Source organism: Perognathus longimembris, chromosome 25 (genome assembly GCF_023159225.1).
Source record: "Perognathus longimembris pacificus isolate PPM17 chromosome 25, ASM2315922v1, whole genome shotgun sequence".
Lineage (NCBI taxonomy): Eukaryota > Metazoa > Chordata > Mammalia > Rodentia > Heteromyidae > Perognathus > Perognathus longimembris.
Genome location: NC_063185.1, coordinates 8434669 through 8578847, shown reverse-complemented (window position 1 = coordinate 8578847; position 144179 = coordinate 8434669). Strand labels below are relative to the sequence as shown.

The following is a 144179-nucleotide window of genomic DNA, read 5'->3' as shown; positions in this document are numbered from 1 at the left end:
TTTCTTCTATTTTGGAGAATCTTATTGTATTATTTGTCATAGGGCTTCTTGATTCATAAGTTTAGTTCATTTACAAAAGCCTTTCTTGGTGCTAATCATGATATTTAGAGCTAAGGAAAGGTTTCCTGAATATCATCTTGAATACATCCCACAGGTTTTATGAGTGCTGTAATCTTATTTTCATTTATTCTCAAGTCAATTATAATTTCAGTAAGATTTCCTTTAGCCTTAAAGATATTTAAGAGTCTGCATTAAAATTTCCTGTTAGGTATATTCACACTATATAAGAAATTTCTACAAACCAAGAATGAAGAGACAAATAGCTCACTATAAAGCAGACCAAATTTGGATATGCACTTCGAAAAAGAAGGTATTTGAATAGCCAAAAAACTTGAAAAAGGTTTGAAACAATACTATTAATTGGAAAATTGAAAATTAAAACCACTATGGAACACTATTACATGTATACACATGACATATATATTAATGTGTATACATATATACACATCTACATATACACATGCATATATATAATATCTAAATATATATCATATATAAATCTATTATTAATTATATATTATACATATAAAATATATGAGAGACTATAAGGCATAATTTGAGAGCTGAGTCTAGTTGTATACATCTGTAATAAGAGCACTTGGGAGACAGAGGCAGGGGAATTTCATGGAAGGAAGGAAGGAAGGAAGGAAGGAAGGAAGGAAGGAAGGAAGGAAAGGAGAGAAGGAGGGAAGGAGGGAAGGAGGGAAAGAAAGAGAGGAAGGAACAAATAAACAAATGAAGGAACAAACAATGAAAGGAGAAGAACTGAGATAATGTGGAACTTTCCAGTTAAGAGATTATTTTGTCAAATAATCACACATAATGTAACTCCTTTATGTATACTGGGGTTACTAATATGATTGGAAATGTTTCTAGGATCTTATTTTATGTTTTTCATGTATCATTTTTTAGAAAACCGCTTAGTTCCCCGCCATCTTTTGACCATTTAAATCATTTCACTGATTTAAATTCTTTGAATTTTTTCCTCCAGTAGATTTGGCATTATATATCCTATTTCCTTTTCCCTAGCGATTATTCCTAAATTTTAACACATAGTTAAATGTATATTTCCCCACAAACATCTGGTACTAATTAATATGTTTGTATTCTCAAAGTTTTCTGTTGGTTTGATACAACTCCAAATTGACATACTTTTAAAATTCTCCCCATATCCTCTCCTATCCCAAAGCCATTATGTCAAGATCATTTGGGATATTAATTCTCTTAGTTATTTTTTTCCATTATGTCATCAATGATTTTTGGATTTAGCTAGTAATTTATAGACTTTACTAATTTATAGACTTTCTTACTTGTTGTTAGTTGTTGATCATGTTTTATGGGAAATTTTTTTTGGGGGGGCATCTTGGTCCAGTGGCTTGAACTTAGGCTCCAGACACTGTCCCTGAGTTTCTTCATTCAAGGTTGGTGCCCTACCATTGAGCCACAGCTCCACTCTGGCTTTTTGGTAGTTAGCTGGAAATAAGAGTCTCACACACTTGTCCTGCCCAGGCTGGCTTCCAGTTGTGAGCCTCAGATCTCAGCCTCCTGAGTAGCTAGGATGACAATGTGAGCCACTAGTGCTCAGCTTGCTGACTGTGTTTTAAGTTCATTTTTCTTGTTGCTAGAAATACTTAGGTGTTCTGCTCAGGGAAGGTCCCTGACTGGGAATCTCCCCACTCTCTGCTCATCTGTGGTTTGATTTTACCCCTCCACTTTTTTTTAAAATTTTTATTGTCAAACTGATGTACAGAGGGGTTACAGTTTCATATGTTAGACACTGGATACATTTCTTGTACTGTTTGTTACCTCCTCCCTCATTCCTCCCTCCCCCCTCCCCCTTTCCCTCTACCCCCGTGAGTTGTTCAGTTGGTTTACACCAAACAGTTTTGCAAGTATTGCTTTTGTAGTCGTTTGTCTTTTTATCCTGTGTCTCTCGATTTTGGTATTCCCTTTCACTTTCCTAGTTCTAATACCAGTATACACGGTTTCCAATGTACTCAGATAAGATACAGTGATAGTGCAGGTACAACCACAGGAAGGGGATACAAGAGGATCATCAACAATAGAAGCTACGGTTTCACATGGCATGTTGAAGGTAATTACAACAGTGATATAACAGTCATTTCCATAACATGGAGTTCATTTCACTTAGCATCATCTTTTGTGTTCATAAGGGTATAGCTATTAGGCTCTTGTGATCCTCTGCTGTGACTAGCCTAAACCTGTGCTAATTATTCCCTATGAGGGAGACCATAGAGTCCATGTTTCTTTGTTACCCCTCCACTTTCAGGATAGTTTGGCACAGTGTACAATACCAGTTCTCTTGTGGTGAGTCTCCATTCTGCAGTTGGAATTGTGCTGTCTTTCCTTGGGCTACTGCTGCTTTTCCTTAGGCTTCGGTCTAACGGTTCATTTCTGTTTCCAGGAAGTGCAGGCACATTTCTATGTGCCAAGGCACCACAGGTTCAAAGGAAGACTAACTCAAGCCGGTACTAAGTCTTCCTCTGGGGCTCCTGATGGCTAGGATTCCTCAAGAGTAACCAATGCTTAGGAAGGGCAACAGCAAACTATGCAGCCTGACCTTAAACAAAACAACACAAAACAAAAACTTAGCTGTGTTGATTCAGTTCTCAACATTATGCATTTGAGTGGGAAAATGCCCAAAAGAACAAAGCTGTAACAATAAACCTGTCTGCTCTTTGGCCTCCTGCCGGCCGAGGGCAGCGTACAGGGTGTCTGGTCCTTTCTGATAACTGCTCTGACCTAGCTCTGGCTGGCAAAGCATATCTTGCTCTTGTCACCTTCGGAGTGATGACATTTTAGAGAGGAAAGATGAGCAATTCCCTGAAGCAAGAAAATAGAAGTGGCGGGGGGGGGGGGGGAGTGATGGAAAGAACAGTTATTAAATTACCTGTGGCGCTTTGTCAAAATAGACCTTCCTGTTCCTTACTCCCAGAAAAATGAGATTTTGTTATATGGGAATTAGAGCACATGATAGAGAAAGCAACATTTTGAGAGGTTGAATCAGGTGGTTTTATTAGGAAGCCAGCGACTGCGGGCAGACACATTTCCCCGCCCTCCAAAACTTGCAGCCTCCAATGCACTTAATACTGCTAGGAAACTGAGCCATGAGGGTAGTCAAGAAAGAGCAGAAAAACAATCTCAACAAACCAGATCAACCCCAATGGAAAGCTGAAGGTGGGGCGCCATGGTCACTTGAGGAGTTAGGAGACATGGGGCATGGTGCAAAATGGCGGCTGAGCTGATCAGGGCCTAAGTAAGGTCATGGTGGGGGGTGGGGGGTAGGGTCATAGGGAGCTCGAGAGTTCAAAGAATCTCTCAAATTCCTGGTACAGGTCTGGCAGGTCCAGGAACCTATGGTCCAAGTCCCTGCCCCTGCCTCTAGAAATTCTGGGGTGCCTACTACCTGGGGGTGGAGGTAGGAAAGTAAGAGTTTCACCTCTAAAGTTTGTTTGTTTTTTTAAATCTCCACCATCCATCAAGATGCCAGGATGGTACCAGTTAGACCCAGTCTCCAAATTTCAATTTGACTTCTTAGGGAGGCTCAAGAAGAAAATTTGGAAAACATGCTTCAGGAAATTATCCTCCATAGTTGGTGCATGACCCCTCTTGCCACCTCCAAGGGCAACCACTGAGCTTATTCAAGCCTTCCATTTTGTAGATGGAGAAATCAAGGCCCACAGGAGAAAGGCGATAGCCCTGTCTGGGCCCTGTCTACAGCTAGTCGACAGTAGGGCCAGGCTGAAGCTCAAGGGCACCTGATTCCCAGACCAGAGCTTCTGCCGTTGCTCGAGTACCCTTTCACGCTTTGTCCTCCACAGATCTCTACCGCCACCGCCATCAACTTTACTCCACTCAGCACTTTACATGAAATCTGCGTCCCAGCTTTCAATAATCCTGCCAGGAAGGACTCTTGATCTTGCACAGTTCATGTTCCCAGGTGTCACCGAGATTCAAGACTGTCCACCAGCAACCTCTTCAGTCTCCTTTATTTATTTATTATTTATTATTATTATTATTATTATTATTTTTTTTTTTTTTTGGCCAGTCCTGGGCCTTGGACTCAGGGCCTGAGCACCATCCCTGGCTTCTTCCCGCTCAAGGCTAGCACTCTACCACCTGAGCCACAGCGCCACTTCTGGCCATTTTCCATATATGTGGTGCTGGGGAATCGAACCGAGAGCTTCATGTGTAGGAGGCAAGCACTCTTGCCACTAGGCCATATTCCCAGCCCTATTTTCTTTTTTTTGGTAAGGTCTCTTACCCAGAGAATGTAGATGAGCAAAGCATCTTTCACCCATAGCCTCTCAAGGTGTTTCTCCTCACCTCAGAGGATGGCCTGGTGGTGGGGAAGACACCCCCAACCAATTCACTCACGTTTCTTCCCTTCTCCTTCAAATCTCCTAGGTCCTTGGAAATTCACCAAACTTTGCCCTACTTGTACTGATTATCTGCCCACCACTCCCTCTTATACATTAGCAACTTTAGTTCAGGGGAGCCTCACCCTGCTCCTTGCCCAGTTCTCCTGGCTACAGCAACCTTCCACAGCAATGAGTGACTCTTAGCCTGACCTCCTCACCGGCCTTCAGTCTTTCATCATTACCCCACCTCTGCCATGCCTTCTTGTAGGTCCCTCCCCTGCCACCACCCATTTTATGACCACCCTCCAAATCTGTATGTCAATACCCCCCACCCTCTGAGATTCGTCCACGGACCCTGCTATCTTTATGAAGAAACTGTGTTTCTTCCCCTCCAGCCCTTCCTTTCTCCTTAGTCTAGGACTTCTGTGGTTCACCATAGTAAATGCTGCTTCATGAAGTCTCTTTCCTTGCTTTTCTGTCTTCATGAAATTCATTTAGCAAGAGTCCCTGAAGATTAAATCTGCTCCAAAAGAGACAGTGAGGAAGGTACTGAAAAACCACTGCTATAGTTCCTCTGGGTGCAGGCAGACACAGTGCTTCCTGCCCATGCTGGCCGGCCAGCTTCCATCCAGCCCTATGCAGCAACGGAGTGAAACATGAGGGGCAGCTGGCATCGGCTCTGGGCAGAAGGTCCAAGAAATGGTTCAAAAGCTCAGGCCAAGATCATCTTTATTCACTCTGCAAAGGACTTTCTGGATGAGCTACTATGTGATTGCTCATTTCTGTGTGAGAGGAGCGTGCTGTCTTAGTCGCCAATCGGGGACCCTTGAACTTCAGACTTGCTGAGCTGGTGCTCACGTGCAGGAGGGACAGGAAGTTCTTCCCATCAGGCCTGGGCCAGCTGCTTTCTCCTAGGGTGGGCAGGTGACATGGGGAGTTCAAACTGAAAAGGCTGGTGTGGAAGTGCATACGATGGACTCAAACTCATGCATTAAGACACAGCCAGGGAACCAATGCGTGCGCACACACACACATACACACACACTAAGACACTGCCACGGAATCAATGCACACACACACACACACACACACTAGGACACTGCCAGGGAATCAATGCACACACACATACACACACACTAAGACACTGCCAGGGAATCAATGCAATGGACACACACACACACACACACACACACACACACACACACACGGCTTGGTTTGTCCCATAAATGCATGGTTCTCCTTCTTCAAGCAGCCCTTTCTTTCCAGGGGCTCCCCTGGCTGACCCCCATATACTCAGGAACAAATATCCAAGCAGGTGACCTTCCAGCAGAGGCTAGATCAAGTCTCTGTGGTGGCCACACAACTATGGCCTTGTCCTGGCCCTGAACCAGTGAGAACGGCCACATACAAGGCCACTGAGGGCAAGGGGCCGGGCAGGGGCCGGCTGGGACCCAGGTTCAGAGGATGAGGCTCTCACCAGGGGGAAGCGGGGCCTATGACCAAGCCCAGGGGCCTATGGGCCCCCAAAGCTGGAGCTGATGAGGAGACAGCAGCAGGCTGTCTGTCAGAGCGAGGAGCCACCAGCCCAGCTTGCAGAGGCTCGAGAATGCCCCTGCCCTGGGGCATCTAGGGACAGAGGGAAGGCCCCGTGCCCTGTGCAGGCCCTGCTGCCCTCTCTGGGGCATCTGCCACTCTGCTTGCTTTCCTGAGCTCACCCAGGTTTGCCCGTTTGTTCCAAGTGGCAGCCGTAAGGTAACAGAAGGCAGATGTTTGGGGTGTCCTAGCCATACCTGGCCCCCAAAGTGCCCGCTCTGCCGAGCCCAAGACAGCACAGCTTGGAACAGAGGCCCTGGGCAGACCACCTGCCTGGGTTCTGGCCCCTGTGCCTATACCCTGGCTGAGATTGCAGGGGAGTCCCTTGACTTCTCTGGGTGCCCGTCTCAGCCTCCACAGGCAGGGCTGAGATGGTGATGGCCCTGGGCTCCCTTCCTCCCAGGCTGTGCCCAGCCACAGAGAGCTGCGGGGCTGATGGGTGTTTTGAATAGCATCATTCACTCCTTGGAAATATGACAGAAATGGTCACATTTCATTCCCTGAGGAACAGATGCAACAGGAATGGCACTGACCAGTCAACCCCCATCCAGCAGGAGCTGAGTTCTTGCAGCCACGCTGGTCATGCCAAAGCTCCTTCTGGCCTTTCTAAGTCAGAGGCCCAGGGAGGCAGACCCACAGACAGACACAGAGCGCCCCTGCCCTGGTGGGTCTAGCCCTGGACCCCTGTCAGAAACAGAGTCGAGTTGAGCGGCTTCCTCTTACCTCTGCTCAGAATCCTGGAGACAGAGGAGGGTCTGGGGCTGCAGAGCCGGAGGCCTGACTGAGCGAGGGGGGTCTGAGCAGACAGCAAGGCCCTGGCTCTGCTTTGCTTTTCTCTGCCAACCAACCCCTCATGGTCTCCTCAGACTCCTGCAAGTAGCCATGGGCTCTGAGGAAGACAATGGGGCCCCGTCTGAAGTAAATCAGGGGTCACCTTAGTTTCCAAATCCCCCTGAAGCCCTGCCTGTATCTGCACAGAAACCATGTGGAAGGAACAGAGGCCATGTCGGGCCCCATACAAAGGCTCCAATCGACCCCACTCCCTAAGTCCTCCCAGGCCTTGCTTTCTCCTCCGTTTACTTCTCGCTGCCCCGTGCCAAGCCTTCCATGAGCCACCCAGCTCCTGCCGCCTTGCCTGCCAAATAGGTACCAGATGCGCCTTGGAGAACTCACACGACACCAAGAACAGTGACTCAAATCAGCAGAGCAAACACAATTAGGCAAAGCAAACAGAGCTGGAGAGGCCCTGCAAGCCCTGTGTCCAGGGGCCCACCTGCAACCCATTTCCAGGGGCTCCTCAAAACCATTCTCTCTGGAACGGGGTGTGTGTGGGGGGCATAGGGAAAGCCCCACCCAGCACAGGGAGACTGAGCAGAGCAAAGCAAGACAGCACCCCCCCCCCACACACACCACCAAAAGCGCTGGGGAAGCAGAAAGAGGTGAATTTGTTTGTGTTCCATCCTGGAGTCTCCAGGAAGGATGTAGGCTTGTGGCTGCTGTAAAAACACGAGTGCTCAATGCCAAGAAGCAACCAGAAAACTGGCTCAGCTCCTTCCTTATCTTGCCATCTTAGGCCTCCAGCCCCAGCCTGGAGCTGCTTGCTGTGTCTGGAGAAGGGAGGTGCAGAGGCCAGGCCTGCACTGAGCTGAAAATCACTCACAAACTGCAACCCCCCCCCCCAGTGTGGAGGGGGGCTGGGGTCTCCTTGATGGCACTTGGAGGGTGAAGCAGGCTTGGGGGTTGGACAGACAAACCTCAGTGCCACCCCTTAGAAGGTGTGCAGTCCTGGGCATGTTGCTGAACTTTCCTGGGATTGGATTGTTTTCTTATCAACTGGACGTCATAGGACACCTCAGGTAGCTAAGGAGACAAGCAAGTCGTGCCCACCATTGGGCTGAACCTATGCCCAGCACACAGCCAGGGTCCAATAAGCGGCCATTTGGTGCTGAGCTCATTAGAAGAACTTTAACACTTATAGAAATAGGGAGGTGAGTGGCTGAAAGGTGTGAGGAGAGAAAGAGCTACAGCGGGGGAGAAATGCAGCGAAGCGTCCACAGAACCACGTCATCCACACCCTCTTAAAAATAAAAAAAGGACTCTGTTAGCTTGCTACCTTATTAGCAGAGGAGTTGCTCTATTAAAGAAAAATTAACTAAACCAGCCAACTGGTGTGCATCTATGTGGTCTAAGCAAAGCCCCGCACAGCCCGTGTTTGCTTACCATGCCTCTACTCATGACGCTACCTTTCGTCTCCCACCTGACCCATCATCTGGGGCAGTCCTATTTCTCTGGAAATGTATCCATTTCTTCAAGACGTTCCAATATATTAGGGTATATGTTTTCAAAATATTGCCGAATGATTACCTCTGGATTTATGTCCTATCTGTGGTAATACCCTCCTTTCCGTCACACATTTTATTAATTTGGGTCATCTTTCTCTTTCATTTGGCTATGACTATGTCAATCTAGGTCTATACAAAGAATTGAGCCCTCCTTTTGCTGAGTGTTTGTGTGAATTTTCTCTGAGTTTCAGCTCTGATGTTTAGTTCTTCTTTCATTCTACTAGTTTGGAGTTTAGCTTATTTCTATTTTTCTGAGACCTGGAGGCACATTCTCAGATTATGTATTATTTCAGCTCTCTGCTCTTTAAAAAATGTAGACAGACATAACTATGAACTTTCTTCCTAGAAATGCCTTTGCTATATCCCACAGATTCCGATACATTCTTTTGCTATTTCCATTTGATGCTAAGACTCTTTAAAATTCTCCTCTGATTTCTTCAATGACCCACTGATTATTCAAGTGTATCATTTCAATCTCCATTTGTTTGACTATGGTGTCTTGATTTGATTTCTACCTTCATTCCATCATGATCTGATAAACCGCAAGAAATTATTTCAATGTTTTTGTTAAGAATTGCTTTATATCCTATAAATATTATCTATTTTGAATAAAGTTCCATGAGCTGCCAGAAAGAATGTCTGCAATGCTAGATGGAATAGACTATTGAATTCTGTTAAATTGATTTGATTCAGATACAGTTTAACTGAAGTTTCTTCACTGATTTTTTTTTTTAAGTCTGGATGAACTATCTATTGGTGAGAGTAGGTTACTGACATTGTCCACTACTACTGCACTGGGCTTATCTGTCCCATTATGTCAAGTTGTATTTATTTTATGAAACTAAGTACAGGGAAATTTGGTGCATATATATTTAAATTTTTATCTTCTCAATATGTCATTCCCATTACTTATACAGAGTGAAGGTCTTTATTTCTTCTAATCTTTGCCTGAAGTCTACACGGTTGAATATTAGTAGAGCTACTCCTACTTGCTTCAAGATTGCATTGGCTTAGAATACCATTTATCATCATTTTGTTTTCAGCTTGTGTTTGTCTTGTGCCGATGAGTCACAGTGCCGTAAGTATGGCTACGCAAGATGGCGACCCACAAAAGCTAAGCGCTATCTCTCCTGAAAGCCTACAAGCCAGGAAATCCCAGGGTATGACAGGGCTGCTGTCCTGCCCACTCGGGCAGGCAGCCTTGATGCAGCCTTGTTTTGCTTGCTCTGTTTGACTCGGCCCTCAGTGGACTGGCTGATGACTGCCACACAAGGCTGGGCCACCGGCTTCACAAGGCCCACTAAGTCAAATACCAGTATCTTCTAGTGACACTCCCATCCTGAGTTTACCCTTTGTTTTTTGTTTTGTTTTGTTTTCTGCCAGTCCTGGGGCTTGAACTCAGAGCCTGAGCACTGTCCCTGGCTTCTTTTTGCTCAAGGCTAGCACTCTGCCACTTGAGCCACAGCGCCACTTCTGGCTTTTTCTATATGTGTGGTGCTGAGGAGTCGAACCCAAGGCTTCATGTATACAAGGCAAGCACTTTACCACTAGGCCATATTCTCAGCCTCTCTACCCTTTGTCAACTTAAGTCTTAAAGCACACTTCATCTCCAAATAAAGCCAATGATAAGGTGATAATTCCACCGAACATGACATAACCACATGGGTACAACTAAAAACATACTCACGTTTACTCCAAAAGAGGGAAATTCTTCAAGTGTTTACTCTTCTCCATGACTTGAATATCATGATACAAAGTGAGTAATAGTGTTATGATATAAAACCAATAAATCTTACCTAATAAGGCAATGAGAGAAGAAAGGAAATGAAGGGAAGACCTGTGTATTCGTAACTAAATGAGGAAATGTTCACTGTAAATACAGTCCTTATTTCTGTATTCAGTCGTGTGGTTATAGCTGAGGTTTTAACTGCCTTCTACCTACCAAGCCTTTTCCTTTGTCTTCAGCAAACACCTTGGCTGGCTCTTGAGCTGTTGGGATAACCCACAACTTCATGGCTGACGGCACTGGAATATTAGCAGCACTGCTTAGAGACTGAGATCTAGTTTTCCATCAATCTTAATCACAAGGGAAGTAGTGGTCAGGATGGACTGCCCTCCCCGGTCCACCAGCACTGTCAATTCCTCTGTCTGCCTGTTGATTTGGAGACATAAAAACCCTCAGAGCCTCAAGTAGCTGGGCTACAGCACCCCTCCCTCTCTTAGAAACCAGGACAGTGAGTCCCAGTCAGCATCTTACCATGTTACCGGGACACTGGACAGAATGGTGACCCCCATTCCCGTTTCTGCCCCTGGACCCCTGAGCCCTGCTTGTGGGAGGAAAAGCACCACATTCCGAACACTGGATTAACACACACCCACTTCTAGAGAGCATGGCCCCAGCCCTAACAGCTCCTCATAGTGTTTAAGATCATGATTTTTTTCCCCCCTATTTCATTCAGTATTTTAGTTTTCCTTAGCAGAAAATCTGGTCTAAATTTTCTAGCTTACCATTTTAGGAGTTATGTGTTAAAGTTATCAGGCCAGAAAATATGAGAAGAGGAGACACCTAGTATAAAATTACAGTAAATGTTGTAACCCCAGCTTTTTAGAATCCCATCTATTTGGGAGGTAGAGATGGGGAGGACCATGGATTTGGGCCAGACCAGTGAAAAAGTTAGCAAGACTCCATCTCAGCTAATGGCTAAGTGTGGCGGTATGAAACCACCATGCTAACTGTCATGCTAGTTAGAGAGGAAGCACAATTAGGAAGATTACAGTCCAGGCTGCCTGGGCAAAAAGTAAGAGCCTAGCTCAAAAATAACCAATGCAAAAAGGGCTGAAGGCATGGCTCAAGGGTTAGGGTGCCTGCTTAGCAAACACACAGACCTGAGTTCAAATCTCAACACTGCCAAAAAATTGAATAAAATTACAGTAATTTTCAGGATTTCTTCTATGTATGCAACCATACATCAATCATTCCACATACGTGGAAAGTTATGACTTTTACTCAATATGACCATTTTTCATGTCAGTAGAGACTGTAATTAATGTTTGCAGAATAATACCGATAGCTAACATTTCTTGAGTACTTACTACTTGCATGAACTTTCAATTTGTTTACTCTCTATAACAACTCTGTAAAAAGTGGTTTATAGATTATGAAGCCACTTCATAGACTTTTGTGTGCTATAGGTTAGGAAATTTAAGCTCAGTGATGTTAAATAATGTCATCAAAATCACATATGAAGTAGCAGATTTAAACCCCAACATTCTGACTCCAAACCCTGTGCTCATGGGGGAACCACACAATGCATGGTACCAGTGTATGCATTGTGTTTAATTAATTAAACCAAGGCCCCCTGCTGATGGATAATTAAGTTATTCACAGGGTTTTTGTTATTATGTAAGAATAACTTTGAAAATCCTTGCTGTGCATTTTTGCATACTTGCAGAGGACATGTCTATAAAGCAAGCTGTCATTAGGGTGTGTGTATGCATTAAAATTTGTTTGCTATTGCTATTAAACCTTCCAGAAAGGTTTACCCATCCTCACTTCCCTTAGTAGTTTATAAAGTACCCATCCATTGATGTGCCTGTTATAGCACTGAGATTTTGTCAATATTTTCCTTCTCTGATGTTCTGCACATTCAAAACACATCCCACTATTTACATTTATTTTTAAACTGTGCTGATTGAGCACGTACTGCCTATTGAGCTCTGAATGTCCGCCGCTGCATTTCCTTTGTGTGGCCCTGCATTGACTCTGCTACTTTCTCTTCCGTCCATCTGTCTCCAGGCAAGTACAGCTACCTGGCTGCATCTCTTTTCAGAAAGGAAAATGGTCTACGTGCACAGGACAGCTCAGCCTTTCTAACCCACATTTTCTGACTCAGATGTGGTTACCAGAGTGACAAAGATACTAATTTCAGAGCTCCTTTATTTCTCCTCTTGATGCTCCAGTTTGCTTGCTTCCCCTCTCCTTTCTTATCAATGAGTCTTTCTAACAAAGAAGAGGCATGACTGGCACTATCACAAGATTCCCCCCACCCCCACCCCACACACATAGAAGCTGATAGAATCTTCTGCTTAGAGTGTATGGGCTTTTAAACCCCATGCACTATTGTAAACACCTCCCAGGGACCATCTTGGAACCATGTTAGGATGAAAGAACCTGAATATGGCACCCCTAACAGAATTTTCACAAAATCTTCCCTCCCTTCCTGTGCCCTTTCTTTGTCCTTTCCTAAACATTATGAGGACAACCTACTGCAGTAAATTCTCAAAATCTCATCTTCTCTTTTCTCCTGCTTCTCATGTATTTCCCCCTTGACATTTCTCTTCTAAAATCTCTCCCTGCATCTCACCTGTCACCTCTTCTTCCCCCACCCCGCCAAATTTGCATGGCTGAAACTAAAGAAAGAAAGAAAGAGAGAAAGAGAGAAAGAAAGAAAGAAAGAAAGAAAGAAAGAAAGAAAGAAAGAGAGAGAGATAGAAAGAAAGAAAGAAAGAAAGAAAGAAAGAAAGAAAGAAAGAAAGAGAGAGAGAGAGAGAGAGAGGGAGGGAGGGAGGGAGGGAGGGAGGGAGGGAGGAAGGAAGGAAGGAAGGAAGGAAGGAAGGAAGGAAGAAAAGAAAGGCAGACACTTCCTTGGAGGGCAAAGGAGAGAAAAAAACAAAAACCTGAACACAAGTTACACACACACACACACACACACACACACACACACACACACCCTCTTCCTAAAGAAATGCAAATATTGACTATGCTCGGATGCATAATACTCATCCTACCAGAAACACACTGCACAGGAACGTGGGTGCGATGCTTCTGAGCAGGTCAGGTAATGTGTCTATGGGAAAGAGGAGAGTGTCAGGATGCGAGGGACCCGCCGTGACTTCTTGTAGTTGGGAAGAAGGAAGAGGCAGGACAATTCACGCACTCGCCGTCACACAAGAGGGAACCCGTTCCATGGGACCACAAAGTGTTAGAGAATAGACAAGACGTCTCAAAAGTCCCACACTGTGTTCTTTACAGTGTCAGGCCGTGGTCAGTTATGTGGAGAGGGAGGGATGAAAAGAGGGAAGCTCAGTTACACGCGTGGCTTTCTGTACTGCAGGGCCGCTCAGAAACTCTCACATGACAATATTAATTACACATGTCCAAGGGGAAGAGACTGTAAAATGGGAGTTAATTTTTCTTTAACCTATTTGACCAGAGAACTCTTCTCTTCCTGGAACTCCTGCTTTTTATAATTTATAATTTTGCCTTTATATATTTGTTTTAGTGCCGGGATGTTTTGTAGCTCCATGTGTTTTCTTTGGTAATAATGCACAGAGTGGAATGAGCTTCCAAGAATATGGTGAGTTTAAAACGTGAATAACAGATTTCTATTACTTTTACCCATCCGAACTTCCGCTGACTTCACATAACATGTGCTTGCTTACCGTGGAAAATGTGTCTACTATAAGAATTATCCAGGAGACACTGAACATCACATCAGAAAGATATTGAAATGCAGTGATACTGCAATGGCAGACAAAATGCACCCCTTACACTGTAAGTGCTTTGTGCTCTACATCCCTGTGAATTCAGGGCAGAAGAAAATTCCTTTCTCGGCCATCACTGGGTTCATAACTGAGACACCTGTAACAAAAGACAGATTAACAAGAGGAAAGCATACAACCATATTTCAACTGCATATGACAGAAATCAAGACCAAAGCGTCCGTGGAAATTGTGCATTTGTCCACTCAGGTTGGATGAAGAAAGGGGAGTCAGGCCAAACTTTGGTTAGAAAAAAGTCAGCATCACTTTGACAATAAAGAAGAAAAGAAAGAGAAAAAAAAGAAAAGAAAAAAGCCAGCATGATCTAATGGGGGGTGCCACATGATCGAATGGTAGTGAAATAGGGTGCATTCAGGGTTTCCTTGGCATCTCTATATCTTTGAAGGAAAGGACGCCCTTTGAGTGGAACTCTTGAGTAAAGGTTTTATGACTTCAAAGGTAAGTCAGAGTCATTTTATATCCTGCTTCCGGAAGGGAGGGAGGAGGTGAAGGCGGCCTTCTTCTACTTCCATTGTTTCCTCCAGGGCCACGGTGCCACTCTTTGATGGTGCGTAGACAGAACCCCATCATGAGCAAATGGTGACATAGACACACAGCGTTTAAGAACTAGGGTTCTTCCTTCCTATTCATCATATTCTGAGAATGCATTCTTTCCAAACCTTTTCACCTTTGCTAGTATTTCAGTTGAACTCAGGTCCTTTCCCTCTTGCTCAGCTTGCTTCTTCATGGCTGGTGCTCTACCACTTGAGCCACACCTTAGGCCAGCCTTTTGCTAGTTCATCAGAGATGAAGTCTTGTGGACTTTTATGCCCAAGCTTGGCTCCAAACTTCAATCCTCCAGACCTCAGCCTCCTGAGTAGCTAGGATTAATATAGTCACGAACCACCGGTGCCCAGTGAAAACCTTACTTTTCATGGTGGTTTCGTATTCTGTTGTGCAAAGAAGGAAGAAATTTACTTAGTGGTTTCTGTTTCATTGAACACCCAGGAAATTTTGATTTTTCACTGTTAGGAATAACACCATGATGAACAATCTTATATATTTTCATCTCTGTTTAGTTTCTCAGGATACCCAAAATGCACTTGCTAGATTACAGAATGAGAACTGTAAATATTTTTGTCACGTTGCTTCTGAGAAAACTCATTCCCTCTGTCATCAGTAACATATAAGACAACAAAACTTACAACGCACTATTGTTTTATGAGTTAAATTTAAACTGCACTGTTCAATGAGTAACACTGTGTAAAGCACAAATTAAATAAATAAATGCCTGTCCTCTGGTTCTTAAAGGGAACTCATACTTCTTATAAATGCTTTCAAAAACATGTAATGCATACATTACCTAATATATGTAAATATATTCTCCCCCCCAAAAAAAAATTTTGCTTATTTCAATTAATAATATTGACTTTTGCTTTTGGGGGTGGGGGAAGAACTGAGACCACTTATGTTGAACACGATTATCTATGTGGTTGGGTTTGTACCTACTATATTTGTTTGTTTTTCTAATTGTCATATTTGCCCTCTGTTTCTTCATCCCAAAGATTGAATTATTTTTTAATATTTTAGTATCCTATTACAAATGTTTTAACAATCTTTTATATTTATTTCTTATGTTTGCTCTTACCATAGGTAAGTATAATTGTTCTTATCATATATAAGTATAATTCATCATAATTTATCTTCATACATTACAAAAATTGATAGGTAGGTAGAGTCACACAACATTATGTTTCCATGTCCCTGTCTCCTGGGTGCTGCTGGTATTACATATATTTTACTATCACCTATATTGTCATCCCACAGAACAATTATTTTTTATTTTAAAATCAAGTATATTTACAAGATTGTAAAATGAGAGTCGCAGTTCTTTTACATTTAGTATTTACTGGTTCCAGATCTCATTAGTGTTTGTACGTTTGTACAGATGTACATTTGTGATTGTGTGCACATGTACATGTGTTCACTTGGGTGGTTTTCAGTTTTACTGGCGGCCCTATCATTCCTGCATGAAGAATGTCTTCAAATTGCCTTCAAGCATAGACCTAGTAGCACAGAACTTTATCATCTTTGTCCGGAGATCTTTACTTGCCGCATCTAATGATGTTTTCATCAGATGTAGAATTCTACACTGACCGGCCTCCCCTCTCCCCTCTCCCCATGCCATTCTACCAGGCTCTCGAGGAGTCTGCTGTCTTCCATGAATCATTACTCTAGATGCTTCTTGTCTTCAGTCACTCCTTCTCCAGTGCTCTTCATTTGTAGAGGCCTAGGATTCCTATCATTTTCCTTATATTCTCTTCTAGAATTTCAAATATTTGATACAAGCCAGGCCCGCTGGCAGCAAATTTCCTTATTCCTCCTTCAGTTTTTGTTATGGTTTGAATGTCTGTGACCTCTCTCATATTCATAGGTTGGAACAGGGATCCCTTGGGGATGGCATTTGGTAGTGGTGGCTTTGGGAGGAGATGAGGGTGGTGCACTGGACTAGTTCCCCTTTTCAGAGGCCAGAGTGCTGTCCATCTTCCTTGAGGGGATATGGCAGGTAGTTAGTTAATAAATTGCTGTGGTTAATAAGCACATTGAATACATGGGAAGGATAAATTCACAGGACAGAATCCCCACCACTGTGAGAACTGATCATTTCTATTGCATTATTTCCTGCAGGTTCCAGGACCTGCATGCTCATAGTCACTACTCCACCATGCCATTCCTCCAGCCCAGATTCTTGCTAGTTAATGGAGAATCTTTTTTTTTTCTTTTTGCCAGTCCTGGGGATTGAACTCAGGGCTTTGAGCACTTTTTGCTCAAGGCTAGCACTCTACTACTTGAGCCACACCACCACTTTTGGCCTTTTCTGTGTGTGTTGTACTGAGGAATCGAACCCAGGGCTTTATGCATGCTAGGCAAGCACTCTACCAGTAGGCCAAACTCAAAGCCCAGAGATAGAATTTTGTTGTGCTTTCTTGCACAGACTGGCTTTGAATTTCAATCCTCTAGTTTCAGCCTCCTGAGTAGCTGGGATTACAAGTGTAAGCCACGGGTGACCAACTATATGGTTTTTAAAATATTTATATTTCATATATTATATAAAGTATATCATATATTTGTTATACTTCATATTTATATACTTTATATTTCACTCTTCTTTGCTTGCCTAGTTTCTGAAAAGTCATATGTAACTCTTATCTTTGCTTCTCTATAGGTAAGATGCTTTTATCTTCTTGTTCTTCTCAAGAATTTATCTTTTATTTTCTGCATTTGAATAGGTATGTCTAAGTGTCCTTCATTTTTTTTTCCTCTGCGTTTACCCTGCCTCGCACTCTTGAGCCTCCTACATCTGTGGTTTTGGATATGACATTAATTTGAGGAAATTCTCCGTTATAATTGCTTCCATGATTTCCTCCGTTCTTTTCTCATTTCCCTCTGCTCTCCCATTCTGCATATGCTACCTCTTCTCTGTGGCCCCACAGATATCTGGGATGCTCTCTCGCTCCAGTTCTTTTCAATCTTCTTTAATTTTGAAAGTTTGTTCTGACATATCCTAAGCTCCAAGACTTGTTCCTCAGCTGTCTCCAGTATGCTAAGAAGGCCACCAAGAGCATTCTTAGTTTCTGTCAGTGTTTTTGATTCCTAGCACTTAATGTTTTCTTCTTAGCATTTCCATCTCTCTGCAGACATTACCCATGTGCTTTTGCATGTTGCATACCTTTCCCATGAGAACCCCATTAGCAATCAATCATAATTGATTTAAATAATTGATTTACATTTGTGTTTCACAGTGGCTTCTTGGGTTTTGCTTGCTCAGGTGGAAGAGTATGGTGAGCGTAAGCTGGAGTTCTGTATTCCCCTTCCCTTGAATGTGGGCTCTGAGGAGAACCCCAAAAGAGTCAGCAAATTAGCTTCTCCACACAGCGGGCCTTCTGAAGAATGGATGCTTTGGCTTTTATGAGAATGGTGGCTTTCTTTGCTCCATATCGGATTTCTCTTCAGTATTTGCCGCGGAGACCCAATACGGTACATAGAGTTAAATCTCACAAAAGTTCTTCAGATTTTCATTTTTTTTTCAAACGTAATGACTCCAAATTGTCAACATTTATCTCAGGGAGCAGGGCTTCTAAATGCAAAAACTACAGAAGGATATAAACTTCTTCCTTATGTTTCTGAATATCCACCAACTATGAAAATGCATAATACATTAGAGCTTTATTCCTGCTACTTCAAGAAGGCAGGTTTTAGTACAACAGTCATGGATTAGAAGAATACTTAAAACTAATTACACGCAGAGTTGGATGCTTCAGCTGGTCACAAGGGGAATTTTCCCGTTGCTATGCTTTGAAACGACTCTACCTTAATGCCGTGTGCTGTCTCCAGAACGAAGGCTGCATAGACTGCCCATGGCTGAAGGAAATACTCGCCACGGCCACAGAAGGAAACACAACCCGCATGCATGCTTTGTGAACACATTTTGTTTCTGTTTCACGGACATATGTTTATAAAACCGTTCACTGTTTTTCTTTTGGCTTACATTTTGCATGACACTCACTTTGTCTTTTCTTTTCTTTTTTCTTTTGTTTTGATTGTGGGACTTGAACTCAGGGCCTGGGCACTGTCCCTGAGCTCTTCACCTGAAGGTAAAGCGCTCTACCACTTGGTGCCACAAAGGCATTGCGAGTTTTCTGGTGGTTCATTGCAGATAAGAGTTTCACGAACTTCCCTGCCTGGGCTGGCTTTGAACTGCAATCCTCAGATCTCAGCATTCTGAGTAGCTAGGATTACAGGCGTGAGCCACCAGCGCCTGGCCAGAATCACTTTTGAGAGTGGTCCTCCCCTGGAGTTCTCATTCTTAAATTTGTCCATCGTGAGCCTCTGCTTGTGTTCTCTGCTGAGGTGAGACTGCTTGCCCGCCTGGCCAACTGAAGAGCTACTGTTCAGTGGTTTCTCTGATGTGAGGACAGAGGGACAGTGACCGAGTTCCTCACACGTGAAGCAGTAGCCTGAAGTTCAGAAGCTTTCCAAGATCTCCCCTTCATCAACCGTGTTCAGCAACCAGATTAGGTTGAGCCTCCATGGATTTTCTCATGTCTGTTTGGAGTTCTTGAGTTTCTTCAATCTCTGTGTTTTAAAGTTTTTGTTCAGTTAGGCAAGTTTTGACCATTATTTCCTCAAAGATATACATATATGTATGTTTGAGTTTGGGTTTTTTTCCCTCCAACTTTCTCTCCTTAAGGGATTCAAGTTACTCATGTGTTGGACTGCACTACTCACTTGCTGAGTTCATTTTTCCAAGTCTGTTATCTCTGTTGTGAGGTTTCTCTGTTGTGTTGTTGTGGGGTTTTTTTGGCGGGGAGTCTTTTACATATCTAACACCTCAAGTTTACTTATCTTTCTTTCTAGAATGTCTTATCTGCCCTTAATCTGCTCAATGTACTTTTATTTCAATTATTATACTTTTATTACCTGAGGTTCTATTTAATAGTTCTGTATTTCTTGCTTCCTTTGTTTATAGTTTTCTTTAAAATTACTTGAACACACAAAATATTTGTTATAGCTGTTTTAGCATTGTTTCAGATAATTCCACAGTCTTAATCATTTCTACCTTTATTTATATTAATATATTTATTTATATTGATACCTTTATTTATATTTATATTCTTCTCCAAATTAAGAATTGTATTTTCTCATATGTGTGTATAATCGTTTTTATTCTTCTGTTAATTTTAAATTATACAATCTCCGATATTATGTTACAGAAGCACAAAATGAACTAAGAAATGTACACTGTTCTTAGAAATAAACCATTCAAGTCAGGGGCTAGTGGCTCACACCTGTAATCCTATTTAGGAGGCTGAGATCTGAGGATGGTGGTTCAAGGCCAGTCCAGGCAGGAAAGCCCATGAAAGTCTTATCTCTAATTAACCACCAGAAAACTGGAAGTGGTGCTGTAGCTCAAAGTGGAAGAGCAGTAGCCTTGAGCAGAAGAGTTCAGGGATAGTGCCCAGAGCCCGACTGAGTTCAAGCTCCACGACCAACAAATAGAAAACAAAATAATAACAACAAAAAAAGAAACAAACCATTCAAACCCATTTCTAAGTTATTTTATAACCAACAGAACACCTGCTCTCTAGATTCTAGCTGAACCTAAAGCAAGAAATCAAAAGTAAAGAGGGCTTATACCTGTGAACACTAAGTGGTCCCACTTGATCAAGGCTAAGTAGAAGCTACTGTGCAGTCTTTCCTTTTGAGAACAGAGCTTAGACTTTAATTTCTTTACCCCATGCCATTGGGAGAACAATGCCAGTACCCACCCTCCCCTTGTGTCCTATACGTTGAATTCAGATGCTCAGAGAGAGTATAATAGTACAAAGTCCTCTGCCTATGGCCACAAATGTCTCCCAGGATATTCTAGACCTCTTACATACACAATCTAATACTCTGCCCTTCTCTGACTTGTGCCCTTCTCTGACTTGGGAATAGCTCTGGCAGGGTGTAAGCAAGGCTGTGAAAGAGAATTCACTGCCAGAGAGACCTAGGCAGTGATTCTGAGGGTGTCTTTCTCCCCGGGAAGGCCAGGGAGCTAAGTCCTGATGGCACTCCCAGTCCTGACCTCTTTTCCACTGAAGAGAGAAACTGGGAACACAGTTTACTAAGGCGAAATGGCGGAATGAAAACAGATTATAAATAATCACTTTAAGCGTTGGTATCAGCAGAGCTGGAAAAAAAATCCCCTGGCTAAATCCCATGGTGAAAACCCACTAATTTTGAGGGGATTAAGTCGACTGAATAATTTTGGATGAGCTGATAATGGAAGTAACCATTCTGACAGACTACTCCAGGGATGGCAACTTAAGTTTTAAGTCTCTGACAATAATTGCTAGTAGAATTTATTATTTTTTTTAGGCTACACTATTGGGACTGTTTCTTACAATAAAATTTACATTTCTCTAATCTCTGCTTGCCAATGGCATTAACACATTATTCAGATATGCAGTTTATTAGTATCTGGAAACTATTAGATACATGGCAATCTCTCCATTTACCTTATCAATAGTTTTTTTCTTTTCTTAAAGGCCTGGTTGGATCCAGTTGATATAATAATTGCCATAAGAGATTTTCTTTCCCATTTTTCAACCCAAGGGCAGCACTCTGAGAATGATATTAATGTATGTAGCACAGGATAGTGAGCTCTGAGGTCAGTTTCAAACCACAAAAAGTACAGAACTTTCCCAATTCTCTTGCTTACATCTGGCCAGCACCAACTGAAGAGATAAGAAGTGCAGCTCACAGAGGCAGGAAGGAACCAGTGGGTATCTCCTTGTGCACAGTATACTCTTCCTTCTGCAACTACTAAACCCTCAAAATTGCAGGAGAGAAAAAAAAACAGCCACTGAGTTGGGTACTCCTTTTGTGCAGGGGCGGGCTTCATGTTCCCCTTTGTGTATCCCAGGGCCTCTGACTCCTCTGCACACAGATCAAGGGCTCAGGGTTCATCTAGTGCAAGGTCATTAGGTCCCTGGGAGCCCCTGAGGAGGTGGTCAGGAGAAGCTAATGGACCCCACTAGGTCTCACTCTTGCTCTCTCTGAAGGCTGTACAGTATACTTCCCTGATGAACTCAACCTTCGTCTTCATGGTCAAAATCCAAGAACTCACCGTTTCATGTAATGCCGTGGGAACATCTTTGTGAAGTATCTCTCTTCCTCTCCATCTTTCTTTCCTTTTTCCTCCATTTTTCTTTAGATTTCATTTGTTTTCATTTTGTGTCTTGTTTCTCCTGTTTGGGCCAATGTTGTGATTGACTAGGAAATGTCACAAAATATATAGTGTGTTTTTCATGTTCCAGCCCCCGCTGATAGTTCAGAACTTTCAGTGTGCTGTGTGTTGAAGTAAGGTACAAAAACACACCAGGGAGGGGCACTGAGCTAAATATGGCAACAGTGATACTTGGTTAAAAAAAAATCTGGATATTTCCCTAAGGGCTATATTGATTTTTTTCCCCTAGTGTCTACATACAGCCGTGAAAATTACATTCTGACTCAGAAGCTATAATTCCATAGAACACATTTCAGCAATATTACATCATTCTTATGGAGAATCTAAATAGTGTGTCTTTCACAGGCATCATCACTCAGCTGGATTCAGAGACCCTGACTCAATGCTAGAGGATAGGAAGAGTTCAGCAGTTTCTATGAAGTGTCTATGTGTGCGGAAAATGTCACTTAAGCAGAGGTGGACCTCTTCCCTGTATTCTGGCTGTAAAGCCCTGTGTGTCGACCCCGAGTTTAGACCTTACTACTTGAGGGCAGTGAGCCAACTCAAGGATGTTTTCATCCCTGAACCCTCAGAGTAGGGCCTGCAATCACAATGGTTTGTGGAACCTCTGATCACACTACAAAGACATCTGGCCTTTCTGTCCTGGGATTCACACTCTGGGTCTCTCTAAGATCCGTTTTCAGTTTCATCTTTTTAGTTATCTTACCAGCACTGATTCTTTTTTTTTTTTTTTTAAAAAAAGGTGTTTGTTTTTTCCTCTAAGAGCCCTTTCTAACACAAAGATCACAGTGAGATTCTCAGTGCTCAAGCAACACAGACAACACACATCAACAGCATTCCTGCTCCATATGTGATCTCCAGGGACAGAGGGGAAGACATACACACAGGCCCCCCCTCCCAGCTCCTCTGCCCTGGGAGTGCTTGTCACAATGCAGGCAGCATTGTGCCACCTCACAAAGTAGAGAAGACATGGTGAGTGCCATCCTCTAGTTCACGTCTTCCTCCCAGGTTTTCAAGGAGGGGCCCATCCTCTCAAGATCCACAAGCCATTAGGTGAGCATGGGACCTGGCAAGGCTTTGTAAGGCTACAAACACAGTCACATGTCTCGGTCTATGAGGAGTCAGTCATTCCCTAGGACTGCTGGAGTATATGTTTTACTGCTGTTTATCTAAAACATAAATCCTCATAATGCTTTTCATGACAAAAAAATTCCTCAACATTGATATTAGAGTTACTTATTTAAATAAAATTTACTAAAATGTAAATGTTCTCACTTCAGCAGGTAGAGAACAAGAGGCCTGGATAAGGGTAGGCAAGTGAGACACTTGTGCTTCAGGCACAACATTTGTGAAAAGCCCAGTAATCAAGATAAACAAGTTTTAATGTAACAATAAAACATGAAAATGAAGACAAAGTTTATGTTAAAGAAAATGTTAAAATTTTAAATATGGATAGAATCAGTTACTGTGCCGCTTTGGGTCTTACTGGAATAGGAACCAAATGGAAATACTATTTTGTTCATCAAAAACATGTGATGTCTTTCCATACTACACAAGGGGTAAAGCAACTATCAGGACCAGATTCAACTATGACACAGATTTTTGGAACTACCAGGAAGTGAAAACAGCTAATGATACAGTAAGCTTAATGGAAAAGGTAGATGATATACACAATCACATAAGTAATTTCAGAAGAGAAACAGAAACTACAAGAAAGAATGAATGAAAATGTAAGAACCTTTTAAAATTCATAACGATAAAGGTTGCTCATGACTGTCTTGAGAGCATAGTTTACACAGTTGAGAGAAGAATCTGTGGACCTGAAGGTAGGTGAATGGATGGGATTTACCCAAATGCAACATGAAGACAAAAGGGTGGCCTGTGAGAGAGGCTGGGAGTTGACATCCAGGCACCGTGGACACCGTGAGATGGCTCACTCATCATAATGGGAATACATCAAGAGGAACAAAAGAGATTCTTAGAACAATGATGTCAAAAGGGTTTCCACAAGTAATGACAGACATCCAATACAGATCCGATAAGCTTGGAGAACACTGAAGAGGACTAAAACAAAAACAAAGGCAGAGGGATGGTTGTGGAGGCAGCCAGAGTGAAGAGGACCCAATCACAAGAAGGAACACAATGAAAATCAGAGTCAATATCTGTCAGAAACTAGGAAAACAAGAAAACAATGGGGGTAGGATCTTTTTTAAAAGGCTGGAAAGAAAAAAAAAACCTGTTTAACCAAAATGCTGCATTAAGTGAAAATATCCATTTTAATTGGAAGAGAAAGCATCAGTACCAATTCATCATAACCGCTCCACTATATTAAAAAAAAAAGTGTTAGAATTCTTTATGCAGAAGGTGAGGGGCCAAGTCAGAAATTTCAATCTCAACAAAGACAAATGGAAGTGGAAAATGAAGGTAAGATAGTAAGACTACCTCCTTGCTTTTCTAATTGCTCTAAATAACTTGCTGTTTAAAACAAAATGAAAACTATGTATTCATAGCATATCAAGTAGTAAATATAGTTTAAAAACAGCACAAGTGAGAAGTGAATAAAACCCATAAACTATACATAAAGTGGTAAAAAAATTACCTGAAGATAAATCCAGATGATATTTAAAATGCATACTGTGAATTCACCGAACACCACTAAACATTTTGAAGCACAAATAGTTAAGTTCATAGAGTAGCTAAAATGATGATAAAATGCTCAAGTAAATACAGAAAAGGAAGAAGACACAATGAACAAGAAAGACTTTAATCTGATTTCTCACTATAAAAACATGAATGGTCTAAAATAGCTAAAAGAAAGAGAAAGCCAGTGGAGCAAACATGGGCAGCTTGAATGTGTCCTCACAGTTCATGTTAAGGGCTGGGAGGTACAGATCATGGGTCAGGCCTTCAGGAATGGATAGATGCTGGGAAAGCATTAGTGCTTCTGGACCTTGCCCACCTTCTCCTCTTCCACATCCATCTGCTAACCCTCTGCTTTCTTCATGACCTTCCATGCTGCCATGCCTTAGGGCTGTTCAGCCTTGAAAACCATGAGCCCAAATAACTCTCTTCTCATTATAAATTACCCTACCTCAGGATTCCATCAACAGAGGATGGCTAATACAGAAGACTGGCTTTGAGAGTGGGGTTGTGGCTCTAAAGATACCTGAAAATCTGGAAATGGCTTTGTAAATGGATCAGAGGCTGAGATTAGAAGAGTTTGAGGGCTTGTTAGAAAGAGCCTTGGTTGTGGGTAATTCTAGAGAGGGCTCAGGAAGGAAGACTAGATGGGCCCAGAACTTTCTTGAGAGTACACACAAGTGGTCAAGATAGGAATGCTGATAGACACATAGACTGGTCAAGGCCATTCCACAGATGTACAGAAGTCTCAGATGGAGATGAGGACCCTCCTAAAGGAGTCTGGAGAAAAGCCATCTGCAGTATACACCTGGAGAAAATGTGGTCTCCTTGTACTCTGTAAAAGGCAGAACACAAAACTGATGAGCTTAAGTATGATTTCTGGTAGAATGAATTTCCCAACAGCAAAGTCTTTCCTGCTGCATGGTTACTTTTAACTGCTTGTGCTGACAAGAAGGAGCAAAACCATGACCTACAGGCAGAATCTGTAATTAAAAGGGAAGCAGAGTGTAAAGACTAGGGAAATTCGCAAGCTGGCCATAAAAATAAGAAAAGCATAAAGCGAATATTGAGAACATGGCTCAGTAACTCTTTGTGAGAGAGATGGACATGAATATACAGAAGCCACAAGCTACTTACCGGGTCAATGAGGTGGGGGCAGGGGTGGAGGTGAGGGGAGAGAGGCCCCACGGCACATCTTAGATCTTTGAGATTTCTTCCATCCCAGTCTCAGGGCTCTAACAGGCAGAATGGTTTCCTGGGATGGCCTGGGAAATGCTTCATGGATGTACTTCCAGGGACACCTTAGGATTCTGCTCCTGAAATCCCAGTGCAGCATCCATTAGCTGATGCAGCCTAGGTTCAAGCCTCTCTAGGAGGAGTGAAGCCCGCTACTGAAGAGGGCACAAACAATGAGCTATGCCAGGCTCCATGTAGTGCTGGTTCTCTAGGCACACAGAATGAAAGAGGAGTGGGGATGTGGAATCTTCTACCTAGAGTTCAAAAGATGCTGTCAGCTGCCTGAAGGACCACTGGAGCTGTGGGAGGGAGGCACAGTAGGCTGGAGGCACTAGCAGCAGATTGTACTCACTTGGGAAAGACACAGGCAAGGACACAGAAGTCCAACTTCAGAGAAATGAAATGTGAACTGAGTCCCAACAAAGCTACAGTGGTGGAGCTGCCTGATGCCCAACTATATGCTAACAACAAGAAACCTACTTTAGATACTAAGAAATGAATAGGTCCAAGTCAAAAGCTATGAAACATACAGTATATCATGCAAATACTAAACAAGTTTTCAGAAAAAGTAGACTTCAGAACAAGGGATATTGTCAGGGGTAGTAAGGTGGGACATTGAATAATGATAAAAGGGTCAGTTATTTAAGATGACATAACAAACGTAAACACACACACACACACACACACACACACACACACACACACACACCTACCTCAGAGTTTGAGAATAAACGAGGCAAAGCCTATAGACCTGTGTGGAAGTTGTTGGTACTAATATGGAGTCACTTTATTTCAAACCCAAAGAAAATGGAGCCAGGAGGCCAAGAACAAATGTTTTCATGGAAATATGATCAGGATGGGTCTATTACAAGGACTCCCAAACTGCAAAAACTTCAAGTAAGTCACTTCTATAAAGGACACCCACCTAGCAACAGTCAGGATTTCCAATGAGTTACCACCAGGGCCTGTAATAAGCTCCTAAAGCCAGTGAGGTTTGGTTCAAAATGCCTTACCTGGATTCTTCCTCACTCCAGTCCCTTCAGATGTACCACAGGGATGGACATGCCTATCCCAGATCACAATCCTTTCCAATTCCTGAATAAACTGTTTCAGAGAGTCAGACTCTGTTCCTCAAGTCATGTTGACAGCTGCAAGGAGAAATATAGTCAAGATCATAGCTGGGAACTTCAATGTTCCTTTTAGTAACTGATAGAACAAACAAAAAGCAATAAGGATACAGCTGATCTAAGTGAGACTACCAGCCAACTGGCCTATTTCACATTAATGGAACACTCCATTCAACAATAGTAAAATACACGATTTATTCAAATGCAGTATTTTCCAAGAAAGACAATCCTACAGCTCACCAACAATCTTTAATAAATTATAAAAGAATATAAATTGTCCTGAGTATATTTTGAGCCCTTGTCAGAATTTAGCAAGAAAATGAACCCCTTTGTACAACTATCTCAACATAATAAAAACAAAGAAATATAAGAATAAAATAATAACAGATTTTTTGTTTGTTTGTTTTTGTGCCTGTCCTGGGGCTTGAACTCAGGGCCTGGGTGCTATCTCTCAGCTCTGTTTACTCGAGGCTAGTGGCCTACCATTGGAGCCACAGCTCTACTTCTGGCTTTTCTAATTAATGGAAGATAAGAATCTCCTGGATCTTCCTGCCAGGGCTGGCTTCCAGCCGCAATCTTCAGATCTCCTGAGTAGCTAGGATTATAAGCATAAGGCACTGGCACCTGGCCAGAAATACTTTTTGAAAAATCCACAAATATGTCAAAATTAAACGAAATTCTCACATTCTTATAAATAACCCCTGGGTCAGCAAGAAATTCCTAAGGAAAGTTTAAAAAATATTTTAAGTTAAATAAAAATGGAAATAAAATTGTAAGATATGGCTAAAGCATGTGTATGCATAAATAAGTAAATAAAATAGAATACATATGAATAAATATATATCTATACATAAATAATTGAATTAGGAAAGAAAGACCTAAAATTAGTAATGTAACATTCCACTTTAAGAAGCAACTTAGAGCTGAACCCAGTGGCTCGTGCCTGCAATCCTAGCTACTAAGGAGGGTGACATCTGAGGATTGTGATTCAAAGCCAGCCCAGGAAGGAAAGTCCATGAGACCTTATTGCCAATAAACTACTCAGAAAAAAGGTCAGAAGTGTTGCTGTGGCTCAAGTGGTAGAGCACTAGCCTTGAGCACAGACAGACTCAGGGACAGAGCCCAGACCCTGAAGTTATGGCCCAGGACTGTCAAAAAAAAAAAAAAAAAAAAGAAGCAACTTAGCCCAAAGAAGCAGGAGAAAGAAAAATGAGAAGAATAAAAACAGAGAGAGAGAGAAAACTTACTAATCCAAAAGCTAGTTCTTAAAAAAAAAAAGCAGTAAAACTGATAAATATCTATTGTGAATGATGAAGGAAAAGTACACTCACAAATCACCAATATTACCAATAAAAGAAGATGATTATTACAAAAACTACAGACACTAAAAAGCAAACAATGGATCTTTTAGGAACAGTATTATGCCGATAAATTAAAAAGATAACAGAAAAGGGATAATTCCCTAAAAGTAGCAAATTATCAAAGCTGGTTCAAGGAGGAAACATTTATATATAATAAAGAAACCAAATGTGCAATTAAATAGTCTTCTATAAATAAACTACCAATCAATTTTACAGTGATTTTTTTCTAATGTTATAAAAATAGCCCTAATTCTACATAACATCTGGTGACAAAGCTGAGTTTATCTCAGAAATACAAGTTTAGTATTCTAAAATCAGTCATTGTAATCAACCATAGGAATATGATACAGTCTATATAATCAGTAGTCAAGTGTACCAAGCAAAATGGGCCTAGCTTGCCTAGGAAGGAAGTACCAGGAGAATTCAAGATGAAAAGGTATTCTTTTAAACAAAGAAAGCTGTAACACTAGGTTATCTATTTAGAAATACTTAGGGTATCTATTTAGAGTCCTGGCCTTCTTTCATACTCTTGGTTAAAATTACCTCAAAATTAATTATCTATCTAAACATAAAAGTTAAAATGAGATAACTTAAACATTTATGATTTGGCAGAAGGCAAATATTTACTGAAACAGAGAATGCACAAATATAAAAGAAAAAAATTGATGAGCAGAGTTGAGAAATAAAGCACTCTGTGTTTTGAAGGCAAGCCACTGAAAAATGAAAATATTTTCAATAAATCTATCTGACAGAGGAGTTGTTCCCAGGAGATATAAAGAATTTTTATAGCTCAACAATAAGAAAGATGGCATAACTTTTAAGTGAGTAAAATATTTGAGGAGGCAATCTGCAAAAGAAAACACATGGATGGCTAATAAGCATATAGAAAGTTGTTCAATATCAAGTCATTATAGAACTAAAACCTCTATACATCTCCCAGCAACATGGTCATTAGAAATTCTGACAATACGGAGTATTGGTGAGGAGGTACACTCATAGAAAGGGGTAGGAACATAGCGTGGTACTATTATTCCAGAAATCACTGCCTATGTAACTCACTAGTTTTATACCTAGTCATTTCCACAAGAGAATGAAAACACTTATCTCTATCTCTAAAATGCCAGAAACTTGCAGCTTTCGCTATGGCAGCACCAAACTGGGAAATCATGCCAAAACCAACAAAAGAGCATGAAGTGGAACAGTGCTTAGCAGTAGAAAGAAGTTCAGGATACACACAAAAATGTGCACAGGAGACAGACATAAAAGGGTACACACCACATGCTTCTCATTGATGTGAAGTTCTAGTGTAGACAGAAGTAATCTATAATGACAGAAAGCACACCAGGGGTTACTAGGAGCCAAGGGTAGAAGAGGCTGACAGCAAAGGAATGTGTACCCTCTCTGAGGATGGCAGAAACACTGTCTATACGGTAGTGATGGCTGCACAGATCTGTGCGTTCATCTGTCAAAACGTATCCAACCGTATAATTAAAATGATACATCTGATTATATGTAAATTAAATCTCAACCAAGTTGACTACAACAAAAATAATAAGTCCTGTGGGTTTTTTTTTAATTGCTAGTTTTCAGACAGACAGCAGGGATTTCAAAACCTAGCCGGGTGCACAGCAAAATAGCAAGCTATGGTATCCTGAGATCTGAGCTCCAGCCAGTTGCTGGAGCAGAACTTAGGGAATGGCCCTCTCTAAACCCCACTCCCTCCAAGTTCTCAAGTCCACTATTCCGCATGCCTCTGCTACTTAGAAGGACAAGGTTTCAGATAACTGGTTTCAGATAACCAAAGCCTCAGCCAACCATCTGTAGTCCTAGAGTCTAGCACCCATGTCTCTTCAGTGAACCATCAAGTAAGACAAAAGTAAAGAAAGGATATTCCAGAGGAAACCTTACACTCCACGTCAGGAGGGAAGACAGAGAGAAAACACTGGCTTTGTGGAAAACCATCAGACCAGAAAATGTCTCGTACGAGATGGCAGAGCTAGCCCAGGTGAAGAAGCACAACTCTTAATTAAGCACCATCGATTCCTCTGGGCCAGGTAAATAAAGCCATCATCACTGTGGCAGACTTCCTAGTGAGGGGAGTTTTATTTCCCATGCACCTGCAACTCCATTGAGGCACGCACATTCCACCCAAGGCTGGCCAGCAAAGTGCAGCTCCCACTTCGCTGGACCACCTTGCAGAGAGCTGGCCTCTCTCTGGACACACTGGCCCATTTCCTCTGGATCCACGGGGCTCTTGCTTCCCCGATCAGTTCCTCAGCCCGGGCTTCCACCCAGGGACAGGCAACAAAGACAGAGTCAGATGCGGCTGGACTTGGCTCCCACAGCCCTGGCTGCAACCACACCCCTCACTGCTCCTCTGCAACACATCTGTGGATGAAAAATTAATGCGATGCAGCATGTCACATACGCACCAACATTCATTGTAGGGCTGAAGCTACAAGTCATGTTTCCGGGGGAGATTTAGAGGTGTGTTGAGCATGACCTGCAGGCTTTCCAGGCTTCATAAAGGATTCCAAGCCTTGGAATCCACAATGTCCTGCTAAGTAAACCAACTCGATCAAGGCAGATCATGAGCATACGGAAACTGCAGATGTGGCAGAAGGCAGTGTAGAGTGGTGCTCTGAAAGCTTTGCCTCAAAAGAATGGGGTGCTATGGCTTAACAAGTAACTGATTACCTTGAGGGACACTAAACCCCAGACTCATCACATTTGACAGACTGCTAGTAGACTTTCTATGCCGTTTTCACCTTCTCCTCCTACACATTCTCCTCCCTTGCCCTCAGAGCTGACCACCGCTGCCCTGGCCCTACTGTTGATGAGGGTGCTGCTACTTTCAGGCAGAAATCAGTCAACCAAGTAGAACAAATGAATGGTAATACGCACAAACAAATTCCTGACTCCTTCATGCCAGCCTCGGTCATCCTAAGCTTCGATTACAACTCATCAAACGGTTCTGAGATTAAATTGTGTGCTAGAGATTGATTGTACTGCATTGTGAGTGAAAATTTCACAATGAAACAGTCCCCTATATAGCGAATGTATGCTAATAAAAACAAAACTAAATTGTGCCCATAGCATGACTATCTATGTGTCAGGCACCAAAGCAGGAAGGTGCTTACAGTGATTAAAGAAAAATGGAAAGATTTCTCCCCACAAGACACTTTAGCTCAGGAAGGCTTGGTTGTACATGCCTGTAATCCCAGTACACAGGAGGAGGAAAGAGGATATCCAACATGGAACCAGCCTGGGCTACAGAGCGAGTGACTTTGAGGCCTGTCTGGTTTCAGTACTGAGACCTAGTCTAAAGGAAGACCATGCAAAATGCTGACCTTGCCAAGGACATCACAGAAGTACATAGCATCCTAGGCCAGGAGTGCAAGTTTACTAAGGGACTGCACGCTGGGTACGTGGATGGAGCAGTTTATAATTTCCACGTGAGGAACTGAAGGGACAGCTGCCGGAGCCCTCCAGAGATGCCCCCTCTCCTGAGGCGTCCCCAGGACCCTTCCCTTGCCAGGTCACATACAGAATACACACATATAGGAGACACAGTGCCCACATATAGGACCCATACATACAGGAAACTTGGTGCACACATACAGGACGAGAGCTCCAAGAAATCCCAATGACTAGTACTAGAGGGGCAACGTGGGGCCAAGAGACAAGTCAGTCATTGGCTCAGTATCCACAGAGCCTAGACTAGGGATGAAAAATTCAGAAGTCAGTTCTCTAAGAGAGAGCCTGTCTACTGAGTTCACTAGCGAGCTCTCACCAAACTTCATTTATGAAATAGAAATTTCTCTTTTTTCCCCACCTAAATTGCAGGTTTTATTGAAATGGAAATAATTCCAACTTCCTAAAGCATGTGGTGAGAGTCCACTGAGTTCAGGTGCATGCGATCTTGGGAAAGTGCCGGGGGTCCTTGCTGCACTGTACCATCTTCAGTGTCATACCTAACACCCTGCCAAACTGGGTGGCATTCAACCCAGCACTGGTTCTCCATGACGTCTTGTCTTTCCATCTTGAGGACCTAGTACACTACCTGGAATAAAGGAAGTACTGAGCTTTTGTTGCCAGAACTCAACGCTATGTCTTTCACTCGTGGCCCAATCATAGTCCTCAGAGGTGTCTGCCCTAACATTTCTCACCTACCGTCATTCCACTGTTGAAGGATGTCCCTCCACCGCTGGAGGCATCAGAAGGGAGAGCTGTTTGCTTCCTAATCAACCTTGACCTGAGACAGTGCATTTGCTGTAGGCCCAATGCTCAAGTAGAGCTAGAGTTCCAGCAGTACCTCACTGAGTGGACTGCTAAATAGTGAGGGGATGCACATCAATACACAAATAAGGGAATGACTAAGCCAACAGTCTGCCAGCTAAGGCTCTGTCCAGAATCTTATTTGAAAAAAAATAACCATCAGACTACCAAAACCTATTTAACTAATTTCCCTCAGAAGTGTCTTTATATACACATCCCTTGCCTATTTCCTTTTTCTCTCTTCCTTCCCGGCAAATTTTTCAATAAATGAAAAAATTGGGTATATATGCAGAGCAAGTTGATCTTTTCATCTACTCCTCACAGTCAGACTACACCAGGGACCCATGTGGGCATCCCGGGAAGGGGCTGCCCCCCTGTGTGAAGGCCAAGTTCTTGGTGGTCTGGGGCTCCCACAATGATTCCTGTGGAGAGGAAGGAGGCTGGCAGCAAGCTGTAGCTCAAGGGGGCACATGGTGAGGATGTGCTGATTGGTCTGGGGGAGGAGTCTCCTGCCATCTGGCTCTCCTCCCCCACAGTGGCAGGCTTAGAAGAAGCAGAAAGAGGCAAACAAGTTTAATTACTCTAAAACATATCCTAGGATATTTCGGAGCTCCCTGGAGGGAACGGAAATATTGCATGTTCTTCTGAGCTGAATGTCACTAATACAATTAATGTGGGTTTTTCTTTTTTAATTCTGCCTATGATTGGATCTGTGGAGAAGCTTAGCCAACAAGTACTTGCATAGATTCCAGCAATGGTAGTAGTTATTGCAAATCAGCTTCTGCATGTGATGTACTCTAGGATGGGTTAAATACTTCAGGGTGAACACATGGAGAATTCATTCATTCATTCTCTGCCTGAAGCAAATCATACAGGTTTCATTATGATGTGAAACTGCTCAACTTGCAGTGACAAAAGGGTATCCTGAGGTGGCTTGGACATTTGTTCTGGGGGCACACCAGGGTAACTTGATGGGTCAGCAAACACTACATCTCCTTTTTCCTACTTAGTGCAGTTGTGTTATAAATTCTTAGTCTGGAAAGATGGAAGCAATATTTTCTATTGTTCTTTCCCTTCCACAAATGAAGAGAGGCTGGAAGAGAACCATGACTACCATCCCATATCTCCTTCGTTTCCTAGGGAGGAGGGTGAAGAAATACAGGTTCTCTTAGGAAGGTGAGTTGAGGTCAATTTCCATCCTGCTAAGAGCTGGGAGGCAAAGTCTCTCACTTGTGAGTTATAGCAGGTAGGTAACCAATGATTTTTTTCCTAATATTATTCTTTATAGAGCTAGGGATTAAATTCAAGGCCTTACATAGAGCATGCCAACACTCCATTACTGAGCCATACTCTTACCCTCCATGAATCTGAGTCTGACCCAGAAATGTCTTTCCTTTGCTTTCAAAGAAGTAAAAATTTTTGCTCATTTCAAGTGGAAGGTTAGAAGTGTCAAGTTGGTCTTCCTTAGAGTGAGTCAAAGATGTTGATTTTTGTCAGTCTTTTACTCAATGCTCACTTGAGAACTAAAAGATATGAATGGTATCCTCAATACTGTAGCCCATGGCTCTCTACAAATGTTTACTAAAGATCAAAATGGAATTTCCTGTGAAACTGTAACCCCTCTGTACATCACCTTTACAGTGAAAAATAAAAATAGGAAATATCCCAGTCTATGAAACTCCCAGTGTTGTGGCTCAAGTGGATAGAGCACTTACACCTAAGTACAAGGCCCTTAGACTAGTCCTGAGTACAACTCCTCCAACCAAAAGAAATAGAAAAAGAAATAAGATCTGCTAAGAAGTGTTGTGAAGGGAAGAAAAAGTTATTGCACTAGGAGTACTTGACTTGAGAACTCTCAAATGTCTAGAGCTTGTCTTGCTAATCATTCCCAACTTCTGACATTCCAGAAGCAATCAACTGGCTTGCATACAAAGACTGACAACAAATAGAAAACAAGATGACGTTTTGTTACCTTTCAGAGGTTTGGAGATTTGGAATGGAGCACACGCTTCACTTGTAAGGCTTAGAAGGGTAACCCCTCTCCATCAGCCCCTTCTTACACAGCCTAGTTGCACTGAAACCTCGACAATATCTGGCTTCTGCTGGCTACCAGGATGAAGGCAAGGAGTGGTGCTTCATGCAGTATTCAACAATGGCCAGACTCCAAGTGATTGATGGGTAGTTAACATTGTCCACCGAGTTCAAGCAGTGAGGAGAGCAACACTACCTGCACAAATTGCTCTGCCCATCAATAAACACAGCCAACCAGTATTTTATAATTGACCAAACTGAATGGGATACAAAGGCACTAGAGAAAAAGGAAGCAAGAGGAGAAGCAGCGTGGTCCTTCTCCTATGAAGCAGACACCCTCTCCTTACCCAACTTCATGAAGAAGGTGGCTTCCTAAAGAACACAATCTGAGAAAGCCAATCAAACAGTGATTTAATTTCAGGGACCTCTCTCTGTCTCTCTCTGTCTCTCTCTCTCTCTCTCACACACACACACACATACACACACACACACACACACACACACATTTCTATGGAAAGACAAGTTGACTAGCTGACTATACCAGACTTGACTGAAACCCTAAGACCCAACACAGATAAACCTTAGGAGCTAAAAATACAAGAATTAAAATGTTTTCAGAATTTCTTGAGTACAAATTCCACTGAAAGCGTAAACTGAAGGAAAGCGATCCAAAAGTAGAAAATGGGAATGGCACTAACCCAAGGAAAATGATCCAAGACCATTAGTGCGAGGCGTGGCTCCTGAGAGCAAGTACAGAACCACAGAGCTGTGAAATCAGAACATTCCGGCACATCGTGCCCCAGTGCCTGAAGGAATGACCCCACAGATGGCAGCCACACTCCACTGGCTAGCTGCTTAGGGCGCCTATCAACAACACATCTGATTCTGCCAAGCAGAGCTTCACAAGATCGCTGACCCAAACATACAAGGGAGATTGAGAGTGCATCTAGCAAAGGTGGCCTCAAGCCTGCTGAGTATGGAAAGCCAGTACCAGGGTGGTCGCAAGTCCACAAAGCTGCTGCACCTGCTGCCTTCCTTGCTACCCCAGTCACTTCAGATCACACAAGCAGAGGAAAGAGCACCCTTTGTAGTACAAAGCACTGGAACTTTGACAATAAGAGGGACTTGAACTCAAGGGTTCACAGAGCACTCTGCTGTAAGACAGGACAGACAGTCAGAGTAGTCATTCCATCAAGAAGGCACTGACCACTGCCGACACTGGAGTCCCCAGCTAAGGGCCATAGTCTTGGATAAAGAGAGATGTTTATCTGCTTCTATTCTGTTTGGTTTGATGTATCTTGCCTACACTTTGCCTTAACTACATGAACTTGCTCAGATTTTGTCAAGGTAGTACTTTCCTATAACGTTAAAGGGATACATCTTTTTAGAACTTTGCCACTGAATTGTCCCAGGATCAATTCCTTTGTAGGCACTGTGTATAAGAATGTGTCTATGTTTTGTATGTTTAGCCAACACATACTCTTTTCAGCAGGAAATTAAAATCTTCTGAGTAACGAGCTTACAAAATCCGTACTCACTACACATACGTCTCAGTATAGGAATGTAGTTTTCTCTCTGGAGCACTAGGTTGGATCCTGTCACATAAATTCAGAATCTGGTGGGAATGTGATTGTTTTCAGTCTTTGCAGCATCATTATCGAGAAACATGCCTCGGTCAACTTCATGACTCTCATAAATCTCTTCACAGCGATGAGATAATCTGCTCTAGCCTTGTGGGTGGCAGAAACCTACATCTCCAGCTAGCTATTAGACTTTTGTTCTCTACATGGGCATCTCCTGTTGTTGAATAAAGGGACTGGTGACTTGAGGAGATCCTCTTCAGAAGAGAGGTAGCTGTTCCTTAATGGAATTACCAAGGCGCTTGGCTTAAGCAGTCTGAAAACTGCTCTTGTATAACTTGAGGTTTGCAGTAATTTGGTGGTTTTAAGAATGCAGAGTACTGCATGAATACAGGAAGAGAGACAGAGAGAATAAAAACCTATTTATGTACTCCATCAAGTCATTCAGCCAATATTTCTTAAGCACCCTGATGTTCACAGAACTACTTACATCAGCATGTCACCGAGAGGCTGGGTCACCACCGAGCGCACATGGTCTGGGTTGCATCAGTCTCTTTCTCCAATCATTTGGAAAATTACTGTACTCCTCTGCCAAAGCATAACCACACTCGTGCGTGCAGGGAAGGAAGCTGGAGTTTTCTGCTGGGGACAGCTTTCTGCTTGGTCCGCAGGTAGTGTGGCTGAACATGCGGGAAGAATCCACATGCATTGTGCACTAGAAGGAGAGCGCAAGGAAAACTAGAGATCTCAGAAGCAAGGAGAGATGAGGAGAAAGGCCTTGAGAAATCATTGCCTTTCGTGCCTCCCAGCACATCTACGTTTATTGCAGATGAGAAAAACATTATTGACTTTTCCTTTAACAATCCACACAGGATATACTGTGTTCTCCCAAACTCAATTTCAAGAATAAACGCACACACAATTTTTATTTGTCAAAATATCAAGTCCCCCAACTAAAAAAAAAAGTTTTAAACAGCAACTATTAAATCTACCATCTACTGTTTTCCTTTACCTAGATTTCATTTTTTTTTAAAACCAAGTCATGAAAAAAAGATTGAGATTCTCAAATTCTGATAATGGCAAAACTTTTTTTTTTTTTTTGGCCAGTCCTGGGCCTTGAACTCAGGGCCTGAGCACTCTCCCTAGCTTCTTTTTGCTCAAGGCTAGCACTCTGCCACTTGAGCCATAGTGCCACTTCTGGCCATTTTCTACATATGTGGTGCTGGGGAATTGAACCCGGGGCTTCATGTATTCAGGCAAGCACTCTTGCCACTAGGCCATATTCCCAGCCCCCCCCCCCCCTTTTTTTAAACTAGGGGAATATTATTATACATTCTTCTTTTTTCTTCCCCCTGCCTCGGAGACTGAAACAATCTCTCTAATCCTGTATCATCCTTTTCCTTACTGACTTAAGACAGGACTTTCTTAACTTGGCAGATTATTCCTTTTGAAATAAAACAAATAATTTTCCATTTCAGTAAGACAAAGCAGGCTAGGAAAACTGCCATCATGTAGAATTGGGGGACAATCTTATACCTCAGAGATGGAAGATTTCAAGTGTTTGGGAGACAGGGAAACAATGATAAAAATCCCTTAAATTATTCCAAATTATAATGCCATTAATGCATATAGCTTTACTAGAAAACTCTTCAAATTAATGTTTCTAACTTTAGCACTAAATGAGGCTAGTCTATTGAGTAGACTATTTGCATAATGATAGCAAAAAAAGTCAAAGTTTTTAGGAAGCAAAGTTGATATGAAACTTAAATTCCTGAGAAGCTTCTAAAGGAGCCTGAACAAGTCAGAACTGTCCTCTCTTCTTCAAACATAGAAAAGAAAACATGAATATTTCAAGGGGAAATTTACAATGTACACTCAGGGTTCTCAAATTCTTCTTTAGAAGTAAGCACAAGAAGGAGGAGGAATGGAAGTACTTGATAGTTTATCCTGAAGTTGCAAACCTCAAGCAATTTTCTTTCTTTATTCAAGTTTCCGGTTTTCTCTTGAACATGTATATGTAGTTTGAACTGTGTACTGTAAGATTTTAAGCTATCTTTAAACACAAATGCTCTAAATTACTGCCCACTTAAAATCATTGTATAACCACATTGGCTTGGCTCTAGGCTAAACTGTTTATAGCATAATCCAATTGCAAATGTAGTGGTTCAAACCAGGAGTTTTAGTTCACATGTGATAGTCTAGAGGTCAAGGGCACATCTGCAATCTACTCTAGGAGAACAAGCAGGGACCTAGACTCCTTCTACTTGTTGCTCCCATTCCTTAAGGCATGATAAAATCCCCATCTGCTCATTTATTTTTTTTTAATATATTTTATATTAATCCTGTGCCCTTTCTTTTTTTTTTTTTTGGCCAGTCCTGGGCCTTGGACTCCGGGCCTGAGCACTGTCCCTGGCTTCTTCCCGCTCAAGGCTAGCACTCTGCCACTTGAGCCACAGCGCCGCTTCTGGCCGTTTTCTGTATATGTGGTGCTGGGGAATCGAACCTAGGGCCTCGTGTATCCGAGGCAGGCACTCTTGCCACTAGGCTATATCCCCAGCCCCCATCTGCTCATTTAGAACAGACTCAACTCCCGATCTGTTTCAGTTGTAACTCCCTGGTGAGACTGAAGTCACATGGCTTGAAGTAGCTACAAAGGAACATGGGAAATCTACTTCCTAGTGGGATGACTACTTGCCTGACAAAAAGGTTAGCGTTGAAGCAAAGCTGTAGAAATATATACTATCTGCATCTTAGGGCTTTGTGTGTCCACTACCAATTATTTTATATTCTGTAGGAATGCCCCAATTTAGGAAACACAGCATAAAGCAAGGGTTTGCACATTTTCTCAAATGGATTGGGTAGCAAGTATTTTATAATTATGTAGAACTTGCACATAAACAAGTGAGCATGGCTGTTTTATTCTACTGCAGCTAACATACACACTTAGGTTTAAGACATATATCTATTCTCTCATGACCACCAAGAATGACCTCCAGGCTACTGAGGCTGTGTGCAGTGCGCCATTCTTCATGGCTGTAGGGGTAAAGGGCTCAGCTTCTTGTTGGTATAACTCTTCCCTCAGCACCTAGAGCTCACCCCACACAGTTCCTTGTCACATGACCTTGGCCAAAGCAAGGTTTTACCTTGCAAATACCAAGTAGCATGACCTCAATTTTTTGGAAAGGTAGGAAAAAAAAAAACAACCCACAATTCTACTAAAATACCACTAATGTCCATTTGTGGACAAAGGGACTTATAAAGTTTAGATTGCTTATGAGATTTGCTATTTCCCAATTTAAAATAATCACATATTATATGATAGGAGAAGAATCACAAGTATTTGCAGTAAACATGAAAATAGTAAATTGATTCCTATTTCCAGTGAGTAACTGTAAGTCTTCAGACAAAAGACGCGTCATGCTTTGCTTACTGGTAGGTGAGAATGTGTTCTAAGAAATGCATCACAAGGCGATTCATCATTGTGCGAACATCACAGAATGCATCTTAAAAATCACATGCAACTTAAGACACTTACACTGGCCATTAAATCAATAAAAATGTTTCTGTATCTCTATGGTCACTGCCACGAGGGACTAACAAATTCATCTTGGGATCATACTTGTTGTTCACAAATCAGGAAAGTGTAAAGAATGCTTACCAAATGTTTATAGTACCTCTGTGATCTCAGGTAGTTACCTCTGGGAACTGGCAAATAAAGATTAAAAAGTAAGAAGCCAGGCACTGGTGGCTCACGCCAGTAATCCTAGCCACTCCAGAGGCTGAGGTCTGAGGATCACGGTTCAAAGCCAGTCCGGGCAGGAAAGTCTGTGAGACACTTATCTCCAATTAACCACCAGAAAACTGGAAGTGGCACTATGACTCAAGTGGCAGAACGCTAGCCTGAGCTAAAGAGCTCGGGAACAGTGCCCAGGCCCTGACTTCAAGCCCACAACTGACAGAGGGAGAGAGAAAGAGAGAGAGGGGGGGGTAAGAGTATGCAAGGGTATAAGGGCATAGTCCCAGTTACTCCAGGAGGCTGAGGGAGGAGGATCACTTGAGGAGCCTGGGTTACACAGTGAGACCATGTCTAAAGAAGAAAAACACAAATAGGACTCAACTCCAAAGCCACATAGAAAATGAGTCCCGTTATATTATGCCCATGCCTAGAGATAAACTAACAATGGAAGGTGGAGTTTGAAAAACTTTAAAAATCAATTAACTATGGACAGCAATAATTGAAATATTCAACTTTGAACTAACCCAAACTTTCAAGTTTTCTAAGCAACAACATACAAATTCATGTATAAACAATTATGGGAATAAATTCTAAATAATGAACCTTTATGTAAAAGACATATAACATACTGTATTACCTAGATATCTCAAGTGAAAACTGTGCTTGGTTTGAACTGTAATGGTTTTATTTCCTGAACTCAAACTGCTTCATGTGAAGTCTGTTTCAACTCTTCTTTCCCTTCTTCCTCCCCCTGGAAACAGTATAAGATAGGCATTTAATACAGAGGAAACACAGCTGATTCTTTACAAAAACTATCCTACATATTATATAGGCACATCTTAAAATAGGAGATATATAAGAAATGTTGAATACCAATTCCAGTAATCCCAAAACACAAAATTTTTATTGACTGAAACCAATTAATATTCACAGAAAAAGAAACACAACAATTTTAAGAATGCTTACTTAGGAGTTATTGCAATTACTTTTATTCATGATCTCAATCTGTCATCCATATTATGAAGTGAATCATTAATTGGCAGTTCAAAGAAAAGCACACAAAATCTAAGCTATGATTAACTCATTAAACTCAGAGAAAAAAATTCAAGTGTACAGAGAAGCCCACATGAGAACTAATACTACTAGATCTATTTTAGATTTATTTCCCATATTATTCATCAAGCAAAATACAATGATCATAGGAGAATGTGTGCAATGTATTTGATGGTGAATGGCTGCTTTTTCGGTGATACTAACATAATTACTCAAGTTCTACATTCTGCTATACTCTATCTGTGGACCTGCCTTGATTATAGAGGTAGCATCAAGCATGTACAAAATAAGCAGGTAAGGCAAAGCAGCAAAACACAGAACAATAATACGATCTTTATTTCTGACTTCTTTAAGATGAAAGTACTCATAACCATTGCTACTGGCTCCAAAAGTAGAGAAAGTGCTCCCCCTTGGCTGTTAACTTGTTTAGAAAGTGGTAAGCCATATAATTTGTAGGAGGAAAGTCATTGAAACCTCCAAAATACATAACCAGGCAGTTTCTCTTCAGTGCAGAATAGTGAACTGGCAGGAACATGATGGAGAACCAGTATTCAAGGCATCATGTAAGGGCATCCAACTGTGCTTGTATGGTCTCCAGCTATTCACAAGACAACAAAGAGAAGCTGGTGAAGGGAGAGGAATTCATACATAGGAAATACTGTTTAGAAACATGCAAATAAAGGGAAGAGAATGGCATTGCTAACTATGCACATTATTAAATCCATACACATAGCAATGAAAATAGCACCTAAGAGTATTTTCCTGTGTTAAGATAGAATATATGTTTTATTTTAAATTATAACTACATGATGAGATTTTATGTTGGGGGGAGGGGAATGCATTTTCCTGGGCTACAAAAGAAGCGCCCAGAAAGAAACACAAAATACACTCAAAGATAAATCTATACCAATCTGGCCTCTCCCCTTCCATGTTTCCTTTACCCTTGGGCCCACAAATGGAAGTATTTCACATGCTCACTATGTAAAGTGTCACCATGGCTGGGTATCACATGGCGATACACTAGAGCTTTTGCTTTAATTAAAGCTATTTTAATTTTCTTCCTCATTTTGCTTTCAGATTCTCTTCATCTCAGTTATGATTCCTGCTGTGAGACGTAAGGTGTTTATAAAGGGAAGTTTAAAGAACTCAGTTCCATAATATGGCATTTAAGAAAGTTTATAAAATCAGAGTATTAAGAAACCATTACATTTCAGAAAGTAATTTAAAAATATAGACCTTGTTATAGAAATCAAACAACTCTTTGTGACTGAATTCCACAAGAACTTTCTCCAGTTCCTGTAAAAAAAAAAAAGCAAAGAAAGAATTTAGTTGTATATAATTTACATTATAACTTTCTCCTCCACTTAGAGAAGAATGCTCTGATGCTATTCTGAGTGGGATTTTTTTCCTTTTAAAACATTTACCTGCTCTACTCAATTCCATGATTCCTAAACTTCACAAACTCCACTTCAACAAAAGGTCTCATCTCTACAGAGTCATGTGTTCTTCAAGCTGGTTCCACAAAGGTTAATGAAATATACTCCAGTAAGCGAACAATTTCACTGTTGCCTCTTTTTCAAGACAGATAATACAAGAGATTTTATTTCATCTTCCTCAGCAGTCCATTTGAAATCTAGTAAATATCATTACACAAAGACACTGGAGGTGGTATATCTGATTGAACTCATGCAGCCATTAAGGCCTCGCTACTGCCTGCAAGCACTAACCTACCAGTTATGATCTGAGCATGCTGAGATAGCTACCTTCTTTAATGTACACACTCAGCAAAAGTTAACCTCTAACACAACTGTTTCAAAGCCAGGACATAAAGACATTCTCCTTTGTTTCATGGCCCATGCACTAGACAAACTTTTATGGCTGTGAAATATATTATAGATACATGTATGATAGTGTGTGTAACATTAAACTCAACCCACACAGCTAAATAATATTGTGCATGTGCTTGTAATGATGTAGTCACGTGTAGTATGTATGATAATGTGGTCATGTGTATCAAGTGTGGTGGAGTGGTCACATGTAGAATGTATGATGGTGTGGTTATGTCTAGCATGTATGATGGTTTTGTTGTGTTAGCATGTATGATGGTATAGTCATGTGTAGCTTGTATGATGGTATAATCATGTGTAGCTTGTATGATAGTGTAGTGATTGTAGCTTATATGATGGTGTTGTTACAGGTAACACTAACCTAAGCCCAACCTAACAACCACGCAGCTTTTGGTCTGTAACTGGGGAAATAAATCAAATTAATTTCTAAAGATTGCGGGAATGGGCTCATTCTATTTAAGGTTCCTCTGGGGAGGAGAGAGTCAATAAAGACAGAAGCCAACTGTGCTACTTGGCCTCACATGTGCTCCATGACACACCGTGGGCTGTAGTGTGTTCCCAATAGGGCGTTCATTAGTGGATTTGTTTGTGGTTCTGGGTTTTGTTTAACCAATTTCCATTTGTATTGACAAAGCTGGATTTAGAAACCAAGTTAGCGAAAAGCAGGGGCTAGGTTCAGAAACAGCATCTCCCTTTTCATGAAGCCTAATCACAGAATCAAATGAACAGTTTTTCATTTTCTCTCAGATACTAACCTAAGTACTTAAGTCTTAAAGAATGGGCCTCACCCTTAAGGAACTATATAATTATTAAAAATATAAATTGTATTAGAAAAACAACTTGGCTGACTGGCACATTATCACTAAGTTTTAATCAGCACAATCTAGAAATACTATATACTGTATATCCTCTCAGCTGGAGAAGGGGAATAGCAGACCTAAGTTTACCCCAAGTTTTGGGGCAGGGCAAGGCACAATGAGCTTCATATGTTTGAGAGATGTATTTGGGGGCCATGGATAATACTGAAGAGTGGATGGCACTGCCCAGGACAAGAATACAGTGTAAGAGAGGCAGAGAAGCCCCGAGGCAGAGCCATGTGCAACTCCAATATGTAGGGGGCAAGTAGGTGTATGGAATAAATGCTCAGAGAGAACCACCAGGCTCACAGATGTTTTCTGTATAGCATGATGAAACACAGAGTGAATATCTACTACATTACAAAATCAGTTAGTACAATAATAAAATGTATTATAAAATATGTCTTCAATCTTCTATTTTCCTGTAAAACTCATCAAAGTCACTAATAGTGTTAGCTAAATACACCCAGACAGGAAGATTCTTTCTTTTTTCAGCCCCATTAGTGAAAGATTACAAGAGCCAACTTAGGATAGCCACTGCTTGTAATGTCTAAGCCAATCTTACTCACTAATGCCAAATGCAGACTCTATGTACTTGATCTGAAAACATGGCAAAGTGAGAATGAAAGCATGAACATTAGTATTCTGCTCATGTCTTAAGGAAGAAAATGCACTTGTTCATTTATTCCCTTTTATTTTTAATTTGTAATCCTACATACAAGCACCTAGATAAGGTTGCACAGAGCCATTAGCAAAATTCCCATGGAAATAGAATTTACTAAGGTCTTCAAAAAGGTCTGACTTGATGGAATCTGACACTGAAAATACTTTGTGCCTTCCCATTAGTTAGGAATTAGAAGCACAAATACATTTTTCAAGACAGAAATGCACTAACCTTGTTACAAATTATCCAAGCAGAAATACCTTCTAAATAATGCAAATATAAACTAGATAAGAATTGACCCAAAATTATATCACTTAGCTTTTAAATTTAAACTGCATATCAGAATTAGGAATGCTATAATTACCCTTTCACCTAGAAAAAAATCAGACAGTAAAATATTCCAGTAAGAGAAATGCTACTAATCTCTTGCCTAGTTGAACCTAACAATACTTTACTAGGTACTTAAAAAGGAAGTTTCCTTTTAAGTTGTAGAAATGGTAGGCAAAGATTTTTAAGAAAAATAACATTTCAAGTCTTACTGACTAGATTTAAACAAAAATAATCAGGCATTATTTACTAAGTGCATATGCTTATATAGCACATATATATTCCTATATCTATATAAAATCCTACATAATTATGAGTATTTGTTGATGAATTTTACTCAGTAGTGTTAAAAAACAGAGATGGAATTTCAATTCTCACCAGACTGAATAGGCCATGAAACTACACATTTAGTCTTTCAATAAATGATTAACAAGAAGCAGGCTCAATGGATAGCCAGGGGACGGGAATACTTCTAACCAGGGAAAGGTTCTTCTGCATGCTGGGGGGTGGGGAGAGGGGAGGGTTGCCCTTTGCTACTAAGATACTAACTTTGGGGAAAATTTCTTTGGACAGCAAGGGAGGAAGGAGACCATGGCACATTACGACTGGCTCTGCGCGAAGGGTGCTAGCTGGTGCAAGGGTGAGAACTTGGTTTCCTGAGACATTTTCCAGTTTTATAACTAAACACCCTTACGGAGACTGAAAGAAAGGTATAACAACACGAGCAAAATAGACTAGTGAATGAACTGAGGTGATTAGACTCACAAAATGTCAGTCGGGGTCGCTTTAGCAAGCACCTGGTTGGCACTCTTCCCTAGTGTGAGGAAATGCAGGGACTGACAGTACGTGTAAGACCGGGACCCGTCGTGGCTCAGCCCATTGCACACTGCGGGACCTGAGCACTGTCATCTGCTGACCAAGATAACGTGGGGAAAAGTTCCTCAAAACGTGCACAATTTCTTCCACTCAGCAACTCACACAACATGTAAATACATTAAGGCTGTGCTAAGGGCCAAACTTTTGGTAAATGTCGCTGGTGTAATGTAAGACTACACTCTTGAATTTCTCAAAAATATTCTCTAAGAATTAAAGCCTTGTAGGTCTTTTGATTTGGTTACATTAATAAAAACAACACAAAACCCACAAATCACAAGCCACTGTGAGAACCTCACCAAAATGAACAGCATAGTAGCACTGCCTAATTTCAAATTCTAATTCCAAAGAAGTGAGTGTTAGCCAGTGACTCCCCCGCAGACAGAATCCGCAAGACACCAGGCTTGATTTCCCCCATGCGCCCCTCCAGCCCCATCCAGCAAGCTCCCCCTGCTCTGGGGAGTTAGTGGGAAGTGTGGACCCTGGGGCAGAGGTTAATGAAAGTCACGAAAGGACACCTGCCACCATACACAACCAACCGAATTATAACTGTTTCAAGCTCTGAACAGCACAGGCTGACAAAATGCTTATCTATTAACAACATAAGCAGGATGTAAACAGTAAGAGCAAATTCCAGCTCACGGCACTGACTGCACTGGAGTCTTCATTGGTACTACTTGCTGGGTTCTACAAGAACCATCAGTTGTGTGCGCGCACACTTGAGCACACACATGTGCATGAATTGAGATCAACTATTTCATTTGGTTACCTACTTTAACACCCAGAACATTCTATCATTTTCCCCTTAAGGAAAAAAATACTGTATATGCAGAGCATTAGAATAAGTAGATTCTGTCTAAATGATGCCTCTATGTTACAATTACATTGTAGTATTTGACATGTTGACAGTAGTAGGCTTGGCTTTCATAAATCTTGCTAACTTAGAAAATACATGGGTTACTGAACTCTGAGTTTTGATTCTCTACACATAAAGACAGGCTTAAACCAGAGATCTGGGGTTTTATACATACTTAACAGAAAAAAAAAAAGTAACTGTTTTGGCTGTCACCAGGAGAACAAATCTTTTTTCTTTTTTCTGACCAAAAATCAGAATCAACACAAAAACTGCATAAAAGTGCACATGAAATAAGCATTCACTAAACATTTAAACAAACACGTTTATTTTGGTTGGCAGACATTCACTTGTACCTGTATATATTCTTTATTCTAGTTAAAATATTGCTTTGCTCTTGCATAGATAAAACATATTCCTTCTTTAAAATATACCATGCTGTACAGGAGTAGAGATCACAACCTTGAAGCCAATCAAAATGTACCTCCTACGGCACTCATGAACTGCAATTTATTATGTGTGTGCCCATATGTCATTATGATTTTCAACCCTGGTACTGAAATATTTAGCTATGGTTGCTAAATATAATCAGCAAGATAACAGGTTCTGAATATGACATTCTAAATGGTAAGAAACATGACACTCTTTAACTGGTAAGAAATTACATTAGGAACAACGGTTGTTAAAAATGAGCCTTTTCTGTACTATTAAATATTATAGGTGATGCTGTATTTTCCCAGATGTTTTAACTTATAATTAAGAGTATTTATCTGCACTGAAGCATTTTCATTTGAAATAGCTGCATTACTAAGATGTGCATTACATGTCTTAGTATCCTGAGAGATATTAGATAAATTACAAATACCAAATTAAAGTCCTATTTTTTCCCCCACTGTGCCATTTTAATGGCTATGAGCTCAGTACCCAAATTTGGGCTTCTCTCTTCTTCATAATATGACTTTATTGAATTTCCGTGTATGATTCATTTGTACTTTCAGGAGCCACTTCATCAAAATTAAATAACCTGGTGTGATTCAGAGTGTAAGAAAAATGTAATTAAAAACATATGCTGGCTTAACACTTTCTATCTTGTGCTGTCATGTAAGTCTTCAAGGACAGAAGAATAATATGTACACCTAAGAAAGTGTTAATTTCACAATTTAGTGACAATTTACACTTTTTTATTAACTACATGTAAGCTCTACTTCATTAAAACAAAGAGGGTAAATTCATTATTTGCTTCATATTATGATGTGCACTGAATTTATTCTGTTTATTATATTACATAATCATGTAACAGTCCACTGTTAATTGGAATGTAATAGCAAATGCCTATTTCACTCCCAATACTTGTGAACCTAAATTCCCACGCCAGGCAGGTAAATAACTAGTATGACAGAGAAGAGGGTTAGTTTAAGGCAGTGTCTGTCCGGAGGAAGTAAAATTAACCTATAATGGCTATGTTCCAATATGACAGATGGCAATTGAGCCATCTTCCTATCCGTGTTAGATCCTTGAGACCCTTACCTAACTACAATTTGCAAAATCTCATCATCAGGGAACTGATGATGCATATTTTGCAAACAGTTCTAATGAACTGAGATATCTCCATGATCCTCTGTGTTGGGTTAATTAAAGTAGGTAGCCGATAAACGAAAACACCACATGTATTCAGGCAGGAGAGAAAAGTTTATTTCAGAACTGCTGGCCTGGCCTAAAGCTGAGATTACATGTGGACAGAGAAGGGAAAGATCCAGCCCACCCCCATGTCTTATGTAGGGCAGGGGAGGGGAAGAAGGTATGGCCAGGGGAGGGAAGGTGTGGCCAGCCGATGCAGATGTGGTCCCAGAGCCTGGGACCCTCCAACAGTCAGATGGGAGGTGTGACGGGGCAGTCCAGGAGGTGACCTCAGAGAAGGGAGAGGAAACTGCGTCCAGGTGTGCCAGTTACCTAGGTAATGCAGGTACTGAGTGGAGACGACTTAGATAGGTGGGGGGCATCTAAATGGAACCCTCTCCCTGGGTGGACCTTACATTTAGTATATCAGGAGCGGATAAATGAGGCTTTCATCTTGTATAACAGTGTCTGTGGCATCCTACTGTGAACTGAGCTAAGGGAGCAAAGGCAGACAGTCCAGTCTGTACTATGACAGTTGAATCAGGATGGATTCTGGGGTTTCTGTGTAACAGTGACAATGCCACCAATTCATTTAAGTGAATAAACTGTTTTAGTATACTTTCAAAACTGTGCTGAAAATAACATTAATTAATTTTAGAATATTTTTGCCACTTCAAAAAGAAGCTTCAAGCCTTTTAGCCACCATCTGCCAACATTTTCATTCATTTGTCTGTCTTCATCTCCTGGGAGACAGCAATCTACTTTGTCCTTAGGCCTTTTCGGAAAACAATCTCAACTTTAAGTGTAACCATTTGGTATGTGTTTTTTTTGTGTATGACTAAGTTTACTCATTCATTAAACTCCAAAGGTTTATCCACATTGTAGTATTCAACAGTGTAACTTCTACTGAGACAATGTCACTTCTACTGAGCGCAAGATGTGCCCTGATTTGAACCATGAGATTTTAAAACTGAGAGTTAAAAGAAAACCGTGCATGACCCCACAGTGCCCAAACATGACATATAATATATAAGCAATGCTAATATCTTTTGACAATTAAGAAAATACTTCTGGATTTGTATTTGGGGAACTGTTAAGTATTTTGCTGGAAAAAAAAAAGTATTATAATTCCCTTCTTTCTGACAACTTCTTAGACTACATGACTCCTGAAATGTCACCTCCTCCTGGAAACTGTGAGTTCAGTGCCACACCTATAGCACAGTAAGAAGACTTTTTGAGTACCTATAGCGATTTACAACAGAGGTGTGTTCCTTGAGGTCCAGGGTAGTGCCATACATGCACATATGTTTTTAATTGCCACTCTCTAATGTAGAATATAGACATAGTATGGACAGAAGAGGTTTACAATATACATCCCTCCCTCCCTTCTCTCTGCCTGTGTCTCTGATTGTTGGGGATTGAATCCAGTGGCCTGTCACAGCAAAGAATATACTCCATCATTCAACTACACCCTAAGCCCCTTCAATATACATTTTGTGAAAGAGGAAAAACATCTGTTAATTTTTTATTTTTATTTTTTTGCCAGTCCTGGGCCTTGGACTCAGGGCCTGAGCACTGTCCCTGGCTTCTTTTTGCTCAAGGCTATCACTCTGCCACTTGAGCCACAGCGCCACTTCTGGCCATTTTCTATATATGTGGTGCTGGGGAATCGAACCCAGGGCTTCATGTATACAAGGCAAGCACTCTTGCCACTAGGCCATATTCCCAGCCCCATCTGTTAATTTGTATCTATTAGATACTCTTAAGGACATTCTGATGGACATTTCTAAGGTTTAATGTTTCATCAGCTCAAATGATAAAGGAGTGAGGCAGGGGAACTCCATATAGAATAAAGTAGAAATACTTTAAGTAATATTAGCAAACACATCCCTTACCATGGGCCAGCCCCTACCCTAAGTGCTTTGTACCTATTAACTAATTGAATTCTCGCATCTAACCCATTAAGTGTGATTATTATGTCCATTACTATGAGGAGTCTGAAGCACAAAGATGAGGTAACTTCAGCTCCCACAGCAATCAGGGACAGAGCCAGAATTCTAATCAGGTAGCAAGGCCCCCAGAAGCCTACACTTGTACGTGCTCTCTTGTGTGTTTGAGATTTTAGGGACACTTTAGGGACAGAACATTATGCAGCCAGACAGACCTACTTTGAATCCATCACCAGACTTCTCTGATCTTTAGTTTCTTCTATTGGTAAAGAGCAACAATAATCCCTGTGCCATTAGGTTTAGTGAAAATGGTACACCATTTCACATAGTACATTTGAACATATATTTTGTAATATGGTTAAAAACAAGGGAATAAAGTCACATTTGAAGGACTGTGAGGCTATCAAACCATGTTTTAGATTTACCATGTATCACCTCAATCACTGTTAGCATTTTCCTTCACTTTCTTTATAAGAAATATACTTTAAATTCTGAGCTGCCAGAAATATCTGTTCTACTTTTTCACCAGAGTATACAGGTTTCAAGGTGATACACCTAGCAGAAATGAGGCGTATTGAGATAAAATTAGAACATTATAGAATTTTAGAGTATTTTGTTTACAAAGTTGATGCTAATGGATATGCATATCATTTTTATCACTAAACTATTACACTGCTTTGAATACATCTAACTTAACAATGTATTTGCATATAAGACCATTTAAAGGGTTAAGTCATGATATTACCAATCCATTCTGAAAATGGCCTACATTAAGGAACATGGAGATCCTAAGAGATACTGAGAAAGAAATGGCTTTTACTCTGCTTTTGTAAAACTGACTTCTAGACTGAATGCATGAAAATGAAATAATTTGTAAAAGGTAGTCTCCAATTATCTAAGTTAAATCCTGTTTATTTTTTTAAATTTCCCTCTAAGAGGCATGATTCAATAAGAACAGAATACGTGCAGAGGAATCTCACATTCCTGGTAAGCGTGGGGTTACAGATGCATGCACTCACAGCAGACCAAGTAAATCTGGGCACCAGTAACTGAGCTACAGTGATTTTTTAAAATTATATTTTATTATGTTTCAGTGGTTGTACATTCAACTTGTCCATTTATGAATGCAATGCATTTTGTTCAATACCACCCCTTCCTGCTACAGTGATTTTTAGGGCTGATGTTCCACAGAAAGTACCTATGGCCTGAGTATATGTGCCTTTCTGAGAATATACTTCCATTATCTGCCTTTGCAAGTTAAACTCACTAGATACTGCTTTGTTTTATATAGAACATTGTGCATTTGAGGATATTGAGACTCGTTTCAGGTTTTCAGCATATACTTACTAGCAAGATGCTAAGGTGTTTGGGATGATAGCAGTGACACAGACAATGCATATGACCTTTTATTTTCCTGAGCTTGAGTCTAAGAGAGAACAACAAACAGAAAGTACCAAGTAATGTCAATGCCATTATGGGCAAAGTACAGAACACATAGCAGGCCCAGACTGTAGAGTCAATAAAGCATTCCCAAGAGGAGTAAGAGCTAATCTGAGAAATGAAAGATAATTAATTGGGGGCGGGCCAAGGCAGAGGGGATATTCCTATTGGTAAAAGAGAATGTGGAAAAGAAGCCTTTCAGTGTAGTAGTGATCTAGAGCACAGATGATGGTGGCTGCCACCAGGGTGGGCATGAGCCACCAGCTGAACATGAAAAGACATTCATGGGTTGAGGAGATACTTGGGGGCTAGGATCTACAAAGCTTGGGGGTTTCTCTTGGTAAGGGAAATGTGTGAGAGGAAAGGTTGGGAATGGAAGTTAAGTACAGGCTGGGCACTGAAGGAGGAGCAGGGCTTCTGAATGATGCTTTTAAGGATGCAGACCTGTGGGACTCCAAGTAGGAATTAGGGTGGAATTAAAATATGCATGCGATCTGGAAGTGCCTCTGAATAGTCAAATGAAGAAAAGCAGCAGGCCTTTTGACACACAAGCTCCGTCTTTGGGTTAGAGATCTGGACTACAGATAGATACTGGAAGATCCCTCAGGCAGAGGAGCAATCGCAGCTCATGTGATGGCAGCACATAGTATTGCCAAGGAGATCAAGAAGAAATCCCCAAAGCACACTCATAATTAAGGGAGTGCCTGGGGAGGCAGGATAACAACTAGAAAAAGTGCTATAGTGGCCCTAAAGGGAAGGGATTTTAAGAAGGAAAAAGTGATTGAGGTGTCAATAGCTCACTCCCAAGAAACCAACTGGATTCAATGCTAAGGACACAATTACTGGCAGAGGTTATCTTTGGTGAAGGGATGGGAATAAGGAAGCCACACCCAGCTAAAGACTCAAGTATAAAACACAAACATCAAGTGACCACCACTTGGTAAACTATAGCCCAGAAGCCAAATGTGACTGGCTGCCAGTTTTACTAAATCAAGGTTTATTGGGAGAGAGCCACGTTCACTCATTCCTTCAGATGACCTATGTCTGCTTTTGTACAGAGTTGTGCAGTCTGCAGGCCTAAACTATTTTACCATTTGGCCTTTTATAAAAGTTAGTGTGCCAGCCACTTCAGTAGACAAATGTCTTAAATTATTAATTCTATTTACCAAGAGTGAACTCACTGTGTTCACAGGCCAGGGTAACAAAATGAAAGTCATCGTATATAAAAATGAGCTATAATTGTTCATCTAACAGTGGAAATGCCAGGCTTTCTTCACTACCATCTAATACATTTCTCTCACAGGAAGAAAGGCTAACTGATGACACTTGCAAAGGCTGCTACATCACACCTCTGGGATTAGAGCCCATCACTAGTATTTATATTTACATAAATGTCACATTTAGTCATGATTTCCATCATATCAGCTTCTTTAGAAGAAAAGAAATGCAGTTTTAAGACTTTTTTTTTTTGTTCCCTCTGTACTAGGGTTTGAACTCAGGGCCTCAGGCTTGCTTGGCTAGCATTCTATCATTCAAGCCATGACTTTGGCTGGTTATTTTGGAAATGGAATGTCACAAACTTTTCTGTCCTTGCTGGCTTTGAACAATGAGCCTCAGAATCTCAGCCTCTGAGTAGCTAGGATTACAGTCATGAGGCACCAGGAGCCTGGCTAAAACTGTTACTTTTGAAAGAAAATTATGGCTCTAAGTTTTATCTCTTTTCTATAATTTATTAGTATATGTTCTGAGCCACAACTGCTTAGTTCCAAGTATTTCATGTACTCACATGAATTCAATAAAATTTTTATTGGAGTGTTAGTTTTAGAATGCCAGTCTGCCTATGTAAAGTAAGAAGCTGCAGGCTCGGATGGGAAAACCTTACAGCTAAGCCAAACCACGTTTGCATAGTACATATGGTCTTTGATGGCAACAATGCATAGCATGACACAGCTTCACAATTTGGTTTAATGTTTTGTATCTGCTCATGATTAGAGAGGCAAAGTGCTTCTCTAGTCTAATCAGAAATATTAATGAGTTTTCTGACCTGGGCCAAGTTAATAAAACAAACTTTTAAATACCCTGTTAAGAAGTTCTCAATAATTATTGTGGATTTGGAACTGCTTGAGGGACTCCTGCAACAATGCTAGAAGGCACGGGTTTCGGAGGCACTTCCTATCTGGATGGGGGTAAAGACCCAATGGTGAGTGCATTTATCCAACATCTCTTTTTGATTTACAGGTCACATATGGCTGAAAAACACTCACAGAGGAATGGGCTAGGTTCTACACATGGCTGGGATACAATGTAAAAACATGTTAAATCTCACTAGGGGTGCAGTTCCAGCTGTGTGGGAGCCTCCTTGCCTAGCTAGTCCAGGAAGCGGGGGTGGAGAACAGGATAAATCTGCTTAACCCCCAAAAGGATTTGCACTTTCAAGTCAGATCTGGGCTAACAAATATAAAATAAAGAGTTTGATGAGATTTAATCAAATAGTTATGAAAAAATTACTCACAGCAGCATGTCATGGTGAACAGTCGATGGCTTTATAAATGCTTGTATAGGTGTTTGAGACCACTTGTGTATACAATTGAGGTCAGTTTCAGCAGAATCAGAACTGCACGAGAAATCCCGACTTGGGGCAGAGTGAAACGGGGCAGAGTGAAACGAGTCACCACGCAGAACATGCTACAGAGACACATACGGCCTTGGGCTCTTCCCACCTAACATTACTTTGTATTAAACTGCAACCACCAGCTATATTTAGGTATAATGTCTGTTGAATGCAGACCAGCAAAAATGCAGAATTATGTTATTGTTTTAGAAGCAGTAAAAATGTGTGTAGTAAAAAAAAAAACAACCTGTGTGTAATAAAATGGGGCTATAAAATTCATTTCACTGGTGATGGAATCCAAAAATTAAGCCACAGCATTAATATTAGAAAGTTTCCCTGCCCTTTTCAATGACCACATGAAAAAACAAACAAAAAAAAAAGATGCCAACCACTCTGAATACAGTGTCTGAGACTTTTAGGAAATCAACTTTGAGAATAAGTTCTATGAATGTATGTCCTTCACATAGTATGGACTTGCCTAAAAAAATCAGATGGTGTCTCAGATTAAAAGGACTAGTAACACGTTGCATTTAAATGACTCTTATTTTTCAAGAAGCTTAAGACATTATGCAAAACTCTGGCAGTGGAAACTCGCTTCGTCAAGCTCCAGACTTGGAAAAATACACTTTAAGCAAGGCGAGCGAGAAATGAGCACCATAGTATGGCACTAGGAGGCAGGTGTCACTATAGGAGGTGACAGTGTTGCTCTAGCAGGGGGACAGGGGAGACTCCTAGCAGCCAGCTTCTATTCCAAACCGGGCCTTGACCTGCCCAATATGGTTTTGTACTCCAAAACCTCTCCTCTTCTCACAAATGAATAATAAGACTGAGAGTTGTAGAAAATAAGATTTTTTTTGGGGGGGGGGTGTGGTCAGTGCCATTTATGCTGAAGAATAATGGTAAAGTCAGACACTGAAAAATGAATCCTCAAATTACAGACCTAGGTTTTGGTGAAAGAGTATCTTGACTAGTAATTAGTGTAGCAGAGAATAAACTAAAATATTAAATAACACTATGGCTGCACATATATACATTCAAAATTTGGCCTGAATTACAGCTGGTCAAATCAATAAAACAGAATCTGCTTCCCACTGCACTTACTATTATTTTTTTTTGTAGTAAAAAGGTTTGAACCCAGGGACTTGTGCTTGCTCAGCTTGCTTAATTGGTACTCTACCACTTGAACAACACCTCCAGCCTAGCTTTTTTTGCTGGCTATTTTAGAAATGGAACTTCAGAGACTATTTAGCCCAAGCTGGCTTTGAACCTCAATCCTCCAGGATCTCTGCTTATGGAGTAGCTAGGATTATGGACATGAGCCATCAGGACCTGGCTATTTTTCTCTATATATAGAAATACAGTAAAATCTAAACACTCCATCCAAATTGTCAAAACTTATAAATTAACTCAATTGAAGTTCAGCCAATGAAAAACCATGGTATTTTATACATCAGTAATGAATTCGCTGAAAAAGTAATTTCCAATAGTTGCAAAAAACTTCAGAATAAGTAATGAAGTGAAAGGCCTCTACAATGAAAATTACAATATACTACCACCATCTCATGCTTATTAAGCAAAAGCATCCACATTGTCAAAATGACCACACTACCCAAAAGCAATGTATGGATTCAAAGTAATTCCCTTCATAATAAAAACAATTCCTGCCCTGATAAAGAAACGACAACCCTAAATTCACATGGGTCCATATGGATCATCTGGTACTCCTTTCTGTATTTACTTCCTCGAGAAATTTCCATAATGATTCCAATCATGGCTGAACTAGCTCACATTCCCACCAGTAATATTTCAGAGTTCCCTTTTCACTACACCCTTGCCAGATTTTTGTTGTTTGTTTTTAACAATCATTTTAATTGGACAGACATTTCATTGGTTTGATCTGCCTCCTGAGTAGTTGCAATTACAGGCCAGGAACTCCTACACCAGACTTTTCCTTACATTTAAACAAAAAAAGACAGCAATTCATCTCCAAGGCTGTGGTGAAGATCATGACCTATGTTTAAATAATAAATGACACAAAGTAAGTCCATAAGAAATATCAATTACTATTACTATAGAAACTAAAGAAGACAATTTGTGAAGGTCAAACTGAAGGAAGGGCTGGCCAGTCACAGCTGAGCTGGAGAGCCTCGAGCACAGGGCTGCTGGTAAGATGGAGATGATTAGTAGCCAATTTGGTCCTCATATGTGTGTGTGTGTGTGTGTGTGTGTGTGTGTATATACGCATCTGTACAGAATTACCAGTACATGTTCAAATAGATGTTCAAATATGTCTCAATAAAAATGTGGCTCTACAGGTCATACCACCTGTTAGTTAGGTTTGGATTGAAGAAAGCTAGTTGACAGGAATGAAGAAGCAAGAAGTTTTTACATATACAAAAGAATGCAAAGTAAAAATGGGAAAATGAATAAAAAGGAAGAAGAGGCAGGAGTCCTGTGTGATGGTGAATAACAGGAAGATGGCAAATATGATGAACTGAAAAATCTTTGGTCATGGCACCCATTGGCGACTGAAAGAACTGGACACAGAGATTGATACCACTCCATCAGTGTGTGTCTGTTAGGCTACAGTCAGCCATACCCCCAACACACACCCACACACACTCAAAAGAACACTGCAAACATCTGCAGAAGAATGATGCTGTTTTACCATGGCAGTATCAGCAAAACCTTAAAAAGAAAAGTCACATTAGGATTTTCAGATTTATGGATACATCTCTGATTTCTGATTGCATTCATCTTTTCTGCTCAATAAACAGTTCTGAACATTGTAATCAGCTCCTTTTAAATCAAAACTAGTCATATTGGCAAATGAGGTAGCACTGAGCAATGCAATTCATTATGGGAGTTTTTCTTTTAAAACGATGCTTTTAATCAGTTTGGGATGCAGGTGCACCTTTAAATTAAAAGTAATGAATTTTTGCAGGCTACTGATCTCTAAAGTAGAAACTGGCTTTTCTAGGGAAAAAAAGACCTAAGGAGAAAAATAAATTCAATTTTTTAAAATCTCAACGAAGCAGTACACTGATTAGTTAATAATTGTCAGTTTCCATAAAGAACACAGGTTATTTCACAACTTCTTCGTTCTTTGAAATATTTTAATGACAATGTTTGTTCTATAAATAAGCCTGAAATACATAAACAAAAATCTTTAATTTTCTTCTAGTAGCAAATTGTTTCAAAATATAATTGTGAAAAATACAACAAATTCAATCCTGGGGTCTAATTTTAAATTGCATTCATTCTCCAAAAATGTATTTAATTAGAATGAGGTTTAAACAAACCTTTGTCCATTTGAGTAGACAGTTAATTTACCTGTGCAGATTATCTATTGCTTTGCACACCATTAATATAACACTTGATTTTCTCTTTTTACTGAATCAACCTTAGAAGAAAAAGGGGAGTTTAAAAATTTCCACTGAGGGGCTGGGGATATAGCCTAGTGGCAAGAGTGCCTGCCTCGGATACACGAGGCCCTAGGTTCGATTCCCCAGCACCACATATACAGAAAACGGCCAGAAGCGGCGCTGTGGCTCAAGTGGCAGAGTGCTAGCCTTGAGCGGGAAGAAGCCAGGGACAGTGCTCAGGCCCTGAGTCCAAGGCCCAGGACTGGCCAAAAAAAAAAAAAAAAACATTTCCACTGAAATACGTAACAATTCATTTGTCCTATACTGGCAAGTTAACATTTTCTAATCAAAATGCTGAACAGCCATGAAACTTTTGAAAAAAAAACCTGCCTCCTTACTAAAAATGGACAGATTGAGCACTGGAATGTGTCAAAACAGTCTGTTACTGTAAATAAAAGGACCATTTTCAGCAAGTCTCTAATAGGATAACTAGCAACAAGCCTTGCCTAAGAACCTGCGGTAACAATCAGTAATGCTGACTTTTCTTGGATAACAAAATGGGGTCATGCTAGAGGTTAATGCTAAATAAATGGCCTCTATAAATTACACAGCATACTTTCTTCCTTTGCAAATTTGTTGATAAGACTCCATCACAATTATTTATTTTTTACCTTAATTTCAACATCTGTACGCATCTCAGATTAGCAAAAAGAAACAGCAAAGTTAAGGTATGACAAAAAAATAACAAACAAAATAGCGTAAGGGCTGAAAGGACCCAACTAAAGATCAAATTACTAAGGTAGAAGATAAAGAGAATCTCCACAGTCCACTGCAAAGCAAATAATAATAAAGTAGAAAGAAACAGATGGAAAAAAATAATAGAAATAAAAGAAAATGCCAGGCACCAGTGGCTCATTCCTATAATCCTAGCTATTCAGGAGGCTGAGATCAACGTTCACAGCTAGACCAGGCACACAAATTTAAGAGTCTTATATCTAATTAACCAGAAAAAAGTTGGACATGGATGTGTGGGTCAAGTGGTGAGCAAGTCATGAGCAGATCAGCGAGAGCAGAAAGCTATATTACTGGCCAAAAAGAAGAAGGAAGAAGGAAGGAAGGAAGGAAGGAAGGAAGGAAGGAAGGGAGGAGGAGGAGGAGGAGGAGGGGGAGGAGGAGGAGGAGGGGGAGGAGGGGGAGGAGAGGGAGGGGGAGGGGGGGAGGAGGAGGAGGAGGAGGAGGAGGAGGAGGAGGAGGAGGAGGAGGAGGAGGAGGAGGAGGAGGAGGAGGAGGAGGAAACGAGGAAGACAAGGAAATTTCCCTTAGCTAAAAATAGATTCAGGCATTTAGCTACAATGGGAGGTGGAGGGAATAGACATATGAGGCATATAACTAATGACAAAACTTAATCACACCCTAATGTATAATAAAACTCAGGATAAAAATCCCAAAACATAGGCTTAGTAGAATGATGCATGTTTGTAATTCCAGCTACTTAGGAAGCTGAGGTAGAAGGACTGTAGTCTGAGGCACGACCCAGGAAAAAAGTGCAAGACTATTCAAAACTCAAACTAAGGCTGGAAGAGTAGGGGGTTGGGGGGTGGGGTGTCTGCTACTCCCCTCGAGGCTGAGTTCAAAGCCAATACCACACTCTTCCACCGTCAAATCTCTCCCCTCCTAGTCCCAAAGCCTTCCAGGGGGAAAAGGGGTAGACACAGGTTATCCACAGAAACAAGAATTATACTGACACCAGTACTATTTTTTGCAATATATGATAACAAAAGTTCCACAGTGATTTACTGTAAGAAACTAAGTCAAATCTAACCAGCCTTCAAGTGAGATTAAATATACACAGAATCTTTACCTTGATGCCATCCTCTACAGAAGCAGCCTGTAAGAATTCTCAGACACCCTAATACTAACCTACGGGACTACCAGTTTCTCTGTGTTCCGAAAAGTGTGACATGATACTTTTATTTCTTAGGAATCTGCCTAGTTACTGAAAAAAAAAATGGTACTTGCTAAAAAGGAATGTGAAGCAGATAACCATAGGAAGAGAAGCCTGCTGAGAACTCTGAGTCTACTTGAGCCTTTCACTACTATATACGCATCAGGAAAAAAGCAACTGGCCACGCTGCTTTCTCTTATTGTCTTGCTCAACTTCCCAATGTGCATTTTCCTTTCATAAATTTCAGATGAAAATAAATGTTTCTATGGTATGAAGCATCTGAATCAGGTAATAGAGAAGATTCAAATATTAAATTCGAAGAAAAATTAATCTATGTTTCAACTCAGTAGATAAAATGTATTGAAGGGGCTGGGGATGTGGCCTAGTGGCAAGAGTGATTGCCTCCTATAAATGAAGCCCTGGGTTCAATTCCCCAGCACTACATATACAGAAAACGGCCAGAAGTGGCACTGTAGCTCAAGTGGCAGAGTGCTAGCCTTGAGCAAAAAGAAGCCAGGGACAGTGCTCAGGCCCTGAGTCCAAGCCCCAGGACTGGCAAAAAAAAAAAAAAAAAGTATTGAAAATATCTATAATGGCCTTTTGCAAGACCTAGAAGACCTGTTTGAATCACAAATGTGAGACTGAGGATGGGAAAAGGGTCTATCCTCTGCCATCACTAAGCAAATATCCAAGGATCAGGAACTAGGACTTCAGATCTTAATGAGGGGAAAAAAAATTTCTATAGTACTCTAAAGTCTATTACAGATTGAAGAAATATTCAAATTATACTTTAGTATAATGGTCAGTATCAATGTTTCTGACCTTTGGAGAAAAATAATACTTTTCAAAAGCTCACTAATCCCACAATGTGTAAAGTTGGGAATTTACCACATTTTCTTCTGGCCTCACTCCCTGTGGGCTCTGCCACTGAGTGATTGACTAACTGCATGTGGGTTCTTTTCTTCTGATCCACAGCGACTCAAAGCCAAGTATACTCGGTGAAAGCTTTTGGAAATTTTTATAGAAGGCAATCTGTCATGTATATTTGGGCCATTTACTTAGCTGAGATTAAATATAGAAATAGTTCAAACACATATCCATGAAATTTTAAAGAAATGAGAAAAGTTCAGAAAGGGTCTAACTGAAATCTTTCTGAACATTACATTAGATTCACATTCTGTAAATGATTTGAATGAAAACAAGAAATGTGTTCTTTCAGTTAATAAGATCAACATTTCTCAATGACTTAATAAGGCATTTAGTATCTCTTACAAGCAAAAATGATACAACCCAAGAGAGTAAGTCAATCAATCTGCAGTTAGCAGGGATACACTATTAAATCTCAGTTGGTTTATATTATTAACTTCAAATTATGACTATGAAATGTAAAGACCAATTATTCCTAAATTATACTCTATCAACGTATTAGCTAATAAGATGTCTTCAGAGTGGGGGGCGAGGGAAGCATTACTGATAGAATCCTAAGGCTAAGGTACCAAAAGTGAAGTTAAAAGTACTCAGCTTCCAACTGGGCATCCATATGAGAAAAACTAAACATAGATCCCTGTTTGTCACCATGCACAATTACCAACTCAGAGTGGATCAAAGACCTCAACATCAGACCTGAAACTTGGAAATCACTGCAAAAGGAAGTAGGAGAAACATTAGAACTCGTAGGCATAGGCAGAAACTTTTTGAAGAGTCTCAGGGGCACAAAGGACATGGTTACTAAACTAGAAAGACAGCCAAAAGACCTTTATCAGCAACACATCCAACGATGACCTAATACCCAAAATATACAAGCAGCTCAAGAACCCCTCCCAAACTGCAAAAACCAATCATTAAATGGGCAAAGGAGCTAAAGGAAGGCTTCTCAGAAAAGGGAAGAGTAGCAAAGAAACACATGAGTAAATTCCTGGCCATAAAGGAAATGCAAATCAAAACAACTTTTAGATTCTATCTCACCTCAGTTAGATTAGCCAACATTGTGAATTTGAACAACAACAAATATTGGTGGGGATGTGGGGGGAAATAAATCCTATAGCACAGCTTGTGGGAATGTAAACTAGTACAACCACTCTGGACAGCAGTCTCGAAGTTACTCCAAAAACTAAACATAGACCACCTCTACAAGCCAGCCATACCACTCCTGGGCATCTACCTAGAACATCACAAGCCAGGATGCTGAAAAGACAATTGCACATTCATGTTCATTGCTGCACTACTCACAATAACCAAGATATGGAAACAGCTCAGATGCCCCACAATAGAAGAGTGGATCCAAAAAATGTGGCACCTATACACATTAGAAAGAATATTATGTCATTTGCAGGGAAATGAATGGATCTAGAACAAATCATGTTAAGTGAGATAGAGAGACAAAACCAACACATGTTTTCTCTCCTATACAGAAGCTAGATATAAAATACACTGGGAATCTAGGCAGTCACACAATGTGAGAGCAAAGGAGGATATTCTTAGGAGAGGAACACAAAGGCACAATGCTCATGTGCATCTGACCATATTAAGTAATATTTATAAAAATGAACTCCAGAAAATGGAAATAAGGTTTTCTTCGTTGTATCCATTTTTGTTTTCTTTTTGTCTTGTTTGTTCATTTATTTGTCTTTGGAAGGGTAAAGGGGGCATGGAAATGGAGGGACAAAGTGCAAACTAATGCAGCAGTGGTACTCACTAGACACCATGTTCAAAACGAACTACACAACTTGTGGGTGGGAGTGGAAGGGAAAAACTGGGAGAGAGCGCAAGGGAAGGGGTGACACTGTCTAAAAAAGAAATGTCCTCTTTATCTGACTTATGTAGCCATAACCTTTCTGTACATAAACTGTAACAATCTAAAAAATTTTAATAACAAAAAGAAATGTACTCTTTACCTGACTTATGTGACTGTAATCCCTCCATACATCACCTTTATAAAAACAATTAAAATTTTTTAAAAGTAGATGGATTCAGAATGTGAGGAATCTGTGCAATGGAGAGCACATAGAGAACAATGAAACCAATAGTAAGCACAAGAGCATCATGGGAAATGAGAGGCAGGCCTCACAGTTAAAGTAGCTTGTGTGCATCTTCTTGCCTGCATGCAGCGCTTCACTAGGAGCTGTGGGCCATGGCAGGCTTCTGTGTGCCAGGCAGCAGGAATTCCGCAGGCTAATAGCAAGCCAACAGTCAGACTCAGTTATGGAGCACCAAGAAGCACCAACAAACGACCTCCTTCCACATGACTCATTGCCTTTCCTCAGAATCAGCCTGGTGAGGGAACCAATGGCCCTAATTTTAGACTCAGACCTTCCATGAATTCCCCTGTCTCGGTTCAGTACCTTCTTCTTGCCTTTCTACTAATTCCAGACTCTCCACGGATTCGGCTGGCAAGCCCTCTTCCAGCTTCCTTCATTTGCCAACTCACTGACAACTTTTCTTCTCGCAGTTTTCCTAAGCCTTGTAAGTGATGTCCCTGTTTCTCTTCTATTCCCTTACATATGCTTTGATTTTAGTGATCATCATGGGTGCTCAGTCCTCAATCTTACTTTTTTTCCCCTTTGTCAACCAGACTACTTCTAATCTGGTGTCTGTGAAAACAGTCTCGCCTGCTGACCTGCACAACAAACTAGCCTTACGTGAGTGCCTAAACAAATCCACACAATTCCAGCTTTCAATTTAATGTATATCATGTGTGGATTGGAAAGCACAGCCATGTTCATCTCTGAAGGATGGATGACACACTATCATGACAACCTCTCCATCTAGTAAATCTTCCAGACTCCATGTCTGTTTCAGATCCACAGGTTTCCTTACAAATGGAAAGATAAAAATGTAATCTCTCCCATTATCTCAGCCATTGAAACTAGTTGTCTGAAAGTAAAAGTCAGATTTCCTTTTCAAAACAGGCAATGAATACAAAGGATCAACTAGGTATATGGAAGTTAGGCGAACACATAAATTATCACAACTCATTAAATCGTATTGGGGGAAAAAACAACAATTTTACTAACTTGGAAAGTTCTAGATATTAAACTTATGACAACCACACCACTAAACAAATGTGACTGTTCAGTGATTTATGGGAATCACAGTTAATTGAATCATTATGTCGACTTACTACTTTATTGCCATTGTTTCATTTCTGGTTACATTTCATAAACTCAGATGTGGACCTGTGCTCTTGCCAAGTATTTCCTCCAAACCAGAAATACGACACATGCAGGCAGCTAAGCGCCTGACCTCAATGACATGCTCTAAAGGTCTTGACTGGCGATAGAAAAACAGTCCTTAAAGAACAAAATGGTACCTTTTTTTGACACAGATGCATCAACCACCTCAGTTGTGCCAGCATTATCTTTCAGAAGTCAAATCTTAGGTGGCCAGGCAGGGAGAAGAGTGAAAGGGGGGAACGGACCCTGACTATCTCTTCATTTATAAATTCTCTAGTCAATTTTGCAGTCTCAACTCTGTTGAAAATTAGAGTTCCTCTTTAATATCACAGTAACTTCAACATCACTGTGATACCACAGAGGTATTTTAAATTCAAATTCTACATTGAGACAAATATGTTTATAAAACTGGATTTGATGCTTTCCCATAGCTAGCAATTTGATTTATCCAGATGTCTGAGAGATGAAAGAGGAAAACACTAATCTACAGTAATCATTGGAATAATACACAATATTCCAATTAAAAACAAACTTTATTTGGGGATCTTATTTGGTTACTCTGCATTGTTTTATAATTTTGGTGTATGGATTTTGCAAATATTTTGTCAAGCTCTTTTCCTAGATATTCTATACTCATGATCATAGCTTTGAATTTCATGATGATCATTACTAGGACTTTATAGAAAAGTACAATGGAGGGCTGGGGATATAGCCTAGTGGCAAGAGTGCCTGCCTCGGATACACGAGGCCCTAGGTTCGATTCCCCAAGCACCACATAAACAGAAAACGGCCAGAAGTGGCGCTGTGGCTCAAGTGGCAGAGTGCTAGCCTTGAGCAGGAAGAAGCCAGGGATAGTGCTCAGGCCCTGAGTCCAAGGCCCAGGACTGGCCAAAAAAAAAAAAAAAGAAAGAAAAGTACAATGGAGTTTGGAGCACTGGACTTGTATTTAGAAACTTCACTAAAGACTCTAATTCTAGAGCATTTGTATAGATTCCATCAGTACTGCTGCATAATCATGTCAGCTGCAAAAATAATTTTACCTCTAAAAAGCAAACAAACAAAAAGAATTCTAATCATTTAGTTATCGGAAATGGTTCCAACTAAAGAGGGTCTGAATATGTGGTGCAACATTTGTAAAGAAAGAACAGAGCTAGTAACTATGTTCTAAAGGAAACCCCTTCAATATTCTCTTTCACTAAAAATAATAAAAAACTGACATTTAGCATAAAATTACAGCAACAGGTGTTCTACATTTACTTGGTTTATTTACTCCTCAGTTTTAGAAATGCTCAAACAAGATGTCAATAAAGTAATATTGTTTTCTTTCGAATCATACCCATTCCAATACTGAGAAACTGTATTTCCCCCTGTGGGTCTTCCATTTCATTATGTTAGTACATTTCAGGACCCAAAGATAACCAATGTACCTGGTTTGCCTCCAATGACAGATTTTTGGTTATTAGTTTAGTGCTGTTTTAAATGTCAATGGAAAAGTAAAGAAAAACAAGTATGTACATAGTCAAGTCACACAAATCAACTGTGGCTCTAACAGAAACAACAACAGTAAATTTTTCTGTAAAGCCAGAGATGGTGGCACACACCTGTAATCCCAGCTACTTGGGTGATGAAGATTGGGAAGAGAAAGTCAAGATCAGCCTAGACAAAAAGTGACAGACGCTATCAAAACCAATAAGGTGGGCATGGTGTGAGCTGTGAACACTCAGGTAGAACATACAGTATGTTAAACTAAGCCATGGGCAGGACGCGCCCTGGAGGAGTGGGAAACTATTCTTTCCTAAGGGGCTCAGAACTCTGTGGCTAGAGGAAGTGATCAACATGGCCCCACAGAGGAGGGGTCTTAGGAATGCTTTCAGACAGGAAGCCCCTTGAAGTATTTATATAGAGAGTGAAGAAAAATGCACACACAAAAAGGCAACCATCACTGATGCTAATGTCTGAGGGTCAGGGAGACAGGCAGGAAGAGGGCTGGTTTCCACTGGCCTTGTACCTGAGAAGCCTGAATCTGAGTGGATGTCAGCTACACAAGCCAGCAACAGCGGAGAAGCAGCAATGGAAGAAGTAAAACTGAATCAGCACCCAAGTCAGATGGGTCCTTCACTCAAGTCCTAGCAGGCAGAGATGGAGAATGCCATAAAACAGCCATGCTAGGAGGTCACCAATGTAGCCGGGCTAACTCACACACACTCAACTTGACACCTGAGGAGAAAGCCTGTCTTAAAAACAAACACAAAGTACTGAACAGCACTGATTTAAAAACAATTTCAAGTTTGCAATAATTATTAAAGCAATGACACATAGGAAGAACAGTCATAGTTCACATATAAACTCTCAAGCTGGCAACAATCCAATGCATATGCCTTAAAACGATTACTTTAACACAATAAAACAGGCAAATTAGGAATGCTATAGACTGCTTATGCAAATGTTTGAAATAAAGTAAAATTTAGCATTCAAATGGGGAAGCTATTGAAGTGTCCAGTAATATGCATTTAAATAAGGCACTCTGGCTGGACTGGCAATCATCTATAAATAATTTACGTGTAGATCGAGTTATGGACTACCTAGCTAATAATATGAGTTCTAAAAACATACCCAGTAGGATAATTTCATCTCTAAGGTTAAATAGTAGTGACTTTAGAGGGAATCTAAGTCCCTTTGTGAAGAGTTGCCTTAAAGGATAAATGGCCAGCAGAGGAATGGCTGCAGAAAATGGCAATGGCTCTAGGCCACACAAGAGCTAGGGAAGGGCAGGCCACAGGGCCAGAGGCTTTCCACTTTAACAGCAAACCCTCCTGTAGTCCACTTGCATACACTCTACAGAAAAGTGTCTTCAAATGTAAAGTTACTTATGAGAGAATGTGTAACTTCATCATCTATATGACATTTATGCATATATTTGTCATATATGAAAGGTGAAATTTTTTTTTCAGTATTGGGGATTGAACTCAGGCCTTCAAGCATGCTAGGCTCTACCACTTGAGCCATGCCCCCTACTTTTTTGTTTATGTTTGGTTTTGAGACAAAGCCTCACTAACTTTGCCCAGGCAGGTCTCAACTTGTGATCAGCCAACCTCTGCCTCCTAAGTATCTGAGATTACAGGTATGAGTCACTGGTCCTTCCTTTTTGTTGTTGTTGTTTCTGTTAGACAAAGCACACTGATACAATTATGAAGACAAAACTGATACAACTGACACAATTATAAGCTAATAGGAATAAGCAGTTCATTAGTTTTAAAAGATCAGAGAGTCAGTTAATAATAAATACTTTTTAATTCCTTGCAAAGTGGCTTCAGTCCTATGGACTCAGAATTATACGAGCTGTGCAGCTAACTTCCTTCAGCTGTTCATCTTAAGACTGATGCTTGCTTGTTAGATTTTTAGTTCCAAGATGAGTCACTTGTTGTCGTACACAACTGCAAAACTGACAATTAGACATTCAGGTACTTCACTTTCCTAAGCTTATTCTGAGTTAGATTCGCACATCTGTAGTCATTTTCTCTCATTTAATTGGAGTAGATCTTCAGAAAATGTCCACAAAAAAGGAAAAAAAAGGAGATAAACTTCCAGAATGTTTTCATTTTGTCTACATTCACACTTGTGGATAATTTGTGTGACTGAAAGACTGAAAAATCTTTCCCTGGTAGACACAACTTTTTGACAGTGGCCTGGAGTTCAGCGTTGCTGGTGAGAAACCAAATATCAATTTGACTCATTTTCTTTTGTTACTAACTTTGGGTTTCTTAACCTTAGACTCTCTTAGGATTTTCTTCACCTTTGGAATGCTAAAACTTTAAGAATATATATCCAAGCCAGGTGGCTCATGCTTATGAGATGTTCTCACACAACCCTAGAGATAAAAATGCTGAAATACCAGGTAAAAATAAACATACTTAGATACCTCTAGAGTGGCAGACATATAATAGAAAATTCAAGTTAGAATACTGAAAGTAGAACAATTAAGGGAGTTCAGGCAGGCGCCAGTGGCTCATGCCACTGAAAGCTAAGATCTGATGAGGATCATGGTTTGAAGCCAGCCAGAGCGGAAAAATCTCTGTGAGACTCTTACCTGCAGTTACATACTCAAGAACCAGAAGCGGTGCTGTCACTAAAGTAGTGGAGGGCTAGCCTTGAGCAAAAGAGCTCAGGATAGCACCTAAACCCTGAGTTAAAGCCCCAGGACTGGCAAAAAAATAATAATAATAAAGAACAGAATTCATGGCATCCTGTATGCCTTAGCGTACAGACCTAACTCCATAGCCAACAAAAAAGTGGAGGAAGAAAGAAAATCATACTGGCTAATGGTGTTGGAATCTAGAGCTGAAAAAGCAGGGAAATTTTTAAAGGGAAAGTTTTGGCACCAAGTCAACATCAGATGGCATGAAACCCAAATCCACAACACAAACTGGCTGACAGCAAGCTTATACAAGAAGTCTAGTGAAAAAGCAGGAAAGGAGAAAACAGATTTTTTAATTTTGTGGTTCTCTTATTAACTGGAGCAAATCCATCAATCATTTGCAGCTTGAGTGGGAGAAAGATGAATGTGGACAGGTTTGATATGTCAGAGTACAGAACCAAGAGCCAGCACAGAGCTGTCAATTAGGATGGAATTCTGAGGAGCAAAGGCATTGACGGAGGAGGTGAGCAATGTTTCTGCCAACAGCTTTTTGTGCTGACTGCTAAATTATGCAGACATAAGGTACAAGGAAGACCTACAGGAAATCTGACTAAGAAGGAGCAGTAGAAACTTCTGTGAGTAGGGGTGAGCGGACACTTCACAGGCAATAAACTTTGTACTTTCAAGCCAGGGAAACTGACTGCCTGCAAGAACAACAAGAAAACCCAGTGTCCTTTCTACAGAAATGACAATGAATAGTTTTCAACCAAGTATTTCTAAATGTGCAAAGAAATAACATGTTACATATTCTTACCTGGAAATGCAAATCAACAGAATTAACTCTAAATGGGATTATATGCTGAATTTAGCATATAAAATAACACAACAAGAATAAAATAATATAATTACACTCAAAGAATTGAGAGATAATATACTATCTGTGGGTCAACAAATAAGTAATGTCAAAAGAAAACAGAACCTAATAAAATAAAGACTCTGTATCTGAAAAGTAAAATTGAAATAGAATATTCACCAAGTGGACACAGGAAAAAAAAGTTAGAAATGGCAGAACTGGTCAAATTGAAGATGAAAATTTTTAAAAATTCAAGGCAAAAGTGAGAAAATACTTAAGTAATCTGGTTTGAAGTATTAGAGACCTGTGAGATAAGTGAAGTTATCTGACATATGCTGGTTGGACACTTAGCAGAACAGGCAATAAAGAGGAAGGGAAAAAAACATAATAGCTGAAACTGTCTCAATTGATAAGAAATTCAACAAAATTTAACAAGTATAAAAAGAAAATGAATACTGAGCACATTTAGCTCTTCAGTGGGGTCAGAAAAAGCTGATATTCCTTCCACAAAAGGAAAAACACTGAGACAGATACCTGAATTCTCATAAGAGTTTATGGGAGTTAAAGTGATTGGACAACATTCAAAGTACAAGCAAGAATTCTATTTTAGTAAGGTCATCCTTCAATAATAAAATGAAAATAACATTTCAAAGACACAAAATTAAGAGAATAGACTGCAATTAAACCTCAATTACAAGAAATGCTAACAGAAATTCTTCAGTCATACTAGAAATGACACAGGTGGCCATTCAGAAATGAAGGAAATTAAATAAACTGGCAAAGAGAGCCCATACGAATACCTTCATTCTCAAGGCAAGAACAAGAATCTTATTTTCCTCACATAAACTGAGTGTTGGCTTTTGAATCATTCCATCTGTCTTCACCTCATTTTGCTGCCTCCATTCCAGTAACTGTGGGTTTTGTCAAGGAACCTTACAAGATACTGTGGCTGTACCAGGGTTTGAACTCAAGTCCTTGTGCCTATTGAGCCATGCCCTCTGCATATTTTGCTTTGGTTGTTTTCGAGGTAGAGTTTTGCTTATATGCCTGGGTGTGCCTGGACCATGATCCTCCTATTTAAACTTCCCTAATGGCCAGAATGACAGCTAAGCACCACCATGCCCAGCTTTTACGGGAAGAGATGGGGTCTGAGGAACTTTAGGAACCATGCGCTTTCCTTTTTAGAACTCTGATTCCTGTCTATAGATTAGATATAATTTATAAATGGCAAAAGCAGTAGAAGATATCTTAAAAAGACAAGTAAATTAAAGAAGCACAAAGTATTATTTATATACTCTAATCAAGAGCAATCTGAAGACACAAATCAACTAAAACAACCATAATATAAAAACTGCCAAATGGCCAGGTACTGGTGGTTCATGCCTGAAATCCTAGTTACTCAAGAGACTGAGCTCTGAGGGTAGGAAAGTCCATGATGAGACTCTTATATCCAATGAAGCACAAAAAAAAGCCAAAGTGGTACTGTGGCTCCAGTGGTAAAGCACTAGCCTTGAATGAAAAAGCTCAGGGACTATGTGGGGGAAGGAGGGGGGAAGGGAACCTTTTGCTAAATGATCTTTTCCTTTGATTTTCAGTTTCTTCTATGAACAAAAGGTCAAAATGAGGGGCTGGGGATATAGCCTAGTGGCAAGAGTGCCTGCCTCGGATACACGAGGCCCTAGGTTCGATTCCCCAGCACCACATATACAGAAAACGGCCAGAAGCGGCGCTGTGGTTCAAGTGGCAGAGTGCTAGCCTTGAGCGGGAAGAAGCCAGGGACAGTGCTCAGGCCCTGAGTCCAAGGCCCAGGACTGGCCAAAAAAAAAAAAAAAAAAAAAAAAAAAAGGTCAAAATGAGGAACTGAAGTAATTTCTTCTAAGATTATCATTCTGCCCAACCTCACATTCCTAAATAAAATATTAAATTCAAGTGTCAATTTAGGTGCCAGTGGCTCACACCTATAATCCTAGCTACTCCAGAGACTGAAATCTGAGGATTGTGGTTCAAAGCCAGCCCAGGCAGTCCCTGTAAAACTCTTTTTTCCAATTAACCACAGAAAGTAGGAAGTGGCGCTGTGGCTCAAAGTGGTAGAGCACTACTAGCCTTGAGCTAGAGCTAAAGGAACAGCAAACACCCAGGCCCTGAGTTGAAGCCCCATTACCCACACACACAAAAAAGAAACAATGTATGAACTTTATGGCTACAAGTAGAATCTTTTGTTTCTAAAAGCATGCTTCCATTTAACTAGATGAGTCAGTGTGTCAATTTAATGTCATTTGGGCTATAAGAGTTTGCTAGCTTAATGGCTCCAGAGACTGTAATTGTTGACCAAAACAGTTGAACAAGAATCCATATTTTTACCAAATGAGATTTCAGGATGAATAGCTTTCCAAATTAAACTATTAAAATTTAATGCCAACAGTTAAAACTAACTTTTCTCAAGCTCCATATGGACTGATTATTTACTTTCTTCAACTCTTGGGACTATTTTAATGAGAACAGAATTACAGGCTTGAAATGGATTTCACTCTCAGTACAAGGAACAGGGCATTACAATTTCCACTTAAATGTGCTCTGTGACCACTGTAACTCCTGTACCCCCCAGGGAACATTAGTATGCTTTCTCCATCTTATTTATGTTGGAGGGTTTTATGTGTTTATCAATGCTGGTAGATGCCCAAGGCCTGCTTACTCACACCTTTTCTTGTTAACTAAAGGAGAGGTACACATCAGTTAACTTAGTTCATCTTCTCAGGGATCTTCAATACAAGTTCCTGGGGGTTGGGTTTTGTTTGTTTTTTGTTTTCTGGGCTGGACAGTCTACTGGCATTTCTCTCTATCTATCTATGCAGTCATAGGCTGGATTGTTTACTGCTCTTTCTATCTATCTATGCAGTTATTTTCCCTCTGGGAAGCAAAGGAAGAACTCCTAAATCTACCTTTATTCCCTGCTTGACTTTCTACCAGGTAAATAAAGACTGGTGCCTGAACACAGAAGTGTGGTGTCCAAAACAATTACAGGGCCATCTCACAAGTAGTTTGCCAAACTGAAATTATACCTAAAACTTAAATTTAAGGACACTTTGATAAAAATAGAAGCTGTCCACCAACACTGAGAAAGCAACAATAACAGCCTTCAATCTGTGTAAATTCCATAGTCAGAAAATGGAAGTACCTATACTTTTTCAAATAAACACCAGTAGCTAGTGTTAAAACCTAAGAACTTTTTTTTTTTTACAAAGCACTACTAAGGCATCTTGTAAACAGAGCCTCTCCCCAGGGATCCAGGACTAACTGGCAACATGGTAACTATACAACCATGTGTATCTCAGCAATAACAAGAAAGATTGGTGTTTAGAAGATACTCCCTTAGGAGAGTAGGTGTAAGCTGGTATTTGTTGGCAGAAAACATTAATGATTAAAGACACCACAAATTCAGAAACATTATTGTCTGCTTGGTGAGTTACACATAAGTGTATTTGAAAGCCTAGAATAACAGGTGAGTTTGATTATTTTTCAGCATTTATATGACTGTGAGGCCATGGATCTTACATAAATCCACTTGTTTCTCTCACAAAAAAAGTTGGAGGCCACCAGCTCAGACACTCTGTATGGTCAGCCCAAAGATTGGGCTGATGATGTTCATTCTTTCAAATGGGAAAAAAGAATGAGAGGATCACAGGTACAGATACGTGTCATCACCTTGCATCATTCTGGAAGACATTCTCCAGTGACAGAGTCCCTCTGCTTTCTGATCCATTCTTACGAGAACATGAGTGGATGGAAATGTGCTCAGGAAATTCAGCAGCAGTGTTGTCATCTGAGGCAGTCATTCCTGATTATGCTGCATAGGTAACTAAAGATGACTCTGGATGAGCTATTACATCTGATTATCTAAATACTCCTTTCATATGGCTTTTTCCTGACTAAAATAAAAATAGCCCCCAACCTCCTATCAAGGTACACTTCAGCACTGGTGTCTGCCTGTCAGTTAGCATAATCTGGGCTCTAAACTGTATATTCAAATAAGTTTAGTGGAACTTTTAAGGCCAAAACACGACAAAGACTATTTTCTAATGACATTCCAGTCACGAATTAAGAAATCCAAATACTACTAAATCAGTACTTTAAAAATTATCATGACTAAGTAGAATTGAAGAATAAGATGATGGCTCAAAAGTAGAAAAATAATCAGCTTAAATTCATTACAAACAAACAGGCAAAGATGATGACTCAGAAGCACGAGAGAGGATCCATAGACACGGATGTGTGTGGTGTTCCATTGGTATCAGCCTCCTGTGGCTGCTATGACAAACCGCCACATACTTGATGGCTCAAAACAACAGTAATCTATTAACCCACAAAGTCCAAAACCATCTCCAAAAGTCTTGTACTCATCTCTTCCAACCTCTGGAGGTCAGCACCCTTTGATTTGTGCCATCCCACTGTAGACCTGGGGGTCAGCGCCCTTTGTCCTGTGTCATACCATTCAAGTCTCTGACTTGGAGTTCACACAACTTCCACACAGTGACGTCAATCCACCTGCTCCTCTGTTGTGACCATGGTTAGAGTCTGTCCAGATAACTCTTATACCTCAGATCATCATGTGATCAAATAAAAAGTCTATTTCCTTTTCCAAGTCACAGTTACAGAGTTCAGGGATTAGAATCCAGTATATGTAGGGGCCTATTATTCTGCGTACCATATTATTCCAAAGAAAGAAAGAGGGAAGGAAGGGGAAGAAAGAGAAGAGAATTTTCCTTTCTATACTGGCTTGATGGGGCTGCCACAATACAATAGCAGAGTGTTTTAACCTAGGAATTTGGGGGCAAGAAGTCCAAGGTCAAATTGTCAGCTGGTGATTTCTTCCGAGGCCTCTCTCCTTGATCTGTCCACTAAGCCCTCCATGGCCCCTGTGACCTAGCACTGAGATCCTGGAGTAGTATACACCAAAAACACTGCATCAGGACATTACTCTCACAAGCTCATTCACCTTAACTGCCTTTTTAAAAAGATCTCACCTCCAGAAAATGTCACATTGGGAATCAGAGATTCAACCTAAGAATACTGGAGAGAAACCAACTACTCTCTAACACTTTAAGACTATTCACATAGGAGTAGAGTCAAGGCCCTAAGCTGGAATTTGTCTAAATTGTCTGAAATTAACCCTAAGTTCTTTTGAGTCCTTGCTACTCTTCCAGTACCCAACACTGTCCTCCAGGGTCCTCCCAGGACATTTCCATCCTTCTACGCAGTCTCACCAAGAAACTGTGTCCTATAAACACGTGCTAGCTCCCTGCTATCTAGGAACTTGTGAACCACCAGACCGGGAGCTGCTGCAGCTGGACCAACTGAAAAATGCCTCTCCTCTTTGCTCAACAAGTGGACTGATTTCTGCAAAGAGACATCTGCCGTCAATTTAGGCATCTTAGACACAGCTATATATCCATTCTTCCTTAATGACCACTTGTTACTCTTAGAAATCAAACATCTTTTTATAAAAATATTAATTTTGGGTTGGGGATATGGCCTAGTGGCAAGAGTGCTTGCCTTCCATACATGAAGCCCTGGGTTCGATTCCCCAGCACCACATATACAGAAAACGGCCAGAAGTGGCGCTGTGGGTCAAGTGGCAGAGTGCTAGCCTTGAGCACAAAGAAGCCAGGGACAGTGCTCAGGCCCTGAGTCCAAGCCCCACAACTGGCAAAAAAAAAAAAAAATTAATTTTTTTTGTTTTCTAAGGTTAATTTAATGACTATTTCCCTCAAAGGACATTCAAAAGTAGCTATTTAAATCTGTTTCCTCTCCAAAATATCTATCTATCTATCTATCTATCTATCTATCTATCTATCTATCTACTTATCTCTCTATCTATCTAAATCTACACCCTTAACAGAAAAGGATTTACCTTCTTTGTACTAAAGACACAGCACACTAAAGAAGAAACTAAAAACTTTGGCACAACAGAAATTTAGGACTGATATTATTAATTTATATCCACTTTAGGAGTTCTATGCTAGACATATTATACATAATATTATATACAAATGATTTATACATATAAAACATTTACTAGTAATTACTTTATTTGTAATAGTTTCAGTGAAATATGGGATCATAAAAATACAACCTAATGTGCCATGAGTATTTCTATGCAAACCTAAGATGTCTCTATGCTTTGATTGCAAGCACAGAACAGTGGTTTTCATCTACACACGTGCAGTCTATTGTACATGGGCTGTGTTAATGTGGCCAGATTTCCTCTCTTTAGTTAATACCAGTAAGTCTTTTGAATTAACAGAAACATAACAAGAAGTAATTCCCATCAAAACTCTATGAAAGTTTGTTTTTCCTTCATGTGAGCGGCTGCTATCTATTTTTTCCAATAGTAAAAATCTTATGTAATGGTTAAAAATATAAACCAAAGAAAAGAACTTCCCTAATGTTAAAAAAATGTTTCTTTTGTATCTAAAACACTGTGCCAAAGCTATCGCACAGTGAACCTTTATTTAAGGATGAAACCTCTAATCCATGGTACTGGACGGCATTATCAGTGTGGTCGTGGCCTGGACTGTCTCACTTCAGAGCAACTGTCCGCTTCCTATCGGCTCTGCCAGTGATAAGGCTTTTCCTTTCCCAGGAATTGTAACACCACAGGCAACTTTAGTACTGTTACCTCTATATTAAGAAGGAAAAATCAGGCACAGTGGTGCATGCTTGCAATCCCAGAACTTGAAAAGCTGAGACAAGAAGATTACTAGTTTCAGGCCAGCCCAGACTACATGCTAAAATATATGACACCACTATCACATTAAAGCAAACCATTAAAACTCCAGCAAGTTTTCTTAAAGTAAATAAGGTTAGAATGGTAAATCCATTATCTAGCTTCAACCAAAGGCCAGAAGTAATTTCTTAAAATAACATATAGCTTACTAGCTTATGTTCAATATTTTACTCGGGATATGGGGGGGGGGGGGTGGATAACCAGGGCTTGAACTCAGCACCTCAGCAGTTTGCTTATTCAGGACTAATACTCTGTACTTTAGCCATGGCTTCAGTCTATGTTCTAAATTTGTGTGTGTGTGTGTGTGTGTGTGTGTGTGTGTGTGTGTTGTGTTCTATGCATATGAACATGCACACACTGGTACTAGGGCTTGAACTCAAAGCCCAGGTGCTCTTTTTCAGCTTTTTGTTCAAGACTAGCACTCTACCACTTAAGTCACAGCACCACTTCTGGTTTTCTGGGGCTTAATTGAAGACAACAATCTCCCAATCTTGCTTGCCCAGGCATGAGCTACTGGTGCCCAGCTATGTTCTGTAGTTCTAAACCAGAAGTTCAACACATCTGCTACTCTGGTCTAACTCGTCACACTTGACACTTTTTTCCAACATCTGTTCCAGCCCTTCTTTTCCCTCTCTTCCACCTCTGCCTCCACCATCACCAACACTAGTCACAACCAAAAAATTTGAGCAAGAAATGAGGTGCTGAGTTCAAGTCCTGATACTAGTACAAAATAAAATCGCTCAGCCTCTTCATCATAAAATGACTTGAATTGAGGGATCTGAATTTGTTTTTTAAAAGGGGGGAGGCTGATCTTAGTCCTCTAGCAACATCTAGCACTTAAGACAAAAGACAATACTTACAGGCATTACAATTACTTACAATTTCGTCTTTCCATGTATGATTCCTTTCCCAGTTCACTTAAAGCACTTTCTGTACTCCACCAAACATGTCACTAAATTTGTGCTTTCAAGATAGGAATTGCCATCTGTAATATCTTTAAGTATAAAGCACATCAACATCCTAAATGTCGCTCATCACATCCCTTTCAAGGGTGTCTTGAAATATAACAACACTGAACTTTATACCAATAAAAATCACACAATATGCATTCTTTAAGACTTTTGGCTTCTTTCACTTAACACTGCATTTGTGTGATTCATCCATGTGCTTAAGGACATAATTTCTATATTCATATCAATACTTAGTATTGCATTGTATGACTACACCAAACTAAGTACCTAATTCTATGACTGATGGGCTATTTCCCACTACTTGTCTATTTCAACTGCTGTGAAACTGTTGGTCAGGGCATTTTAATGAACATATGTCTCCATTTCACTTGGGCATATTACCTAGAAGTGGAGTTTCTGAGTTACACATTCAGGTATATATTGTCCAAAGTTTCCAAAAATAACTATCAAAGCTAAATTTCTGCAGAGTCCTTCATTCATCAAATAAAAAATGCATTAAACAAAAGTATGTTAAGGTACAATTGTGTGTGTGTGTGTGTGCACGCGTGGCGTGTGTGTGTGAGCAGCTCCTGGGACTTGAACCCAGGGCCTAGGCATTGCCTCTAAACTTTGTCTCAAGCCTAGTTTACTATCACTTGAGCCACATCTCCACTTCTGGCTTTTTGGTGTTTAATTGGAGATAAGAGTCTCACAGACTTTCCTTCTGGGCTGGCTCTTAACCTTGATCCTCAGGTCTCAGTCTCCTAAGTAACTAGGATTATAGGTGTGAGCCATGAGCACCTAGTGAAGGTACTATTTTTGACTAGTATCAAAAATAGTAATTAGAGGGGCTGGGGATATAGCCTAGTGGCAAGAGTGCCTGCCTCGGATACACGAGGCCCTAGGTTCGATTCCCCAGCACCACATATACAGAAAACGGCCAGAAGCGGCGCTGTGGTTCAAGTGGCAGAGTGCTAGCCTTGAGCGGGAAGAAGCCAGGGACAGTGCTCAGGCCCTGAGTCCAAGGCCCAGGACTGGCAAAAAAAAGTAATTAGCATAAAAAATAGTGGCTTACCTATTTTTGTCAAGATCACTCTGCACCAAGTCCCTGTCTCTGTACAGCATTTATTTCTTTTGCCATATACCTAACGCATACTAGGTATTATACGTTCTACATTTGGAAAACTTAAGATTAGCTATGTAAGAAAAGGTGAACCACTCATCCATGAAGCTTTCATTCTATTGAGGACACTAATATAAACATAGGCAGTAAAAAATATATAGGCATAGCATGAAAAAAGAGTGCAATTAAATATAGAACATTACAAGGATGAGGATTTGAGGGGAAATAGGGTCCCACTTAGGCAAAACGCACAGGGGAGGCAGCTCTGCTGCGGTGAAGGGAGGAGGGTCTCAGGTGAGGTTACACTGTGAAGGTGAACCACAGTTGCATTTAGCATGGATTATAAGAGGAGAGAAAACACGGTCTGCTCAGTGAGGGGAGAGGAGCTACAAATACCCCAATCATAACAGACAACTCATAAATGTTGATTAGATAAACAATAATATATAAAAATAAATTTGTGATAGGATCTATTAAAACAAACACACCCTGATTTATAGGCAAATTTCAAAGTATCAAGTACATCCTCTTTAACAGCAGCTAAATATTACGTTTCAAATCTTCCTTTGTTGTCATTCTTACAGTCATTAACAAATATCATTTTAATAGGATCAAATGCTTAGGTTTGACAAGAGATAACTAAAGTTATTTTTTAATTAATATGTCACCATTTCTGTGAATTGCTAACAATATCTCAAACAAGACTGCCAAACAGATCTGTGCCCCCCCAAAAAAACTTGTTAAGTATACAGAAACATACTGTTTTTAACAGATGATTTAAGAAAATTACTTTAAAATGCTTCAACAAGCATTACTAGAACTAAAGATAACATGTCACTCATATATTTTTATGAATTGCTTTTGGATTTTCAATGTTGACTTATTTCTTAGTGTTTTAATTTTAATACAGTTTAAATAGGAAGTAGATAACATGGATTTCAGTTTAAAAAAACACCATGTCAGCCATATGAATGGACAAATAAATCTCTTTTCCATTTTTCCTCTCCTAATGAAAACAGCAGTCCTTCCAAGGACTTCTTTAGAACTGAGAAGCGTAGAGTACTCTTCCAGTTTGATTTGCTATGTTAAGAATCCATGTTTTCTTAACTGACCAATTTGGTGTACCAAATTGGCAACTTATGAAGTTTGTGGTCAGCTCTGATAATCTTTCCTCTTGTAAAACAATGAAAGGTTTTATAAAGAAGCTTATCATGCTTGCATGTGTGCACTTATTAGAAAGTGTTACTTAATCTCCCCTCCCCCTGCCCATAAATTAGGTCAGAGGAAAGCCAAAAAAAAGTTAAAACAGAAATACCAGAAAGGGGGGAAAAGTATTTATTAAATGAGTCAAACTAGAGCACATAAAATGCAAACTATAAAATTTTAAAAAGAGCTGATTTAGCCAAGAGTGGCCAATAACTGTATACCTTTGAAAAGCTTTAGGGTAAGACTTGGAAAAAAAAAAAAAACACTAACTTGCTAGGGGAAAGGGTTCAGAAATGAGCACATCAAGCACAAAGGAAAAAAGACATAACACAAATGAAAAAGCAAACAAAGTAAAGATTTAGAAAATTACAACATACAATCAGACTTTCCCAAAGTTGGATTTAACGAGTTGTAATTACTTTGGAAGCAGTACCTGCTACTCAAAACCACACTGCTAAAGCTGTAGGAAAGCGTGAGAATGCAACAGCTAACTCCATAAAAGGGCTCAGCAGAAAGTGAGCCTTGGGTGTAATGGACAGGACAACAGGGAAGAGAGAACCCGGCTGGGGGGAAATAAAGTATGTCACTGCTACCTCTAGCTACTCAGTGGAACAGGGAGATGGAAAGTATGCTTCTCTCCACCAAAAAGCTTTTAAGTATTTCCATTATTAAATGCCTATTATACTAGGTAACACACCAACCAGTAATTCCTACGGTCCCTACCCTTTGAAACACTTACAATTACAACTAATAAATGACAACAGACCAAACAGCTGCACCCACATGGGTAACCTCCACAAGGAAGGAAAAGCTGTCCACTGCTGCCCAGCCCACCGGGGTGTCATGGGGGCTGCACACACAGGAATGTCTACCAGGAGCTACTAAATCAGGAAGCTGCTAAGCACTGATGGACTTCAGGAGATCTGACACCAGAGAAGAAAAGGTGAGCATACTATATTCTGGGGTTACACAGGAGTTGGGAGGAGGTACAAAGGTGAAATTAACTGCCCATACTGGAGTAGAGTGGTAAGAGCACTTCACACCATGGCTACCATTTCCAGAGGTGAAGCTATCGTGGAGGCAAAACAGTCACGCATCTCTACCACGACAGGAAGCACTAAGGTCTCTTATTTCTTAGAAGGACACACAATGGCCCCACGATGGGAGGCCCTCATTACCTAGCGGCCAAAGGGAAGAATGGAAAGCAGCACTAGAGACAAGAATGTAACATAGAAAGCACTGATGTTCCTGTCTCTGATACTAGTGTTCTGAAACTTAAAAAAAAACAAAAAACAAAAAAAAAAACACCTGATAAATGAGAGATACCCATTCTTTTTTTTTTTTTTTTTTTTTGCCAGTCCTGGGCTTTGGACTCAGGGCCTGAGCACTGTCCCTGGCTTCTTCCCGCTCAAGGCTAGCACTCTGCCACTTGAGCCACAGCGCCGCTTCTGGCCGTTTTCTGTATATGTGGTGCTGGGGAATCGAACCTAGGGCCTCGTGTATCCGAGGCAGGCACTCTTGCCACTAGGCTATATCCCCAGCCCGAGATACCCATTCTTTAACACTACATCCTCTTTATACAAGCTCTTAAAGGAGCAACAGAAAACAACAACAACAAAACAAAAACAAAAACAGAAAATCAAGAGGTCTCCAACCTTCCTTCCTGTACTTCTGTAATACAAGGGATTATCATTTCACTTACTTGGATGTAGATCCATCTAATCTATAAGTATAAACTAAATATGAACCTCCCAATGGCTATAGCCTCATGTCAGACAAAAAGACAATTCAGCTGGGTGCTTATGGCTCACACCTGTAATCCTAGCAACTCAGGAGGCTGAGATCTGAGGATCACAGTTCAAATCAGCCTGGGCAGGAAAGTCTGTGAGACTCTTATCTCTAATTAACCACCAGAGCACTGTGGCTCAAGTGGTAGAGCACTGCCTTGAGCTGAAGAGCTCAGGGACAGTGCCTAGGCCCAGAGTTCAAGACTCCCGATACACACCCCCACCCAAAAAAAGAAGACAATTTATCAATGAGCTGAGAATCTCAGAAGAAAATGTTCAAAATTAAGTGTGATGAAACTATTTTCAACTATGTTTCTAAACCACATTTTACCCTTGGATTCTATCATATAAATAATGTGTGCAAAGGAACAAAGAAGAAGAATCAATGTAGTGAAACTTGGTGCTACAGAACAATAAACTGGTAATTACAGGAAAAATATAAAACCCAGAGTGCCAAGAAAACAAAAGAAAAATCAATAAATGACCACAGACACCTAAACTAAATGAACAATACAGAATTTTTCTAGGCATAATGTTAAGGTAAAATAAATTGTTTAATAACATCCTCGTTTTAAAATATTCTTCCATGGTATAAAATACTAGCTAGAAAGGCACATGCAAATCTGCAAATCCAGGCAAATGTATGTCTATGTATGCATATTATTGTATATGTTTATCAGATAGTTTTAAACAAGTTCTCTAGCTGAGAGACTGGAAAAGTTATCTTACCAAACAGAAGGCTAGAATTTGTTCCTGCAGGTAAAGAATGACTACTGCGCTGCTGCGAGAGGCAGGCAAAATTCAGCAACACCAGATGCTACTATAGATAGTATAGCTAATTAAGATTTAATGTACTTTTCTGCTTCAATAATTAAATGGGGAGGGACAGCAGGGAATTGCTTTATATTGCTAAGGAAATCACATAATGGTCAAAAATGTGAAAATAAATTTCCAGGGAAAATTCTGTTGGCTTTCATTTGTTTAAGGAACATTTTCACTTAGGAGGGGCTCTCTTTGCCCTCCCCCTTTCATTTGGAATTTGAATTTAATGTGGTAGATTTTAGTGCTTTCAGAGTAAGAAGTTCTGGACAAACCAGCTGTCATGACCATGGAGGAAATCTCTGTCTAATGGAATAAAAAGAGGAGCCAATGGGGCTTGGCAGCCATTTTATTACCGTCTGATTTAGCAGCATCTGACAGAGATGCAACTTTCATCGTACACCTTTAACTACCAAATCCACAAAACAAACAGAAGGTTTACCATGGGAGGTAGGGCAGGATCTGACTACATCCTGTAGTTACTCTTGCAGCAAAACAGCATGTGTGGTGAAAATTGCTATGGGAACCTGGGAGCCCATAAGAAAAATGAGTTCTGGTTGAGTGTCTCTTTAAATATCCTATACCACGACCTCCCCAGGAAATAAAAGGTTTACACGCAGATATTCATTTTAAATATGAGCAACTATTACCATTAAAATACTGCATCATGATGTTATTAAACTCTGCAAAGTAATGGTGGTGCTGAAATCTTATTTAGCATTGAATACTCTCACTGTATGTTTTTTGCTTGCACATTACTATTGATTACTCTATAAACTCAAATGTAAATAAAGGAATAGGTTTGTGTTTTACTTCCTACTGTCTGTACCTTAATTTTTTTATTTTTACCGTTTCATATGGCATGTTGTACCTTAAATTTGAAACAGAATTGTGATGTCAGAGATTTTGTTCTTCAAATAGCAGGTATGCTTCTAAATTCATCACCATCAGGAACCAGGTCAAATAGAAGAAAAAAATAGTAAATAAGGCATAAAAAAGGTGAGAGAACTCAAAGATAAGATGAAATTAAACATAGAAACACTGGCATTACAAGGTTTCTAGATATGAATCATTCATATTTAGTTTCAAAGAAAGTGGAATTTAGTGGTATAACAGAAAGAGAAGTTGATCAGGAGTCTAATCCTCTGAAATAAGGGAGATACAGTAGCGGGTAACCAGTGAAGAGCTGATTTAACTCAGACAACTCCTTCTCTCAGGAGGATGTAACTGGCACCAGTGTATCAACTCCATTCCATAAAATTCAAATTCTCAAGCTCACACAAAGCATCCACTAACACAGGCCACATTGTGGACATAAACAGTAATTTCAGAAATTGCAAAGATTGTCATCATATACTATCTGTTTCCACGCCATAATGGAATTATTTATAATAGCTAGAAAATTCCAAAACAGAAGAGGTTAACAATAAATTACACAAAATACACAAATGAGACAAGAAGAAATCACAAGAGAAATTTAAAACATTTTGAACCAAATGAAAATGAAAACACAACCTACGAAAGTAGATGCAATGAAATTTTGTAGAATGCTGAGGGAAATGTTACTATCAAAAGTCCTAACACTTAAAAGTTACTTCATCAGATGGAAGCATCTAAAACACTCAGCAACTTACCCTAAAATTACTTTTACAAGTTAATTTAATGCCCTTTCAGTGAAAGTTATGCGCTAGAAAAGAAAGATCTAAAATTAATAATCTAATCTTCCAGGATAAGAGACTACATAAAGAAGAGCAAGTTAAATCCAAAATGAATGAAAAAATAATAAAACTCAGCACAGAAATCAATGAAATTGATTTCTCAAGCTACTCCCCCCCACACTGCACCGCACATAGACAAATGGCAACTGTGGATGATGTTAACCAGGACACAGAACAGTATATAAATCATCATGCTGTGCAATTTGAATATAGAACATTTGTGAATACCTTAAAAAAAAGAAGAAAATAGGAAATAAAATAGGAGCCACTACTATAGACCCCATGGACAGCAAAAGGATTAAAAACAATACTTTGAAAAACTCTCAATGAAATGGACTATCACTTGAAGGACACAAGTACCAATGAGTGCTCGCTCCCCCGCGCTCTCGCTCTCTCTCCTCTCTCTCTCTCTCACACACACACACAAAAAAAAACCTATACTCTGAATAAGCCTGTACCTACTAAAGAAACTGAATTCAAATGAAAAATCTTCCACACAGATTTGTTCTCATGTGAATCCTACCTAGCACTGAGGGAAGAAATTACATTACTTCTCTACAATTTCTTTCAGAAAGTAGACGCAAAGGATCATTTTACAAGGTTAGCATTATCCTCATACCAAAGTCAAGAAAGCCATTATGTAGAAAATATGATGAATATACAAAACCTGTTATTATGTGATTTATAGAAAGGTTGCCAGATACAAGGTTAATACACAGAGCCATCACTTTTCCATAGGCCAGCAAAGTAGACATTTAAACATAATACCACGTATGCAGGACAAAAGAAATGTCATACTGGGTATATACCTAACCATGTATGTACATGGCATATACACCTTAGCATTCCGGTACAATGAAGCTGAACACTTCTGTCATGTAGTGATCTAGCTGTTATAATGTAGGGAGTAATGCATTACTCACATGTTTGTGGTAATCCTGGTATATACACAAACCTTCTACACTTTCAGTCTTATAAAAATATAGCAGAAATCTAACACGTATAATTCAGTACAATGTACCACACTTGCTAATGAGAACAAATGACTATGTTAGTAGTTTATGTATTTCCTACAGTGTACTTTTTAATCATCATTTTAGACTTCCCATATTTACACAAACAGTTCACTGTGGAACAGTCTGCCATGTTACTTGGCAACAGCCTCATATATTTCCTGCTTACTATGTTTTATGATTGCATCAAGAGGCTGTACTGAGTAATTGAACTGTGTCATCTAGTTTGTGTGAGGACATTCTACTATGTTTGCACAAGGCCATCACTTAAGGACACATTTCTCAAGCCTTATCGCCATCATTAAATGATGCCTCCTTGTAGAGCAATAAAACAGAACAGAGAGAAGCTGAGCAGTCACACATAAATACAATCATATGACCTCAGAAGAAGGAACTGAGGCAACACAATGAAGAAAAGGATAGCTTCTTCAATGTACTGTGCTGGAACAATTAGATATCCACACTAAAAACTGACTCTATATACTCCATCAAGAGTAACTAAAAGTGGGCCACTGACCCTATAAAATATGAATCAGTAGAACTCCTTGAAGACAACACAGGAGCAAATATATACAATAACCTTGGGCATAGGAAAGGCCTTAAATTTATTAAACTAACTTCTCAGCCACATGCTCAGCCCTTGGATTTTGAGACAGGATCTTGATATGTAGTTCAGGGTTGCCTTAAACTTAATTCTGCAGTCCAGGCTGGGACTCACGATTTTCCCACCTCTGCCTTCGGAGTGCAGAAATACACACACAAGTGCCACCATACCCAGCCAAAGACTTTCAAGTACAAAACAAAGTCATCAACTAAGAACAATCTGATGAGCCAGACTTCATTACATTTAACTTATTCTACTCTGTGAAAGACAATGTTAATGGAAAGACAAGCCAGAGATTGCTAAGAGAACGTAATTTGCAAAATACGTACCTAATATAAAGGACTGAACCTAAAATATACAAAGAATACTTAAAACTCAACAATGAGAAAAGCAGACAAAAAAAACCCCAAAGATTTTAACATATACTTTGTGATAAAAGACATACTGATGGCAAATATTTGAAAAGATGCTCCATCCACATATTATGTTATCAAGGAAATGAAAATTGAGACAACCCTGTGAAATTCCAATAGATATATTAGAATGGGCAAAGTCCAGGATTCTGACAACATCAAAGGCTGATAAGGATATGGACCAACAAGAATTTTCATTCACTTCTGTCAGAAGCATAGTGTGGCAGAGTTACCTTGAGAGAGCTTGGCGTCTCCTAATAAAACTGAACCCACTGTTAGCAGACAATCTGGCCATGGTGCTCTTATCTACCTGAACGAGTGAAACACATACCCACAGAAAAGCCAGCATGTGGCAGATTACTGCAGCTTTTCTCACCACTGCCATAATACTGAAGCATCCTAAATCTCTCTCACCAGGTACATATATAAAGTGTGGTACTTTCAAATGAGAAGATATTACTCAGTGTTTAAAAACAACAACAAAAGCTGCCAAAGTAGGAAAAGACATGGAGGAACACGAAATGCTAAGTGATATGAGATCTGAGAACACTGCACATTATAACCCCACATTCACATACCACCCAGAGGCAGTGTGCATCTTACAAGTGTGGATAAGTGTCCATTTTTTATAAATGTCACACAGAGTATTTTCTTAACCCCAAGACACTCTGTGTTTCTGTTTTACCTCTTTCAGAATGGTAAAACAGTTGCAAAGCCAAGAGACTGGCTAAAGATGAGTGTCTTCTAAAAACATGCATCTCCCATGTAGTGCAAGGGAGAAAATGAAAATGCATTTAGAAACTAAACTGCTCCTCCTAGATGCCCTCCTCGCCCTCCAGCTGTGACTAATATTAAAATTTTTCTTCTTAAAAGTAGCAATGGACATTGCTGAGGATAACTTAATGTAAGGCTATAAACTGACATTTAAAAAATCTAATAAACTAAAGCACATGTAAGATGTGTGTATATGTGGTTAAACAATTATCACAATGCTCAAGACTATAAAGAATGCTCAAGAGGAAAAGAAGACAGTGACAACAATATAAAGACAGGCAGAAAGAAACAGAAAGAGACACACAAAGGCGGGGAGGGGAGGAGGAAGAGGAGAAGGAGGGGAAGAGGAGGAGGAGGAAGAGGAGAGAAATGCTCCTTACTCTTGCTATCAAGCAGTCTCCATAATAAGCACATGAAAATGCCCAGACTCTGGGCTACATTAACTCAGCCCCAGGGATTGATCTTAGTCCTGTGTCCATCCACCCGGGCACTTCCTGTAACCTCCCTGAGCTCCCGTGTCTGAATGAGATTCTCCCCAAACAGTAACTGCCTACAGAGACAACAAACTATAGAGCCATTTGCACTTTCAGAAATGTGAAGCAGTGGATTTCTTCTACAAATTTGCTATTAATGCAAAAACAAAATTCTGTTGCTACTTGTAATGCTATATTGGAAAGACATAGAGTGGCATGATTTCATGTACTGTTTACATGAAATACATGACATTTTGTAAAGTAAAAAAAAACTATCCTAGGTGTTAATTTCTTGGTACGTCTTCAGAGCACATTACCACTGAAGCTTGGGAAATGAATGAAATGAACTTAATAGTCTCTTCCAAAACTGAAGAGCCTATGATTGTGAACTAGACCATGTGAAATGAGAAAGACACAGTAAAAATGCCAGTAAAAATGCCAAAAGTATTTATTGTAGAAAACATTAAAAAGGGTATTTGGCAGAAAGTCTATGCTTTCATGATCTTATACTTCTGATATAAATTACTGATAAACTATAAAAGAAAAATACTTGTAAAGTTGTTTTTATGTAACCATATATTGAAAATCAAGAATCTAGATACAGAAAAGCTTCTGAAGTTTATTTAGTAAATCGTTTGTCACATTTTTTAGGTTTTGCTTAATGTCTTCCAGATAAATCTGAAAATTAGTAAAAGCTATCTTCATAGATGAAGATAAAGATATATCATTTAGAATATAGTATACTAGCTATTTTTCCAAACAGATTCTGACAAGTCATTCATACGTATAAATTTAGCATTTCTGTGATTAACAGCATGAGGAATGTTTAAATATAAACACACACTGTCAACACCCATAAATAGCAAATGTTTTCTTAGAAGTAAGCCATTCCAATACCAGCTCCATAGCCATGCCTCTTCAGTGCCACGGGATAAACTGACGCTAACCCAGGCAGGCAGTGAGCATGTGAACAGCTGGGCTCCTGAGGTCTTTATCCTAACCAGGAAGTTACCACCACAGCTGTGTGTCAGAGGTGAGCTTATTCTCAGATAACAAAACAATGGGCGTGACAAATGAGTCTTTAATGAGTTCATAATACGATTATTCTAAATTCTTGGAATAAGAATCATTTTGCATTTATACACTGATTGGCTGAACTGAAGCACCTCTGTACAAACACTTAGATAATAAAATAATACTTGCTTATAGATCTTGCACATTAAGATGAAGTAATCCAGGGCAAGGTATCATATTTATTCATTAAAAATTTCATGGAAAACTGTTCAATGTGGCTGTTTGTTGAGGTAGACATCAATGCTAGGACTAAGAAGCTTTCTACTAAGACCACTCTTTACATCAGACCCTTGGCCTCTTGTACTCTATTCTCTGAGCATTTATTTCATGCTACAGAAGACTGAAATTCTTCCCTCTCTTTTTCCCATGCTAACCTCACAAGCCCCACAAATGTTGAAAGCCAAGGAGTGCACAAGGCAAACCCCAAGACAAAGGAGAGCTAAGGAATAGATCACTTGAGCAAGCTTTTGATTTTTCAACTTTTTGTAATAGATTCCTTGATTCACTCAATACCTCACGTGGAAAGACAATGAGTAACACAGAAAGGTGTAGCTGCTCTGCGATAAGTAGTTCCTGGGGTCTGTTACACACCCGGGCTCACCCTGGTCCCCACATACATACCCACTTCTACCAACAGCCACCTCGCACCTCCATACTAGCTGGCCTTTCATTTGAACACAAACATTGAAGCTCCATGTTTTCTCAGAACATTGTGTGGCTAGGATCACTTAGAGAGATAATATAGAAATCAAGGAGCACAAAACTCCAGCAAATAAAGAAGGCGCTTTATTTAGAATTATCTATAAAAGCCTGTTCATCTTTGGGGAGGGAAAAATAAAATAAAATAAACCTGTGTGCCAAAATTTCATTAGTGATCTTGTGTTTGTAAGTGTACACAATTCTTTCAAAATTCTTGTCAGGAAATATTATTCCTCTCATTTTGCAAAACAGGAAGTTATGCTCTAGACAGGTCAAGGAACTTGCCCACAGCCACAAAGTTAGTAAAGCCAAGTCCAAAGCCTCTGATCCCAAACCGCCAGATCTACTGCATCACACCACTTCTACATTCACCACCGTGACACTGTGCCTCCGCTACCATTTCCTATAAATCCTGATGAAAGGCCAGAAAACATTTTCCCACACATAGGACTAAACACAGCCCAGCCCTGAGAATCATCAGTGCTGGCATGTAACACTGCCACTCTAGCAGATCCCTGCTCAATCTTCCCTTCTGGTACTTGACAAGAGCAAGGTCCCAGGTGCTTTCTCGGGCCTGATGCTCACCACACACGGCCTTTCTACGTGCGCATCACTGAGAAGACTCCACACTAGCTGCAGGCATTAGACAGCACCGTATTAGTATTACACAGCGTCGCTGAAGACCAGCCGAAGTGAAGCTGCAATAGCAAGGATGTGTCTACTGACCAGTAATAGAGAAGACAGAAGCAAGCACTTTCATCGAAACATGAGAAGGAGAAGTCTCACTCAACTCTATATATTCAGAGTAAAGCTGAGTTTAATCAAGAGTTGCAAGGAACAAAGAAATGTCAGACATTTTTTTAAGAAAAATAAAGTACATAAATGCCACATCAAAAACCAGGGAACTCTGGACCAGATAGAAATCTCCCCCTTTTTCTACATGTGTGTGACTACAGTAATAAATACATCCACTGGGCTGCAGAAATAAATCAAAGTAAAAAAGAAAAAGGGAGAGGGGAAGGGGAAAGGGAAGGGACAGAGGATCCATCTGCGACTTATAAAACATCTTTCAACAGTCATCATGAACCTAAAAATTTACTATTTAGAATTTAGCAACAACATTGTCAACTGTGATTACTTCTCCTTGAAGAAGAGAATGATCAAAACAACAAATTCAACGTAAATAATCTAAAAGCAATTTATATATGGTCTAAAATAACAGGGGGAGGAGGAGGGGAGTATGAGGGACAAGGTAACAAACTGTACAAGAAATGTATCCAGTGCCTAAGGTATGAAACTGTAACCTTTCTGTACATCAGTTCGATAATAAAAATTTGGAAAAAAAATAAAAATAAAATAACACCAATATGTTCTGCATTCTACCACATTTCTAATAAGCACTAATACTATTCAAGTATAGCTTGCTACTATCATACTTGAGTTCAGTAAAAAGACAGAGTTCCTAGGGCACCACAAATAAACTACTCTGTAAATTTTCAGCTTCCCAGAGAATCTAGAACTAATTGGAAAATTCATATTTATTCATTTATTCAGTAAGTATTTATTAAATGTTTACTACATGGCTAGCGCTATGCTAAGTGCAATGAATACATTAGTGAGCAAAACAGAAACATTTTATCTCTTTCAAATGGAAAAACAGACAATATCAAAAAGTCACATGTTTAAATTAATACTACTCAAAAGCCCTGTACCCTTTTTAACTTGAAGGAGTCCTGCAATTCCCTTTCATTCTATAAGTACACAGATATTAAGCCTCCCAATAGACTCTTGGAGAGGTGGAAAATATCACATTAAGAATAAAAACAAGATTGACTTTCATTTTAATGAGTTAATATTCTATGTAGTCATTGAAATTCTAAGACAGGAGCCAGCTAAACTGAGATTTTCCAAACTACTTCAGGCATTTAAATTCATTCTCAAGGAGTTTACTAAGCTCTTTATGGTTGAGATCTTCTAGAAACTGCTTTTTCTTTCAATTCTGAGCACTGTCCCTTTTGTGTTCCTTAAGAATACTAACATTATATTTCAACATACTGTTGGGTATTATATGTCTATGGTAATCAATTCATTTCTCTATTCTCTGATGAGCAAATTACCTCTCCCACCAATAGTATCTTTATGAATCTGTATTAATCTATTATTTTCATTGACCTTCTTGACAATCTGCCTCTTATCATACCATATATTTTATTCCCTATCAACTTGGTCTTCTATCATTAATATTTATGGATGTTAATATTTCTTCAAAACCCATAAAATGATTGCTTTCCTCACAATCCTTGATAACCTTGGTGACTGCACATAATACTGTTTTGTTTCCCTAAATTTTATTACTATCCAAGGAATATTCTCAATTTCTTAAAACCAAGCTGCTTCTCTGCAGATTTTTCCTGTAATGTGGCAGTAATTTTTTAATCATCTCGGCTGGTGCTTTCTTTGTCCCAGTTCTCTCACAAGATGGCCGAGCTCTCTCCTGACCTTACCTAACCTCTAGCTCATTTCATGTAAATGCATTTATACAAACTGTATAAATTAAATTGCATGATCCAGCCCACCAAAGCAAAGTAGAAAGCTAACATGCTAAAAGCCAGGAAATTCCAAAGTTTATACACTCTTATTCTAGTATTAAGTTAGCTTATGTAACATTTTAAAGGAACAGGAAAATTGAAAATTACTATACTCATAGAATGATGCAATGTGCTTGCTAGAGGAAGTATAATTTAAGAATTTCCTGATTTCTAAGAAATGAAGTTTAATGTCAAGGCATTAATGGCTTTTTTTTCATTTGCAAGCTACTTTAAAATACAATGAGGAAACAGAAGACAATTGTTAGATGAATTAATATTATATGACTTTTCCTTGACCATAACATTCCTAAATATTCTAACACATCTTTTTAAAAAATGCGCAGAAAGTTGTATTATTCACTTACATTATGATAAACCTCAATAAAAACTATTATTTTTAGTATTATACTGCCATAATTTTTAGTAGTTTAACTTTCAGAAACGTTACAAAGGCAAAAGTCAAAGAGCTGAGTATATTATTTACATGATTTACATTCAGACCCTGTTAACTCAAGTTTTTACACGGAAATCACCACTGAAACATCACTGAACAGTCAAGTTTTTAAAAAAGTAAAAACCAGAGTTGACATGCCAAAGCCTTGCTATACCAAATGTAAAGTTGGTATTTTTTTAATTAACCTACATGTTTGCAGTTCAGACTCCGGGATATTGATCCTTGTGTTCCTTTTCTCCCTTGTCTCCAGCCTGGTCCAAGACTGAAGATACAGAAGAAGGTGTCCTGGAGGAATGAACACACACACACACACCCTGCGCCACACACACACACACACACACACACACACACACACACACACACACACACACACCGCGCACGCCTCTCCAAATGGGAACTTAGCTCTATTTTCTAAGACACTGAAGATAAAGCACTTGTATATTCCTTCCTGGGGCAGACAGCATAAAGCAACAAACATGAGGGGCCAAGGCTCCAAATCCCAGAGGCCCCAGTGCTTCTACACAACCATAAAGTGGAAGGTTCTTGGTAATTCAGGATACCACATAAAAGAGGCAACAGTCAATATTCCTACAAACTACCATTCGTATTAACATCAGCTCTTTCTTTCTATAACCTCTCTCCCTCACCTTCTATCTATCTCTGACTCCTTCCCCTTTCACTCCTAATGTAGGAAGTATAAAGACCTTGTCTGCTCCTAAAATCATCTAGTTTTTCTCCCCCACTTCTATCTACCCGTAGACAATAAGTCAAATCACATTTCAACCTCTAAAATCACCAGCTGGAAAGCCAATATGGGATTTCCTTGATCATTTAACATACGTGTCAACATGTAATACACAAAGCGACCGGGCAGAAAGCTGTATTTTCCAGCCTTAAGCCATTCTGTAAGATCCAGACATGCCATTAGGCAAAAATCATTCACTTTAAACACCAATGCCAACAACTGAGTTTAAATATGATCATACACAAGGTTTATTTCCAGGAGGTAGTACAAATAAAACTTGCTGGAACTTTCCCCAGAGAGCCTTCCTCCAAAAAACTGCAATTATTCTGGGGAAAGGGCATACTTGGCCCTTTATAGAATCTTAAACTTGGAACGAGAAGATACAGATCCAAGTCTTAAAGCTTTGCAAACAATAATAAAATAATGCTGCAAAGAAGGATATTGAATCTAACTTTACAATTTACAATTATTTCCCTTGCACAATCAGGATCACACCAACTTTGTGGAGCAGCTACTACGATTGCTGATACGAACAAATATGTGTTAATTTTTGAGGTTAAAATTAACTGCATAGAACCACTTAATTGCTGCTTTATTTAAAGTTGATCACTAAGGTAAAATGACTATTTCTCTTTAGCTTATTCTTTAGGTTCTTTTCTTATTTAACCCTCCCAAATAAGTGGTAGGGAGCTCTAAGGGTGTCAAAGAGTTTCCAGAAATTGAGGGGAAGAATAAGCAAGAAGTTAACAGTAACTAACTCTCTGTCGCTTACTCAACAAGAGTTGTTCCATTTTTGTCAGATATGCATCAAGAGTCTGAATATGGAATATAGTTGATGGAATGCTGTTCCAAAATCACTGCTTTGAAGGGGCGCCTGAAGGATGTACTGTACGCTAATCAAACATGGAGATGGACTGAAACACTGCCAGAATCTCTCCAAAACACTTGTGTTATTCAATTTTATGTCAGAAATCTAACAAACAGTAAACAAACTGTCCTTTCAGACACCAAAGTACATACCTTGTTGCTCTTACAGTGTTACCTATATAGGAAAGCCTTCAGTCTCAATTAGCAAGTTCAATTATGAGGAATGAGAAGATGTACAAAATCTACTCAGTTGGCTATGGATTTTGGTCCACCTTCAACATATGCACTGTTATACCAAAGAAATTTACCAAGAGTCACTGGGAGAGATCACAATCCAGACTGATACCTTGGTAGTTGAAATACAGACAATAGTTATTAAAAGATATAGCCTATGCCTAATTAAAATGTTTATACACATTTTACACACACCCATACAGTGTTGTACAGGTCTGTATTTATAAGTGAGAAATTATTTGCATACATTTTGTCCAGTTGAGTTTCTCTGTATGGAAATCACCACATGTTTAAATTGAAGATGGTTCTGTAAAATATACAATTTGAAAAAAAAACAACAAAACATTGCTGGTAATAAATCCAGAAGAAAGTATGCATACCTTTTCCAACTGTCCACACCTATAACAATTTTATCCAAATACCATGGCAACAATGCTTGTCACTGTGATTCGTTGCAAACAACAAGTTGAATGATTAGATATATTCTGCTTCCAAAGCATAAGGTTAACATGACCTGGGGGAAATCCTTTTTTTCCTTTCTAACACTCTCAATTCATCGAATAAGGATTGAAATATTTCATAGGAGGCAAAAAAGAAGTTAAAATGTAGTAGGTCCTAACCAGACTGCTATATCACAAATAATAGCAAAAATAAATGGATAAATATCTTAAGACGTGCCAAACGGAAATGATCATATGCACAGTGCACATCATACCTGCTTAGATGCATCCACAGCATGATGAAGGAAGACCCTCCAAAACAACAGAAATCGCATGTCTGCACTGTTACAAGTACCGAGAACAAGACAGGGAAGATGTGCATCTAATACTTGGCTACAATGACTTAGTCCAGGATGATGGGCTCAGTACCACAATATTTTGTTCATTGTTTTAATTCATTTTACAGAAATAAAATCTAAGGTCTACCTTACCTCCATATTTGACTTATCTCTGTTACAGGATTTAAGCATGATATGAATTTCCTTATCCAACACTTTCCAACAACTTGAAATGAACACGTGTTCATTACTCTACCCATGCCAGGGCCTTCACTAGGGTGCTTCACCAACAGCAGCTGCCAAGGCCTCTGGTGCTTTTTTCCCAGAGTTTATGCTCCACTACACGTAACTGTACCCCAATGACTGAACAGAAGAAAGAAGAGGGAAAGCTAAGCTTATTCAGCTCCTGTTTGCACCTGGCACAGTGCCAATCTATACACAAGAACCTGAACAGGGGAGCATCCACGACCCCATTTCACAGATGAAAAATAAAAACCGTACTAGAGAACGAGTTTAAACCAGGTTTGCTGAACTCAAAGCCCACAGTCTTTCCCCTAAACCTGTAGTCTAAGACTACAGATGTCATAGATGTAAACACAGACATTTCGTGTACATGTACACACACACACACACACACACACGAGTGCACACACAGGCTAATACTTAATGGAATGCCAACATTTTATTTTCTAAGAAATGACAGATTGTTTTCCAAAGCCCTGCTACTTACTGTCAGTGTTATCTTATAAAATGAAATGATATTGCCATGAAAAAGAATAGGGCCTGATGTGAAAGGGAGAAACCTCAGCAGCAAGAACGGCTGAGGCTGCACACCCCCAACCGTCAGCACAGGACAGGCATGGCTCTGCCATGAGCACTGGATTACAGCGTCCCTCAAGAAGATGCAGAGCACAGACCTAAGGCCTTTTCCTGCACGCCCTTCCCGATCTCACCACATGGCCAGGGGATGAGAGCGCCGGCTGCCTTGACTACAGCCATAAATTTTCTGAAGGTTTTCTATGTCAAGGTTCTGAGGGCAAAGAAAATAAGAACTTCAAAAAATAAGCTAAAGAACGTTCTGATACCAACAGATGTGCCCCTTTTCATTCTTACTTTGTGTTTCCTAACAGCAGCTCTGTGATTTTTTTTTCCCCTTCAAATAAAATCTTTCTGTGTTCCCTGGCACTTGGCAACTTCGCCATCACTAGTTGCTTTCCTGTCTTTCTAGCCTTTCCTACCCTAGGCAACTCAAAAGGGTAAAGATCTTACTCCTTAGAAGAAACAGACAAGAGATTTAGTCCACTGCCAATGCCAGGACAAATGTATTAATAAATTCATGCAAGGTTTTCTGAGTTTGTATTTTTTTAATTCATAATTTTCCACAAAACAGTAACCCACAGCAAAAGCCTAACAATTCTAAACCACGTGTATCTAAAATACTCTATAAGCCGGGCTCTGGTGACTCATGTCTGTTATCCTAGTTACTTTGAGGATCATGATTCAAAACCAGCCCAGGCAGAAAAGTCCTCATGAGATTCTTATCTCCAGTTAACCACTCAAAAACTGGAAGTGGCACTATGGCTCAAGTGGTAGAGTGCTAGCCTTGAGCACAAAGAGGTCCAGGGACAGCACCTAGGCTCTGAGTTCAAGCCTTACAACTGACAAAAACAAAATAAAATAAATAGAATACTCTACTGTCTGCCACATCTCTGTTTCTAGTTTTATCTACTTATGGGCAAAGGCTAGGATCAAGCACACGGGGAGATAGCCATGTGGTCATGTGCTGTTCCATGCATGTGGTGTCAACCTCGAGGGTTCCTTACTACTTCAAGAGCAGCTAGCCATCATCCATTACAGCAGGTCCCTCTATGTCTGCTCCATCACTCGCCCACCCTGAACCGTCCCCAGGGCCTTAAGAACAGAGCATTTCTTATAGACACTCAAAGCTTCACAGACTTCAAGTTTTATGAAATAACTTTTAGGCCAACAATCCTGGAAAATTCTTTCCATTAATGATTAAATATCCCTCCTGATACCACAGGTGATATAAATATCTACTACAAAGATCTTTTTAACTTAAATATCTGTGAGTTTGCCATTGACTCCCTGTTATATAATAGTGTTATAATACACTACTGGAACAATCTATTCACATTGTACATGAAATGTTTATACTCACAACGAGAAGATGAATTCATCTTAATTAAGCGTTAAGTGCTTAATTAAGCATTTTTCTGGGTAATCTGTATTTTAATCATACTGAATTTAGTCACTGCCTACACTTCACTCAGACCATCTTTTGAAGGCCTCATTCTACCCCATCCTCCTCTCTGGAGACTTCCCTGGGGACTGAGCTAACACCAATGCCCTGGCTCTGTATGCCCATGCCGCACTTGAACGAACTTCCACAATGCACTGTCACTCAGAAGCACAGAGTTCACCATTGCTTCCTAGTTAACTGTGATGAGACGGCACTGGACTAGAGGCTGACTGGACAGGAAAACAAAATCCATGTGGATAGCTAGGACAGACGCATTCCAGAACAGGAAAGAAAAAGTGCAAAGGACCTGGGGCAGGAGCAGTTTTGAAGAGTTCTTGTTAAAAATCAGGCAACTTCCATGGTTACAGGAGAGGAAGCAGGAAGGGAAATTATGTAAGAGATGGTCAATCAGGCAGTGTGGCCTTGGATCACACAGCTCCTTACGGAGTATGCTAATAGCTTCTGGGTTTTTTAATTACAAGGGAAGGAAACTTAAAATACACAAAGAAATAACATTGTCTGAATTATATTTACAAATCATACTGCTGTGTAAAACTAAACACTGCAGAGGACAAAGTGGGAAGCAGGAAACCCGTAAAATAGATGACTAATGAATGCCAAAAGAAAATGATTAGCCACAGGAGAAATAAAATCTTCTGCACTTCATTAATGAACATGGTGACCTAGACCCTCTATTCCTGCAACAAGACTGCAAAAGATGTTAGCACCTGTTATTTGTCAAATATGACAGAAGTGTTTGCCAACAAAATGGGCCCTCAGGGGAGGGAAAGATGTTTGACAGACAACTAATATTTTATTAGAAAGATTAATTTTGAGCATCTTTGATTGGACTCTCAAACTTTGCAGATTCACGGAAGTCAAAACTACAAGGATAAATGGGCATCAGTGGCTCATGCCTGTAACCTTAGCTACTCAGAAGCTGAGATCTAAGAATTACAGGTTGCAAGCAGCCCTGGCAGGAATGTCCATGAGACTCTTATCTCCAATGAACCACCAAAAAGCCAGAAGTAGAGCTGTGGCTCATGCGGTAGAGCACTAGCCTTGAGCACAAAAGCTCAGGAACATCACCAGGCCCCAAAGTTCAAGCCCTAGGATAGCTGGCACGTGTGTGTGTGTACTTGCCGCATGCGCAAATGCACGCACGCGCGCACACACACACACACACACAGCACCTAGTATGCACAGACTGACAAAGCTAGAACAGCAGTTACCAGGGAGAAGGAAGAGGAAATGGAGAAGTAAGTCAGAGCAGAAACTTGCAGCTATTCGGTTTACAGATCTAATCTGCAGCATGAGGACTCTGGGTAATATACAGTAAACTAAAATTTTGCTAATAGCCTTTAGATGTTTTTACCATACATACTAAAGAGGGAACTATGGAGATTAGTGAACATGTTAATTTGCTTATCTGCAGTATTCATTTTGTTTTGTATATTTATATCAAAACATCAGGCTGTACACCTTAAACATATACAATAAAAATGTGACATATGAGAGGATTTTTCAATAAATTATGTACCAACATGGATAACATCATTTTGTGATTAAAGGTCAAAAGTACTCTTTAGTGTAATTTATGCTAATAAATACATTGTATCTAGAAAATTCAGACTTGTTCATGAGAACAGCTCAGAAAAATCCAAAGGTCCTTCTAAGTCAATCAATATTAACATCCCCTTTAAGGAGATGAAGGTATTTTAAATTTCCATAAGAAGAGGCTATGATCTAGTGGGTAAACATATTTTTCTTTTGTAAGGTATCTGTCCCAAATAAATTGGAGGATGTGTTTTCTTTTAAAGTCATACAGCCTATTTATTCGTTCAAAAGACATGAAGATCAGTGATGTAACACACAGTCCTTACAATAAGATTTGCTAATAATGTAGGTCTGTTAAACTAACTGATATCATATGTGGCTTCGCTCACCACATAAAAGCACATAAGTATCTCTAATTGGCTAAAAGTATAAAATTGTTTCAGTTTGGTGAAATGAGGAAAATGAAACTTAGAATCTCTATGAGTATAATAAAAAATAAGAACCACAGAACTCTGCATTTTAGAATAGCATTCAACATCTTGAAACATATGTGCATACTGGAAGGTCAACTACTAAATTATTAAATAAGCAAAGTATCCTATCCTAGAATTCTGAAATAAAAATTACCTGATTTCTAATCTTACATCTGGGAATGGGAAGCTTGGCTCAAATGGTAGAACATCAACCATGAGAGAAAAGACTGAGCAAGAGCATGCTCCAAGTTCAAGTTCCAGTACCAACAGATAAGAAGGAGGAGGAAAATACGGAGGAGGAACAAAAGGAAGAGGAGGAGGAAGAGGAAGAAAAGGAAAAGGAGAAGAACAAACAATAACAACAAATCCTCAAATCCCAGGTGTAGGTTTACTGGTTTTACAGTCTGGGAAAATTATTTAACCTCTCTGTACATCAGGCCTCCATCTACTGACAATTCATTCCAGCAAGATGTTTTAAATAACATGCCTAGTAGAGAGTAAACAGTAAGAAGCAACAACAAAAATCTTCCCCCTTCTTCATACTTTAAATAGAACTCATTTGTTTTGGAAACAAGATCGCTACCTCAGAAAATGCTATTACAAAACTTAAATTTGCAATTAAAGCACTGCTGACACTCACAATTACCAACATTGTTGCACATGATACTGCTACACTCCATGCATAAACAATTTCCAACTGTCTATACTTGGCCTGGAACTAGTTAAACTATAACTAATGGAGCCATTCAATTATCTTGAGGATTATTTTATTCCCTGACAGGATATAACTTAAGTCAACAGTATGGACAGTTTTTCTTAGCAAGTGATGGCACACAAACGAACAAAAGCTGAATCATGATGATTTCATTTATTTGTTCTATACGTATCTGATTAATAGACAATAATTTTGTTGATGGAAACAAGACTCTATTGTTATATACAGATTAGGAATGTAAACAGTATTTCCCATAACTGCTGACTTCACAAATTATTCTTAATGTTATTTCAAGTAGCACTGAATGCACGAAATAGGTAAGCAAAGAACTCTACTGCCCCCTACTGAAATAAGACCCCAAAAATCTGAAAACTGAAGTATCCGTGGAAAAGGAAAATAATCTTACCTGGCAAAATGCAGCACACAAACACTAAGACAAACAACTGAAAGCAACCAGAATATGCATCAAAGTGGTACAGAAAAGCAATAACCACCTATTTCTGTGATAAAATTAGTAGCAAAACAGGAAACCCTCTAGACAGACCGCTCAGAAGAGAAAAGATACCAGAGTCAAACAATGTTATCTAGTGTGATAGCAAATTAAAACGTCACTGCAGGCTGCTTTTCTCATGTGTATGTTGGTAACAAAAAAAGAAAACCATCTTCTTATAAACCTTGAGTAAATGATGCTCTTGAGCGTTCTTAGTCCAAAAGCTCACCAGTAGCACTGTCAAAATAGCCTCTCAAAATCTGCACTGACTTTAATCCTCTCAGAAGTACTTCAAAGGGTGTTTCTTTTCAAGATAATGACTGTTTAAGATATATATTTAAAAGAACTTTACTCAAAGCTGTTTCAAACATGCATCAATTTCATGACAGTCCTGTATGTACTTCATGGAACTTTGCATCATAAACTAAGCAGTCATAGTTGTTAAACTACCTTTAATAAAAAATAAATAAAAAATAAAAACACTTCCCTTTTCTTTACCAAACTCAGTTTTCAAAACATGCATGCCCTTGTTCCTTCTTTTACCATCTCAACCTGTCAATAATTTCTGAGTTTCCATTTCAGAACAGAGTAAATCCTCAGGGGAAAGTATGTTAATTTTTATGTAACAGAAGTTACATAAGAATTAACACCAAGTAGTCAGACGAAGTAAAAGTACAAAGTCATAAAAAACAGGCAAATGTGAGCAAAAGGAAGAGGAACTGCAGCAGCAGCTCCGCACAGTGGGGAGCAGCTCCCAGTGGGGAGCAGTCCCTGAGGAAGCAGGTGCAGTAGCTGGCTGCTTCTCTACAGGTAGTGCGTTCAGCTGACTTGCTCGTGTCCGAGCTCCATGATGTGTCTATGGTGAAGGAGATACAAAACAGCTGGAACTAAATCCACACAGGAAGGTGGGAGGCAGACAGGAAGTCTGTGTACAAGATGAAAAGGACGTGTCCTTTATATTCGGGTGCTGCTGCTCTTCTGTCTGTTAATAACAACAGTGCTCTGGCTATGCAAGCTGTAAGCTCAATAATATGCATTTGTCATCACCATTTAAAATGTCAACACAGTGACACACAGAAAAACATAAACACACTCAAGCATACATCTACGAGCAGTGGATTTCACATCTGTATTGGCTTCCTGAATAAGACGATGTTAAAACATCGGTGTTTTACCAGAAGCATTATTCATTCTCACTGCCTGACTGATAACAGAGACACACAGACACACTGTGCAGCTGTGACAAAGGAGCTGAAGAACAAGAGCCTCCCGAAGTCAAGTCCTGCTGACATCATGGTGCTAAAAGCATATGCACTACGTGGCTAAAATATGTACTATCCACGGCACTGAATCTGTACACTGCTTTGACTGAACAGACTTAACATTCAACCGTCATAAGAATAAAACAGGGAAGGCACTGTGCTACCTGGAGTATGTATGCACGTACACAATACATGTGGATATGTGTATGTGTGTCTGTGTGTGGGAGTATGTATATGTCCAAGTCTATGTGTGAATGCATGTGTATATATGTCTACATGATGTCTATAATGTAGCGTGTATATGCATGTGTCTGCTATACCAGTGGTTGATAGGGAAAGAGGGTACTTTCCAAACCATCCTTTCCGTCCTAAATTCCCAGTTAGCATATTAAAAACAAAATCAACCTCCCCCCACCAAAAAGAGAGTATCTAGAAAGAATAAAGAAACAGGAAATAAATTTAGTAAGAACTGTGGCCTCAAAAAAACAAAACAGGTTTATTTATTTTGGCCCCCAAAAGTTCTATTGATAATGCTGGCAGAGCCCTCACTTGACCCCAGGAGCAGGTACTAATTAAGCATTTTCCATACACTAAGTGTTCAATTTCACGAAAATCCTATGAGATGGATAATACCGCCATGTCACAAATGAGGAACCTGAGACTTAGATTTAGTACCACATCAAAGATTATAGCACTGCTAAATTGCAGAGCACATATATCTGTCAGTTTGACTCTTAGCCACTAAGTTTATATTATCTTTTAGTGAAAATGAGATGACTTTTTTGAAACACTGTACTAAACTAATCAATTTCACTGTAAAGTATCACTTTTGTATACTCTCTACTGAGTTTTCTCCTTGCAAAATTTAAATATTATAAAGTGTTCTTGTGAGAAAGGTTTCTTGCAAGAGAAGCTATTTCTTCACACAAATACCTAACAGTGATTTTTTAAAAACCTGACATTAGGGCTGGGGATATAGCCTAGTGGCAAGAGTGCCTGCCTCGGATACACGAGGCCCTAGGTTCGATTCCCCAGCACCACATATACAGAAAACGGCCAGAAGCGGCGCTGTGGCTCAAGTGGCAGAGTGCTAGCCTTGAGCGGGAAGAAGCCAGGGACAGTGCTCAGGCCCTGAGTCCAAGGCCCAGGACTGGCCAAAAAAAAAAAAAACCCTGACATTAAGACGTGTCACAAGGGCTGGGGATATGGCCTAGTGGCAAGAGTGCTTGTCTCATATACATGAAGCCCTGGGTTCAATTCCCCAGCACCACATATACAGAAAACGACTGGAAGTGGTGCTGTGGCTCAAGTGACAGAGTGCTAGACTTGGGAAAGGAAAAAAAGAAGCCAGGGACAGTGCTCAGGCCCTGAGTCCAAGCCCCAGGACTGGCCAAAAAACAAAAAACAAAATTTAAATATTTGTCACAAATAAAGACCTATCGATGCACTCCTTTCGCATGTGACAGATTTGTGTTGACATTTTAGAAGCAAAGGATGAAGACCATGTTATCCACAGTGTACGACCTAGGGAACAATGTACATGACCCTGCTGGGACAGCACAGATCCTGCCGGGACAGCTCAGCTTACCTTTGAGTCTTCGCTGCTCACGCCCAGCTGCAGCACAGCTTGTGGAGATTTCAGCTTTGCTTGAGCAGAGTGAGCCATTTGAAGGTTAAGCTGCCATCCAACTGTCTCCAACTATAAAAGACAAGTGCAGATTGGAGTCAGATGGTACAGAAGGAAGAAAAGAATCAACTTTAAGCAAATTTCCACTCAGCAGGCATCGACATGAATGGCCTAAACTTCATGGAAAGTGAATTCCAGAACTCCTTTACGCTGCACACTGCACATCTTCCCTTTGGACTCATTAGGCTGGCCTCTTGCCTCGCCTGTCAACTTCAACAGTACATGGAATCTTTAAATATACTCTAGATTTAAAATAAAAATTCTAAGCAGTGAAGTCCACAAAAGAGCCAATCTTGTTGGGTTTTTTTTTTTTTACAAAATATACCACTTCAATTTTTTTAATTAATAACCATTTTATTTTAAAATTAATATTCGTAACTGGGCACAAATTTCAACTAGTAGGTACTATGTATTGCTGAAAATCTTTTAACAACTTCTCATTATCTTTCCAAAAATCTTCACATGTAATTTGTAAAACACAGATAAGCTTCTCATCCATCCTCCCCCATTCCTATTCACACACAGAGCCACTAAGAGCAGACTGGAGCCAGGCAAGGAGCTGGTGTCTACCAGTTTGCAAGTGGTATCAAATAGACTATCATACTTTCCAAAGCTCCCAACTGCAACTGTAACTTATATGAACACCTCCTCTGAATGTATTAACAGCACAATTTAACCAGGTAAAACAAAATTAGGATAGAAGGGTTATGCCAGTTTAACTATTTTTTAAACAGCATAAATTTATGAAACTTGACTGATTTCTCCAGCCTAAAAAGCACGAGTATACTGTACAGTGTTATATTCCATTTCCTGTAAATCTCAAGTACCAATATTTAGGAAAGTTTCATGAAGTAAAATTGTTGTAAGCTTCTGACATGACCCTAATAATGGATTCGCTGCACTGGGGAAGAATGCCAGCCTCACACCACTTCCACTGGACCAGAATATTAATCACCTCACTTGAAAAAGACTGCTCAACAGCTAGAACCACAGCAGTGACTCAAAGCCAAGTTGGAAAGAGAGCAATGAAAGTGCTATCTATGTGGGAGCGGATGTGATGAGAAAATAAAGATACAGTTCTGCACTCTCTGGCACTTTTGGTGGTTATGGGTAAAGGGGGGACAAAATCCATAATCCCTAATAAGCAAAAAGCTCAATTTTGGGTTCTAATATACTGATCTTTCAGACAGATCCAGTAAGCACAATTCCTGATATCAGCCTACCACCATTTTTCCTGATATCAACCTACCACCATTTTCAAGAGTCGCATGAATAGTCTCACTAATAAACATGTCATATCTACTCTCACACCCACAAGCATTTTGACACCATGCCTTAGTTGAAAAGGCAGCTTCCAGGTACCAATATGGGCGATCTCATTTAACAGCAGCTATTTCTAGCATTAATTAATATATGCTTAGACACTGCATAAATTGGAGGGGAGGTAAGAGAGCATGAATTTGAAAGTTATGGTTGGTTCATGCATAAGCTATCACCAGTGATGTGTCCCTAGCAAAGGCAGAGCCTGTCAAGATCTCAGAGTCTTCATATAAATTAGAAGTAAATCTACCTGAATGATCTACTTAGAATTTCTGAGTTAGTAATGGTAAACAAACCTCATATTCAAAGTTTTGGAAATTTTAATACCTTATAAATACAAGGTGTTTGGGTTAATTTTTCTAGAGTATCTTTCAATCACTTTCTTTTTTTTTTTTTTTTTTGGCCAGTCCTGGGCCTTGGACTCAGGGCCTGAGCACTGTCCCTGGCTTCTTCCCGCTCAAGGCTAGCACTCTGCCGCCTGAGCCACAGCGCCGCTTCTGGCCGTTTTCTGTATATGTGGTGCTGGGGAATCGAACCTAGGGCCTCGTATATCCGAGGCAGGCACTCTTGCCACTAGGCTATATCCCCAGCCCTCAATCACTTTCTTTAGCACTTCAAGTTTTATCTTTTTTTAAATAAAGAAAATGCTACAGAATGTGAAGGACTTTTTTGTAATGTTAAGCTTGAGGTATCTATGATACAGCCAATCAAGTTATCAAGTAGGCAGACCAGGGATAGAGGGAAAAGAATTATGACCTGAAGGCTAAGGATTAGATAAAATTACCAGGTATATACGAACAGAGGAAAGAAAGAGAGGAGGGAGGAAGAGGAAGAGGGAGGTAGGGCAGGTGAAAAAGAAAAAAATACATAGTCAGGAGTTAAGTCCTGACATATTTTTAAATGTGAGTAAAAAGTAGTAGCCAGAAAGGGAAAAAAGGGGAGACAGAAGATTGTGGACTGACTTGGCTCTATCTAATAAACAATCTTTGCTCAAATGTTCCAGATATAGTAGCAGAGAAACACTTAAAGAAACAATGTTGATATAATGCACCATCAAAAATCCAACATGAGCTTCACAAGAGTTACCAACACTAACAGATGATTTTAGGAAGGCTACTGCAAACAAGATTAATATAACACAAGATTAATCAGTATTTCAATATACTGGAAGCGGGAAAGATAACACAAATTAAATTCTATTTATAGTAGTAAGTGAAACTATTCAGATTCACAGTGATAACTGAAAAAAATTATGCAAGTCTTCAACAGTGAAAAACTACAAGAATTATTGGAATAAATTGATACAGCACCAGTAAGTTGACATACATGTATCATGCTCATGGATTTGAAAGCTCTTCTAAGATGCCATCACTCCCTGAAGCAATAATCTACAGATTTAGTGTAACCTAAATTAAATGCCCAGTAGGCCTTTTAAAAACATAACTGGGGGCTGGGAATATGGCCTAGTGGCAAGAGTGCTTGACTCATATACACGAAGCCCTGAGTTTGATTCCCCAGCACCACATATACAGAAAATGGCCAGAAGTGGCGCTGTGGCTCAGGCGGCAGAGTGCTAGCCTTGAGCAAGAAGAAGCCAGGGACAGTGCTCAGGCCCTGAGTCCAAGGCCCAGGACTGGCCAAAAAAAAAAAACAAAAAAACACATAAGTGACAGGCTGAAGTGCAAGAGACAAAGTAATTGTTTTTTTAAGTTTGGACAAGTTATACTACCTTTTACAGCAATCAAGAAAATGTGGCATTAGAAAAAGGACACAGATCCACTTATTAATTTCTAATAAGTGTCATGGGAATAATTTTAGAAATAAAAATGAACTTGTCATACCAACACAAAAATCAACTCAACACCAGGTACTGACAGCTCATTCCTGTAGTCCTAGTTACTCAGGAAGCTGAGAACTAAGGATCACAGTTTGAAGCCAGCCTACACAGAAAAGTCCAAGAGACTCTTACGTCCCATTAACCACAAAAAAAAAAAAAAAAGAAAGAAAAAAGCTGGAAGTGGAGCTGTGGCTCAAAGTGGAAGAGTACCAGCCTTCAGCTGAAGAGCTCAAGGATAGTGCCCAGGCCCAGAGTTCAAGCCCCATGACCAATAAAGAAAAGGAAGGAAGAAAGGAAGGGAAGGAGGGAGGGAATAAATCTCAAAATATATTACATATTAAATGTAAGAAGTACAGTTACCAAATTTCTAAAATCTTTGCTACTGAAACAGAATGTATTAAAAGTATAGCCCTGGGCTGGGGATATGGCCTAGGGGCAAGAGTGCTTGCCTCGTATACATGAAGCCCTGGGTTCAATTCCCCAGCACCACATATACAGAAAACGGCCAGAAGTGGCGCTGTGGCTCAAGTGGCAGAGTGCTAGCTTTGAGCAAAAAGAAGCCAGGGACAGTGCTCAGGCCCTGAGTCCAAGCCCCAGGACCAGCAAACAATAAATAAATAAATAAATAAATAAATAAATAAATAAATAAATCCCTAAAAAAATAAAAAGAGCTCAATTACACTTAACCAAAACCTTAAAATTTCTGTTCTTCAAATATCACCATGACGGAAAAAGAAAAGCAAGCCATAAACTGATCAAATATCTGTAAAACACATACTTAGCAAATGAGTTATTTTCAAAAATACAAAAAAAATCTTATAACTCAATAATAAGACAAAGAAATCTGTTGAAAAATTGGCAAAATTTTGAACAGATAATTTCTGAAAGATGGTAAGATGTTGAACATCCTTAATTATAAATAAAATGAAAATCATGACATGCTCACTAGAATGGCTAAAATGAGAAATGATTGATAATATCAAATGTATAGGATACAGAAAAGTGCAGATTCGAATTCAAAGTGATATATAACCACTTGAGCAAACTATTTGGCAATTTTTTTATAGTTAAAACTACACCAACCCTACAACTTAGTCAATGCCTTGAAAGAGCCCAGATGTCCACCAGGGTAACGAATAAACTGCGTTACATCTATTCAGAAGGACTTTGTACTAAGTAATAAAATAATGAATGAATAAAGCCAGGTGCTGGTGGCTCACACCTATTAACATTGCTACTGAGGGGGCTGAGATCTGAAAATTTCGGTTCAAAGCAAGTCCAGGTAGGGAAGTCTGTGAGACTCTTATCTCCAATTAGCCACCAGAAAACCAGAAGTGGAGCTGTAGCTAAGTAGGAGAGTGCCAACCTTGAATACAAAGAAAACTCAGGGACTGCACCCAAGCCCTAGGTTCAAACCACACGATAAAAAAAGAAAAGAAAAAAAGAACAACTACAAATGTGTGCAAAAATGGATAAACCTCAAGACCATGACAAGAAATCTATCTGTATGATTGCATGCAGATGTATATGTGATGAAAAACACCACTGATGGTGGTGAATGCAGATTGGCAGCTGCCCAGAGCTGAGTGAAGGGAGAACAGAACTCACAAAAGGATGTAAGGTAACTTTGGATGGCAGTGAAAATGCCCATGGATCATTTTAGAGGTATACATCTACCAAAACTCAGAGTATACATTATATAAATTCTAATTTTAAAACACTATATTTAGAAAATATGAAGCTGTAACAAAACAATGAATAGATGGAACTGGAGAGTATTTTCAGTTGTCTTTGTCAAGACCAGGCAGTGATAACTCACCAAGGACCACAGAGAGAGCATGTTCCCTGACAGCTAGGAGAATGCACAGTATGAGAATCTTAGCAACGACTGGCATCCATACCACACAGGTATGAACATATTACAACCTGTAGCACAGGGTGTGAAAAATTTCTTGACTTAGCTTCGAACTACCCTGTACTAAGTGACAAATACTTCTACAAGGCATCCTGCACCCTGTGCAGCGCGTCCTGCATTCATTAAGCATCCTTGAGGGGCAGCAGGACTCTGTTGTCCCCTGCACAGAGCCAAAAGTTACCAAGTAAGGGCTCTGTTTTCAGCACTCTGCTTTAAATGGTGCTTGAATCACAGTAAAGAGGTGGAAATCCTGGTATAAGTTGGTGCCCCATGTAAGACAGACTCGTCTCACTGTAGGTTGTCCTGCAGATTGGCCTAGGTCCAAATCATAAGGAATTGTTTGGAAACACCAGCGAATCTTCTTTCAAACTGTTTGCCACCTCTGCAAACCAGGATTACATGAGGATAACAGAACACATTTGAGGACAAGGAAACATCAGTCAACCAATGCTCTCAAAACTGGCAACACTCTGAAGAAGGACATCAATTCTGTTTAGCCAGCGCACATCCTTGAATGCTATAACATAATATGAGTAATTCTGCTAACAGCATAGTACTCGGGCATTAGCAAAATCTTAATTCATTTTGTTAATGGTGCTGGATTCAGCCAATTACTTACAAGGTTCAGAACACATTTCTGCTTCAATAAGACTGATTAAGGGTCTTTTAGATCTAAAGCTCTTTAAATTGATTGCTGCATCAACAGCTAAACCCATCACTTTTTTTCCATCTGTTTCAAGCTAAAGCAACTCGCTCTGTATTTCCACATTTAAAGAGGAAAATTTTTAAATGACTGAAATCTAGTAGTCTAATAAATTTCAAAACACATAAAATAAATGAACCATTTTTAAAAAGCTTAAAACATGTCCAAAATGAAAACAAAACATTAGGAAATACAAAATAGTGTTCACACATCCTCCTCCCTTATTTTTTGGACCAATAAATAGAAACATTCCTGCCTAAAAGAAAATCAAATAGACTGAACTTCAAAGTAGTACAATGTGCAAAGTGGGGACAGTGTGCACTTATTCACACAACTATTAAGATTCCATGGGGCTGGGGATATAGCCTAGTGGCAAGAGTGCCTGCCTCGGATACACGAGGCCCTAGGTTCGATTCCCCAGCACCACATATACAGAAAACGGCCAGAAACGGCGCTGTGGCTCAAGTGGCGGAGTGCTAGCCTTGAGCGGAAAGAAGCCAGGGACAGTGCTCAGGCCCGGAGTCCAAGGCCCAGGACTGGCCAAAAAAAAAAAAAAAAAAAAAGATTCCATGATCTCCCAGAGGCCACTGCAGTAAACACCGCAGAAGACATACAATATTCCTGTCTTAGAGGACTCACATTTAGTGACATGGACATATGATAAAAAGCAACCAGGTGAGAAAACAGAGAGTGGACCAGGTAAATAAATATAGAAAATGAAGCAAAATGAGGTAGGAAAGAACCGTAAGTATGGGGGCACTTTCAAGAGACAATCAGGGAGAGGCTCACAGATAAATGTCACACAAAATGAAGATCTAAAGAAGGCAGGAAGACAACCATATGCCATCCAGGAGAAGAGCTTTTGAGGCAACCACATCAGAAGTGTTCAGAGAGAGCTAGGTGGAGGATATTAACTCGTGAAGGTCAGCATGCCAGCAAGCAGGCAGAGGGAGCACAGATCTCCAGGCACCTGTAAGAACTCTCACACTTCCATCCTCACTAACAGAAAACTATTTGTAATTTAAAACAAAGATCTGCAGTTTGGTATTCCTGATCTAATCATGGCTAAGTAGTTGCTTGGATCACTCTAACCTCCTTAAAGACAAAAATTATAACCTCTACATCAATTATTTTATGGTAACTTTGAAGGCAGTAGAGAATGGTTTAAAAGCTGGCAGAAGTTAACAGGAACTCAAGTAACGAACAAAAGAAAACTGAAATCAATTCTTCTATTGTATCAGAGCACAATGGAATAAAACTATAAATCAATAACACTCACATTAAGAATGAACAATAATATGCTTTTGACAATCAGTGGGACATCAAAGAAGTTAAGGGCATATTGTACTGTTGGTAAGAACATAAACTAGTACAACGATTCTGGACAACAGTCTGGAGGTTCCTCAAAACACTAAACACAAGGTGACCTTCCTCACAACCCAGCCATACCACTCCCGGGCATCTACCCAGAACATCACAAGCCAGGATGCTGAAAAGACAATTACACATCCAAGTTCACTGCTGTACTATTCACAATAGCCAAGATATGGAAACAGCTCAGATGCCCCACAATAGATGAGTGGATTTGAAAAAATGTGGTACCTATACACAATGAAAATTTACTCATATATTAGAATATGTCATTTACGGGGAAATGGATGGACCTAGAATAAATTATACTAAGTAAGGTAAGCCAAGCTGAGAGAGACAAATAGCACATGTTCTCATATGTGGAAGCTAGATCTAAAACCTAACTGGACGTGATAACCTATACAGAACTCTAAGCATCCACACACAGTCAAACAAAAGGAGGAGGAACCCAAAGGTGTAACTTCTCTAAACATTTAAAATACTATTGATTGAAACAAACTCCAGGAATGAAAACATGGGGGGAGGGTTGGGGTTGGTTGTTAGTGGTGTTTGTTTTGGCTTTTGGTTTGTTTTTGGTTTGTAGGAAGGACAAAGGGGAGATGCAGAAAGGTATGCTCCATATGGAAAATGAACTATGTAACTTGTGGGCAGGGACGCAAGGGGGAAACTTGGAGAAAGTGAAGGAAGGGGTGACATGATCCAAAAAAAGAAATGTGCTTATTACCTGACTTATAAGATGATAATCCCTCTGTACAACAACTTAGTAACAACAAGAAAATTACTTTTTAATGTTACAGAAGAAAAACAAAAAAGAAATCAAGGGCTAAAGTTTAAAACCCCTAGCATTAAATGAAAATAGAAACACAACTTACTGGAATCAGTGGGATGTAGGGAATGTGATTCAGGAAGGGAAGTTTATAGTGATATATGTCCACATGAAAAAACCAGCGGGCTTCCAAATAAATAGCCACGCAATGCACCTCAGCCTCTCCTAGGTGGTAGAAACACTTTTATTATGGATAGTGACTGAATGGAGATATAGAGATAGATTGGATGGATGGACGGACGGATGGATGGATGGATGGATGGATGGATGGATGGATGGATGGGTGGATGAATGGATGAATGGATGGGTGGATGGATGGATGATGGATGGATAGACAGACAGATGGATGGATAGAATACTGAAGTCCACCAAAACTGAGTGCTTAATTGTGTTTTATTGCAGGAAAGTTACGTTCCAAAAAGGAAGTTGAAAAACTGAGAATAGAAGCTAGACTCACAATCATTTAACTCAGCTAATTCAAGCACAGAGAAAAGCCATGCCTTTTGTGCTGATAACATGCCAACAACTCAAGCTGCGTGTGGATATAATTCCAACAATGCCTCTCCCAGACAGAGGTGAAGTCTGTAATGGTAAGAAGCCTGTCCATAGCTGCACACAGTACCCACCACTACACAGAAGCCCTTACTGTATAATGTCCACGGTCACACAGTATGCACGAAGCCTGGCTGTTCTCTTTACAGCAAAGCCACCCATTTCCCCTCAGAATTCAAAAAAATTAAATTAAAAAACTAAATAATGAAACAAAAAGAACGCAACTTTTAAACTTTTAATTTCTTTTGCTCCACAGAAATGATAGGTATTCAATAATTACTGAAATGATTAATTGTTATACTTAACAATAAAGTAAATTTTCACAGTGGCTTAAAAGGATTTTTTTTTTCCTATTCAAAAATACTATATTAAAAACCTTGGGCATCCACTCTCCCAAGCTACTCAAGAAGCTGCAAAAAGATAATGAAATCTCATTATATAAAGAAATGAGTTTCTACTATGAATAAATCTTTCATGTAATTGATGAAGAATAAATACCTCTCCAAGAGAAAAATCACACTGAACACATTTTGGACATTCAACACGGATATAATAGAATTTGTATTTTATAACTCCTAACAAACAGATGTTTTAAAAAGGGAGTGTATATCCTTCAAAGAGAAAGCTCCTCTTGTCAGGTGCTGGTGGCTCATGTCTGTCATCTTAGCTACTCAGGAGGCTGAGATCTGAGAATTGCAGTTCAAAGCCTGCCCACGCAGGAAGGCCATGAGACTCTTATCTCCAATTAGCCACCAGAAAACTGGAAGTGGTGCTATGGCTCAAAGTGGTAGAACACTACCCTTTAGGGAAAAAGCTCAGGGACAGCACCCAAGCCAAGTTCAAGTCACACAACCAACAACAAAAAAAAAGCTGCTCTAGAAGCATTCAACATTTGCCTATGTATTACTTATAACCTTATTTTATAATGGCACTTTTTCTAAAATATCTTTACACAGTTCAAGAACTGTGTCTTAAACAAAAGATATCAGGGGGAAAAAAGGTAAGTTGGTATGAAAAATACTTGAAATGTCAGTTTTCACTGTTAGCATAGTAGAAATACATGTAATAGATACTAACCAGAATTTCAGGAATACAATTAAACACAGTATTCAAATTCTGTCTGAAAAGATTGAAAGTTTCATAAATATTATAACCATACAGGCATTACAACCAAAGTCAAACAAAAAATGCTATTTGAAGAACACTGCTGACAGTCAGCAGAACACTGATAAAAGAAAGAATATGAATTCTAATAGGTGGTGGTGACATTTTTTTAGTCTCAAATCTCCAAAGAGATTAAGATAAAGTACTTTTTAAAAAGGGAGATAAAAATCAAAAAATCCTTTCAATCACATGCTGGAGAAAAAGCTACCACAACTACTCTTCAATCTAACTCTCCTAGTTATTAGATCTAAATAATAAAAGACAGAAAGAGGTGTTTTCAATTAATCTTTGACAAGGATGCCAAGAATACACAATGGAGGAAAATGGTCTCTTCAGCAAACAGTGCTGGAAAAACTATTTACACATCAAAGAGGAAAACTGGACCCTTATCTTAACCATATACAAGAGTTAACTTGAAAGACTTAAAGGTACGGCATGAATTCATAAAACTAGAAAAAGGGTAGGGAAAAAAATTCCTCCACAATGCCTCAGAAATACAACCAGAAGCATAGGTAACCAAACAAAATGAAGGAATGGCACTGCACAGGATTAAAAGCTCCTGCACAGCAAAGGGAAATTCAACAAAATGAAAAGGCAAGCTACACAATGTGAGAGACATTTACAAGGCATATAATGTGGTGAATGGTTAACGTAGAAAAGATACAAAGAATTCGTCACAAAGCTGGAAAAAAAAACTCAATTTTAATAATGAGTAGAGTACTTGAACAGGCATTTTCTCAAACATAATCATGGTGGCCAAGAGATGCAAAGATGATCAGCCTCTTTGTCATCAGAAAAATCAATGTCAAAACCACCATGAAATCAGGTGTACATGGTAAAGTCTAATCTCTAAACTACGAGAGAATAGGGCACTGAAGGCTTACATCTGTCATCCTAGCTACTCAGGAGGCTGAGATCTAAGGATCATGGTTCAAAGACAGCTGAGGCAGGAAAGTCTGTGAGGCTCATCTCCAATAAACTGCCAAAAGAGCCAGAAGTTGAGCTGTGATTCAAATGGCAGAGCACCAGCCTTGAGCAGAAAGTTAAGAGAACATGAGGCCCCAAGTTCAAGCCTTGACTGGCACCAAAAAAACAAACCAAAACAAAAAACTCTCTAGGTATAGTAACACACTGCATGTTTTTGGAAAGTGTCTTTGGGATGGAAAGTCTGGTACCTTGTGGGGAGTCAGACTCCTCTGCCTGAACTTCTCCACTGTCTCCTGACCAAAGGAAGACCAGACGCTGAGGAAGGCTTCAACTTTGTCCTGCGCCAGGCGGATGCCATGTAACTGCTGCTGGAAGGTGGCCGGCTTCACATGGTGGTACACCGCCTAGCAGAGAGACCCAGCGACATCAGAACACAACGATTGCATAGTATTGAAGCCAAGACATTTGCTACCCGTTACACACATTTTCGGCTGTTTTACAACTCACAATATATACAACCAAGGACTAAAAGATACTAATAAACCTGGGTGCCGATGGCTCTGCTGTCATCCTAGCTACTCAGGAGGCTAAGATCTGAGGATTGAGGTTCAATGAAAGCCAGCCCAGGGAAGAAAGGTCCATGAGACTCTAATCACCAATTAAGCACCAAAAAAAGCTAGAAGTGGAGTTGTGGCTCAAGTGGTAGAGCATCAGACTGGAACGAAAAACCTAAGGGACAGAGTCCAGGCACTGAGTTCAAGCCTCAGTACTGCCCCCGTCCCAAGATACCATTAAAAGGCCTGAGTCATTCAAGTTAAGCTTTTTCATTTTTGCCTGTGGTTTAAACAATGCTAAATTCAGTTAATAACCAGATTTTCTTCCTTGCTCTATGCAAACTACACAAATTAAAATTTCAGTCACTTCATTATTCCAAGTTTACAGTGATTTTGTTCTTCAACTAACAAACTCTAACCAATTTACCTTTACTTACCAATATCCTAAGGCATTCTTTTTTTTTTTTTAAGTCTAAGAATTAACCATGATACCTGTTCTGTTTTTCACCTTCCAAAACAGCTTCCCCATAAGCCCCTCCCTGCACAGGCCTGTCCAGGTACCTGGTTTCTTGATGGAAGTGGAACCAAGGGTAAGAGCTCTGGTCACCATCATAGGATGTGTAAGCTGTGTAAGGCTATAGATGGCTGGCAGAGACATCATATGTGTAATCTGTATAAGGCTATAGAAGGCTGATGGGGACATAGAAGACTGCAGTTTGAGGTCAGCTGGGCAAAAAGGTTGCAAGATTTCATCTCAGCAAACAACTTTGGCCTGGTGCCTACTGTAATCCCAGCTATGAAGGAGATGAAGGCAGGAGGATCATGGCTCAAAGCCAGCCCCCCACTTTTAAGTATGAAACTCCCTTTGAAAAACTACCTAAAGCAAAAGAGTGCCAGCATGAATCGATAGGGCATCCAGATACGCTGTGAGGGGAATAATAAAACCAATCACTGGATAGACTGTATAAGTGACTTAGGATATCTTCAAATCTGAAAATTCTGAAAGCCTCTGTAACATCAATGCTATCTGATTAAGAGTTTAACAAATAAAGTGCTGGGGGCATGACTCAAGTGCCTAACATGCACCTGCCTAACAAGCTAAGTCCAAACCCCAGTGCTACCCAAAAGGAAACACAAGACCGAGACCACCGCCTCCATTCACACGCTGTCCAGTACCCCAGTGACCACCTACTGCTGAGGTTGCAGCTCCCTGGCAAAGGCCAGGCTTAGCTCAAAATCTAGTAGAGGGGAGGTAAATGGCACAGGGGACAGCGCGGAGGACTAACAATGTGCTGCCCCACTAGGAGGGGCTGAGGGTAGGCAGCCAAACAAGGGAGGCCCAGGAACCGGGGGTCAAGGCAAAGTCAAGGCTGGAGCTGAAGAGGAAGCATGAGCGACAGACTTGGTGTGAGGAGAAGGAAGATGCAGATGGAAGCTCAGTAATTTCAGGTTAGGACAATTTATTATCCCATCCTAGTCAGATTATATGACCCAAATCACTGCTTTGATTTCTTCAATGAAATATGTTTCTTGTTCCGATGAATTCAAATCTTTCATAACTGTCTCATGTTAATGAAATCTCAATTCGCATGGTCAAATCCTTACTAATGACATTCAACATTTTTTACAGAATACAATAATGTGCAAAAACTGATGTATTTAAATGTTTTACTATGCTGAGATTCTTAATTAAAATATAGCCACGGCCTTCATCTTCCACACTCAAAACAACAGTGTTACAGATATCACACCAACACAAATATGTAATAAACCACAGTCAGGAAATCTGAAGCAATAAAAATACCTGCTCTAAAATAAATGCTATTGTTTCAAGGACTAGGTGAAGATCTTGCTTCTCTAGAGAAAATGCGGCTTGAAGCTTTTCCTCCTCTTCTTCACTGAAACTGCTCTCAGCCTGCAAATTACAAAGAGTAACTTTTGTTAGCACCCATTCCAAAACTCACCCTTGGCAGAAAACTGGCTCAATCATATGTGACATGAGATCTTGAGAGAAAACTGGTTCATTCACCTATGAAATGAGAACTTAAAAGGAAAAAAATGAATCCATGATGAGAAAAGGGAAGTGCTTGTAAGATAACTCATTTTCCGTGATGCCTTCTTGTCATTACTAGAGCATGAGCTCGGGCTGCCGTATACAGATGGTTTTTCCGCCTTCATTTTTAAAATCTCTATTTCTGTTGGGTCTGAATTTCCTAATTCTTCCCTTTCATTTAAAGATATGTTGGGTCTACGTACAAGGCCCTCTCCTCCCAAGCCTGCATCTAGTCCGCCATGGTCAGGTCACTCTGACTTTGCAAAGCCACACGTACAGCGTCAGGAACACGCAAGCTTCATGTGTGGGACTACAGTGTACTCTCTGGAGCCAGGCACGGAAGCGCTCTGCTGCCTGTGCTCTAACAGCGGCTGCACACTCCTAAGTTCCCAGGTATGAAGTCCGGCTCAGCCCCCTTCCATGTTGCCCAAGACAGCACGCAGGTAAGACATTTCAGGACACTAAAAATCCCTGGGTATTAAATGCCAGCAGCAACATATACACATTGTACCAAACACACACACAACAACAACAAATCACATCACATGTACATACACACACAACCAAATCACACATTTTCATGTGCAAAGACAGGACAGGAAGGTGACCAGCTCAGAGGACTGGACAGTCTGTGCTCAGGCCTCCCAACACTGCCTAAGCTGTTGGGTTCTTCAGTTGGTTCCTAACAGGAATTACAAGGAACCATTTTGAACAAAAACCAGATGTCTTGTGCTCCTAATTGATAAAACTTGGCAAAATCAAAGCACAAAGCTGGTGACGCTGAGGGTGGCAAGCATATTCCCCTCTCCACCCATCTACCTGCATCAGATCAGGTGCCAAGGGCTCCACCTGTCCCAGGACACAAGACAACGGACAGACAGAAAGCACAGAAGGACAGGAGGGAAACCCTGATGTCCACTGCAGGCCTGAAGAGCCCCCACCCCCACCCCCACCAGCAATCCCTCCGGAAAACCAAACCCAAAATGGGGCGGGAAAGGAAGTTCTCTTTCTCCACTTTTTCTTAGCAGGCTAGCAAGTGGTCACACAGACATTTCCATCCTCAGTGACGTCTGTTGCCCCAGTGCACACACTCTGAAAAGCTTCATAACTGTTAAGAAATTAACTGTTTTGAACACAGACCTTTCCAAACTTAGGACCAGGGGACATTACCAAATCTTTCCCCGACCCAGTATGACTGAGAATACAAAGAATGGTACATCCCACTAAGATTTCTCCAAACAGTAACACAGGCTGTTCATGAAATCAGATGGAGGTGGACCCAGGTTCGATAAACTCTAGAGACACAAAAATACAAACCTTCAGGTGAAGTTTTTGAATAATCCGGGTTAGCAACCGAGGAAATCTTCCTATATCTATTTCGTTTATCAGCGACACTGCTTTCTTCATGCTAAACAAATCCGAAAGACAAAGTTTTAAAAATGAGCTTTTGAATGCACTTGCTATGCGTATAAGTCTTCAACTACCATAATTGCTATGTGGTGTCAGTGAAATAAAAGTAGAATAGAGAGCAGAAAAAAAAAAATATATATATATGGTTATCTCGATATCCTACCCCCACCCCCCTGTTGAAAAGCTTCACTGGGCAACTTTTCTATGGTTGGCGTGTGCCCTGTGAAGCCTTGGCATCCATGTGGCCGTGGCCATTCGTGTAACTACGGAAGTGGAGATGTAGATAAGTGCACCAAAAACCTAAAGGAGGCCCCACGGTGGGCAATGGGAGGGGACCAAGCACGAAGTCCTCTGGAGTCGTCGCTAAGGACCCAACTGCTTCAAACCCTTGCTTTGTTTAAGGAAGTGGCCCTGTGGCTCCAGTCGGTAGGGCGCTAGCCTTGAGCGCAGAGCCCGGGCCCTGAGTTCAAGCCCCCGGGCTGGCAAAAAGAAAGAAAAAGAAAACTAATAACAACAATAACAAATCAACTCAGTTCCCCAGGTCACCTGCTTGAGCAAAAGGAGGACAGGACAGGCGGTGGCCCGGCTGGGCCGGGCTCGGGCTGTCACCCCGGCCGCTCGGGAGGGCTGAGGCCCGAGGACCGCGCTCCGAGGCCGGGCCGGGCTCGGGCTGTCACCCCGGCCGCTCGGGAGGCTGAGGCCCGGGGACCGCGCTCCGAGGCCAGGCCGGGCTCGGGTTGTCACCTCGGCCGCTCGGGAGGGCTGAGGCCCGGGGACCGCGCTCGGGCTGTCACCCCGGCCGCTCGAGAGGCTGAGGCCCGGGGACCGCGCTCCGAGGCCGGGCCGGGCTCGGGTTGTCACCTCGGCCGCTCGGGAGGCTGAGGTCTCCTCGGATTCCGCATCCCCGCCCCGCTCCATCCCGCCCCGCCGTCACCCCGCGCGGCCCCCGTTACCTAGGGCTCTCCCTCAACACCGGGGCCGCGGGCGCCGCCATCTTGAAACCCCCAGGCTCTCCCGAGCGCGGACGCGGCGGACGGAAGCCCGCGAGGACCAGACCGAGCCGCGGACGCTCGCGCTTTACGGCCTCCGAGCTTTACGGCCGCCGAGCCGCGGGTGCGGAGCGGACCTCACGGGGCCGGGAGTTCGGGGACAGCGATCCACGAACTTCCGCCTGTTTTATTTAGGTGCTTGTGCAGACGCATCTTGTTTGTTTCTGTGTGCACGGCATTCCTGGGATGGCATGTGCGCGCACGTGCATGCAGTGTGCAGACGTGCAGTGTGCGGGCACGCCATATGCGGGCATGCAGTGTGCAGGCAACTGTGCAGACGCGCAGTGTGCAGGCAATGTGCAAACATGCGGTGTGCAAACGTGCACTGTGCGGGCACGCCGTGTGCAAGAATGCAGTGTGAGTGCAAGTGTGCAGACGTGCAATGTGCGGGCACGCCCTATGTGGGCATGCAGTGTGCAGACATGCAATGTACGGGCACGCCGTGTGCAAGCATGCAGTGTGAATGCAAGTGTGCAGACGTGCAATGTGCGGGCACGCTTTGTGCGGGCACGCGGGCACTGCGTGTTGTGTGTCACCCGCACCTGTGGAGGGCGGAGACCAGCTGCACTGTGGTGTCCCAAATTAGACAGCCCTGTGGGCCTCGAGCTCTGGTCTACAGTTCTTGTTATTCAGGCGGCCTTGATACAAGCGCTACGGTTCGAAGCCAGAGGGGGCAGAGAAGTCCTTGAGACTCTTTATCTCAAATTAACCAGCCAGGAGAGGCGCTGTGGCTCAGGTGGTTAGAGCGCTAGCCTTGGGTGACAAAGCCCAGGGACAGTGCCCAGGCCCTGATTTCAGGCCCCAGGACCAATACAAAAATAAAATTAAATCTAACCTTAAGTGACAGATTAAGTTGAGCTTAATCTCGAAAGACATTGGGAGCAACCAAATATTGACTTTTTTTCTCTTTTGTGCACATTTTTAATTTTTTTATTAACAAGTAGTTGCACAAAGGGGTTTCAACGTGTCAGTTTATGAGTGCAAGGCATCTTGATCCCCTCCTTTTCATTCTGCTCCCCCATCTCTCCAGCCCCATCATCTCAACTTCCCTAGTCCCCCCATCTCCTCACCTTTCCTAGTTCCACTCTCACATGTATACATAGAATGCCATGTCTATATTCACACCCCCTTCCTTCATTCAGCTTCCCCCTCCCCTTGAGACTCCATCCCTACCTGAACATCTGTTCATTGTGTTAAACTGTAATTGTTCAAAGGAGTCACACCACTGGGATACTCCCCTGTGTATACCAAGGCAGATGTGTGGGGTGAAGTGCATAATTTAGACCTAACTACCACATATGAGACAAAGCATGCATCTCTTGTGTCTCTGAGGCTTAAGATCATTGTTCTCCAGCTCCATCCATGTCCCTGCAAATGACACCATATCATTTTTTTCCTGATGGATGAATAAAATTCCAAGACCTTTTTTTGCCTTTTCTTTCCTTTTTCCTTTTTTTCTTTTTTTCAATTAAGGGCACTGTCCTAATTGGAAAGAGGTGAACAGGAAAACAATGCAGAAAACAATTGCAATAATCTTTGGAAAACCCTAGAATCATGGGCTTCTAAAGAAGACATTGTGGGATTAAAAAAAAAAAAAAAAAAACAGGGCTGGGGATATGGCCTAGTGGCAAGAGTGCTTGCCTTGTACACATGAGGCCCTGGGTTCGATTCCCCAGCACCACATATACAGAAAACGGCCAGAAGTGGTGCTGTGGCTCAAGTGGCAGAGTGCTAGCCTTGAGCAAGAAGAAACCACGGACAGTGCTCAGGCCCTGAGTCCAAGCCCCAGGACTGGCCAAAAACAAAAAATAAAACAAAAACAGTGGGTGGAATGGAGTTACACTACAACGGAACCATCTTCTAGAAGAGAGCTGGCAGAGGATTGGGCTTGATTTTTCTTCCTAATCAGGTGTTACTTTGGTTATTGCTTATGTTGATTGGCATCCGGTGTATCCCAGAAAACAGCCTAGCTGAATGAAGAAGCCAGATTGCAAATTAAAAGTGAACATTCCCCCACGTGCATCGCTGAGTTGGTTACACTGATTGGTGACCATATGCAAGGACATTCAGTTCTGCCATGTCACACACACACACACACACACACACACACACACACACACACACACACCCCAATTCACACAGCTCTGAGAAAGACTGCATGGTTACAGGCCTCTGATCCAAACAGATCCCCTTCCCTGGCTCACCTTTAAAGGGGTTCCCTTTCCCTCAATCTTTAAATCATCTCCCTTTGTCTTGACTAGTGGCTTGAAGTGGAGTTACTAGCCAGATAAAGGGGGGGGGGGGGTTCAAATCTCTCGGGACATTGGTGCCCTAGCCTGTTGGGTGGAAAAACACAGCTGCAACTCTGAATAAAAAGGGCATTGAAGTATGAACTCAGAAATCAATGTCACCTGGGCTGGGAATATAGGCTAGTGGCAAGAGTGCTTGACTCGTATACATGTAGCCTTGGGTTCAATTCCCCAGCACCAGATATATAGAAAATGGCCAGAAGTGGCGCTGTGGCTCAAGTGGCAGAGTGCTATCCTTGAGCAAAGAGAAGCCAGGGACAGTGCTCAGGCCCTGAGTCCAAGGCCCAGGACTGGCAAATAAATAAATAAATAAATAGATAGATAGATAGATAAATAAATAAATAAATAAATGTCACCTTGGACAAGATACTTCCCCTTGCTTAGTTTCTTGATGCAGGTCTGTCTCCCTGTACAGGAGCGAGTTTACACAATGTGACGTGCACATTAAACGTGCAAGGAAGAGCAGCCGGAGGCTCCCTCTTTTTACGGGAACAAGGCAAAGGCCTCTCGGGTTTTCACAAAAGAAAGTCAGCGATGGGCAGAGAGATGTCATTTTCACACTCATCTTCTCCATGTATAATGACGGTGTAATTATTTTTTATTATCACATGCTATAAAGCCTTGATGCCACCCTTCAAATGAGAGCCTCCACCAAGCTAGTCCTTCAGTCCCTGAAGTTCTTCCAGTTGTCCACATAGAGCAGGAACTTGCTTCTCCAGAGCAGGAATGCATTGTTTCACGGCGGGGGGGGGGGGGGGGGGGGGGAAGGTCACCCCAGGAGTTATCCAGGGCTCCCAGGGGGGCATTTGAGAGCCGAGCTGAGGGACCAGTGAAGTGGAAAGGAAAAGAAAAACTTGGAGGTGGGGAGGAAAAGAAGGGAAGGGAAGGAGAGGGGAGGGGAGGGGAGGGGAGGAAGGGAAGGGAAGGGAAGAGAAGGGAAGGGAAGGGAAGGGAAGGGAAGGGAAGGGAAGGGAAGGGAAGGGAAGGGAAGGGAAGGGAAGGGAAGGGAAGGGAAGGGAAGGGAAGGGAAGGGAAGGGAAGGGAAGGGAGCATATGGCATGCCACATGTGTCCATTAAGGCAGTATTTTTCTATTCATTCATTGTTCCCCTTCCCCAAGCAGAGGGTGAAGCAGATCAGGACTGTTCAAATGCTGGATGTAGCTTCTGGCCTAGGAACAGGTCCCCTCTGAGTCCATTCTCACCCAGGCTTGAAGTTGCAAACCTGCTCACATTCTCACCCCTCCAGTTCCATTGGCACCTGTGTCTGCCGCTGCCTCTGGGGAAGCCTGCACTGTTTAAAGAATTATTCACACCGAGGCTGTAGCACCGAGCATAAGGCTTCTCAGGTAATTTTCACCCACGATCACTGGTGAAGAAGCACTGGTGGGTGCAGCCCATCCCCAAGAGACAGTGACAAAGGAGAGTTGGCCTTTTGTTCGATAAGTGGGAGAGGAAAGCAAGAGCAACAGGAAATCCCAGAGACAGCAGGAAAAAGAAATCAGCCATGAATAAATGAGGAAAGAAGCATAAGCAAATAAATATTTCATGACACATAGTAAAAATAATAACAAAAGAACCTCCCACACCTCTCCTGGGCCTTGGACTCAGGGTCTGGGCACTGTCCCTGGCTTCTTTTTGCTCGAGGCTAGCACTCTACCACTGGAGCCACAGCACCACTTCCAGCTATTTCTGTTTATGTGGTACTGAGGAATTGAACCCAGGGCTTCATGCATGCTAGGCAAGCACTCTACTACCGCTAAGCCACATTCCCAGCCCAAAGTCTACAAACTTTTGATAAGCCTACATTATGATGCCCAGCCAAGATGCTTATGAACTGTTAAGGCAAGAGTCCAATAATAGCAAACTTCATTTTCATTTATAATCTTGGTCATCTCTTTTCTTTTTTTCTTTTTTAGGAAAAACTGCTTGTTGAAAAACAAGCCAATCAAACAATGAATGAAAAGAAAAAAAATTAATCTCAGAAAATATTAGGAGATGTAGTGACAATTCAAACTACATGAAATTAAAATTTTGTTCAAATGGGAATTGTGGGGCTGGGAATATGACCTAGTGGTAAAGTGCTTGCCTCGTGTACATGAAGCCCTGGGTTTGATTCCTCAGCACCACATAAACAGAAAAGGCCGGAAGTGGTGCCATGGCTCAAGTGGTAGAGTGCTAGCCTTGAGCAAAAAGAAACTAGGGACAGTGCTCAGGCCCTGAGTTCAAGCCCCAGGACTGGCAAAAAACAAAACAAAACAAATGGGAATTGTGTTCCTGCAATTAGACACACATGTTTTCATGCTGGGATGAAGAAAATCAGCACACAGCTAAAAGACCTCATTTTAAAATGAACTGAGGGTGTGGAAGGAATAATGTCTTAGCATTATCTCTCCTAGAAAAGGCTTGAATGAGTCAGCGCACAGATGGCTCCGTCCACCATCCTAGCTATTTGGGAGACTAAAGGATTGTGGTGCCAAACAGGGCAGAAAAGTTTGTGACATTCCTTCTCGGTGGGGAGCTGAGTACTGAGGTTTGAGCCTGTCAACCTAGCTACCGTGGGAAGCCTAAGATAGCACAGGAAATGAGACTCCTATCAGAATAACCAGCTACAAACAGAGCTGGAGCTGTGGCTCAGGAAGAAGAGTGCCTGTCTAGCATGCATAGGCTCTGAGTTCAAACCCCAATGCAGGAAGGAAGGAAGGAAGGAAGGGAGGGAGGAAGGGAGGAAGGGAGGAAGGGAGGAAGGGAGGGAGGAAGGAAGGAAGGAAATTCTGTTATTGAATGAAATATATCCCTTAATAAATGGACTCTAACTTCCTAAGGACTTTTACTGTCTTATTTAAAACTTCACAAAGTTGTTTATGTGGAATATTTCTGCCTGAAAATATTTTTCTTTCTCATATTGTTTCACCTACAGAGTGGTGACAAAGGCAATATAACTGGAGAGATTTTAATGCTCTGCTACTTCTAATGTCAGAAGAATATTGTAAGGACTACTCACTACCTCTAAATAAAGAACTCTAAAACACAGCCATTTCTTCCATTTAGTTTCCTTTCATCCACTTAAAAAAAAAGTATTTCTATTATCTATGCTCCATCTGTTACCTGCATAGCATATATATTAAGATCTGAGGCTACATATATATCTATACATATATATGCATAGTGCTTACTAGAATTAGGTTTAATGAATGTCTTACATATCATTTCTCTTTGGTAAGATTGTCTACCGGGGCTGGGGATATAGCCTAGTGGCAAGAGTGCCTGCCTCGGATACAAGAGGCCCTAGGTTCGATTCCCCAGCACCACATATACAGAAAACGGCCAGAAGCGGCGCTGTGACTCAAGTGGCAGAGTGCTAGCCTTGAGCGGGAAGAAGCCAGGGACAGTGCTCAGGCCCTGAGTCCAAGGTCCAGGACTGGCCAAAAAAAAAAAAAAAAAGATTGTCTACCTTCTACTTTGTACCTATCTGTATTACTTGAGTTTCCAGAAAACAAACTATTTTCACAAACCAGGAAATTCAATATGCAAAAATAATGAAAACAAAGAGAGTTGGTTATGTGTGTAGGGCTTTTTTTTTTCCCTCTTAATACTAGGTTGTAAAGTATGTTCAATACCAAAAAAAAAAAAAAAGAAACCAACTTCAGGGAACCTAAGCATTAACATCATTCATTTCATTAGTAGCTTGTAAATAATAGTCACTTATTAAACATTCTCCACATTGACTTAAGATGGTTTGTGTTAAAGTCCAAAGTAAATTATTAATCCTCCTGCAATTTCCACTCACAACAGTGTCCCCTCTTTTATTGATGCAGGATTTGGACCAGCTTTCCTTTTCCTGTTTGCTCAGATTAATAACTGGACGGAGGTGCCTCAGTTACTTCCCTGAGGATCAGAGTCAGCCTAGAACCATTAAGAACCAGCGGCAGCAGAGCCGGGGTGACTCACCCCGGGGCCATGGAGAAGTTGTCTGGGACCCTTAGCCCCCCCCTCCAGATATACCCCACCCTTCCACCCACCTGGCCTGTTAGAGAGGCTGCTTGTCTGGCATCCAGGTGATGCAGAAAAATTCCTATAGGATTTAGGGCTCCAGAGAACATCAGAAAGTCCAAGTTACACACTGGACGGTCCTCATCACATCTGAGAAGGAGAAGGAGAGGAGGCAAGGGTAGGCAGACAGGTCAAGAGGCCGGTGGCCCACGCCTGTCATCCAAGCCACTCAAGAGGCTGAGATCTGAGGATCCTGGAAGCTCAGACAGACTCTCACCTCCGATGAACCACCAAAAAGCAGGAAGTAAAGATGTAGGTCAAATGGTAAAGTGCTAGCCTTGAGTGGAAAAAGCAAAGTGAGAGGCCTTGAGTGTAAGCCCCATTACACACACACACACATACGTGCACATATACACACTCCTACATACGCACATATTCACACACGCACAATATTCACACATGTACACACATGCACACACACACACACACACATACACAGACAAGAGGACAGAAGGTCTGGGAACCGGGCCGGACAGACAGGCCTTGCCGTGGGGCTACGGAATGATGTCGGCCTTCACATTCATTAAGTACCTTCGCCATGGATAGACAGACAGACAGACAGACACCGTGCAAGCTGGACACTTGATCTGAGACGACCTGCAGATATGTCAATCTGAGTATACCTTATAAACTTTATTTCTCAGCTAAATGTATTTTTTGCCAGTCCTGGGGCTTGGACTCAGGGCTTCTCTTTGCTCAAGGCTAGCACTCTGCCACTTGAGCCACAGCGCCACTTTCTGTATATGTGGTGCTGGGGAATCGAATCCAGGGCTTCATGTATACCAGGCAAGGAACTCTACCACTAGGCCATATCCCCAGCCCCCTAAATGTATCTTTTAAGTTGTCATTTTGATGTTCGAAAGACTGCCAAAATAAGAGCACCTGTACTTACTGCATTGAAAATTCTGTCATAGATTTGAAAAACGAAGTTGAAATAGTGATATAAAGTTCTGAGAAACTATTCCGAACAAGAAGGAAAAAACAAACCCACCTCTCATTGTTATTATCTCTAATATTTTTTTCAATACCAGGTTTAGAACTCAGTCCAGTATGGTAAGGCTGGCACTCAAATGCTGAGCACACTATAATCCTTTTGTTGTTTGTTTCCTTTTCAATCTATTTGAAAATTATTTGTTAGTTTTGTCCTGTGCAAACCCTAAAGTACATATAAACAGCCAGCAGAGGGCGACAAAACCACGCACTTCCCAGCTTTGTCATTCCAGATGACAAGAGGCACTGGCCCTCATGGTTTAAGAATCTATAGAAATCTTGCATACACCTAGATGTTAATACTACCCAGCTGCCAAGTACTCTACGGAAAAATTCAATGGGATTCTCTATCTGAAGCGAGGCAAAGCCGAAGCACCGCAGCCTCCCTCTTCTCCCTCCCTCTCTCGCTTGCTTGTCTTTCTTCTCTCTGGGACTGTAAAGTCATTTCAACTACAGTTCCAGTGGAACAGTCGACACATTGTATGAAGTCCTTTACCATTTCCCACACAGGGGATGCCCTGGGTAGAAATGCATTCAAAGGAGGCAGGGGAGCCTCCTGGGGAAGTTAGCTGGAAATCTCTTTGCTCCACTATTCATAAACGCCCCTCTACTTTCTGAATGACAACTGAGTCACTGGACTAGAGAATATATTCTAAAAACAAATTTAAATTATCTTTATGTAGTTGTAAAAAGGGGTTTCAATTCAACACATCCATTTTTTAAGGACAATATGCCTTGATCGATGTCACCCCTCCCATCATTCTCCATCTCACCCAATCCCACGTGGCCCCTCAAGTTACTTGGCTCCATTTTCACAGGTGTGCATTGAATATTACCACTGAGTTCACCTACGCTTCTTATCTCCATTCGCCTGCCCCCCCCCACCTCCCCTGAACTCCACCCTGAATTGGAGAATGAATTTACTGAGGATGCAAAAAACATGGGACACACTGACGTGATTTCAGTCAACTGTCCATCAACACAAACTTCTAACGACACCTAGGGTCTTCTCCTATGGGGGGGGTGGGGACACTGATTCTAGAAAGAAAAATGTGAACCACTGGTTCTCAGAATACCCAAGTCTTCAATTCTCTACTTTATATGGAAAATATTTAGTAATGAAAATATTTACCAAACTGGGCGCCGGTGGCTCACACCTGTCATCCTAGCTACTCAGAAGGCTGAGATCTGAGGATGTCGATTAAAAGCCAGCCCAGGCAGGAAAGTCCGTGAGACTCATCTCCAATTACCTACCAAAAGGTCAGAAGTGTTGCTGTGGCTCAAGTGGGTAGAGCACTAGCTAGCCTTGAGCTGAAGAGCTCAGAGACAGGGCCTAGACCCAGAGTTCAAGCCCCATAACTGGCAAAACAAACAAACAAACAAAAATACCCAAGTATGGGATTTTAATGTTCTTCCAACACAGACAATAACAGTTGAAAGGAAGAAGTCAGGCTGTTGTGGTTCACACTTGTCATCTTAGTTACTCAGGGGGCTGAGATCTGAGGATCACAGTTCAGAGCCAGGCTGGGCAGGAGAGTCCATGAGACACTTATCTCCAATGAACCACCAAAAGGTCAGAAGTGGCGCTGTAGCTCAAGTGGTAGAGAGTTAGCCTTGAGCACAGAGCTCAGAGACAGCACCCAGGCCTTGAGTTTAAGTCCCAAAACTAGCTGGGGGGGGGGGGGGTTGGCCCATGGGTGCGCATGCGCACGCACACACACACACACACACACACACACACACACACACACAGAATTGAAGCCAAGGATATACACCACAAAGTCACCCGGTTGCTTGCCTTTTAATCCAAATCGCACTTCTCCCTTCATGCCCGTCACGGCTAGGATTCCAAGGCTAACTACATGTTCCAAATGCACGATTCTAATGTTCTACAGAAGAGAAGGCTCAGGGCTGGTGGCGCGGCCCAAGGGGCAGAGCACCTACCTGCCTAGCAAGCCTTGAGTTCAATCCTTCCCCCTCCCCCAACCCTCTCCCAATGCTGGAAGGAAAACGTGCCGTTCCAGAAACCCACCCTCCTACCCTCCTGCCCTCTGCGCACAGCGTGGTTCCCCCCCACCCCCCACCCCGGCCATGGCCACCCTAGTCCGGGACGGCGAAGGGCAGCGCGCTGATGACCCGGCCGGCCTCGGTGACGATGGCGTCGTACACCCAGCGGCGGCTGCAGCGGCACTCGGGGCCGCACTTGGTGGAGTTGCAGCGGGGGCAGGGGTAGAAGCAGCCCAGGCAGCTCCTCTCCAGGCAGTCGCACAGGTCCTCCGAGTTGCACACCAGCCGCCCACCCTTGTCGTACTTCCTCATCACCCTGCAAAGCCAGGAGGGCAGTGGGTGAGATTACAAGGGAGGGGGGGTGGGGGGAGGACACAGGATGGAGGCCAGGCTGTCCATTCAACCCCCCCCCCCACACACACACACATACACACACACGGGACCAGGCCCCTCATGGCCCCACGTGGGGGTGTTCACCCACTCCAGAAAGTTCTAAGGGCCAGCGAGCAAGCCCACCCCACAGGAAGAAGGGGGGGCCTTGTCCAGGAAAGAATGCACTCACTACCTGGCTTAGGAAATGGTAACCCTGTCTGTGCATCACCTTTTAGAGGAACAATTTTTTAAAAAAAATTAATACACAAGGAATGGTCTCCTGCTGAGATGAGCGCTGGTGGCTCACGCCTGTCATCCTAGCTACTCTGGAGGCTGAGATCTGAGGATCAGGGTTCAAAGCCAGCCCCGGCAGAAAGTCTGTGAGACATTTATCTCCAATTAAAACACCCCAAAAGCTGGAAGTGGAGCTGTGGCTCAAAGTGGTAGAGCCCTAGCATTGGGCAAAAGAACCCAAGGATGGCGCCCAGGCCCTGAGTTCAAGACCCATGACCAACACAAAGAAAAAGGAAAAAGACAGAAAGGGAAGCCTGTTCGCTAAGTCCCAGGGGACCCTCTGTCCTTTGTGTCTCTGTCTGTCATCAGTGTATTGGGGTGGGGGACACAGGTGGCCCGAGGGCAGGACTAGACATTGTGAGGATGATAATCCAGGCCAGAGACCCCTATCAGAGTCTAGACCTTTCTTCAGAGCCCATGCTTTGTCTACCTGGACAACATGTCCGGGGGGGGGGGGGGGGGGGCGGCGGGGAAGGACACACAAGATGTACAGGACTGCTTCAAAACCAAACCATTCGGAGGGCTGGAATATGGCCTAGTGGTAGAGTGCTCGCCTCATATACATGAAGCCCAGGGTTTGATTCCTCAACACCACATATATAGAAAAAGCCCGAAATGGAGCTATGGCTCAAGTGACAGAGTGCTAGCCTTGAGCAAAGAGAAGCCAGGGACAGTGCTCAGGCCCTGAGTTCAAGCCCCAGAACTGGAAAAAAAAAAAAACAACATAAAACCAAACCATTCTGAAATATGTTCTTCGAGTTGCGCCACTTTTTCATTTGTCTTTCACTGCTTTAACAATAGTTTCTAATGAACATTCATTTAAGTGTACATGACTCTAATATTTGAATTCATTCCCAGGGTTACTTCTCTTTCTAAAGATATACCTTTGATACCTACACTAACTGAAAGGTGATTACTCAAAATCATACAGGATGTTCATCTTTTTTTTTCTATTTGATTTCTACTTTGGGATTCTAGTCTATTTCTTTCCCACTCTCCACCCCCACACACACCCATTTTGGGCTTGAACTCGGGGGCCTGGGCACTGTCCCTGAGCTTTTTTGCTCAAGGCTAGTGCTCTACCATTTTGAGCCACAGCACCACTTCCAGTTCTCAGATGGTTTAATTGGAGATAAGAGTCTCACAGACTTTTCTGTCGGTGCTGGCTTGAACCACAATCCTCAGATCTCAGCCTCCTGAATAGCTAAGAGACACTAGTGCCTGGCTTAGGCTATTTCTTAAAGTTTCTAACTTTCAAATATGGGGTGCTATTTTATTTCAAAAGAGATTGAAGGGGCTGGGGATATAGCCTAGTGGCAAGAGTGCCTGCCTCGGATACACGAGGCCCTAGGTTCGATTCCCCAGCACCACATATACAGAAAACGGCCAGAAGCGGCGCTGTGGCTCAAGTGGCAGAGTGCTAGCCTTGAGCGGGAAGAAGCCAGGGACAGTGCTCAGGCCCTGAGTCCAAGGCCCAGGACTAGCCAAAAAAAAAAAAAAAAAAAAAGAGATTGAAGTCTTACAAAGAAGCAACCTAAAATTACTTGACTTTAAAATCAAGGAAATGAATGCCTGTTAAAACCCAGCAAATCAAATATAAGTCTTGATCTTACTTGTTCTTTACAGAAAAATACTCATTCATCTTTGACATCCGAGCTTTCTTCTTTTGCTGCCTTGTTTCTGGATTAAAGTCCGCTACTTGGGGTCCGGGGTTTTGGAATGCTAAGCACTTGAGCTGGCGCTCTATTTGTTGCTGCATAAATGAAAAAGTGAACAGAAAGTTTTAGTGATAAAATCCACGCCGGCACCAGTGGCTCATGCCTGTCATCCTAGCTACTCAGGAGACTGAGATCTGAGGATCAAGGTTCAAAGCCAGACAGGGCAAGAAAGTCCTTGAGACTCTTATCTCCAATTAACCACCAGAAAACTGGAAGTGGCACTGTGGCTCAAAGTGTTAGAGGACTAGCCTTGAGCTGAAGAGCTCAGGTATAGCACCCACGCCCCAAGTTCAAGCCCCACCCCCCAAAAAAATCCACATGGTCTTATTCATTTTACATTATTTCAACCTGAGCTTCTTGGGCCTTTTATAAAGACATTTGTTTTACACAGAGAAATAAAGATGATGAAATTTTTCTTAAATTAGATCCATCTTTCTTTTTGTGCCAGTGCGGGGGCTTGAATTTAGGGCCTGATTGTTGTTCTGAGCTTTTTCATCCAAAGCTCTACCACTTGAACCTTGGCCCCACTTCTGTTTTAATTTTTGGTAGTTAATTGGAGAGAAGAGTTTCACGAACTTCCCGGCCCAGGTTGACTCAAAACCACAATCCTCAGATCTCAGCCTCCTGAGTAGCTAGGATGACAGACGTGAGCCATCAACACCTGGCAAATTTCTACTTCTTTAAGCCCAAGTTTCTCCTTTTTGTAAAAGGCATTAGACGAGTCAATGTATTTAAACTTTCAGAACCATGACATAGTACAAAGCCAAATAGAGGTGTGATATATAAACACCACACATATATGCTTTCTTTTCAAGTATTCAGCTGTGGGAGTAAGATTTTGTTCCACAGAACACCGACGTCAAAGCCAAGGAAATATCAGAAGCAAAGAGGCAGGCAGTCAGGAGAGGCAGCCCAGGTGCTGAGGGAGATCCCCCTCCCCCTGACCTCCCCCCCCCCCCCCCCCCCCCGGCCACCTTCCCACCAAATCTACCCCCACCTCAGCCATTCCCAAGTGAGAATTCTGCAGGACAGGCAGGGACAAGACACTCCCGCCCTACCAGTTGCTTCTGTCCAATCTGGCAGCTTTTCTCGGGAGAACTTTGGTCTGTGTGTCCTTCCCCAGGGGAGCTGCGTTTATGGGATGGTTCGCTCATTTTCAATCACTGTGAAGGGAAATGGGAAGAAGTGAAACATAGTCACACCACGCAGAGCTTCAGGTGGCTGACTCCATCCTCAGATTCTACCCTCTGACTCCATCCTCAGACTCCATCCTCTGACTTTATCCTCTGACCTCATCCTCCGACCTCATCCTCTGACTCCATCCTCCATCCTCAGGCTGACTCTTCTGCTCGCTCTCCACATCTCACTTTCTTTCAAAGCCAGACTTCCTGGAAAACCACATCTTCAGATGCTGCATCTGACACACCCGCCCCTAAGCATTCTGTGGGAACTCTTGTCTGCTGGGCATTCAGCAACACATCAATTTGTCCCAGGAAACGTTAGAGAAAGATCCAGAAGGCCTCCTTGCCCCCTCTTTGGTATTCCTAAAGCAAAGGTTTCTAACCAGACAATACCTTGACTCATCCTTGAATGCAGACAAGTAAAACACACACATATATTTTCACTCTCTCCTAACCAAAGCATTGCCTTCTTTTAAGACTGTAACCTGACAGCCCTAGCAATATCTGTGACTTGGCTGACTGAAATCACAGCTTTTGATAACCCAGACTTCCTAGGAGTACATGTCACAACTTTGTCTTCACCGTTTCTTCAAAATAATGGTAGTTCTGAAACCTGCAACTAGATTGTATTTGACGGGTTAATAATTAGGCATGTGGATTACAATGACAACACTGTGCATTGTAATCAAACTTGTTTCCTCCAGAATTGCAAGGCATTTCTCTTGTCTGATCAAAACAGAATCAATGTCACTGTCAGCCAGTGTGAGGGTTCACGATACAAGGAGCAAAGAAGATCCACAGCCTCATCTGGGAGGCAGGGCGAATCCACGGAGTCACCTCCCCTGCTCCTGGGGATGAGAACCACAGCTCCTAGCTCCAGAGCCTCCCACACCAATTTCCAAGTGTCTGTCTGGCACCATGCTTCTACACATAGCCAGAGTGACTGAGCTTGGTGGGGATGGGACAAATGTGCAGTCGGTTTTTGACAGACACTTCTGCGTTGTCTTAACATTATATCAGATTGCCTGTGCAATTCAACACCGAAGCGAGAGCCTCCTGAGGGACTCCTATCCTCTCAGCCCAGAACCAGACCAAGAGAGGCATAAAGACAAACTGGATGTTTGTATCCGTGAGGGAGAGAGAAGCGGCTGCCGCAGAATAGAAACCACCTGCTTCGCTAAGTGCAAGACAGTCGACATTTTTCCACAGAGCAAGGCCAGCTTGGGAGGAGTAGTTCACAGATTGGCAGGTGGCACAAGGGCTTTTCTTCACCATAAACAGGAAATCTGACCTGTGCCAGAGACATGTTGGCTAAAATGTTCCTTTTCCTTCTACAGACCACCATTTTTTTTACATACAGGTTCCTGGTTCTATTAGATATCCAGCATTCTTGGAGCACGGTTGCACCTTTCTTTAACCCCAGCAAAGCCAGAGTTTAAGAAATATCCTATGGGGGCTGGGGATATAGCCTAGTGGCAAGAGTGCCTGCCTCGGATACACGAGGCCCTAGGTTCGATTCCCCAGCACCACATATACAGAAAACGGCCAGAAGCGGCGCTGTGGCTCAAGTGGCAGAGTGCTAGCCTTGAGCGGGAAGAAGCCAGGGACAGTGCTCAGGCCCTGAGTCCAAGGCCCAGGACTGGCCAAAAAATAAAAAATAAAAAAAAGAAATATCCTATGAATATCACATTTAACAAAACTCCTGTGAATGTCATGGTCATAATACAAATAAGGTTAAGAGCCTCTTACAGCACCTGCTATGTGCTAAAGAGCCTTCTAAACATCCTCTATATGTTCCTCTATTGAATTTCCACAACTCTGTGAACTAGATATTACTCATTTCTATTTTACAGATGAGGAAACTGGGACCCCCTAAACCACTGGTTAGGTTCCATAGTCACTAGTAGGTTGTATGAATTTACAACTCAGAATTGTCTGGCCCTAGATACCACCCTTTGAGAATGTGACACTGTTTCCACGGTTATCTGAATGGTGATCGCTGTCTGCACTATTACCAAGGAAAGGGATAAAATTAAGACCACCCATACAGAGACTTTTCCAGAAAGGAGCCTAGGAAGGGACAGTTGCCTTGACTCTGCCTCCTCCAGCCCTTCTGTAGAAGCTCACAGCTGGAGGGTATACTAAGGCAAAGTTACATCTGAGGCACAACAAGGTCAAGTTCAAGGCTGGACTCTGAACTGAGCCTGGAAGAAGCAAGTTGCCATAGACCCACACAGAGAGGCGTCTGCCTCACTCTTTTCCTCAGGCCACCACCAATCCTATTTGGCTAGGACTTCACCGAACCGGGGCTCCTTCCATCTCTGGTCACATGAGAATTCGAGTGCTGATGTATTCACTCACAGGGGCACACAAGCCAGTGCTTGACAGTCACCCATAGACAAGATTCCTTCAGGGAGGCGCCATGTTGGCCTAGCCCCACACAGTAAGTTACTCTCCCATTGTGAGACTACATGACCATTTCCTGAGTTGAGTATGGATGGGGTGGTAGATGTATACAAAGGAATCAAGACAGCCAAATTCCTTGTGACAGGTAAATGATGGTGGCACATGCACGGATGTAGCCCAATACAAAATAGTATAATTGGAAAGTGCCCTGAAAGAATTTGGCCAGCAGCAGAACACAATAGGACCACACGACTGCAGTAATTAATGGTGCAATGGGGGAAGTTGGATGCAGCTTTCCACCAAGCCCCAACAAAGACCCCGTCTAAGTCAGTTCTGGCTCATCATCTACCTGCTTAGCAATAATACTGATCTCCTGGTTAGCCAGTCAAATTCTTCTTTGCAAATTTAAGAATTAGAAGGAACAGAATCCTGCTGGTACCCTGCTTCCGAGGGAGAGTGGAGAAGAAAGAAGACACTTGGGTGAGATCGCAGGACTGGGCTTTTTCAGCCTTGTTGGGATAAATACTCTCCAAAAGCACTCAGCTCAAGTATTACGTATAAAAAGTCTTTCTCTTGGACCCTACCACCCCACCCAGTCTCCAAAAGCCCATTCCTTAGTTTTCATTCTGCTCTCAGAATCAGAACTCCCAGGTTCATCCAGTCAGCACCCGAATATAACAGCGGACACTGGGACCTGACCTCTGCCCCTTTTCCCTTCCAGCCTCGCAGGGCATTGGGTTTACAAAGCCCCATTTATGAAGGGCCACCTTTCAAGAGCTACCACCTAGACATGGCTCCCTGCTCCTGAGGAGCCCTGCCTGGTGGAGGCAGCAGGGTGGGGCAAACAGAGCCGTGCACACCACTCCATGTGGACAAGGAGCGGGAAAGGACTGGAAGGAAGACACCCAAGTGCACACACCAGTATGTGGAAGAGAAGAAGGAAAGTACTAGAAGGAGGAAGGAGATGTGCACATACCTGTACGTGGAGGAGAAGGAGAAGGAAAGAACTGGAAGGAGGAGAGAGATCCTGGGCTGCTTTGTTTTCTTCAGAAACCATAGACTCCTCGAGGGAAAACCTGCAAGGTCTCAAAGGTATTCCTACCAGGTAATGCTTCAGTAACAGTGGCTGGGGGAGGGGCAGGAAGGAAGGGGCAGGGGGCAGGGGGGGTCACAGGGTGGGGCTGTCAGGGCCCATTCATGGGCCCATTCACTCACCCATCAAGGCAATCAAAGTCTTGTGAAATCAGGCTACGGTAACCCCACTCTCCCATCATCCTTTAGAAAGGAGTGATCACTTTAGGGTTAAGTTTTGACTCTTGCACATGGCCTACTATTAACACAAAATTGTCCCTTGGGCTATTTTTACACTTCAGTGCAATCAGTACACTACACACCTGCTTTCAGCTACAAATCATGAAAGAAAAAAAAATCTGCATTGTTCCAAGACAAATCAAACCATGTTTACAAGCTGTGTGTAAGAAATATATTCATGGAGCTAGGACTATGGCCTAGTGGTAAAAGTGCTTGCCTTGTATACATGAAGCCCTGGGTTCGATTCCTCAGCACCACATATATAGAAAAAAGCCGGAAGTAGAGCTGTGGCTCAAGAGGTAGAGTGCTAGCCTTGAGCAAAAAGAAGCCAGGGACAGTGCACAGGCCCTGAGTTCACACCCCAGGACTGGCAAAAAACAAAACAAAACAAAAAACAAATAAACAAATACAAAAAAAAGAAACATATTCATGTTCACATTCCAGCCCTGGATACACCCTGATCCAGATACTACCTGGTGAGTCATTAAATTCCCTTCCTATTCATTTGTAAATTAAAGGGCAAAAACAACCATTTTGTTCCTAATTGCTTTTGCTGCAAAAAAAAAAAAAAAAAAAAAAGGAAGAACAAAGGAGTTCACAATCCATCTGGCAATGATGTAAAACCTGTAAGAGGCTTCAGATAAAGCACACAAGTATTTTTACTTGAAATTTACATTCAGCCACTGCTATAATTTTTACTACATTGTACTTATTCACTGGGGGTGTAGCTCAATTGGTAGAGTGCCCACCTAGTAAACACAAAGCTCTGAGTTCAAACACTAGTAAGTACCACCACCCAAAAATATAAAAAGATGACTCCATCTTCCCAGTTATGGGTTAACAAAACTCAAAAAATATAAATGTAAATAAAATATGTAAATATAATATAAAATAAAAATAAATATGTAAATGATACAGAAAATATAAATAAAGCTCAAAAAAACTAAAAAAAGATTAAGGTGCTAAAAAGAACAATAGTACCCTACTGTAATAGAGGTCCTCACTTTCTCTTATTTCTTCAGCTTAAATGTCATACAAAATAATTATTCTGTATGATTGACAAGTATACCCACTACTGCAGTTTTTGTTTGTTTCTTGGTACAGGTTCTGGGGCCTAAACTCAGAGCCTTGGTGCTGTCCCTGAGCTATTATACTCAAGGCTGGCACTCTACCACTTGAGATTTTTGGTAATTCATTGGAGTTAAGCCTCCTGGATGGGCTGGGAATATGTCCTAATGGCAAGAGTGCTTGACTCATACACATGAGGCCCTGGGTTCAATTCCCCAGCACCACATATATAGAAAACGGCCAGAAGTGGCGCTGTGGCTCAAGTGGCAGAGTGCTAGCCTTGAGCAAAAAGAAGCCAGGGACAGTGCTCTCAGGCTCTGAGTTTAAGCCCCAGGACTGGCAAAAAAAAAAAAGTCTCCTGGACTTTGCTGCCTGGGCTGGCTTTGAACCACCATCCTCAGATCTCAGCCTCCTGAGAAACTGGGATTCCAGGCATGAGCTGCAGGTGCCTGGCTCTCCTGCACTTTTTAAATACTACCTGCCTGACCATTGACCCACTAGGGTCGTGAAACCTATTCTCCTCCGATGAGGACGGACTGACCACTGCCCTTCTTCTCATTCTTGGCTTGCCTACCTACCCAATGCCGAAGCTGCATGTAAGGATCTAGGTGGCTTTATGGCTTGGGCCTGACCACGTCTGTACCTATGCATATCATCACCAGAAAGGTGATGACCCATTTGCTGGTAGAAAAGCAACTTGTGATCTGTTTCCTGTGAGTTCCTCCAGGACCCAACCCCGTCCCACCTCCCTTCCCACTCTGCCCTGGTAAACTGAAGCCTGCAACTTCCGCTTTGTGTGAGCAAAGCAAGCCTAAAGGAACAGACATGGTGGTGAGGAAGAGGAGATGCTCTTCATGAACCTCACACCTACACATGGACCCCTCTTCCCACCAGAGCCAAAAGCCCAGTGAAGGGGGTGTGAATGCCAACCTAGCCCCTGGAAAACAGAAATGAAAATGTATCTGTGTGTGTTCATGTGCTAGAAACTACTGTCAGGCAGGCTGGGAATGTGGCCTAGCGATAGAGTGCTTGCCTCACATACATGAAGCTCCACGACTGGCAAAAGAAAAGAAAAAAGAAAGTATTGTCAGACAGCTGGGCACCTGTAATCCCAGCTACTCAGGAGGCTGAGATTAGAGTGTCACAGTTCGAAGCAGGAAATTCCATGAGATTCTTATCGCCAATGAACTACCCAAAATGGCTGGAAGTGAAGCTATGGCTCAAGTGGCAGATCACCAGCCTTGGATACAAAAACTTAGAGACAGCACCCAGGCCCTGAGTTCAAGCCCTAAGACCAGAAAACACACACAAAAAGTTAAAAAACAAAAAAACAAAAACAATTGTCAGGTATTAATAAATGATACTTCTAAAATTTTTAAACTTTCTTTTTCCTTTATTTACCCTGTTGCTATAACAAGCATAGATTTCTCATTTTTTTTTAAAGATGATGATACTTTTAAAGATACTTCTCAGAATAATGCAGTTTAGGCATATATATGTACATACACACACACACACACACACACACACACACACACACACACACACTGGTTTCAGTGCTATGGTCTCCAAGATATAGGATTTGGTTACCTCTTCTGCTGGCAGAGGGCAGTCAAGTCAAGAGTAAATACAGGCTGGGTGCTAGGGGTACATGCCTGTAATCCTAGCTGATTAGGAGGCTCAGTTCAGAGCTAGCCAGCCGGGGCAGGAAAGTCTGAGAGACTCTTTATTTCCATTAAACTATCAAAAAAACCAGAAGTAGAGCTGTGGTTCAAGTGATAGAGCACTAACCTAGAGCACCAAGAAGGTCAGAGACAGAGCCCAGACACTGAGTTCAAGCCCCAGGACTGGCGCACACACACACACACACACACACACACACACGCACGCACGCACGCACGCACGTAAAGATAAATAAAGGACCTACCAGGAGAAATGTGGGACCCCCATGTACTGCAGAACAGCCGTCTAGATTCCCAGGCATGAACAAGCTATGTTCCCATAAAATACCATCCCGAGAAAGGACTTTTGGATATCGTATGTTCCATGAATTTTCAAACATAGTTGAAAAGTTACTCTGCAAACAAACTACAGTGCAGGAAACACAGGAATAGGATTTTGGTAACTGAATCTGATCATGGAAATGAGAACCACACCAGGGCTTTTTCCCCATTCCCCTTTAAGTGGCCAGTATAATCAGGAACCTGCTGGATGTAAGCAACATTTGTGAAATCCATAAAGCACTTTGAAGAGGTCCCTAGAGAAAGCACGCACACAGTGTACTGCCTTCCTTATACTGCTACAGAGAGGTGAAGAGGGCAGGTACACCCCAAAAATAGAAAAGCAAAAAAAGCCAAAACCCGTTCATTGCTTTTTTTTTTGGCCAGTCCTGGGCCTTGGACTCAGGGCCTGAGCACTGTCCCTGGCTTCTTTTTGCTCAAGGCTCCTTCATTGCTTTTAAAGAAAACCATCAATAAGAACAGTAGAAGTGCAGCTATAAATTCCACACTAATGCTCTTCAAAACCTTGACACCATTAAATTAGAATTTATAATGCACTAAGGTTCTGATATTGACAAACCTGGAGCCACTTAAATGTATTTTATGGTTGTATAATGGTTTATAAAAGCTATAGGAAAGACAGTGTTTCACTTACAGCTAGCTTGCCTGAGTCATAGAAGCGTGTGCCTAAGATTTATAGCAATAAAATATCCTCAGCTTGACTTCCTTCATAGTATGTCTTTTTTTTGGCCAGTCCTGGGCCTTGGACTCAGGGCCTGAGCACTGTCCCTGGCTTCTTCCCGCTCAAGGCTAGCACTCTGCCACTTGAGCCACAGCGCCGCTTCTGGCCGTTTTCTGTATATGTGGTGCTGGGGAATCGAACCTAGGGCCTCGTGTATCCGAGGCAGGCACTCTTGCCACTAGGCTATATCCCCAGCCCCCATAGTATGTCTTTTTGAAATGCCATTATGATTTGATAGCATAAAGATGCTCATTCTAGAACTATGTCCCTGTCATCCCAGCTATTCAGGAGGCTGGGATCTAAGGATCCTGGCTCTCAGCTAGTGTGGATGGGAAAGTTCATGAGACTCTTATCTCCAATGAACCACCGAAAAACGAAAAATGGAGCAGTGGCTCAAGTGGTAGAGCACTAGCCTTGAGCACAAAAGCTAACGGAGAGCACCCAGAACCTGAGTTCAAGACCCAGTACCAGCCCCTCTCCCCCCACAAACACATACATCTCTCTAAAGTTTATAAAGTAGATACAACAGTAACTAATTTAAGTGCATTTGCCTAACGTTTTTTATAACAATTCCAAGTTAACTAAAACTTAACACTCATGTTTATACACAGTACAGCCTGAGTTTCTAAGAGCTGTCTGCCATTCACTCTCCATTTCTCAACTACAGAACACATGGGGGGTGGGGGGAAGAAGCAAAAGCTTTCCCAGGAGGCTTTGCAACATGTAAACCCATTGTAACTACCTCTGAAGAAAACAGACAACACAGAGACCCAGAGGCAAACCGGTTTGGGCTGTGAGCAGCCGAATGTGCTTGAGTTCTCTTATAGCCCTCATAGAGCTGCAAGCTCCTGTGCCGTGGAGGGCACCAGCTTTCGTCAGCATCACCCCAGCAATCACTGCTCCTTCTTCCCTTGGCTGTTAGATTCCAGTTCCCAAGATTTCCCCCTTAATCTCCAAGCCCTCAATTCAACTGTATCATGCTGTACTGCATGTATTCATTTGTCTTGAATGGACTCCTGTACTCTGTCTATTGAAATCATCCTGAGCGTGCTCTCTCTCTCTCTCTCTCTCTCTCTCTCTCTCTCTCTCTCTCTCTCTCTCTCTCTCTCTATCTATCTATCTTTCTCTCTCTCTCTCGTGCTTTCATGCCAGTCCAGGGGCTCAAACTTTTTTTGCACAAGGCTAGCACTCTGCCACTTGAGCCACCGCTCCACTTCTGGCCTTTTGGTTGTTTATTGGAGATAAGTCTCATGGACGTTCCTGACGGCAGCCTGGCTTTGAGCCTTGATCCTCAGATCTCAATCTCACAAGTAGCTAGGATGACAGGCGTGACCGCTGGTGGCTGGCCAGCCTCTTCTTTCTCATATTGTCACTCTATATTATATTTTGTGCATCTTGGGTTCCCCCAAGAGGACTGGGTGCTACATTCGGGCTGCAGCTATGGCCAGTCAAGGCCAGTGGGCAGCCCCTGGGAAGCAGGCCCTTTGGGAGCTTCACTTCTTTGTGGACTGGAGTCCAGGCCCTGGGCTTTGCTGCCCGTGAGCCAGGCAGGATCTTTCTCATCACTTCTAGAAGCCCCTTACCCCCTGAGGCTGGGCACTCAGGAGTCACAAGTGCCCAGGACAGTGGGTGTCCCCCTGGGGTGCCAGGAAGTGGGGACAAGAGAGAGCCCGAGTCCCCCTGCACGTGGAGGCCGCAGGAAAACAGAGATGATCTCCATGCATTCAGACCCTGCCAGCACTGAGTATCCCTGGGAGGAGAAAGCTGTGGAAAGACAGAAATCTGTCCCACTGTGACGGTTGAGTTCTCCATCTACACAGGGCTGAAGAGCAGCTCCGGAGACTGAATACTCCACTGGCCATTGGCCCAGAGTTCTCAGCTGCTGAGACTTTCCTGTCATGGCTGGCTTTGAACCACGATCCTCAGATCTCAGCCTCCCGAGTAGCTAGAATTACAGGAGTGAGCCACAGACACCCAGCTTAATGTCTATCTTAATGACTATAATATCCTTCTGAGGGAAACAGGAGAGCTACAGATTTCTTTTAAAAATCCCCATTCTAGAATTCATATAGCGGGAGACCCCACGGACACAAGGCAGGGTGCGGACCAAGACACACACCGGCAGCGACGAGAAGTTCGGGTCCACACCGGGTCCGGACAAAGGAACCCAGCACGGCAGAAATCGGGAACCAGGGAAGCCACCACGACACATAGCCAACCCCTGGAGGGCCAACGGCTGCGCGGGACACACACACAAAGCAGCAAAACTGAGTGCCCTCCCTCCCCCACCCCCACCCCTGAGGGAACAAAGAACCCCCAAATCAGGCGGGGAAGCTCCCACCAGGCGCTGGGAAGTCAGTTTAGCAGGGGAAGGGCGGAGCAGCTCCAAGGCCCCACAGGTTCCTGAACTGGCAGAACCGGCCCCGCCCCCTTCCCAACAGGGGCTGGGAGACGCTGGTTGTGCAAGCCCCACCCGAGGCGCCTGGACCTCGCAGGCTCTTACAACTAAAACCACAGGCGTTGGTGGGCAATACCAGCCCAGCAGGGTCACCTGAGCCTGATCACGTCCCCCCTCCTCACAGCGGAGGTGAGGTCTGAAGGGGCCAAGCCACACCCGGACAGTCGATCCCACTGGACCCCACACATACCGCCCCCCCCAACGGACTCGTGGGAGGGCACAAGCACAACCCAACAACCCAGGACTTGCTCTGGGAGGCATATCCCGCCGAAGTGCCTGTTGCAGTGGACGCTCAGCGCACAGGAGGGCGGGGCCCCCGGTGACAGCGCCCGCTCTGGTAGGCGTACCCTGCACTGGTGGGCGGAGCCACAGCAGCAGCACCTGCTGCCGTAGACACGCCTACACAGGAGAGAGGGAAGAACCAAACCTGAGAAGCCATCCAGATCTCCAGATGCGCAAATCACAAAGAAACATAACTCAGTTCATCAAAGGGCAAGCCAACTCGCCAGCTCCAAAAAGCAGCACGACTGAAGAGGAGATGGAGAATAAAAAAGCAAATGAGGCCATGTTAACAGGAATGATCGAAAGCGTCAGAAATGAAATCAGAAAACAATTCCAGGAATTTAGAGCGGAAATCTGGAAGGACACCCAGGAAGCCAAGAAAGAAATGGAAGCAAAACTGGATACAATGCAAGCCTGCTTTAAAGAAATGGAAGCAAAAATGGATACAATGCAAGCTGCCTTTAAAGAAAATCTCCACATCCTGAGAATTGAAATGCATGAAAAAATAGATTTAAAATACAACTCTTTAAAGGAAGAAATCTCCACGATCAGAGCTGATATGACAACCATAAATAGCTCTCTGACATCCATAAACTCCGCAATTGAAACCATAACACAAAGAGTAGACCACATAGAATCCAGAATCTCTCGCCTGGACGATGAAGCAGCTGACAACAACCAGAAAATGACCACACTCCAAGAAAAGGTGAAGCTTCAGGGAAGACTAATCCAGGAACTAATGGACAAAGACAAGAGATATAATCTGCGCATAATTGGAATAGAAGAAGGAGCCGAATATCAGAGCAGAGGGCTTAATCATGTTCTCAATAAAGTTATTGCAGAAAACTTCCCCAATCTCACAGGGGACCCCATCCAGGTAACCGAAGCCTATAGGACACCTGGCAGGCCAGACCCCAGGAAAGCCACCCCAAGGCACATAATATTCAAGACTACAGACCTCAAGATTAAAGAGCAAATTCTGAATTCAGCCAAAGCGAAGAAGGAAACTTTTTTCAATGGGAAGAGGATTCGAATAACATCCGACTTATCCACACAAACTTACCAAGCTCGAAGTGAGTGGAAGAACACCATCCAAGTACTTCAGGCTAACAATTTACAACCTCGGATCAAATATCCAGCGAAATTGGAGTTCACATTCGAAGGGAGAACCAGATCTTTCCACACCAAAGAGGAGTTAAAGGAGTATGTGAATAAAAAACCAGCCCTACAGCGAATATTAAGAGGGGATCCCCACCCAACAGAGATCGTAAAAGACACACAGACAGAACCAGAAAGAAACTTCAATAGCCAAAGTCCAGCAGAAACACAAGCTCACTAAAGACAAGAAAGAAAAAAAAAAAAAAAGAAGAAGAAAAAACAGCCCACCAAGAAAATGGAAGGAGAAAAAACACCCTTATCCTTGATCTCTTTAAATATAAATGGCTTAAACTCCCCGATTAAGAGGAGCAGACTGGCAGAATGGATTCGCAAACAAAAAGTTGACATCTGCTGTCTACAAGAGACCCACCTTACAGCAAGGGACAAAAACAGGCTTCGAGTGAAAGGATGGAGCAAGATCTACCAAGCAAACGCATCCACCAAAACGGCAGGTGTAGCCATTCTGATCTCAGACAAGCTGGACTTCTCTTTAAAGTCCACTCAAAAAGACAAAGAAGGACACTACATATTAATACAAGGAAAAATCCAGAATCAAGAAATCACGGTGATAAATGTATACTCACCAAACAAAAGAGGCCCGACATATGTCAAGCAAATTCTCAAAGAATTACAGAGCAAGATAGACGCAAACACAATCATAGTGGGTGACTTTAATACTCCTCTCTCTCCAAGAGACAGATCCAACACCCAGAGGATTAGTAAGGGAGCTGAGGACCTAAATAACACCATTTCCCAAATGGATCTAACAGACCTATACAGAACCTTTCACCCTACAGAGACCCAATACACCTTCTTTTCAGCAGCCCATGGATCATATTCCAAAATAGACCACGTCATAGCCCACACAAAGAACCTCAGCAAATACAAAAGTATTGACGTCATCCCATGTATTATATCTGATCACAGTGGATTAAAGGTAACCCTCAACAACAAAGGATACCACAGAGCCTATACACACTCTTGGAGGCTAAACCCCACGCTGCTATCCAACACTTGGGCCACAGATCAAATTAAAGATGAAATCAACGAATTCATAAGCCACAATGACAAAGAAAACACATCACAAAGAAACCTATGGGACACAGCTAAGGCAGTACTGAGGGGCAAGATCATTGCACTCAGCACCCACATTAAAAGAATGGAAGCAGAGCAGGTGAATACCCTCACGATGAAACTAAAACAACTGGAGAAACAAGAAATGACAGAATCTAAAACGACTAGGAGGGGAGAGATCACGAAGATTAAAGAAGAGATAAATCTGATTGAAAATAGAAAGACCATTCAACAAATAAATAAGACTAAAAGCTGGTTCTTTGAGAAAATAAACAAAATTGACAGACCCCTTGCAAGACTTACAAAAAAAAGAAGAGAAGAGATTCATATTTGTAAAATCAGGGACTCCACAGGAAAAATTATAACAAGTACACACGATATTCAAACAATCATAAGGAGCTATTTCCAAAACCTCTACTCAGCAAAAAACAATAATTTTACAGAAATGGATCAATTCTTAGAGAAGTACAAACTGCCCAAACTGAACCAAGAAGAAATAAATCAACTAAATAAACCAATAACTTATGGTGAGATACAGGAGGTAATCAAGAACCTCCCTACTAAGAAAAGCCCAGGCCCAGATGGATTCACCAACGAATTCTACAAAACCTTTAGTGAGGAGCTAATTCCAATACTCCTCAAACTCTTCCACGAAATAGAAACGGAGGGAGAAATCCCAAACTCATTCTACGAAGTTAATATCATACTCATTCCCAAACCAGGCAAAGATCCAACAAAAAAAGAGAACTACAGACCAATATCACTAATGAACACAGATGCAAAGCTCCTCAATAAAATATTAGCTAATAGGATCCAGAAACTGATTAAGAATATCATACATCATGACCAAGTAGGCTTCATCCCTCAGTCACAAGGATGGTTCAACATCCGTAAATCAATCAACGTAATTCACCACATAAACAGAACTAAAATCAAGAATCACATTGTTATCTCAGTCGATGCCCAAAAAGCCTTTGACAAAATACAACATCCATACCTATTAAAAGCTTTGGAGAGAACAGGAATAGATGGAACATTCCTCAAAACAATAAAAGCCATATACAACAGACCAACTGCTAATATCATATTAAATGGAGAGAAACTTAAATCATTCCCCCTAAACTCAGGAACAAGACAAGGATGCCCACTCTCCCCACTTCTTTTCAACATAGTGCTGGAATCCCTAGCCATAGCAATAAGGCAAGAGGAGGACATCAAAGGGATCCACATCGGCAAGGAAGAAATCAAGTTATCCCTATTCGCAGACGAC

The 144179-nt window shown here is 41.3% G+C and overlaps 2 protein-coding genes and 2 long non-coding RNA genes across 5 annotated transcripts; 2 read left to right on the top strand and 2 right to left on the bottom strand.

The window, feature by feature from the left end:
• Positions 1 to 40665: 40665 nt before the first annotated feature.
• Commd10 (COMM domain containing 10) lies at positions 40666 to 117518 on the bottom strand. Of its 2 annotated transcripts, XM_048333854.1 has the most exons (7): positions 117393 to 117518; positions 116347 to 116437; positions 114781 to 114891; positions 112671 to 112826; positions 101709 to 101819; positions 41989 to 42048; positions 40666 to 41350 (listed from the first exon to the last, which is right to left on the bottom strand). In XM_048333854.1, exons 1-7 carry the CDS (start codon positions 117431 to 117433, stop codon positions 41312 to 41314), a joined length of 609 nt encoding a protein of 202 aa, XP_048189811.1. In that variant the 5' UTR covers positions 117434 to 117518; the 3' UTR covers positions 40666 to 41311. The 2 variants fall into 2 exon arrangements, with proteins under 2 accessions (XP_048189811.1, XP_048189812.1); XM_048333855.1 differs by lacking the exons at positions 40666 to 41350; positions 41989 to 42048 and adding an exon at positions 90706 to 93726.
• Positions 76668 to 77841, top strand: LOC125341749. Its single transcript, XR_007209075.1, has 2 exons — positions 76668 to 76832; positions 77043 to 77841. It is a non-coding gene; the product is annotated as an uncharacterized LOC125341749 (long non-coding RNA).
• A 3319-nt stretch (positions 117519 to 120837) lies between the features above and the next one.
• Positions 120838 to 122819, top strand: LOC125342110. Its single transcript, XR_007209143.1, has 2 exons — positions 120838 to 121144; positions 122716 to 122819. It is a non-coding gene; the product is annotated as an uncharacterized LOC125342110 (long non-coding RNA).
• A 4119-nt stretch (positions 122820 to 126938) lies between these two features.
• Arl14epl (ADP ribosylation factor like GTPase 14 effector protein like) lies at positions 126939 to 130522 on the bottom strand. The gene is made up of 3 exons (XM_048334235.1): positions 130288 to 130522; positions 129125 to 129264; positions 126939 to 127161 (listed from the first exon to the last, which is right to left on the bottom strand). Exons 1-3 carry the CDS (start codon positions 130381 to 130383, stop codon positions 126939 to 126941), a joined length of 459 nt encoding a protein of 152 aa, XP_048190192.1. The 5' UTR covers positions 130384 to 130522.
• Positions 130523 to 144179: the final 13657 nt, after the last annotated feature.

Excerpts from the sequence above, each read along its gene's own strand:
- Commd10 (XM_048333854.1), bottom strand. The coding sequence starts at position 117,433 with ATGGCGGCGCCCGCGGCCCCGGTGTTGAGGGAGAGCCCTAG. Across the intron at positions 116,438-117,392 it reads GTGTTGAGGGAGAGCCCTAG|CATGAAGAAAGCAGTGTCGC; the intron begins GTAACGGGGGCC and ends GGATTTGTTTAG. Across the intron at positions 112,827-114,780 it reads TAGCATTTATTTTAGAGCAG|GCGGTGTACCACCATGTGAA; the intron begins GTATTTTTATTG and ends TCTCTCTGCTAG.
- Arl14epl (XM_048334235.1), bottom strand. The coding sequence starts at position 130,383 with ATGAGCGAACCATCCCATAAACGCAGCTCCCCTGGGGAAGGACACACA. Across the intron at positions 129,265-130,287 it reads AGATTGGACAGAAGCAACTG|CAACAAATAGAGCGCCAGCT; the intron begins GTAGGGCGGGAG and ends TCATTTATGCAG. Across the intron at positions 127,162-129,124 it reads TATTTTTCTGTAAAGAACAA|GGTGATGAGGAAGTACGACA; the intron begins GTAAGATCAAGA and ends CTGGCTTTGCAG.